This window comes from Phoca vitulina, unplaced genomic scaffold, assembly GCF_004348235.1.
Source record: "Phoca vitulina isolate PV1807 unplaced genomic scaffold, GSC_HSeal_1.0 scaffold29, whole genome shotgun sequence".
NCBI classification, from domain to species: domain Eukaryota; kingdom Metazoa; phylum Chordata; class Mammalia; order Carnivora; family Phocidae; genus Phoca; species Phoca vitulina.
Genome location: NW_022589732.1, coordinates 9,660,336 through 9,786,081, shown reverse-complemented (window position 1 = coordinate 9,786,081; position 125,746 = coordinate 9,660,336). Strand labels below are relative to the sequence as shown.

General features: G+C 38.5%; 3 protein-coding genes and 1 long non-coding RNA gene across 17 annotated transcripts in view; 3 read left to right on the top strand and 1 right to left on the bottom strand.

Moving 5' to 3' along the window:
* The window catches only part of DNA2 (DNA replication helicase/nuclease 2), a 46,369-nt gene extending 4,455 nt beyond the window's left edge, over positions 1-41,914 (top strand). The window contains exons 4-21 of the mRNA XM_032423753.1: positions 1,465-1,610; positions 6,530-6,661; positions 12,654-12,873; positions 15,815-15,932; positions 16,716-16,881; positions 19,109-19,303; positions 21,470-21,700; positions 25,280-25,396; positions 25,476-25,585; positions 25,864-25,973; positions 26,626-26,850; positions 32,981-33,174; positions 33,267-33,356; positions 33,441-33,645; positions 37,343-37,432; positions 38,041-38,223; positions 40,575-40,721; positions 41,562-41,914. Coding sequence (XP_032279644.1) covers positions 1,465-1,610; positions 6,530-6,661; positions 12,654-12,873; positions 15,815-15,932; positions 16,716-16,881; positions 19,109-19,303; positions 21,470-21,700; positions 25,280-25,396; positions 25,476-25,585; positions 25,864-25,973; positions 26,626-26,850; positions 32,981-33,174; positions 33,267-33,356; positions 33,441-33,645; positions 37,343-37,432; positions 38,041-38,223; positions 40,575-40,721; positions 41,562-41,630 — 2,748 coding nt within the window. The 3' untranslated portion in view covers positions 41,631-41,914. The remainder of the gene's footprint in view (positions 1-1,464; positions 1,611-6,529; positions 6,662-12,653; positions 12,874-15,814; positions 15,933-16,715; positions 16,882-19,108; positions 19,304-21,469; positions 21,701-25,279; positions 25,397-25,475; positions 25,586-25,863; positions 25,974-26,625; positions 26,851-32,980; positions 33,175-33,266; positions 33,357-33,440; positions 33,646-37,342; positions 37,433-38,040; positions 38,224-40,574; positions 40,722-41,561) is intronic.
* A 5,610-nt stretch (positions 41,915-47,524) lies between these two features.
* On the top strand, positions 47,525-92,176 carry RUFY2 (RUN and FYVE domain containing 2). 8 transcript variants are annotated; one of them, XM_032423632.1, is made up of 18 exons: positions 47,525-47,639; positions 49,622-49,795; positions 53,616-53,733; positions 56,784-56,885; positions 58,732-58,855; positions 59,036-59,097; positions 59,623-59,688; positions 63,213-63,282; positions 65,471-65,572; positions 65,715-65,831; positions 68,288-68,455; positions 70,947-71,044; positions 73,479-73,598; positions 80,216-80,345; positions 80,937-81,031; positions 88,094-88,142; positions 91,832-91,909; positions 92,002-92,176. In XM_032423632.1, exons 1-18 carry the CDS (start codon positions 47,636-47,638, stop codon positions 92,143-92,145), a joined length of 1,821 nt encoding a protein of 606 aa, XP_032279523.1. In that variant the 5' UTR covers positions 47,525-47,635; the 3' UTR covers positions 92,146-92,176. The 8 variants fall into 8 exon arrangements, 7 of the variants coding, with proteins under 7 accessions (XP_032279523.1, XP_032279520.1, XP_032279522.1 ...); XM_032423629.1 differs by lacking the exon at positions 47,525-47,639 and adding an exon at positions 47,770-48,075 and having other exon boundaries at positions 63,216-63,282; XR_004301723.1 differs by lacking the exons at positions 47,525-47,639; positions 92,002-92,176 and adding exons at positions 47,771-48,075; positions 84,098-84,164 and having other exon boundaries at positions 91,832-91,861.
* A 343-nt stretch (positions 92,177-92,519) lies between these two features.
* Positions 92,520-94,679, top strand: LOC116644260. The gene is made up of 2 exons (XR_004301724.1): positions 92,520-93,855; positions 94,076-94,679. It is a non-coding gene; the product is annotated as an uncharacterized LOC116644260 (long non-coding RNA).
* Positions 94,680-95,012: 333 nt separating this feature from the next.
* Positions 95,013-107,352, bottom strand: HNRNPH3 (heterogeneous nuclear ribonucleoprotein H3). Of its 7 annotated transcripts, none has more exons than XM_032423665.1 (11): positions 107,241-107,352; positions 106,831-107,003; positions 101,456-101,590; positions 100,796-100,934; positions 100,094-100,278; positions 99,552-99,638; positions 99,123-99,238; positions 97,423-97,558; positions 96,564-96,659; positions 96,394-96,486; positions 95,013-96,256 (listed from the first exon to the last, which is right to left on the bottom strand). In XM_032423665.1, the coding sequence occupies exons 3-11, from the start codon at positions 101,565-101,567 to the stop codon at positions 96,180-96,182; spliced, it is 1,041 nt and encodes a 346-aa protein (XP_032279556.1). In that variant the 5' UTR covers positions 101,568-101,590; positions 106,831-107,003; positions 107,241-107,352; the 3' UTR covers positions 95,013-96,179. The 7 variants fall into 7 exon arrangements, with proteins under 7 accessions (XP_032279556.1, XP_032279557.1, XP_032279560.1 ...); XM_032423666.1 differs by having other exon boundaries at positions 100,139-100,278; XM_032423669.1 differs by lacking the exon at positions 106,831-107,003 and having other exon boundaries at positions 107,241-107,324.
* Positions 107,353-125,746: the final 18,394 nt, after the last annotated feature.

The window sequence follows — 125,746 nt, the reverse complement described above, 5'->3', positions numbered from 1 at the left end:
GGGCTCGATCCCAGGACCCTGGGATCATGACCTGAGCCGAAGGCAGACGCTTAACGACTGAGCCACTCAGGCGCCCCTGGGTTTTATTTGTTAAAAGAGTTTCTTCCTTTCGGGGTATTTTTTTCTTAAAAGATTTTATTTATTTATTTGACAGAGACACAGTGAAAGAGGGAACACAAACAGGGGGAATGGGAGAGGGAGAAGCAGGCTTCCCGCGGAGCAGGGAGCCTGATGGAGGGCTCGATCCCAGGACCCTGGGATCATGACCTGAGCCGAAGGCAGACGCTTTAACGACTGAGCCACCCAGGTGCCCCTGGGGTATTTTTTAAATTATACAATTTATATGTATGTAGAAAGCCAAAAATACAGCTGAGCAAAGAGAAAAAAAAAGAGAAGGAAAAATGCCTAAATAGACATTTTCCAATAGTCTTAGTTATCAATTAATTGTAGTTTTAATTTTTATTTATTTATTAAAAGATTTTATTTATTTATTTGACAGAGAGAGACACAGCGAGAGAGGGAATACAAGCAGAGGGAGTGGGAGAGGGAGAAGCAGCCTTCCTGCCGAGCAGGGAGCCCGGTGCGGGGCTCGATCCCAGGACCTGGAATCATGACCTGAGCTGAAGGCAGACGTTTAACGACTGAGCCACCCAGGCGCCCCTGTTTGAGTAATATCTTTCACTTACATGAATTTAGGAGCTATGGCTTTATTGGGTTTTATTTGAGTAGATTATAAAGTGAAATTAGAAAAGAATATGTTAAGCGTTTGAGAATACATTGAACTTTTTCATATAGGGTTACTTCTATTGATTTCAAAATGGAAATTACTGATTTTTAAAAAAATAACATGCTTGGGGCACCTGGGTGGCTCAGTTGGTTAAGCAACTGCCTTCGGCTCAGGTCATGATCCCAGAGTACTGGGATCGAGTCCCACATCGGGCTCCCGGCTCAGCAGGGAGCCTGCTTCTCCCTCTGACCCTCTCCCCTCTCATGCTGTTTCTCTCTCTCTCTCTCTCAAATAAATAAATAAAAAATCTAAAAAAAAAAAAAAACAAAAAAAAAAACATGCTTGTAAAATCAGGTAATTCTGAATAGAAGAAAGTAAAAGTTGGGCGCCTGGGTGGCTCAGTCAGTTGAGCGTCTGCCTTTGGCTCAGGTCATGATCTCAGGGTCCTGGGATTGAGTCCCGCATCGGGCTCCCTGCTCAGTGGGGAGTCTGCTTCTCCCTCTGCCTCTCCCCATGCTTGTGCTCTCTCTTTCTCTCAAATGAATAAATTAAAAAAAAAAATCTTAAAGTGAAAGTCATCTATAATTTTACTAACTAGAAAAAAATTTGTTTAATATTTTGGCATTTGTCTCACCAGTGCACTTTGGCTGTGGTGGTTTAATAGGATAGGTAATAAATATGGGATCATGTCTGTTAATATGTCTTGTAGTAAAACGTATGATTTTTTTTTTTAATAGAGCTCCGATCCAGCCACACACCAAATGCTGATTGGTACAGTTCTTCATGAAGTATTTCAAAAAGCAATAAGCAATAGCTTTGCCCCAGAAAAGCTACAAGAATTTGCTTTTCAAACTGTTCAAGAAATAAGGCATCTTAAGGAAATGTAAGTAGTTACAAGATGTACTGTAGGTACTATTTTATTATAGAACATTCTTTCCTGTAATCTATAAGATATTTGGTTATTAGACTATTAAATATAAATCAGAGTAATACTAGAATGCAGATTCAGGGATGTAATACCCCACTGCAGTTCTGTGAGGAGCTTCTGAAATTGCAGAATAGAAACTCTTGAGCTAAAAATATCTGGATATTCTTACACCTGCACAATAGACTCTTCAGCTGCTCTCTGAGAGTGTGAAAAACATTTGGCTTACTTCTAGAAATGTGACATACTGTAAATTGTATGGGTTTGGGAGTCAGATGGACCTAGTTTTAAATTCTAGCTTTGCCAGTTTTAGGATTGAACAGGTTACTTAAAAATTTTGAAAAAGGTGATAATACCTATTTTGCAGACTTTTTGTGACAGTGGAGAGAATATACATAAGCCCACAAATGGCTAAGTGTTGGCATTTTATGAGTGACTACATGCAGAGCGTCAGCATATTCTGCTGTTTCTTTGTGACTCTTGTTGCAGACCATGTTTTTTCACAGAAATATTTTTATTAGGGGTAATTTTGATTTCCAAACTAGTTGTAATTTTTCCCCAGATGTAATTCTCTTTCCCTGTTTATGTGGAAAATATGTGTTCCAAAATGCCATACAACTGATTTACTAATGACATGATCTATTGTCCTAAAACATTTTCTTTTTTATTTTTTTAAAAAATATTTATTTATTTGAGAGAGAGAGAGAAAGACAGAGAGGGAGAGAGCAGGAGCAGGGGGGAGGGGCAGAGGGAGACGCAGACTCCCCGCTGAGCCGGGAGCCCAACTCGGGGCTTGATCCCAAGACCCCGGGATCATGACCTGAGCTGAAGGCAGACTCTTAGCCGACTGAGCCACTTAGGCGCCCCTATTTTTAATTTTTTGAGGAACCTCCATACTGTTTCCACAGTGGCGGCACTAGTTTGCATTCCCACCAACAGTACATGAGGGTTTTTGGGTTTTTTTCCCCCCACATCCTTGCCAACACTTGTTTCTGGCATTTCAGAGTTTTAACTTTTTTTTGCCATACCCTAATCAACGTACAGTGATACCTGTTGTGTGTTGTATTGATCATTGCCCTGAAACAAATCAAAACCTAGTAGCTTAAAAAAACAAACAAACAAAAAACTTAGTGGCTTAAAATGACAAGTAATCAATTATCTCATAGTTTCTGTAGGTTAGGAATTCAGAGGTGGCTTAGCTGGATGGTTCAGCCTCAGGGTCTCCCATTTGGAGCTGCAGTCCTTTGAAGGGAGGACCTGCCTCCACGATGATACACTCACGGCTGTTGTCATGAGGCTTCAGTTTCTTGCCACGTGAGCCTCTCCTCACAACATAGCAGCTGCTACTTCAGATTAAAGGGTCTAAGAAAGTGAGCAAGTAGGAAGCCATAGTGCCGCTTTTTTTTTTTTTTAAAGTAAACTCTGCCCCATGTGTGGGATGAAAACTCACCACCCCAAGATCAAGAGTTGCATGCTCTACTGACTGAACCAGTCAGGCGTCCGTCCCATCAAGTGGAAGCTTTTTAAAAAATTCCCAGGCCCTAAAACAACAGGTTGAAAGTTCTTTTCTACCCTCTCATCGATCCTTCTATCTTATTACAGTCCTTAGAACAGATTTTATTTTACTATTTTTTGTTTGTTTGTTTTTTTAAGATTTTTATTTATTTTTTGACAGAGACAGCAAGAGAGGGAACACAAGCAGGGGGAGTGGGAGAGGGAGAAGCAGGCCTCCTGCAGAGCAGGGAGCCCAATGCGGGGCTCGATTCTAGGACCCTGGGATCATGACCTGAGCCGAAGGCAGACGCTTAATGACTGAGCCACCCAGGCGCCCCAGAACAGATTTTATTTTAAATACAGGCTCCAGGGGCGCCTGGGTGGCTCAGTCGTTAAGCGTCTGCCTTCGGCTCAGGTCATGATCCCGGGGTCCTGGGATCGAGCCCCGCATCGGGCTCCCTGCTCCGCAGGAAGCCTGCTTCTCCCTCTCCCACTCCCCCTGCTTGTGTTCCCTCTCTCGCTGTGTCTCTGTCAAATAAATAAAAAAAATCTTTAAAAAAAAAAAAAAAAATAAAAAAAAATAAATAAATACAGGCTCCACACCCAGTGTGGAGCGCACCATGGGGCTTGAACTCACAGCCCTGAGATCAAGGCCTGAGCTAAATCAACAGTTGGATGCTTAACCCACTGAGCCACCCAGGTGCCCCCAGATTTTTATCTTCTATGCTTTACCCTCTTGTTAATACCTATAAAAGTCTAGGCTTGAAGATCCTACCTTAAGTATCTTAGTAATCTCCGGAAAGACCAGGCTGTTACATGTTGTTTTGCTGTGACTTGGCTAAAATTATAAAGGAGAATTTAAATGCAGAAGACATTAAATAACCAGTATGGACTGGCTTGGAAATTTTAAAGAGTCTGCTCTGTAAAAAATAAAACACTGGGAAGAATTTACCTAACGACATCATGACAAGGAAGAATGGCTCCAAGATGGTTGGAGAAAGTTATTTAGGAAAAAATTACCCAATTGTGTAGGTATTTTTTAAAATAATAAATTATTCCTAAAAAGGTTATAAATTTGTGTATACCATATTATAAGAGTACAATAGGGTATATGGTACAAAGTAAGTCCTTTCTCCCTGCATCCTCCTCGTCACCTAGTTCCTCTTCCCAAAGGCAACTAGTGTTTTTTTTTTTTTTTTTTTAAGATTTTATTTATTTGACAGAGAGAGAGAGCACAAGCAGGGGGAGTGGCAGGCAGAGGAGAGAAGCAGGCTTCCGACTGAGCAAGGAACCTAATGTGGGACTCAATCCCAGGGAGCCTGATGAGGAATCCAATCCCAGGACCCTGGGATCATGACCTGAGCTGAAGGGAGACGCTTAACCAGCTGAGCCGCTCAGGTGCCCCAAAGGCAACCACTGTTACCAGTTTCTTGCATGTCCTTACACAGAGATTTCAAATGTTTATGTGTGACAGTGTGTGTGTGGGTATGTGTACATATATATTTTTTGTTAGGTAAATTGTAGAATACTATGCACATTATTGTGCACTTAAAGGTTAAGCTTGGTGATCATTCCATATTAGTGCTTACTGAGCTGACTCACTCTCTTTTTTTTTTTTTTGAGAGAAAGAGTGGGTGGGGGGTGGTAGAGGCAGAAGGAGAGGGAGAGAGAAAAACTTAAGCAGGCTCCACACCCAGCCCAGCGCTGAGCCTGTTGCAGGGCTTGATCCCATAATCCCAGGATCATGACCTGAGCTGAAATCAAGAGTCTGATGCTCAACCGGCTGAGCCACCCAGGCGCCCCTGAACTGTCATTTTTCATTAATAATGGCATAATATTTCATTGTATGAATGTATTATAATTTATTTAAGTATCCCTCTGGTATTTCAATCTTTGCTTTTATTAGCAATTGTATAAGAAATACCTTTAGGGGCCCCTGGGTGGCCCAGTTGGTTGAGCGTCCAACTCTTGATTTCAGCTCAAGTCATGATCTTGGGATCGTGAGCTTGAGCCCTGCCTTGGGCTCTGTGCTCAGTGTGGAGTTTGCTTGAGATTTTCTCTCCCTCTCCCTCTGCTTCTGTCTCTGGTCACTCTCTCTTGCTCTCTGTACCTCCAATAAATAAATAAATCTTAAAAAAAAAAACCAGGAAATACCTTTATATATCCTTTATTTCATACCTGTGAGGCATATATTTGGGTTAAATACGTAGAAGTAGAATTGTTGGGCCAGAGAATATATGCGCTTAAAACATTTAAAAAATCTTTTTATTTGGAAATAATTTCAAATTTAGAGGAATGTTGCAAGATTAGTGCAGACAGCATCCATATACTCTTTACTTGGATTCACCTGTTAGATGTGTGTAGATTCTTTTTGTAAGATTAAGTAGTATACATCATGGTACATATGATGGGCTTTATACCATGAAGACACTAGTCATAGAACAGGCTGAGCAGGGCCCTGGACATCCTGGTGTGCCCCGTGGGTTCAGGGGCACCCACTGCAATGGGCAGAGCTGGTCTTGCTCACCTTGCCTTCAGGCCTCTTCTCGCCACACAGCCTGGTGGCTGGGGCCTGGCATGTGGTGACATCCGATGGCTGTGTCAGGGGCGTAAGTGCTAAGGTGTGGCATGTTGCTGCTAGCCAAGGACTTTGCCAGATTTCAAGCAGCCTTTTGCAAGGATAACCTTTGCCTCTGGTAGTCTGAATGTATGATCATTTGGGGCTTTCTTGTATTAGCAGTTGCTCCCCTAAGGAATGTCAGCTTCTCTTTCAGCTTGAGGTTGCCACTGTGCTCAGGAGAAGCAATCTTGGCAGAGCTAGGGTTGCTAATTTTGTCTTCTCTGCTGAATCAGTTCTTTTGGTGGACTGATAGGCCTCTGCTCTCTTCTGTTTTAAGGCTGAATAATATTCCATTCTATGTATACACCACATTTAAAAAGAAGATTTTATGGGGCGCCTGGGTGGCTCAGTGGTTAAGCGTCTGCCTTCGGCTCAGGTCATGATCCCAGGGTCCTGGGATCGAGCCCTCCATAGGGCTCCCTGCTCCGCGGGAAGCCTGCTTCTCCCTCTCCCACTCCCCCTGCTTGTGTTCCCTCTCTCACTGTGTCTCTCTCTGTCAAATAAATAAATAAAATCTTTAGAAAAAAAAAGATTTTCTTTATTTAAAGTACACTCTGTCCCCAATGTGGGGCTTGAACCCATGACTCCGAGATCAAGAGTCGCACACTCTACATTCTACCAGCTGAGGCAGCCAGGTGCCCCATGTATACATCGCATTATACATCCGTTAATTAGTTGATGGATAACTTGTTTATTTGGATGTTTTTGTCCTTATTTACTTTTTTCATATTTATGCTTTCTTGTTTAATCTCTTATTTTGCAGGTATCGCTTAAATCTGAATCAAGAGGAGATAAAACAAGAAGTAGAGGAGTATCTTCCTTCATTTTCTAAATGGGCCGGAGATTTCATGCATAAATACACTTCAGGTGACTTCCCCCAGATGCAGCTCTCTCTGTAAGAAACTCATTTTGTTTATATGGTGTTCATATGTTCAGATCAGGATTTTATTCTGTACGTTGAATTAAAGCTTTTTAAAGGTCTAGTTAGTACAACTAGCTTTTTTGTTTGCTTATTTTATAAATTACAGTCCTGAGTGTCTTTCCAGAACAAAAAATAATCTGATGAATAGAAATTCTACTTTCGTTATAATAAAATCTTCTGATTTTTGTATATCAGTATGTTTTTAACATTTTTTTTTTGAAGTAATCTCTACACCCAATGTGGGACTTGAATTCAAAGATCAAGAGTCGCATTCTCCACCGACTGAGCCAGCCAGGTGCTCCTGTCAGTATGTTTTTTAAATAAAATAACCAATTTGTAAATAGTCTGGGGGTCCTAATTTCGTATGTATTTCTATTACTATCCTATATGGACTGTGTCACATGTTGATTGTCTTGTGGATTTGTGCTATCTGTTCAAATACTGGGTTTAACCATTTAACTCGGTTTGGCATTTGGTATTTTATTGTTTTTCCCCTTAAAGAAGCATTCATATAAATTTATAAGTAATACATTTTTTCTCTATCATTGTTTACTCATTCAGCAAATATTTATTGAGTGCCTAATATGTGCCAGGTAATGTTCTAGGTGCTGGGATTATCATAGCAGGGGTGGGGGAGGGGAAAGCAGCTGACTTCATGGGGCTTCTATACTACTGAACAAGTAAACAAGGGGGGGGGGTGCGGACTGTGGTAAATGCAGGGTAGAACAACCTAAGAAGGAACATGGAGTTGGTAGTAGTGGTGGTGGGACATATGATTTCCACTGAATGATTGTGAAAGGCCTCTCCAATAAGATGACGTGGAGGTGAAGCATGAAGGAGATGAAAGAGGTAGCTGCGCAGCTCTCCCCAGGAAGAGCATTCCAGGCAAAAGCCCCTCGGGTGATGCACACCTGCCAGTGTGGCGGGAGCAGAGTGGGGAAGGAAGGAGCAGAAGTAGCTTTCCTGGGGCCTCATAAGCCATGTCAGGACTCTGGCTGCTATTCTGATTAGATAAGAGGCCGCTGGAGAGCTTGCTTGCATGGGAGGGTTGTGATGTAATTTCCTTTTTTTTTTTTTTAAGATTTTATTTATTTATTTTACAGAGAGAGACACAGCGAGAGAGGGAACACAAGCAAGGCGAGTGGGAGAGGGAGAAGCAGGCCTCCCGCGGAGCAGGGAGCCCGATGCGGGGCTCGATCCCGGGACCCTGGGATCATGACCCGAGCCGAAGGCAGATGCTTAACGACTGAGCCACCCAGGCGCCCCAGAAAACTTTTTTTTTCTTTCTTTTCCCCTTAAGTGAGCAACATTTTCTTTTTCTTTAAATAGGCACAGCTGGGGCACCTGGGTGGCTCAGTTGGTTAGGCGACTGCCTTCGGCTCAGGTCATGATCCTGGAGTCCTGGGATCGAGCCCCGCATCGGGCTCCCTGCTCAGCGGGGAGTCTGCTTCTTCGTCTGACCCTCCTCCCTCTCATGCTCTCTGTCTCTCATTCTCTCTCTGAAATAAATAAAATCTTAAAAAATAAATAAATAAAATAAATAAATAGGCACAGCTTCCATTTATATAAATTTTCTTTACTTTTCCTCAGTATTCTTAACTATTTTATCTCAGAACACTTTGTGATCTGAATAACTTGTTTAAGATTTGTGCATCAGAAAGCTTGGGAACAATTAGTTCTTTGGACCAATTTGTTGTCTCAAGTTCTCCGTGGTTCAGAAAGAACCATACTGAGCCTGGATGTGAATCCCAGTTTTGCCACAGTTTAGCTGTGTAACTTAACCTTTCTGTGCTGCACTGATCTGCACTGATCTGCATTGATAAATGTTTATTTATTTAAGTAATCTCTGCACCCAACGTGGGTCTTGAACTCACAACCCCGAGATCGAGAGTTCTTGTTACTGAGCCCAGCCAGGCGCCCCGATCAGATTTACTTTTAAAAGGATCATTCTGGCTGCTCTTTTGAGACTGTGTTGTAGGATAAGGACAGAGGTAGAGAGACCAAGTTGGAGGCTCTTACAAGAATCCAAGTAAGGGATGTTGGTGGCTGAGACCACAGTGAGAGTTGTGGAAGTGATGAGAATCAGTTGGACTTTAGTCAGACTTTAGCGGTAGAACTGGTAGTTTTGGATTGGATGTGGAGTGTGAGGGAAAGAAAAGGCAGCAGTGATTCCAGGGGAGAAAATGTGATGAGAAGGATGTCAAGGGAGAATGGTAGAGGAGGATTTGGAGACAGGGAGTTAGACAGCTATAGTGAGGGTTTGTTATATGAGGGACACATAGAAATGGAAGGGTAGCCAGAGGCTTATGTGGAGCTAAGAGAGCTTTGTTGTTGTTTTGAAGATGAGAGGTATAATGTGTTCATATGCCAATGGGGAGAATTCCATAGGGAGGGCAGAAGTCATCATGAGAGATGGGAAAGGTCAGCTATGTCTTGAGTATGGGAGAAGGAATGAGAGTATACAAGTGGAAGGGTTGACCTATGGGACACTTATTTCTTGGCGTTAAAATCTCCCAAGTGGACTACTTCATCAAAGATATTTGGAAATTTTACAACCTTTTACATATTGCTAGAATTCTCTGAGAATTTTGTAATCATTTTAGAAGGTTGTTAGCAATGTTTAAATGTCCTGTATCTGGATTTTATTTATTTTTTATTTTTATTTTTTTAAAGATTTTATTTATTTATTTGATAGAGAGAGACACAGCGAGAGAGGGAACACAAGCAGGGGCAGTGGAGGAGGGAGAAGCAGGCTTCCCGCGGAGCAGGGAGCCCGATGCGGGGCTCGATTCCACCCTGGGATCGTGACCTGAGCCGAAGGCAGACGCTTAACGACTGAGCCACCCAGGCGCCTCTGTCCTGTATCTGGATTTTAATTATTTTTATTTATTTTATTATTATTTACAACTCAGTGACTTTTAGTATATTTGTAGAGTTCTGTAACCATCACCACAGTCAGCTTGCCAGGATTTTGATATATATTTTAATAATGGTAGTTTAAAAAAATGAGGCTTATCGTGCTTTTAGAATTGGGTTTATTTTTCATATTCTTTTTTTCTGCAGTGGTCTTAAATTTACCAGTAGCTCCCTCCCTTAAAAAAAAGGCTGTAATAAATGGGTTTAATTTATAAATGCTTTGTTCTTTATTATTTCTTTGGAGCAGATTGTCTATGTCTAGAATAGGGGGTGGGTCTCAGTGCATTAGTCTTCACTGTGATAAACAGATAAATGTTTATTAAGTAGTCATTCTCCTGATTTGTTTCATTGTTTTGTAGTGTTTCTGTCATTCTGGTCTCTATTGATTTTCTGTAATAATTACAAACTTAATTTTTGTTCTCTGTTGTTCCTAATTATTTCTTTATCCTTGTTTACCCTCCCTCACTATACACCTTTCTGGTCCTTCCTTATTTATTTTGGAGTAATTTAAATTTGCTTGAGAATTAAAGTTGTGGTGGATATCCCTTTTCCTTGTTTCAGATATTAGCTTTTCTTTTACTGTTTAATTGTTTTAGCATTTTGTCTGCATGTTTTTTTCTTTCGGTTAAGGTTTATTCATTGTTTCTGCAGTGATAAGCTGCCATTTTCTCATCGATTCATGGACTTAACCTATTCAGCATATAGGTATTCCATGCATTGGTCCTGGTGTTACAGGGAGGCTAAAACCCTCCAAGAACTCTCTACTGGTGGTAGTTGAAAACATAGACCTGGAGGGCATTGCTTAGAGAGAACATGTAGGGCAACAGAAGAGGCATGGAACTCTGGCAGCTAAGAGTGGGCTCTGTAAGGACAGAGGGAGAGAGGAGTAGAATCCATTGAATGAGGCTGATGATGGACCAGCAAGGAATTAGGTAGCCTGGAACAAGTATATCAGGAAGCCAGGGAAAGTGTGGGATTCAGAGTTGTCTTTGACCTGAAAGGGATTTTTGAGATCAACTCCTAGATTTCAAATAAGGAAATTGAGATCCAGTGAGTGGTGTGACTAGTCCAGGTTTTATACGAAAAACCAGTGGTGGGGCTGAGTCTACAGTAACAATTCTTGATTCCCAGCCCAGTGTTCTCCTCTCTGTATCTTGGTATAAGGCTTTTTTTTTGTTTCAGTTACTTCCAATGGAGTCTTATATGTCTCTCTGTGAAGGAAGCGCTCCTCTGTATTTTAGCTTGTGTCATTTTTGCAGCAGTTTATAGCCATCTTTAAAGAAAAAAATCTTTAGACTTTAGCACAGAGAATGAGACCTTTAAAGGTCATTTAAAGAGACAACCTGGGGCGCCTGGGTGGCTCAGTTAGTTGAGCGTCTGCCTTTGGCTTGGGTCGTGTTCAGCGGGGAGCTAGCTTCTCCCTCTCCCTCTGCTTCTCCCTCTCCCTCTGCTGCTCCTCCTCCTTGTGCTCGCTCTCTCTGTCAAATAAATAAAAATCTTTTTTTTTTTTAAGATTTATTTGAGAGAGAGAGAATGAGTGAGAGAGAGCACACATGAGAGAGGGGAGGGTCAGAGGGAGAAGCAGATGCCCTGCTGAGCAGGGAGCCCGATGTGGGACTCGATCCCGGGACTCCAGGATCATGACCTGAGCCGAAGGCAGTCTCTTAACCAACTGAGCCACCCAGGCGTCCCTCAAATAAATAAAAATCTTAAAAAAAAAAGAGAGAGACAACGTTTCTCACCCATAGGTAATTAAGTGTAAATTTTCTTCATCTTCACAATACCATATTCTCAATCAGGTGGTTCTTGAAGGAGTTTTACAGCATTATGTTGATTAAAATCATAGTAGTTAAATTGAAATACTGTCATTTATTCCACAGATCTAGGTCTGAAATCACATTACTTCATTTTCTAGGGGAATGAATTTTATTAGCAATGTTAAAAGTTTCATTACCTCTCTTCTATTAGGTATACATGTGACATTTTATGAATAATAAAGTTTGCTTTATTTCATAGGAGCATATTTAAATATATAACACAATTAGATAACATTTGGAGAAAGAGAACAGAATAATATTTAAGAAATTTCGGATAAGTTGTAGCTTCCCTGAATTCCTCTGTTGTCTTCCTCAGAGGTTGCAGAAGTATACATATATTCCTGGAGATTATATTTGAAGCATCCTGAAATGGTTAACAAAGAATCACTGAAGATGTCATTTTTTTTCTCTTAGAAAATATTCTCATTTGTTAAGAAATAGCTGCTGATCTAAATAACATGAAATTAGCAACCAAAGTCAACTAAATCATGTATTCTGACAGTCAGAATTTTTAAGCTTTTTAAATCTCAATTTTTATTTTAATTAATTAATTTTTAGAGATTTTATTTATTTATTTGACAGAGAGAGAGCACAAGTAGGCAGAGTGGCAGGCAGAGGAGGGGGGAGAAGCAGGCTCCCCACTGAGCAGAGAGCCCGATGCAGGGCTCCATCCCAGGACCCTGGAATCATGACCTGAGCTAAAGGCAGATGTTTAATGACTGAGCCACCCAGGCACCCCTACTTGCAGAGCTTGTAAGACAAATTGCTGGGCTTCACCTGCAGAGTTTCTGATTGAGTAGGTCTGGAGTGGGGCCTGAGAATTTGCTTTTATTACAAGTTCCCAGGTGATGTTGATGCTTCTCCTCTAGGCACCACACTTTGAGAATCACTGCTGTAAACGTATGTTGTTGGTTTCCCATCCCTGCATTCTCTGCGTATAGTAGAGTCAATAACAGCATAAAGAGAAATGTGCTAAGTGTTCTTTTTTTTTTTTTTTTAAATATTTTATTCATTTATTTGAGAGGGAGAGAAAGTGAGTGAGAGAGAACACAAGCAGGGTGAAGGGCAGAGGGAGAAGCAGACTCCTGGCCGAGCAGGGAGCCCGATGTGGGACTTGATCCTGGGACTCCAGGACCACGACCCAAGCCGAAGGCAGACGCCCAACCAACTGAGCCACCCAGGCACCCTGTGCTTAGTGTTCTAATGAAGTATTTTTGTGTTTAATTTTTTAGGCCAAGTGATGGTAATAACAATAATTCAACGTGTAATATTGAAGTCATAAACTCATTGGACATTGAAGAAAGCATTTGGTCCCCTAGGTTTGGATTGAAAGGCAAAATAGATGTCACAGTTGGTGTGAAAATACATCGAGGATGTAAAACGAAGTATAAGATAATGCCATTGGAACTTAAAACTGGCAGAGAATTAAATTCTATTGAACACCGTAGTCAGGTGGGTATAAGTCTTAATAAGAAAATTGTCTGAATATTTAGTATACTGAAAAATGTAGGTCTGCTTTATATATTTTGGTTCAATTTGGGTGATTTTTGTTTAAGTTTCGTATAGTACTTTTCAATTTGGGATGTATCCAGGGTACTCAAATTGTTTATAAATGTATACATGTCTACAGCAGAAAGTTTTCTCTAGCAAAGAAATACAACAGCTGATTCATAAGCCAGTGGTGCCAAGTTTATGTTGCCACACTACTAAACAGATGCTCCTAAAAAAAGAATTCCTTCGTGATAAAAGTTGAAGAAACCAAGTATATTTGGAGATTTAATGATCCATGGTAGCATATTAAAGTTTCTGAGAAATCAGAGTAATATGGATTTGGTTTAGGTATGTTTAAACCCATTGTTTCCTAAACTTAATTTACCATGGAGCTATTGTTTTCATGTAATATCTAACATAGCATACTCTTAGAAAACATCAGTCTAAATCCATTCTTTTATTTTTGACTCTTAATCTGATTTTAATGATTATTATCTAAAATGAAATATAGAACCATGTCTTACCATTATGTTAAATTCAAGTTTTTATTCATCTTTTCTTCTCTTTGGTAAACATAACAATCTTTTGTTGTACTTCAAAATTATCTGAAACATATTATTTATAGTGACTTAAAGTAATTAACATAAATCTTTCTTTTCTCCTACCTAGGTATGTTAATTATAATGACTGGTCTTGGTATTTTGGAATTTCATGATTTATGTATTATTTATTTATTTATTTGAGAGAGCGAGAGAGCATGAGCCGGGGTGGGGTGGGCATCAGGGTAGAGGCAGAGAGGGAGAAGCAGGCTCCCTGCTCGAGGTGAGGCTCGATCCCAGGACCCTGGGATCATGACCTGAGTTGGTGTGGCACATGCTTAACCAACTGAGCCACCCAGGTGCCCCTGAAATTTTATGATTTAAAGACATAAATCAGGGACACTTGGGTGGCTCAGTTGGTTAAGCTTCCAACTCATTTTTTTTTTTTCCTTTTTAAGATTTTATTTATTTGTCAGAGAGACAGACAGCACAAGCAGGGGGAACAGCAGGCAGAAGGAGAAGCAGGCTCCCTGCTGAGTGAGCCCCAGGCAGGATTTGATCCCAGGACCCTGGGATCATGACCTGAGCCAAAGACAGATGCTTAACGTCTGAGCCACCCAGATATCCCAGGCTTCCAGCTCTTAATCTCAGCTCAGGTCTTGATCTCATGGTCGAGAGTTCAGGCCCCACACTGGGCTCCAGGCTGGGTGTGGAGCCTACTAAAAAACAAACAAAGACATAAATTATTCAACATTTTAATCTTGGAAATCTCCTGGAAAACATATTAGCTTGTTTGCAGGTTGTATATGACTAAGTAACTTGCTATTGTTGCTAAGGTGGTTTCATGAACTGTAAACCAGCTGTTTCTAACTTGTCTTAGATGGTTTCTTTGGAGAGCACCACATAAATTTAATGTAGCTAATAATGACTTATGCTCTGCAAAAAACAGTGAACTTTGTAGAGTTAGTCTCATTTAGTTGTCCCAGTAACTATGACATAAATAATATGCATTTTAATGTTTAGTTCACTTATTTATTTTTTATCTATTTATTTTTTTAGTTCATTTATTATTTGAAACAGGGAAAATAGTGTCTAAAGACTGTGAACTTCAGAATATATAGTTTGGTTAATTTCCCTCTTTTTTTTGTTTTTTTAAAGATTTTATTTATTTATTTGACAGAGACACACCTAAATATTTACTAAGAAAAAGTCTATGTATTTTTTTAAAAATATTTCATTTATTTGAGAGAGAGAGAGAATGAGAGAAAAACACAGCCAGGAGGAGGGGCAGAGCGAGAGGGAGAAGCAGACTCCCCATTGAGCAGGGAGCCTGATGTGGGGCTCAATACCAGGACCCTGAGATTATGACCTGGGCCAAAGGCACATGCTTACCTGACTGAGCCACCCAGGCGCCCTCTGTGTATTTCTTTATTGTGTAAAACTGAGAAGTATAGACAGTGTTCGTGTTGCAGAAGTTAAATATTTGACATTGAATTATTGTGTTATCTGTATTAATTTCTCTCGTGTTATTTTCAAAATAGAAATAGCTTAATTGACCTTTTGATTTATTTATTTATTTTCTATTTATTTTTTTATTTTTTTATTTTTTAATTTTTTAATTTTTTTTTTTTTTTTTTTTTAAATATTTTATTTATTTGCGAGAGAGAGAATGAGAGACAGAGAGCATGAGAGGGAGGAGGGTCAGAGGGAGAAGCAGACTCCCTGCTGAGCAGGGAGCCTGATGTGGGACTCGATCCCGGGACTCCAGGATCATGACCTGAGCCGAAGGCAGTCGCTTAACCAACTGAGCCACCCAGGCGCCCTATTTTTTTATTTTTTTAAAGATTTTATTTATTTATTTGACAGAGAGAGACAGCAAGAGAGGGAACACAAGCAGGGGGAGTGGGAGAGGGAGAAGCAGGCTTCCCTCGGAGCAGGGAGCCCATTACGGGACTTGATCCCAGGACCCTGGGATCATGAGCCGAAGGCAGACGCTTAACGACTGAGCCACGCAGGCGCCCCCTGATTTTTTTATTTTTATTTTTTATTTTTTTAAAGATTTATTTATTCATTTTTAGAGACAGAGCACGTGGGTGTGCATGTGTGCTTATGATGGGGGTTGCAGAGGGAGAGCATCTTTCAAGCAGACTCCCCCCTGAGCGAGGAGCTGGTTGTGAGGCTGGATCCCACAACCCTTCAGATCATGACCTGAGACGAAACCCATAGTAGTCGGTTGCTCAACCGACTGAGCCACCCAAGCGCCCTGACCTTTTGATTTTAAAATTCCAGTATGTGTGATTGCTAAACACGCATGGATATATGAAAGTTAGTTTTCATTGACAAAATGTCCAATGTTTTCACAGCTTGTTCTGTACACAGTGCTGAGCCAAGAGAGGAGAGCTGATCCCGAGGCCGGCCTGCTCCTTTACCTCAAGACTGGCCACATGTACCCTGTGCCGGCCAACCATCTTGATAAAAGAGGTCGAGCTGTTCTCTCTTTGCATTTCCTTCTCTGGGTTTTGTTTGTTTCCTTTAACCTTTAGTAATCTGTATATATACCTAAAAATCATTCACTGTACTTGTGAGGTCTAATATAGGTTGTAATGTGTAGTTATGGTTTTATTTATTTGCTTGCTTACTTATTTATGTATTTTTAGTTGTGGTATTTTTAACCAACTTTTTTTTTTTTAAAGATTTATTTATTTATTTATTTGAGAGAGAGAATGAGATAGAGAGAGAGAGCATGAGAGGGGGGTGGGTCAGAGGGAGAAGCAGACCCCCCGCTGAGCAGGAAGCCCGATGTGGGACTCGATCCCGGGACTCCAGGATCATGACCTGAGCCGAAGGCAGTCGCTTAACCAACTGAGCCACGCAGGCGCCCCAGTTGTGGTATTTTTAAAAAAAGAATTTTAACAATATACTGTACAGTTGAAAACATCTTTAACCTTTTAAAATTTTATTATACAAACATTTATTTTAAACTTCCTGTCTTATATTTGAGACATTCTAGATAGCTGTATTTATCCATAGCATTTAGCTAAAAATACCAACTTCATAATATTTACTAGTTATGAGATATATGGTTGTTTAAAAGAACTTATGAAGTGAACAAAAATTTAAGCAAATATACACCAAAATGTTGTTATTCTAGTGTATTGGGAAACATGAATGTTCATTTTATGTTTTTAAATCTGAAAGTTTTACATGAGAAAGATATATAATAAATTTAATTCTTAAACACATCCCCACCTTTTTTTTCCATAGAATTATTAAGGCTAAGAAACCAGATGGCATTCTCTTTGCTTCACCGTATTAGCAAATCTGCTATTGAAAAGGAGAAGACAAAACTTGCTCCTTTGCCACAAATAATTGAGGACCAGCAAACTTGTAAATATTGTTCACAAATTGGCAACTGTGTTCTTTATAGCAGGTAAAAACATTGTCTTCCAAAATTATGTTTACTCAACTCAAAATGATTTAACTTTGTTGTCTGGTCTGGCACTGATGATTTCATTTTAGTGATTTTTCTTTGTGGGTAGTATTTTTAAAATGAATGGTATATTTAAAAAAACACAGTTCATATTTTGTAACCAGCATATTTCCTTGGGGAATGACAGAATGCTTTTTAAACTTTTTCCAAAAGTGGTTATTTTAATCTTGATGCACATAGTTTCTGGGGAAATGAAATAATTTTAGGACTTACTGGCATCTGGTTAAGAAGAGGGTAGTATAGGGGCATCTGGATGGCTCATTTGGGGGAGCATGTGACTTGATCTCAGGGTTTTAAGTTTGAACCCCATGTAGAGTGTAACTTAAAAATAAAAAAATCTTTAAATTTTTTTTATTTTATTTGTCAGAGAGAGAGAGAGCACAAGCAGGGGGAGCAGCAGACAGAGGGAGAAGCAGGCTCCCTGCTGAGCAAGGAGCCCAATGCGGGACTCGATCCTAGGACCCTGGGATCATGACCTGAGCTGAAGGCAGATGCTTAACCAACTGAGACACCCAGGTGTCCCAAAAATAAAGAAATCTTAAAAAAAAAAAATGGAACTAGTATAGGAATTTTAAATATTATACAGCTTTTCTAAGTGATACTTTAAGAATTCTTCTATTTCTTAGTTACTATTTTAATTTTATGCCTTGTGTAGTTAAAAGCAAGGAAATTGGTTCTTCCAGACAGACAGTTTGATATGATTCAACAGACTTGTCTTTCTGTTTATATATGTTTATTTTTCTTTTCTTCTTTTTTTAAGATTTTATTTATTTGAGAGTGAGAGAGAACAGGGGTGAGAGGGAGAAGCAGTCTCCCCACTGAGCAGGGAGCCCAACGTGGGACTCGATCCCAGGACCCTGAGATCATGACCTGAGCTGAAGGCAGAGCGTAACCGACTGAGCCACCCAGGCGCCCCAAGATTTTTTTTTTAAGTGATCTCCATACCCAACATGGGGCTCTAACTTACAGTCCTAAGATCAAGAATTGCATGCTCCACTGACTGAGTCAGCCAGGGGCCTATATGTCTATTTTTCTACATGTGGGAAGTTTATTAGCTGTCTTAAGACCAGTCATTTGTATTTATACCTTCATAGGCCAGTGAAAGTTTTGAAGGACACAAAAAAGTAGTTAGATGTAAATACAGAGAAGGAAATAAGATAAAATCAAGACCAAAGTTCCAGTTCAGCCTAAAAATTCCCATAAAGGACTTTTCAAAGTATTATTATTATTGTTATTTTTTAAGATTTTATTTATTTATTTGACAGAGAGAGACATAGCGAGAGAGGGGACACAAGCAGGGGGAGTAGGAGAGGGAGAAGCAGGCTTCCCGTGGAGCCGGGAGCCCGATGTGGGGCTCCCAGGACCCTGGAACCATGACCTGAGCCGAAGGCAGACGCTTAACGACTGAGCCACTCAGGTGCCCCAAAGAGTCTGTATCTTTTTTTTTTTTAAAGATTTTATTTATTCATGAGAGACAGAGAGAGAGAGGCAGAGGGAGAAGCAGGCTCCCAAGGAGCAGAGAGCCCGATGTGGGACTCAATCCCAGGACCCTGGGATCATGACCTGAGCGGAAGGCAGACGCTTAACCATCTGAGCCACCCAGGTGCCCTCAAAGTATTATATAAAATAAATGATCTCTTAATGCAGAGGACAATGAACTATGGGAAGTTTGGGCCTATAGTACAAGCACATTTTTTGAAATCTTATTTTATTCTCTGTTTTGTATGCTATCCTATAACATAATTGTTTCTATATAAAAATTCAGAAATTTTGTATTAAGCACAATTGATATTCCACATAATTCTCCATGTTTTTATGTTGACTTTCTAATGGCCCAGAGCTGGATGTACAAATATTGTGATTTTGAGAAATGCAGTTGTACAAAAAGCCGAGACTTGCTACCATTATAGTAATGAAAACTAGAGTATACCAAATTTAAGTAGCTATTAGGGTTATAGTCCTTAAAGGCAAAATAATGCTATACTCGGTTTCTTTAGCATTTCGTTTTGTAAAAAGCCATTTGGCTTATAAAATGTTGAAATGACTTTTAAAGAAGATTAGGACCTGTGGTTATAAGTTACAGTGATCATCATGTATGTATGCTTATTTTAGAAATAACTTCATTTTTATAGCTAGCCAGTAAAATGTTTTATATACATCTCTTTAGAGCTGTTGAACAACAGATGGATGACAGTTCAGTCCCGATTGGCATGCTGCCCAAAATAAAAGAAGAAACCCAACATCTAAAGCTTACACACTTGGAGTATTTCAGCCTTTGGTGTCTAATGTTAACCCTGGAGTCACAATCAAAGGATAATAAAAAGAATCACCAACATATATGGTTAATGCGTGCTTCAGAAATGTAAGTGGTCCATCTAATACAGTAAAACTTAAGTAATTTGGATTACCTAATGGAATGGTATTTGGAATTCATGAAAAATACAGTATACATGATATCCTGTCAGAGATGTGTGATTTCATATATTCATGCCAACTCTAGATGGCTGTCAAGGAATTGTTTCTAAGTAGAGCACTATTTTTATTTTCAGTAGGTTAAATATGTCTTGAGAAATCTTTTTTTTTAAACTTTTTTTTTTTAAGATTTTGTTTATTTATTTGTCAGAGAGAGAGAGAGCGCACAAGCAGGGGAAGTGGCAGGCAGAGGGAAAGGGAGAAGCAGGCTCGCCGCTGAGCAGAGAGCCCGATGTGGGGCTCAATCCCAGGACCCTGGGACCATGACCTGAGCCGAAGGCAGACGCCTAACTGACTGAGCCACCCAGGCACCCCTAAATACTAGTCTTTAAAAAGTTTATATTTTCAGTGTTTTGATACAGATTCACATTTTCTAAAGTTGGTCCATCTTTTATTTTGTGAGATCTATTTTATTTAAAAAATTTTTTTGTAATTTAAAAATTAGAAAATTTTTTAGTTTCAAAGGTAGAGTTTAGTGATTCATTAGTTGCCTATAGCACCCAGTGTTCATTACATCAAGTGCCCTCCTTAATGCTCATCACCCAGTTACCCCATCCCCCCACCCACCTCGCCTCCAGCAACCCTGTTTGTTTCCTATAGAGTTCTTTTTTTTTTTACAAGTTGCTTATAAAGAAGTAATTTTGTATATCTTTGCATAGTATTTTTCTTTTTTTGTTTTTAAGGATTTTATTTATTTATTTGACAGAGAGCAAGAGAGAGCACAGCACGGGGAGAGGGAGAAGCAGACTCCCCACTGAGCAGGGAGCCTGATGCGGGACTCAATTCCAGGGTCCTGGGATCATGACCTGAGCCGTAGGCAGCCACTTAACTGACTGAGCCACCCAGGCACCCCAGTTTTTTTCTTTCTGTAGTATTTCATTGCTTTTGATCCACTTACTTAAAACTTTCCAGAATGAATATTGATTTTAATGTGACTTTAGAAATAATTGGATCATTATTTCCTTAATAGTAAATTTTAACACAAGGGATCATTACAGTGGATAAAATTTAAGTCGTTTTTGATAGACCACGTAAGTACAGGGAATATATCAAGTGTACATGCCAACAAGCTTCTGAAGTTGTATTTAATAGTAGTGCCTGAGAGATTGTAAATGCTTAATACTTATTTCTTAGAAGCAGTGGAATTATCAATTTGCTTGCCATTATTTTAATAACAATAATTATAAATCCTCTTGTAAATACAAAAGAAATAAGTACTTATTTTCTTCACATTAAGTTCAGGAAAAATATTACCATTTGTCTTCTGTAATATTATGTGTATCAGCATAGAAGTAGGGGTGTCATTCAAGGTTCAAAGTGCTGATACACATGTTGTTTGGAGATCCCAGCCTGTGGGTGCAACAGGGGATATGCTCCCTAGCACTTGTCTAGAGATCTTTTTTTTTTTTAAAGATTTTATTTATTTATTTGAGAGAGAGAATGAGATAGAGACAGAGAGAGCATGAGAGGGGGGAGCATCAGAGGGAGAAGCAGACTTCCTGCTGAGCAGGGAGCCCGATGTGGGACTCGATCCTGGGACTCCAGGATCATGACCTGAGCTGAAGGCAGTCGCTTAACCAACTGAGCCACCCAGGCGCCCTGTCTAGAGATCTTTTGATGAGAGATTATTTTATAACTAATAGAATGTTTCCTTAGCATTTCTTTTATTTATTTATTTATTTATTTATTTTTAAGATTTTATTTATTTATTTGACAGAGAGAGAGAGAGCTAGAGAGGGAACACGAGCAGGGGGAGTGGGAGAGGGAGAAGCAGGCTCCCGGCCGAGCAGGGAGCCTGATGTGGGGCTTGATCCCAGGACCCTGGGATCATGACCTGAGCTGAAGGCAGACGCTTAATGACCGAGCCACCCGGGTGCCCCTTCCTTAGCATTTCTAACACTTTAGTGTAGATTGTGGAAAACGTAAAAATGAATGACTCAGTATTAGCATTATAGCTTTCAGGGGCCAGATGAACAAGTAAATTGTGGAAAAATGCAAATATAGTATTTATATATATGATGTAAATGGAAGCTTTCTCTTTCTTTCTGTTTCATAGGGAGGAGAGTGGCAACTGCATTGGAAACCTGCTTAGAACAGAATGTGTTAAGACAGTTTGTGATGGACAATATTTACATAATTTTCAACGTAAAAATGGTGACATTCCTGTCACAAATCTAATGGCAGGTGATAGAATTATTTTAAGTGGAGAAGAGAGAACACTGTTTGCTTTGTCTAGGGGATATGTGAAGGAGATTAACATGACATCAGTAACCTGTTTATTAGACAGGTAATGAAATGTTCCTTTGGTGGGGTAACAGCTTTATTGATATGTAAATTGCATACTATACACAGTTTATTCATTTAAACCATTATTCATCATTTTTAGTATATTCTTAAGAGTTGTGCAGCCATCACCAAAATCACTTTTAGAATATTTTCATCACCCCAGAAAGAACCCTTGTACCCTTTGGTATTCATTCCCCCTGCTCTAGGCAATCACCACTTTCCTTTCTGTCTCTGTAGATATGCCTATTCTGAACATTTCATAGAAATGGGATCATATATGGTCTTCTGTGACTGGCTTTTTTTTTACTTAGCATACTGTTCTTTTTTTTTTGAGAGAGAGAGTGAATAAGGGAGAGAAGGAGCAGGGTGAGGAGCAGAGGGAGAGGAAGAAGCAGACTTCCTGTTGAGCAGGGAGCCCGATGTGGGGCCCTATCCCAGGAACCTGGGATCATGACCCAAGCCGAAGGCACACCCTTAACCCACTGGGCCACCCAGGTGCCCCTCTTCTGGGTATTTCATATAACTAGAACCATATGGTTTTTTTTTTGTTTTGTTTTGTTTTGCTAGCTTCTTTTACTTAGCATAATGTTTCTGAGGCTCATCTGTGTTTTGGCATTTATCAGTACCTTATTTCTTTTTTTCTTTCTTTCTTTCTTTTTTTTTTTTATATTTTATTTATTTGACAGAGAGAGAGACAGCGAGAGGGGGAACACAAGCAGGGGGAGTGGGAGAGGGAGAAACAGGCTTCTTGCAGAGCAGGGAGCCCGATGCGGGGCTCGATCCCAGGACCCTGGGATCATGACCTGAGCCGATGGCAGATGTTTAACGACTGAGCCACCCAGGTGCCCCAGTACCTTATTTCTTTATGGCTGAATAATATTCCATTATGTGGATAGGTCACATTTTGCTCATCCATTCACCAGCTGATGGACATTTGGGTTGTTTCTACTTTTTGGGTGTTATGGCTAGTGTTGCTATAAATAGTCACATACACATATTTATGTGAATATATATATAGAGAGATTTATTTATTTTAGAGTGAGAGAGTGCAAGTGAGGGGAGGGGCAGAGGGAGAGAGAGAAGCAGATTCCCTGCTGAGTACAGAACTCAACATGGGCTTAATCCCAGGACCCATCCCAGGAGATCATGGCTTGAGCCAAAATCAAGAGTTGGATGCTTAACCATCTGAGCCCCCATAAGCGCCCCTATGTGAATATATTTTTATTTTCCTTTGTGGATACCTACTAATGGAATTGCTGGGTCGTGTACTAATTTTGAGTTTAACATTTTGAGGAACTACCAAACTGCTCAACTTTTGTTTAGTATATTCTGTTTTTGTAACGCTAATATGGACATAATCTTATCTAGCTCTCACCAACACGTGAATGGCAGCAGGCTAGATCCCGTTAGCCTTGAAGCTTATTTGTAGCCCTCTGGGCACTCACCATTTCATTTTTTCCTTCTAAAAAGAACCGTTTTGGGGCACCTGGCTGGCTCAGTCAGTCAAGCATGCAACTCTTGATCTCAGGGTTGTGGATTCGAGCCCCATGTTGGGTGTAGAGATTACTTAAAAATAAAATCTTTTTAAAAAACATTTTTTTCCATTTATAGTTGCGACATAAAGTATATTTATCTTTGTTAAAGTGAGTTCATTTAAAGAAAAATATTAAATAAATAAAATAGTTGATATGAACATTTGTGGTTGAGACTACTATCCATGCTCACTAATATCTACGTTCCCCTCTTCCTGCACTCCCAGCCTTCCTTACTTTTAAGTGCAGGCCATGCCTCGCTGTATCTTAATGGATGGAGAGCAGCAATTGGGATGCAGTGACTTCTGGGTAACTGCCCTGGATGTGTCCAGGCTTGTTCTCTACCAGTCAGTAATTCTAGTTTGGCCACAGCCAGCCCTAGTCTAGATTTCATGATATGGGAATACGAGCCACAGTAATTCTTTTATCTGTTAGGATTTCCTGCAGTAGCTTGCAGTTATTTATTTAGTGTGTATCCTGCTTTGCAAATCCTTGAGGAGCTTATAATCTTGTGGGTAGACAAATAAACATATTTCTGGTCTAATATGACAAATGTTTGAATTGAAGAGAACATAGATGAGAGGCATTGAACTGAAGTTTAGAAGGCTTAGGGAAAGCTTTTGAAAAAGGTCATTCTGGATCTTCACCCGGTGGAATAATTAGCCTGGTGACAGTGTGAGAAGAGTATGCTAGACAGAGGAACGTGGTGCATAATAAAGACATGATGGTGTGATACGGTATGAGGTGGAATGTTCAGGAAAGTGCAGGAATGTAAAAGATGAAGAAGGGAGTGTGATTGGGGAGGTTAGTTCATAGAAGGTCTTATATACCATGTTAAGTTGTGACTATTCAGATGTATTGAAGAGTTTTAAACAGAAGAGTGATAATAATCGGATTTGCATTTTTCTGTGAATGCATTGTGAAGAATAGTTAATTAATAGAGATGAAACTGAAAGCATAGAAACCAGGAAACTTGTAGTGGCCCAGGCTAGTGGTGATTGAGGGCGAGGTAGCTTTGGCAGAGAGGATGGAGTGATTTTGAGAAGTATTTAGAAAGTAAAATGGGCTGACATTTGCATGCTGATTGGATATGGAGTTTGGGAAGAGGGTGAGAGGAAGGGAGAGGGAAGGATAAGGCAGTGGTGTAGAGGCAAGTGCTATTGACTGGCATCAGACCCACAGAATGAGGATGAGGTTCAGTGGGGATGAAGATTTGTTCAGTTTTGAATGTATTGAGCTTTCATAGCCTGGGTTTTGACCAAGTGGAAAGATCTTGTTGCCTGCTGGATATCCAAACCTGAAGCTTGGCTGAGCAACCAGGTGGAAAAGGAATGTGGGGTCAGGTCTCAAGATGTAGATTTGGGATTTAGAGCTACATGAGGGCATAGAACCAAAGGGGAAATGACAAGAAAGAGCAGTACAGAGGACCAGGGAAGGGACCCTAAGGAACTCCGGGATTTTAGGAGCTGGAGGAGGAGTGGGAGAAGGCATCAGGAAAGAGACCTGTGCTCCAGACTGGAGGAGAGAGGGGCCATGTGCTCAGGATCCTTCTGAGGGTGATGAGCCCAGGCTAGATTGCAAAGCGAGGCCTAGTGAATTGCCAGCAGTGTTGTAGGTTCCTGAATAATTGCTTTGACCTTAGTGTCTTGTGCCCTATTTTCTCACTTTTCTGCCAGTCCACCATTCTTATTTGTCTGATTGGCAAGTATGAATTAGGGCCTGGTAGCCATTTTAATAGCTATTCTGACTCATTTATTCTTTTAGCAAACAGCAATGTATTTCTTTTTTTTTTTTAAAGAGTTTATTTATTTATTTGTCAGAGAGAGAGAGCACGAGCGGGGGGAGGAGAAGTGGGAGAAGCCGGCTCCCTGCTGAGCCAGGAGCCTGATGTGGGACTTGATCCCAAGACCTGGGATCATAACCTGAGCTGAAGGCAGGTGCTTAACCGACTGAGCCACCCAGGCTTCACACAGCAATGTATTTCTTATACAGACCAACTGACCATGTTAAATGAAAAACATTCATGTACATCTGTTTCACTGTTTTAGGAACTTGTCAGTACTCCCAGAATCAACTTTGTTCAGATTGGACCAGGAAGAAAAAACTTGTAATATAGATACTCCCTTAGGAAATCTTTCTAAATTGATGGAAAATACTTGTGTCAGGTTTGTAACAATGAGTGAATCTGAAATTTACCCCACTTTCCTAAGGAATATTACTAAAAACATTTTTTTTTCTTTTCAGCCAAAAACTTCGAGATTTAATCATTGACTTTCGTGAACCTCACTTTATATCCTACCTCAGTTCTGTTCTTCCATATGATGCAAAGGATACAGTTGCCTGCATTCTAAAAGGTATGTGATAATCAGCATGTCTCCTTCCATTGATTGTTCTTGGTTGTATTTATAATTCAAAGTACATTCTAGTCTAGCAGTTTTATAACTTATTAAACTTATAATTTTTAGACAGGTTCTCTTGGGAAGTAGTTTACATATATACTTTAATCACCATGACATTTTCTTACTTTAAAAAGACGTATTGAAGAACAGACTTGAATAGAGGCTGCTTTTCTTATAATTTGCTCATTGAAATCCAGCATTTTTTTTCCTGTTATTTTTAAATTTAAATGTAGGCTTGAATAAACCTCAGAGGCAAGCAATGAAAAAGGTACTTCTTTCAAAAGACTACACACTCATCGTGGGTATGCCTGGAACAGGAAAAACAACCACAATATGTACTCTTGTAAGGTTATTATTCTTTTGCTTAGAAACTAACGATTTAAATCAGCTTCTCAGTTCGGAGAATGTGATGTTTTCTATCAAAAGGGCTGAATTTTAAATCAAAAGGCTTTATTTCACATTAACCTTTTAGAAGGACATGAGAAATATAAAAAGCTAAGTCACAAAAAGTTGTAATCATGTTGTAGGTTTCTTGCATTTAGGATTCTCTGAGATCTTTTTCATTTGGGGGCATGTGTATCATTGTATGTTTTCCTTGCCTTAAAAAAATAATAAATTATACAGAGGTGTTGAAATAGATTTTTCTGGGATTTTTTTTCCATGTCAGTAAATTTCTGTGCTAATCTTAGAATAATCATAATGATGGCAAGAAATATTGATTGATTGATACTGTGTGCCAGGCACTATTCAAAGTTTGTATTTTGTACTCAATTTTATTATTACTAATAATATATTTTAACATATCACTAATTAATAAGATAATGCCATGGGATTTTCATAAAACATTTTGCCTTTATAATTTTTTAAATATTTACTTTGGCTCAACTCTAAGATACGCTTCCTATTAAGTTTTCTGATTCTATTTGAAAAATATAAGCATGTTAATATCTGGAATTAAAAGTAATGTTATTTTCCTTTCTTTTATTCATTATTAGGTAAGAATTCTCTATGCCTGTGGTTTTAGTGTTTTGTTGACCAGCTATACACACTCTGCTGTTGACAATATTCTTTTGAAGTTAGCAAAGTTTAAAATAGGATTTTTGCGTTTGGGTCAGACTCAGAAGGTACATCAAGACATCCAGAAATTCACAGAGGAGGAAATTTGCAGATCCAAGTCCATTAAATCTTTAGCTCTTCTGGAAGAACTCTACAATAGTCACGTAAGTACTATTATTGCATAATAACACCAGCCTGAGTAGCCAGACTGAGTGGAGAAACATTCTGGGGAATTCAGTCACATTGACCAGTTTTATTAATTTATAGTTTGCTGTTTGCTTTTGAACTGAAATGAGGTTTCTGGTTTATTATTCAGGGCTCCCATCTCCTAGTTTAAAATATCCTAATTATGGAAAATGCTTGTTTCTCTCTACTCACAACACTTCTGACACTAGCGGAGTTAGTGCAGATTCCACAGCTTAGGGCTCAGCCCCTTAATAAGGTTGCACCACCCTCTTCAGTTCTCAGTTATGTCCGGGGCCTCCTGTGCATCAGAACAACCAGCCATAAATCAGGGTTCCCATGACCCCATCCTACAGTTCGAAAATTTGCTAGAATGGCTCACAGAATTCAAGATGTATTATATAGGATGCAATTCAGGAACAGCCAAATGGAAGAGATGCATAGGGTTAGGAATGTGGAAAGGGATACGGAGCTTCTATACCCTCTCCAGATGGACCACCCTCCCAGCACTATGATGTGTTCACCAACCCCGGAAGCTCTCTGAACCCCTTTGTTTAGGGTTTTTATGGAGATTCCATCATGTAGGCACGATTGATTAAATCATTGATTTGGTGGTTGGTGATTAGCTCAATCCCTATCCCCTCTACCCTTCCCTAAGTAGAGGGGTCGGGGTTGGGATGGGGCTGAAAGTTCTAACCCTTTAATCTCTAGATTGGTTCCTCTGACAACCAACTCCCATCCTCTCATTAGCATAAATGCAGGTATGGTTGCAAGGGATTTACTATGAATAACAAAAGATAATCCTCTCACCCCTAACACTACCGAAATTCTAAAGATTTTAGGAGCTCTGTGTCAGGAACCCAGAGGAAGACCAAACATGTATTATTATAATATCACACCTAGAAAACTACTAATAATCAGGATTTTTTAGCCAGTTTGAATTCAAAGCAATGGTACATGAATAGTCTAATGATAGTTATTTCTAGACTTTGAGACTGTGATATAGAAGTTTTTATTTTATTATTTAATGTTTACATTTTTCTGGGAAGTTTTTATTTGTATTTTATTTATTTATTTTTTAAGATTTTATTTATTTATTAGAGAGAGCGAGAGCAGGAACACAAGCAGGGGGGAGTGGGAGAGGGAGAAGCACGCTCCCCGCAGAGCAGGGAGCCGGATGCGGGGCTCAATCCCAGGACCCTGGGATCATGACCTGAGCTGAAGGCAGATGCTTAACAACCACCCAGGTGCCCCTATTTTTATTTTTTAAAGATTTTATTTTTGGGGCGCCTGGGTGGCTCACTCAGTTAAGCGTCTGCCTTCTGCTGAGGTCATGATCCCAGGGTCCTGGGATGGAGTCCCTCATCGGGCTCCTTGCTCGGCAGAGAGCCTGCTTCTCCCTCTGCCTCTGCCTGCCGCTCCCCCTGACTGTGTGCTCTCTCTCTCTCTCTGTCAAATAAATAAATAAAATCTTTTTTTTTTTTTTAAGATTTTATTTATTTATTTGACAGAGACAAAGCGAGAGAAGGAACACAAGCAGGGGGAGTGGGAGAGAGAGAAGCAGGCTTCCCGCTGAGCAGGGAGCCTGATGTGGGGCTCGATCCCAGGACCCTGGGATCATGACCTGAGCCGAAGGCAGACACTTAATGACTGAGCCACCCAGGCGCCCCTAAATAAATAAAATCTTAAAAAAAAAAAAAAATCTACCAAACTGTTTTCCAAAGCAACTATAACATTCCACATTCCCACCAGCAATGTATGAGTGATCCTTGTCAGCATTTGGTGGAGTTACTGTTTTTCATTTTGGACGTTATGGTATATAGGTATATAATGATACCTCATTGTGAATTTAATTTGCATATCCCTAATGATGATTATTGATGTTTTCATGTGCTTATTTGCTTCTCTGTATCTTCTTCAGTGAAATGTCTCTTTCTGTCTGTTGCCCATTTGGATTTTTTTTTTTTACTGTTGAGTTTTGAGTGTTCTTTATATGTTCTAGATGTTAGTCCTTTAATGGATATATTTTTGAATGTTTTCTCCCACTCTGTAGTTTTTTTTTTTTTCATGTTCCTCACAGGAGCCTTTGCAGTAGAAAAGGTTTTAATTTTGATAGAGTGTAGTATATAAATTTTTTACTTTCATGCATTCTGCTTTCAGTGTCAAGTTTAAAAACTCTACCTCTAGATGCTGAAAGTTTCTCCTGTGTTTTTTTCCTAAAAGTTTTACACTTTTAAGTTTTACATTTAAGTCTGTGACCATTATTTTTATATGATGTGTGAGACTTAGGTCAAGGTCCATTTTTTTGCCTATTGATGTCCAGTTGTTACAGCACCACTCCTTGAAAAACCATTCATCCCTCCACTGAGCTGCTTTTGCACCTGTGTTAAAAAACCCATGGCACCTGGCTGGCTTAGTTGGAAGAGTATGTGACTCTTGATCTTGGGGTCATGCGTTTGAACCCCACATTGGGTGTAGAGATTACTTAAATAAGTAAATACTAAAAAAAAACACCCATTGGGCATATTTGACTGATGCAAACATTCTCAACAGTATATTCACAAATCAAATTTAGCAGTGTATTAGAAGGTTTGTATGCTGTGAACAAGTAGGATTTATTCCCATGATGTAAGGATCATTCAGCAAGAAAATCTATCAATGTGATCCTCCATCCTTTAATTATTAATATGCCAATATCATTAAATTTGAAGTGACTTTCTTGTATAAAGTAGATATCTGGATAATGTTTTTTAGCTACTCTGCCAATCTGTTTTTTAATTGTTTTGATCCCTGTCTTTTAAAAGGTACATGGTACATATAGACCATTTATATTCGTCATAAGTATTGATACATGTTAGGGCTTAAGTCTGCCATTTTATTTTTTGTTTTATGTTTCCTATGGTTTTTGTTGTTGTTGTTTGTTTTGTTTTTGTAATCTCCACACCCATCGTGGGGCTCAAACTCACAACCCTGAGATCAAGAGTCACATGTTCTACCGGCTGAGGCAGCCAAGCGCCTCTCTTTTGATTCTGTTTTCTTTTTCCTGCCTTATTGCTTACTTGGACATTTTTTAGAATTCCATTTTGATTTCTCTGTAGTGTTTTTGAGTGATCACTTTGAATAGCTTTTAGTGGATGCTCTGTTGCTCTGTGCATTATACTATATATATATATATATATATATATATATAACTTATAGTCCATTGATTTTGTCATTTTACTAGTGAGCTTGTGAAGTTAGAAAGGTCACTTCCATTTATGTCCCTTATCTTCTCCTGTTCATAATTGTCTTAATATTTTTCCTACATAGACTACGTCAGACTGTGTTCTAATTTTTGCTTCAACCATCAAATATAATTTGGAAGAAATGAAAAACCTATTTTTTTTGAAGATTTTATTTATTTATTTATTTGACAGAGAAACAGACAGAGAGAGAGCCCAAGCAAGCAGAGCAGCAGGCAGAGGGAGAGGGAAACGAAGGGAATTTGTTGCCAGTTGCCCTACTACCCTAAAAGAATGGGTAAAGGAAGATCTTTAAACAGAAAGGGAATGATAAAAGAATAGAAATTTGGAACATCAGGAGAGCAGAACATAGTGAGCAAAAATATGGATAAAAACAATAGGTTTGGGGCGCCTGGGTGGCTCAGTTGTTAAGCGTCTGCCTTCGGCTCAGGTCATGATCCCAGGGTCCTGGGTTCGAGCCCTGTGTTGGGCTCCCTGCTCGGCGGGAAGCCTGCTTCTCCCTCTCCCACTCCCCCTGCTTGTGTTCCCTCTCTCGCTGTGTCTCCCTCTGTCAAATAAATAAATAAAATCTTTAAAAATAAATAAATGAATAAATAAATAAAATTTCAGTTATATTTTCAGTTCTAAAATTTCCATTTGCTTTTTCTTTTATGCTCTGTTTCTTTGTTGAGACTCTCTATTTTTTATTTGATTCAACTATGTTCATAGTTGCTCAGTGAAACATTTTTATCATGGCTGCTTTAAAATCTTTGTTATATACTCTTGATCTTGGGGTCATGAGTTCGAGTGCCACAATGGGTGTAGAGATTACTAAAAAAATAAAAATGAACTTAAAAACAATAAAATCTTTGTCCCACAATTCTAACATCTCTGACATCCTTGGTGTTGGCATCTATTGCATGTCTTTTTTTCATTCAGTTTGAGATCTTCCCGGTTATGTTTTTTTTTTAATGTATTTTTTTATTTTTATTTATTTTTTTAAAGATTTTATTTCTATTTGACAGAGAGAGACACAGTGAGAGAGGGAACACAAGCAGGGGGAGTAGGAGAGGGAGAAGCAGGCTCCCGGCTGAGCAGGGAGCCCGATGTGGGGCTCGATCTCATGACCCTGGGACCATGACCTGAGCCAAAGACAGATGCTTAACCAACTGAGCCACCCAGGTGCCCCTATGTACTTCTTAAAAAGATTTTATTTATTTGACAGAGAACACAAGTAGGGGGAGAGGGAAAGGGAGAAACAGGCTCTCCGCTAAGCACGGAGCCCGACTCGGGACTTGATCCCAGGACGCTGGGATCATGACCTGAGCCAAAGACAGATGCTTAACCAACTGAGCCATCCAGGTGCCCCCCCCCCCTTTTTTTAAGTAGGCTCCACACTCAGGCTTGAACTGACAACCCTGAGATCAAAACCTGAACTGAGATCAACAGTTGGACACTCAACCAACTGAGCCACCCAGGTGCCCCTGGTTATGTATATTTTATGATGAAACCTGAACATTTGCATTATGTTATTTAATACTTCTGTTTTAGCTGGCTTCCTCTGACACTAGTCTGATAGGGCAAGAGGGTACCCCACCTCATTACTGCTGGGTGGGAGTTGAAGTGCAAGTTCCCATTTGGCCTCTTAACATAACGATTAGGGGCTCCTCATTACTGCTGGATAGGGGTGAAAGTCTAGGTTCCCCACATGGTCTCCACTGACATTGGGGGCTTATTATCATTCAGCAGGGATTAAAGTCCTGGCTCCCTACTTGGCCTTCTCTGTAATTGCCCCAGTAGGATATTGGAGTTCCTTTGCTGGCATCAACGGGGCGTAAGACTACAGTGTTTTCTGTGGTCTTTGGTTAGGGTAGAGTGGCTATTGTATACAAGTTTTCTGTGTACTAGGCTTTCCTTTTCTGTTCCTTTGGCTTTTGTTTGAGCTTTCTTTGGTCTGTGCCCATCGGCATTCCTGGGTTGTTAAATTCTTCAGCTCCAAAGTTGGGATATATGAGGGCCAAAGAAAACCCAGGGAACAAACTACTGTTCCTCCGGTCCCAAGGTCCCTGGATGGTCTACCTTTTCTCCACCTTTCAGAGTTCTTATGTTTGTTTTATATATAATGTTTAGAGTTTTTAGTTGTACTTTGTGGGAGGAGTGAGGAAAAGTACTCCAGTTTACCAGAAGTGAAGTCCTGATTGACATTTAAAAATAAATTATTGGGGCCACCTGAGTGGCTTAGTTGGTTAAGCGGCTGCTTTCGGCTGAGGTCATGATCCAGGGGTTCTGGGATTGAGCCCTGCGTCGGGCTCCCCCCCCCCCCACTCTCTCTCTTGCGCTCTCTCTCAAGTAAATAAATAAAATCTTTTAAAAAACAAAATTAATAATAATTAAATTATTGGGGTGCCTGTCTGGCTCAGTTGGAAGAGCATGTGACTCTTGTTTGAGCCCTACATTGGGTGTAGAGATTGCTTAAATAAATAAAAACTTAAAAAATAATTAACTTATTTCCTCTTGAGTGTTTCAGATTTCCATTTGGAAATATCCAAATTTGAGCATTGTTAAGAGTGTCCAGAGAATTTACTTGATTTTTCAATTTGTAGTAAAAAGTTAAATTTTTTTGCATACTATAAATGTTTCAGAATTAAATAATATTGGGGGATTCCTGTTGTTTGGGACAAGAATCTTTTTGAACCTTAAATTTAAAAAATGGCGGGCACCTGGCTCACTCATTTGGTAGAGCATGCAATTCTTGATCTTGGGGTTGTGAGTTCAAATGCCACATTGGGTGTAGAGATTAAAATCAATAAGTAAAATAAAATATGGGAAAAACAAGTTACATTTCTTGGATATGTTAGATAACCCATCTATTTTCTTTCTTTGTTCTTAGCGTATAGTTGCAACAACGTGTATGGGAATAAACCATCCAATATTTTCTCGTAAAACTTTTGATTTTTGTATTGTGGATGAAGCCTCTCAAATTAGCCAGCCAGTCTGCCTAGGGCCACTTTTTTTTTCTCGGAGATTTGTGTTGGTGGGGGATCATCAGCAGCTTCCTCCCCTGGTGCTAAATCGTGAAGCAAGGTAAGCAGACATTGAAATTTTAATTTTAAATTAGATTCTTCTTATGGGACCATGACAGTGCACTGATAAGCCTGAATTTGATTTGTTGACAGAGCTCTTGGCATGAGTGAAAGCTTATTCAAGAGACTGGAGCAGAATAAGAATGCTGTTGTACAATTAACTGTGCAGTACAGAATGAACAGGTATTTGTGAGAGTGACAGCTATGAGTGATTTTCGTGTTTATTTTCATCTACCAAAACTAAAATTATTTTTGTAATTGCCTTAGTAAAATTATGTCCTTAAGTAATAAACTGACATATGAAGGAAAGCTGGAGTGTGGATCAGACAAAGTGGCCAACGCAGTGATCAGCCTACCTCACTTTAAAGATGTAAAGCTGGAACTGGAATTTTATGCTGATTATTCTGAAAATCCTTGGATGATTGGAGTATTTGAGCCAAACAATCCTGTTTGTTTTCTTAATACAGACAAGGTAAGAAAAAAAAAAACCTGAATATTTTCTATTTTTTCTCCTTTTGTCCTGTTATTTAAATTCTTCAGTTTTTAATAGCAAATGCTTTAATAGAGCTCAGTTAAAACTAGCTCTTTTCTTTTTTTTTTTTTAATTTTTTGACAGAGAGAGACAGTGAGAGAGGGAACACAAGCAGGGGGAGTGGGAGAGGGAGAAGCAGGCTTCCTGCTGAGCAGGGAGCCCGATGCAGGGCTCGATCCCAGGACCCTGGGATCATGACCTGAGCCAAAGGCAGACGCTTAACAACTGAGCCACCCAGGCGCCCCAAAACTAGTGTATTTCTTATACTTCAACACAAAAGAATCTTTTCTTTCTTTAGAGCTAGTATCTTTGTTTTTTTTTATTATGTTATGTTAATCACCATACATTACATCATTAGTTTTTGATGTAGTGTTCCATGATTCATTGTTTGCGTATAACACCCAATGCTCCATGCAGAACGTGCCCTCCTTAATACCCATCACCAGGCTAACCCATCTGCCCACCCTCCTCCCCTCTAGAACCCTCAGTTTGTTTTTCAGAGTCCATAGTCTCTCATGGTTTGTCTCCCCCTCCGATTCCCCCCCCTTCATTCTTCCCCTCCTGCTATCGTCGTCTTCTTTTTTTTTTTTTAACATATAATGTATTATTTGCTTCAGAGGTACAGATCTGTGATTCAACAGTCCTGCACACTTCACAGTGCTCACCATAGCACATACCCTCCCCCAATGTCCATCACCCAGCCACCCCATCCCTGCCACCCCCTACCACTCCAGCAACCCTCAGTTTCTTTCCTGAGATTAAGAATTCCTCATATCAGTGAGGTCATATGATATGATACCTGTCTTTCTCTGATTGACTTATTTCTAGAGCCAGTATCTTTGGAAGGAGGTTTATTCTGGGGATTAATAGATGTGAGAATTGACTTTTGAAGTAGGAAAGCTAGAAAGTGAACTCAAGTGTATAATTATATTTCTTAGAAAAGAAATTGGCATTGATGTTATCAAAGGGCTGGGTTTACAAATGGAGACTTTATTTACTAGAGCAGTTTTAGGTTCACAGCAAAATTGAGCCTGACAGGACAGATATTTATTACCTCCTGCCTCCACATATGCACATAAAGACCTCCTTACAAACTTATCATTAAACAAAACTCTTCACAAGGACTTTAAATGACTTGATTCTTATTTCTAGGAACTAAGAACGAAGTTTTGACCCTGTTATTTCTATAGTTTGTTTTATGTAGTGCTTCTCAGCATTGGTTTGGAAGTCTTTACATGACCAGAAAAAAAATAATGACCAGGGACGCCTGGGTGTCTCAGTTGGTTAAGCGTCTGTCTTTGGCTCAGGTCATGATCCCAGGGTCCTGGGTCTTAAGTCTCATGGGGCTCCCTGCTCAGTGGGGAGCCTGCTTCTCCCTCTGCCTGCCACTCCCCCGGCTAGTGTGCATGCGTGCGTGTGCTCGCTCTCTCTAGCAAATAAATAAAATCTTAAAAAAAAAAGACCAATTATATGTATGCGTATTACTGTAAAATAATTATATCTTTTGTTATTATGGTGGGTGGTTATTAAAAATAGGGCCCCACTTGCAGGGGCATCTGGCTGGCTCAGTTGGTACAGCATGCAACTCTTGATCTCAGGGTCATGAATTCAAGACTGACGTTGGGCACAGAGTTTACTTTAGAAATAAATAAATAGGGGGGCGCCTGGGTGGCTCAGTCGTTGAGCGTCTGCCTTCGACTCAGGTCATGATCCCAGGGTCCTGAGATCGAGCCCCGCATTGGGCTCCCCGCTCCGCGGGAAGCCTGCTTCTCCCTCTCCCACTCCCCCTGCTTGTGTTCCCTCTCTTGCTGTGTCTCTCTCTGTCAAATAAATAAAATCTTAAAAAATAATAATAATAATAAAAATAAATAAATAAATAGGGGCGCCTGGGTGGCTCAGTTGGTTAAGCAGGTGCCTTCAGCTCAGGTCGTGATCCCAGGGTCCTGGGATCGAACCCTGCATCGGGCTCCCTGCTCAGCGGAGATCCTGCTTCTCCCTTTCCCTCTGCCTGCTGCTCCCCCTGCTTGTGCTCTCTCTCTGTCAAATAAATAAATGAAATCTTTAAAATAAATAAATAAATAAATAGGACCCACCCTATGTGCCATGATGGAATTTTCATTCTCTTGGATATTGCCCTTAGCATTTCAGGTTCAAGGATTAACAAGTAGGGGCAGTTGGGCTCTGGGAAATTTTTTCAGTAAACTGACCTCACAAATGACTGCATTTAGAAACCTCAGTTCCAATTTATTACTTATAATTTACAATTATTTATCTCACCAATGAGCACTCAGATTCTTTGATTTTGCTACTCAGGTTTCTTCTTTCTTAGCATCAGAATTCCAAATAAATTTTTTTTTTTTTTTTTTAAGATTTTATTTATTTGGGTGCCTGAGTGGCTCAGTTGGTTAAGCTTCTGCCTATGGCTCAGGTCATGATCCCAGAGTCCTGGGATCAAGTCCCACATCAGGCTCCCTGCTTGTCAGGGAGTCTGCGTCTCCCTCTACCCCTCCTCCCTGCATGTGCTCTCTTCTCTACCTTTCATGCTCTCTCACGCGCTCTCTCTCATATAAATTAAAAAAAAAAAAGATTTATTTATTTGAGAGAGAGAGCACAAGTAGGCAGAGGAGCAGAGGGAGAGGGAGAAGGAGACTGTTGAGTGGGGAGTGACGCAGGGCTCAATCCCAGGACCCTGAGATCATGACCTGAACCGAAGGCAGATGCTTAGCTGACTGAGCCACCTAGGTGCCCCCCAAATAAAAGGTATTAAAGATAATCAAGATTGGGTACTTGCCTGTCTCAGTCAGTAGAGCGTGCAACTCTTGATCTCAGGGTTGTGAGTTCAAGTCCCATGTTGGGCATGGAGCCTACTTTAAAAAGTTAAAAATAAATAAAATAATAATCAGGACTACTTAAGGCTTATGTAGGAGCAAAATAGTCCTTAGAGAGTTTTACCAGGTATGCTAGAACCTGGGGAACTTTATCTGCTCCATTATTTGTATGAAAGGCAACAAGAAAACGGCAAGAACACATACAGTAGAGCCCGATCCAAGTTTGAATCCTACTGATGTGATTTACCGTGAGGCCTTGGGCAAGTTACTTATCTTTTCTGACCTTTGATACTTGTAAACTAGGGGATAACAAAGTAAAGTATGTGAAGCCCGGTGTGTGGTTGGCTCTTAGAAAGATTTTATTTTTTATTTTATTTTTTAAATTTTATCTTTTAAAAAGATTTTATTTATTTATTTGACAGAGAGCAGGAGAGCACAGGCAGGGGGAGTGGCAGAGGGAGAGGAAGAAGCAGGCTCCCCGCTGAGCAGGGATGTGGGCTTGATCCCAGGACCCTGGGATTATGACCTGAGCTGAAGGCAGTCACTTAACAAACTGAGCCACCCAGATGCCCCTCTTAGAAAGATTTTAATCTGAACTGTAGGATGTTTAAGATGGGTTTCCTCTAGGTGGCTTTCTGAAAGGTGACTACTGTCATTCATTTTTGTTAATTCTTTTACCTTCAACATTTATTTATTTATTTCCTTGTCCCTTCAACTTTTAAAATAAGTTTATTTTTCATTTGTGTCCACAGGGGTGTTCTCTTTGGCTACCTGTGTACTGACCATACTCAACTCTTTTTTCTATTTAGGTTCCAGCACCAGAACAAGTTGAAAAGGGTGGTGTGAGCAATATGACAGAAGCCAAGCTAATAGTTTTCCTGACCTCTATTTTTATTAAGGTAATTTAGAATTTAATTTTGATGGATAATAAATATTAAGATGAAGTATAATACAATGTTAGAATGCAAGGAACTTAAGACCTAGCATTAATCCTTGTTCATTAACATGAGAGGACTGAAGCCTGATTGCTTTTGTTCTATTTTCGGAAAATTATCAAAGATGTAATTTTTTTATAATGGCATTTTGGGTTTCCATTTAGGGTAATTTTTTGTCACATCAGATAATTCTGATTGTGTCAATATAGGGTTGAATCAGTGTGATTGGGGATTGGAAACTTCAGTGTAAGGGATCGCAGAAAGTGTAATGTATTTCTTTGTGCTTTTTTTTTTTCCCCTATGGCAGCACTGTTCTAGTGGCATGCAAACCATTATTCTGTCATTAATCTATAGAAATCAAGGGAGCAGTGTTTGAGGAAATTATTAAATCTCAGGAAATATGGATTTAGATTTAGAGCAAATTTAATAATTGTATTTACTCCTTGCAACAAGGCAATCTGTTATAAACATTAATCAGGCACATTATGTAAACATGTAATTTAATAAATTTAGTAAAGCTTAAATAACAAAAATCAGGATTTTCATTTTCATTGTGTTTCTTTTCTGTTTAGGCTGGATGTAAACCCTCTGATATTGGTATCATTGCACCCTACAGGCAGCAGTTAAAGATCATCAATGATTTATTGTTCCATTCTTCTATCAGGATGGTCGAAGTTAACACTGTAGACAAATACCAAGGAAGAGACAAAAGTATCATTCTGGTATCTTTTGTTAGAAGTAATAAAGATGGACCTGTGAGTTCATTGTATTTTCTGCTGATTTGTTTGGGACATTTTTTTCTTTTCTTTTTTTTTTAGGTTGTGGTAAAACCCCACATAATATAAAATTTAAAATCATCACTGTTTTTAAATGTACAGTTCAGTGGTGTTAAGTATATGCACAGTGTTGTGCAGCAGATCTCTGGAACTTTTTCATTTTGCAAAACTGAAGCTCTGTACCCACGAATAACAACCCTCCAGTTCCCTCTCCCTCCAGGCCCTGGCAATCGCCATTCTGCTTTCTGTCTTTGAATTTGATTACCATAGTCATCTCATATAAGTGGAATTATACAGTATTTGTTCTTTTGGGTTTTTTGTTTCTTTTTTTAAGATTTTATTTGTTTGAGACAGAGAGAGTGCGCTTGAGCACAAGCGGTGGGGAGGGGCAGAGTGAGAGAGAGAAGCAGGCTCCCCACTGAGCAAGGAGCCTGATGTGGGGGCTCGATCCCAGGACCCCAAGATCATGACCTGAGCCAAAGGCAGACGCTTAACCAGCTGAGCCACCTAGGCGCCCCAGTATTTGTCCTTTTGTAATTGGCTTATTTCATATAGCATGGTGTCCTCAAGGTTCATCCATGTTGTATTATGTATCAGAATTTTGTTCCTTTTTAAGGCTGAATAATATTCCATTGCATGTATATGGCATATTTTGTTTATTCATCCATCAGTGGACATTTGGTTTGCTTCCACCTTTTGGCTGTTGTGTTAGGGGCATTTTAAGCATAGACTCTTCCTTAGATATACTTTTAATTTTATATATAATTCTGGGTTTTGTGTTTTGCATGTTTACCTCCTTTTCATTCATTTTTCTTGATTATGTGATACCTTCATATGGTTGTAAAGATATAGTAAGAAGTCTCCTTTCTACCCAGTTCCTCTTCTACTCAGTTCTTACCCTTATAGATAATCACAATTTGGTGTTTTTTGTTTTTTAATTCCAGTATCATTAATATACAGTGTTATAATTTCAGGTATAAGATATAGTGATTCAAAAATCCTATACTTTACTCAGTGCTCATCATGATAAGTGTACTCTAAATCCCCTTCACCAATTTCACCCACAGCGCCCCCCGCCCAACTTCCCTCTGGTAACCGTCAGTTTGTTCTCTATAGTTAAGAGTCCTTTTTTTGGTTTGTCTTTTTTCTTTGTTCATTTGTTTTGTTTCTTAAATTCCATGAGTGAAATTATATGATATTTGTCTTTCTTTGACTTATTTCACTTAGCATTACACCCTTTAGATCCTTCCATGTTGTTGCAAATGGCAAGATTTCATTCTTTTTTATGCTGAGTATTTTTCCATTTTATATATATATCACATCTTCCTTATTCATCTGTGGTTGGACACTTGGGCTGCTTCCATAATTTGGCTATTGTAAATAATGCTACAATAGAGGTGCGTACATCCTTTTGAATTAATGTTTTCGTATTCTTTGGGTAAATACCCAGTAGTGGAATTTCTGGATCATATGGTAGTTCTATTTTTAATTTTTTGAGGAACTCCATTACTGTTTTCCACAGTGGCTGCACCAGTTTGCATTTCCCCCAACAATGCATGAGGGGTCCATTTTCTCCACATCTTTGTCAACGCTTGTTTCTTGGGTTTTTGATTTTAGCCATTCTGACAGGTGTGAGGTAGTAGCTCATTATGGGTTTGATTTGCATTTCCTTGATGATTAATGATTTTTTCATGTATGTCTTCTTTGGAGAAATGTCTGTTCATGTCTTCTGCCCATTGTTTAATTGGATTATTTGGGTTTTTTGGTTTTGAATTGTATACAATTTGTGGGTTGTTTTTTTTTTTTCTGGGTAACCTCTAATTCCTTTCCTTTAGGCATATACAAACAGATATGAATCAGTATTCATGTTTCCCTTTTTTTTACACAGAAGGTAATATATACACTCTAATGGACTCTGCTTTTTTCACTTAAATAGCTTGGAGATCTCTTCATGTCAATACACAGACTTCATTGTGTTCTTACAGTTGCATAGTGTTCTAGTGTACATAGGTGTCATGGTATATTTAACCACTCCCCTGAGTCTAAGGCTATTACAAGTTTTCATTACTGTTACCAATAATGCTACAGTGAGTGGAGATAGCTCCATTTCCTTAAATTATGGCTTGGAAATTGCACCCAAGATAAAATATTTGGAAGTTGGCATTGTGGGCAAGTTTTTCCAACTGTCTAAAGAATTTTAAATGTGTCAATGAATCTTCTTTGGAATATATGCTTAAAGTAGGGAAATAGTTCACAACAAACTGTGTTCTTTGCTAGAACAAACTTAAATGTCTGAGAAAACTCAAATAATTGAAAATTATTTCTTTCAGCTTGGTGAACTCCTGAAAGATTGGCGGCGTCTTAATGTTGCTATAACCAGAGCCAAACATAAACTGATTCTCCTAGGATGTGTGCCCTCACTGAACCGCTATCCTCCTTTGGGGAAGTTACTTGATCATCTAAACTCAGAAAAATTAATATCCTTTTTGCTTTGTATATGGTCACATCTGTGCTATTGTGAATATTTATGTATTTATATAAATTAAAACTTAATGTTTTGTGTTTTCCATGGGCACATTTCAAAGACCTGATTCTACAAAGGAAAAAGAGAAAATAATCCACAGGAAGTAATTTTTTTTTTTAAAGATTTTATTTATTTATTTGACAGAGAGACAGCGAGAGAGGGAACACAAGCAGGGGGAGTGGGAGAGGGAGAATCAGGCTTCCCACTGAGCAGAGAGCCCGATGCGGGGCTCGATCCCAGAACCCTGGGATCATGACCTGAGCCGAAGGCAGAGGGTTAACAACTGAGCCACCCAGGCTCCCCTCACAGGAAGTAATTTTAAGCAAAAAGTGAAATAATGAAGGTGATGGAGAAGGATAGTTTGTGAAGTGAGAAAGGAGATGAAAAGGGACTTGATTTGCTGTCCTAGGGCAGGGTACATGTTTCCTAGAACACATCTAGGAAAAGTGGTTACCCCTTTTGGTTCTTCTCACCCTAATTTATAACGCCCCCTTTTTAAAATCTAGGACAAAGCATTAAAATTTTAAAAAAATTGAGAGAATTATAAAATGGAGAATTATTCCTTGTCATAATTGTAGATTATGACTAAAATAAATCATCTTTAAAAAAGTTATATGAAGATCTTAGGCTAAGATATATAAACCTTATTGTTTAAGTACATTATTATCCATAGAATGCCATAAAAAATTTTTCAGCAGTCCTATAAACCAAATTACAAAATGTTAAATAGTGTCATAGATGTTTTTGTGCAATTCCATTTTTTGTAAAGTATACTTTCCTTAATTTATTGTACATCATGGATCTTCCATCAGAGGAACACGAAAGTCTTTGTCATGTATTGGGTGATTTTCAAATAAGATAAAGCACTGTTTTCTTTGATTTCTCATACTGGCATATGAGATCTCCTCTAAATATTACCTGTTATTTGCAATTTGGATGTGCTATGAAAGCAGTGCCTGGTTAGATTGTGAAGATCACTTTTATCCCAAGGGTATGAAATGGTGTAAATGTACTTTGTTGAGAGTTCCAGTTTTTTGTTTTCTTTATTTATTTTTTTGGTATAGTCTTGTTAAAGTTCTATCACTGTGTAAAATTTAACACACTATTAATTTTTTCAGTTTTTCCAAAACTGAAAAGTCTAAGTTTTGTAGGTACTATCAATATGTTTTTGTGTGACCTAGAAAGAGTTTGATAAATTTTTACCAGCTTTAGTAATAGATTAACTTTTGGATCTGAGAAACTTTAAGTCTAAAATTTCAATACTGATTGGATTTTGTAGATTTCTGTCATATTTTGTTTATTTAAGAGATTAGGTAAAGAAAATTCATTTGTTTTTTCACTTAAGCACAATCTTGTGATGATGAGAACACAAGTGTGATTCTTTTCTGTGTTTTGTGGTCTGTGATCCAAGGCCATTTTGCTGGGTTTTTCTCCTGACTGTTGCATTTTGGTATAAGGTACATTTTCACTTTAAACCTAGGCTTTTAGGGGCGCCTGAGTGGGTCAGTCGTTGGGCGTCTGCCTTCAGTTCAGGTCATGATCCCAGGGTCCTGGGATCGAGCCCCGCATTGGGCTCCCTGCTCTGCCGGAGGCCTGCTTCTCCCTCTCCCACTCCCTCTGCTTGTGTTCCCTCTTTCGCTGTGTCTCTCTGTCAAATAAATAAATAAAATCTTTAAAAAAATAAAAAATAAACCTAGGCTTTTAAATTATTACTTATAAATTAATTATTTCCAATTAATTTCTGATTCCCCTTTCTCACTTGTTATTTTTAGTATTCAGTATTCTACGGATTTTGATATAAAAGAAAATAATTCTTTTTTTTTTAGTTTTTTTAAATTGATGACAAAAAGGTATATCCCTATTTTTTTTTTTTTAAGATTTTATTTATTTATTTGACAGAGAGAGAGACAGCGAGAGAGGGAACACAAGCAGGGGGAGTGGGAGAGGGAGAAGCAGACTTCCCACTGAGCAGGGAGCCTGTAACGGGACTTGATCCCAGGACCTTGGGACCACGACTGGAGCCGAGGCAGATGCTTAACGACTGAGCCACCCAGGTGCCCCGGTATATCCCTATTTTCACCTATTGTTCATATGCCCCGTTTATTTTGAGACACTACTCAGTTGTCTCAATTTTTTTGAATAAAGATATTTTGTAAATCAGAATTACCTCAAAGTGCTTAGTTAAGTATATAGTGACCAATTTTAACCTCAGTGTATCCATCTTCGGTTGGGGGGCAGATATCTCTTTCTCTCAAAGTTTTTTCTTTTTTTAAATGAATGTGAAATATGTTAAAATTGTTGTTTCTACCTCATGTTTTTTTAAAAATTACTTGCAGTTTTTTATTAAATAAATCGTTTTCTATTATGCCTTTGTGTGTCAGTTATTAATCTTGAATAATAAGTTCAGGGTTGTCCAGCATTTTTTCAAGTAGTAAAAAGTCAAATCTTGATAATGTTCTAAAGCTGCATATAAGTACTATGATAATAGCATAAAAATGAAAATCTTTTTTTTGGCAGGGAAAAAATGTGAAAAGGCTTTTTGGAGAAGGTAACATATTAAAGTCTGGTAAAGACTGGGTAGAATTGCATAAATTGTAATGGAGGAATAGACAAATCTAGATAGAGGGTACAACAAATGGGAGAAGGAAAAGACATGTACAGGGAACAGCAAAAATAATTTAGCATAGTTACAGGAAATATCCAAGGAAGTATGAGAGGCCATGGGTTACAAACCATGGTTCCCAACCTATTACTGGCACATGAAAGCAATTTTAATAGGTTGCAACAAGCTTTGTTTTCAATGGAATAGAGAAAAATATTAGGGTGTATCACATGTAAAAAATACACAAAAGTAGAATAGAATAGTGAACTCCTCTATACCCATCACCCATATTCAATAGGTAGAAGATTTTGCTGCAGTTGTTTTCTCAACATCCTTTTTTTTCCTTTGCTGAGATGTTTCAAAGCAAACTCTAGTTATCATTTAATTTCACCGTTATATTTCAGTATGTGATGAGCTTTTAAAAAATAGTTTGTTTTTTTTTTTAAGATTTTATTTATTCATTCGAGATAGAGCGCATGAGCAGGGGGATAAGCAGGGGGAGATGGAGAAGCAGGCTCCCCGCTGAGCCAGGAGCCAGACATGGGGCTCGATCCCAGGACCCTGGGATCATGACCTGAACTGAAGGCAGATGCTTAACCATCTGAGCCACCCAGGCGCCCCCAAAAATAGTATTTTTGTTACATGATGATACTAGTAAGTTTAAAAACCTAGATTGTTAGCTTTAGTAAATTCAGGGCTCAGAATAGATTAATATTCTACTTTAACCCTGTTCATTTAGTTTAAACATAGGCACGAAATTCCAATTCTGTTCAACATAAGGAGACTGGAGTATCTAGCAAATGTATATTTTGGAATTTAAGAATATCTACCTCAAAGGGAGAATTTATTTATTTATTTGCTTGCTTGCTTTAAATAAAACTGGTTTATTGATGAGTTAAATTTCTTTCCTACTTTTTACCTATGAAGTCACTGGGGGAAAAGCAATCTAGGAAATAAAGCTCTTTTCCTTTGTTCATGGTTCTATAAAGTAAATATATACTTAATTTTACTTGCTTTTTTAAATGTACGTAAAATACAAATACTTCCTTTTTTACCCATCATTTGGAGAAGAAAAATGAACAAGTCAGTCATATTTCAATGTTTAATAGCAAGATGGAAGGGGTTAGACATGCAATGAATTTAGACTCCTTGAAACACTAAAAACCTACATTTTGAGATTATGGAAATCGACGCTACTTTTGTATTGGTTCAAATTCTGGTTCTGTCACTTAGTTTTTCTGAAGTCATTTGACCTTTCAGAGGCTAGTTTAATCTGCAAAGTGGAGACAATTCCATCCTCATGGGGTGGTTTTTGAAAATGAAAAGACTTTGGTCTAGGAACTGATACATAATTACATGCTCACTGATACTAGAGGGAATATGGAAATCAGTGGTGAGAGGATAATGGGATAGTTGGCTATACTTGTAGAAAAAATGAAGTTTGATCCTGTTCCACACCATTCACTAAAATCAATTCTGGGTGCAATAACAGGCCTAAATATGAAAGATAAAGCTTGTAACTTTTTTTTTTAAGATTTTATTTACTACCCCTGAAACAAATAATACATGTTAAATAAAAAATATTTAAAAAATTTACTTATTTTTAGAGAGACCATGAGAGGGGGAGGGCAGAGGGAGAGGGAAAGGGAGAGAATCTCCATAGACTCCCTGCTGAGTGTGGGAGCCCAACAACAGGGTGCTCCATTTCATGACCCTGAGATCATGACCTGAGCCAAAATCAAGAGTCGGACGCTCAACCTACTGAGCCACCCAGGCATCCCGCCCATAAATTTAAAGAAAGGCAGACCTTATTTTCAGTTATTCTATTCTTAAATTATATGCTCTAATGACTCTTTTGGACATTGGCATAAGGATATATATACAACTTTGAAACACCCCAAATACCCCAACCTGGAACTTCTCTTGGACATGGATGATCTTAACAAAAGAAACAAGTAACAATTTATGGTGTTATTCCATTTGTGAAAAGTTTATAAACAGACAAAAATAAATTACATGGTTTAGGGGCACATCTTGCAAGGCAGAAAACAGAAAAGCAAGGAAACGATTCTCATAAAAGCCAGAATGGTATTTACCTCAAGGGGGATGGTGAGTAGTGGCTAGAGGTAATTCCCAAGGACGATGGCTCCATCCTGTGCTCAGTTTATCTGGTGGTGGTCACCCAGCTGTTCACTTTATAATGATTCTTTAAACTGTATGTAGAGAGCAAGATGTAGTCATTTATGTCAAGCAAGGGCCCGTGTCAAGCAATGACACAAGCACCTAAGGGTACTGCATTAATCAGATACTCACACCAAGACCAACACCAGCTGACGGTACCCCAGAACTGATAACAAGCTGAAGCAGAGGAGCTCTGCAGGGGCCCAAGACTGATTAAATCCTTTTTTAAAAAGGGAGGTTTTGGGTTTTTTTTGTTTTTGTGTTTGTTTTTTACAGGCCAGCAGGTTTATTCTTTTTAAAATTTTGTTAAATTTATTTTTTTTTTAAAGATTTTATTTATTTATTTGACAGAGAGAGACACAGTGAGAGATGGAACACAAGCAGGGGGAGTGGGAGAGGGAGATGAGCAGAGAGCCGGATGCGGGGCTCCATCCCAGGACCCCGGGACCAGGACCCAAGCCGAAGGCAGACGCCTAACGACTGAGCCACCCAGGTGCCCCGAAATTTTGTTAAATTTAAATTAAAAATTTTTTTTATTATGTTCAGTTAGCCAACATATAGTACATCATTAGTTAAAAAGGGAGGATTTTTTTTAGCAAACTGTCATACTCCTCAGACACCCTCCATGTCTAACCGCTTAAAAAAGGCAGCTGCTGGGGCGCCTGGGTGGCTCAGTAGGTCAAGCAGGTCTGCCTTAGGCTTGGGTCATGATCCCTGGATCCTGGGATCGAGCCCTTCCTCCAGCTCCCTGTTCAATGGGGAGCCTGCTTCTCCCTGTCCCTCTGCCTGCCTCTCCCCGTTTGTGCGCTTGCTCTCTCTCTCTGTCAAATAAAATAAAATAAAATATTTAAAAAAATAAAATAAAAAGGTAGCTACGGCTGAAGGCTCTGCTTAATTGATTAGAACAGAACTTAATAAGCAGTAAGTGCCTGGAGGTGACCCTGACAAGAGGAGGCCTTATCTCAGCTGGGCACACACAGACTAACTTGTTTGGTTCCTTAACTTCCTACTCCCTGTTATCTTTTGTTGTGTGACTTGTGTTCTGCTTTGTGTGCCTAGGAAGAAGCCAAGTTAATCACATGGTGAAATGTCACTGAGTTTGAAATCCTGAACTTGCTTTATAATTACGTTAACTTTGCTTTGTGACTGAATAAAGCTGACATTGTGGAGAGGAGACTCGTGTGGGCACCTTCATAGCCTGCTCATTACGGTTTGTTTTATACTTTTTTCTCCATGTATCATTATCTCACAGTAAAGAAAATTAAAAAACCAAAAGAGGTAAAGAAACATAAAACTATACTGGCCGAGGTGATGAAGAGAAAAAGAGCCGAAATATCTCGGTCTTTCTAGCTGAGCCACTGTCTTAACAATTGCTAATCTAACTACGTAATAGCTTACTTTCCCCAAACTGATACAGCTTAACCTAGTGTCATCTGACCACGAGGGTTTTTATTCCTCCCCGAAATGAGAAAAGGCTAACTTTATCTCTACACGTCTGCCCCTTGATAAGTGCGGCCCTTCCCACTGCCCGTGCTTTTACTGGTTTAAATGCCGTGCTTGGGGGGCCTAGTTGCAGCAGAGGTCTGCCCCCAGTTAATTGCTTCAGGTCTTCTAAACTCCTTTGCTCCCCTAAGACCTTGTGAGGCCTGAAGGGAAGCGGTCCGGTGTATCGGATGAACCCCGCCGCCGCGTGGACGAAAACGTTTGCACGTGGCTCGCACCCCTTGGAAAAGCAGCCCCAGCGCCCTGGCGAAGCCCCCGGGTGAGAGGTCGGTGGTCCGACCGGGGCCGGGCCTCCGGCTCCTCACACGCGAGGTCTCCTTCACGCTCCTCTTCCTTCTCCTTCCGGTCCGGCTGGACGCGAGGAGGCCTGGCGAGGGCGGGTTTCTCTCCTGCCGCTTGCAGGCCCCGCGGCCCCCCGCCCACTCGCGGCGCCGCGGGACCGCCCGGGCGTCCTCCCGCCGCCGGGAGCGCTGTGGGCCGCGGCGGGCCGGGTGGCAGACGCCGTGGCGGCCGCCGCGCGCCTGAAGGGAGCTGCTGGCGGGGCCCAGGGCGTCCCCGCCCGAGACCGCGCCGCCGCCGCCATGGGTAAGGGGAGCGGACCGAGAGCGGACGCCCCGCTCTCCGTCCGAGGCTGAAGGCCGCGGCCGGGCGAGGACTGGTGGTGGTGGGCACCGAGGGCTCGGGTAGCAACCGGAGCCCGAACCCGGGCCTGGGGCTGGGCGGGGGCAGCGGGGGACTCGGGGGCGCCCGGGGTCGCCATGGCAACGCGCGGCCGCCCCCCGTTCCTTCAGGTCCCCGCCCCGGTTCTAGGGCCTAATGGCCGAGGGCTCGCGGTCCGACGGCTTCCAAGGGGCGAAGACAGGGCCGCCCGGGGGGCCGCTCCCAGATCGGTGGAACAGTCGGGGATGGGCGATGACTTTTCAGGTTTGGGGGTGGCGGAGGGAAGACGCGTCTCAGGTTTTGGCCTGGGTGCCCGACGCCGAGGGCGGGAGAGGTGCAGCGATGCCGCGCAGGACCCCGGGTGAGCCCTCCGCGGGGGTCCTTGGGCGCCCCGAGCCCTTTGGGCAGCCTTGCTGCGGGGAGGAAGGGAGGCAGAGAGGGGGCTCCAGGCCCGGGCGAGATGCGGGGACTGGCCGTTGGCCTTGTTGGGGCTGCGACCAGCAGGACACATCTGCGAGCCCGGGCGGGGCGCGGCCGGCGTGTAAACGCTCCTGGGGCGAGGAAGCTGCCGGCCCCCAGCACGGACCCGCCTCGGAACAGCTGCAGATGCGCCCTTTGTCTGCTTGTCGCATCGCAAGTCACGGATCGTAATGGGCACTGTTAAGAAAAAGGAGGATTGGTACAGATTATGAAACATCAAGTGGTTCCCCCCGCCCCCGAAAAAAAGAGGGAATCATACGACGATGCAGATTTGAAGGAATGATGTGTGTGCAGATTTTCTACCAGCTAGCTCGGTCATAGAGATTGTGGCTGTTTGCATTTTTAGTTGCTTAGGATTCCGTGTCAGTCTTCGCGCTTAGCTATCAGCTCAGAACTCGAATACTAGATAATTGGGAACCCTGGACTTCTGTTCAGTGAAGGAAAAACAGACACTTGGTTCACTTGGACTAGTAAATTTGCCAGAGATTATGAAACGTTATACTAAGTGCTTCATTTTTCTGCACTTCATTTTGTCATGTGTTTGCTGAAAATATTCCTGCCAGTCACAGCAATGGTGAGAATATGTGGGAACAGTGGCGAGAATATGCGGGAACATCTGAATTTCTAAGTTAACTAAGGATGGAATTTGTGGGAAAGAAAAAAATAGCTTTTTGTGAATTGAAAGTATCAATTACTAATCAGTTTTTCTTTTTTTTAAGTGCATCTATTAACTTAGTTTTTGACTGAATCAGCTGTATGGGCAAGGAACTTAAATGTGAAACAGGACTGCTTTTATTTCCTCTGGGAAAATAAAGGAGTTATGCAATACAGAATTACAGTTGCAATGAGAAAACAAGATGGAAAGAGGTTAAAATGAGTGAAAGAATTGAATGGCTTCTCCTGTATTCCTTTATTTGTCAGTGTGTTTTAACCCATCATGTTTATGGATGATACTGTAATCTTGGAATTGTAACCACCTTTTATTGCCAGTTTATTCTGAACGTTTTTTGCCTTGAGATTCATCCTTGGACCGTGCCTGCTGTCCACCTTTTGCACGAGACTCTTAAATATGTTGTTTATTACTCCAATTTTATCTCCACAAAAAGTAAAAAAAAAAGAACAACAAAAAACCTCGTTCTCTCTGAAGACGTACCACAAAAGTAAAATAAATACCAGAAAATAACCAAGTTGCAAGATCTTGAGAATAATTCATAAACTTTGTCTGGGGTGGGCATGGTAGTGTTCTGTGGTATGTGTGAGAGAGACATAAAGAGAAGTTACGTAGGGGTGTGGATTAGTTAGGGAGACTAATTTGTCAACCAAGGAAAAACAAACCATTGTTGTTTTTATAGGGGAATGAAAGGGTTTGTGTATTTTTCAATGTCATGTCTTGCAAATGATGTTGGACTCCTTTCTTGTGCTTTCAGCTACAAAAGACCCCACAGCTGTAGAGAGAGCAAACTTGTTAAACATGGCTAAATTGAGTATCAAAGGACTCATTGAATCTGCTCTAAGCTTTGGCCGCACTTTGGATTCTGACTATCCCCCCTTACAGCAGTTCTTTGTTGTTATGGAACATTGTCTGAAACACGGTCTTAAAGGTATCCTGAGATTTTAAAAACCTAATTAAGTTTAGAATCCCACTATTTCTGTCTTAAACATCCTTGAAAATGTGTATTTGTTGAGACCATAATTATTGTTACTTTACATTTAAAATTACTGGGTGGGTTGGCTTGGGGAGAGAATAGCCTACTGCTTTATGTTTTCTAATAAGTTGTCTTCAGAGAATACCTAGTTAGTGTTTCGTAAAAACATTTGATTTTTCATTTTTTCTCAATATACTCTGAACTGATTTCTATTTTCTAGGACAGTTAGAGTTATTTAAAAATTTTTAACCTTAGTGATTCCAATATGAAGTCTTATTACTAGTTTGAGCCCTATTGAACAAATACATTAAAATAATTGTTGAAATATAAACCTCGTTGGCACTGGAATGTATCTAGAAAGACTCTTTCAGATTGGATTATTGTAGAAATGTAAGCGCTCCCTGGGAATGATGATAATACTGGATATTTTCTTCTACACAGTTGGCACTGATTTATCATTTCATGTAAAATGTTTATGTTAGATTTAGTTATTTAATATACATTGTATAATAACTGTTCTTTTTTTTTTTTAAAGATTTTATTTTTTTGACAGAGAGAGACACAGCGAGAGAGGGAACACAAGCAGGGGGAGTGGGAGAGGGAGAGAGAGAAGCAGGCTTCCCGCTGAGCAGGGAGCCCGAAGCAGGGCTAGATCCCAGGACACTGGGATCATGATCTGAGCCGAAGGCAGACACTTAACGACTGAGCCACCCAGGCGCCCCTATAATAACTGTTCTTTTACTTATTGTAAAAACAGTTGTTGTTAGTTTTGGTGTCTAGTTCTTTTGATCAGCTGTGTGGAGGGCTATGTAAGAGTTTATTTTATTTTAAAGATTTTATTTATTTATTTGAGAGAGAGAGAGAGAGAGCCCAAGAGGGGGTAGGGTCAGAGGGAGAAGCAGACTCCCTGCTGAGCAGGGAGCCCGATGTAGGACTTGATCCCGGGACTCCGGGATCATGACCTGAGCTGAAGGCAGTCGCTTAACCAACTGAGCCACCCAGGCGCCCCTATGTAAGAGTTTATACTAAAGTGACTGTTCTAAAGCTAAAAGAAGCTTGGTTCCTTGTGGGTATACTAGGAACCTGGGTAAGTTGGGAAGGCTCAGAAGTTCTGACTAAGGTACATGAAAGTGGGAGTAAATGTAAACAGCACAAAAGGAGATTTACATAAACATGGTTTTAATAAAATGTACTTCAAATTTTAATAAAATGTACTGCCAAAGGAGCCTTGGCATCAAAGTTTGAGAAACCCTATATGATGTCATTAAAGTACTCATTTCTTTTTTTTAAATTAAAATTTTTTATTGAGATATAATTAACATATTAGTTTCAGGTACACAACATAACGATTTGATATTTTTATGTATTGCAAAATGATCAGCACAATAAGTCTAGTTGATATCCATCACTGTACATAGTTAAAAATTTTTTTCTTATGATGAACTTTTAAGATTTACTCTCCTAGCAACTTTCAGATATACAACAGTATTATTAACTGTAGTCCTCATGCTGTACATTGCATCCTTATGACTTATTTATTTGATATCTGGAAGTTTATACCTTTTGACCACCTTTACCCATTTCCTCTTGCCCGCACCCTCTGCCTCTGCCAGCCATCAGTCTGTTCTCTGTATTTGCGTTTGGGTTTTGTTTTGTTTTTTTATTTTTATTTTTATTTTTTTTAAAGATTTTATTTATTTGACGGAGAGATACATAGTGAGAGAGGGAACACAAGCAGTGGGAGAGGGAGAAGCAGGCTTCCTGCCGGGCAGGAAGCCCTATGTGGGGCTCAATCCCAGGACCCTGGGATCATGACCTGAGCTGAAGGCAAAGGCTAACTGAGCCACCCAGGCGCCCCTTGTTTTGTTTTTTTAGATTCCACTATTTCTTTAATTGAAGACAAAGTAATTTTTAAAAAATTACATAATAGTGAAATCTACTCTCTTTGTACATGAATCAAACAACATAGAAGCACCTAGAGCAAAAACCATTTCCTTCATTCTCTTCCATTCATTTCCCTAAAGGGAATCCTTGTCATTCTTCTCTTTTCCATTTTTTTTCTTTTACTCTGCATAGAATTATGCTATAAGTATTATTATTCTGTGACTGTTTAAAATTGATATGGTTTGGAGGTTTTTCCATTTATATAGAGGCTTTATCACATTTTTAATAACTGTAAAATTTCATAGTATATGTATACCAAAACTTACTTAACTGCCCTCCTCTTAATGTACCCTTAGGTTGTTTCCAGTTTTTTACCATTAAAATTGTGCTGTTTGTATACTTGTTCTTTAGGATAGGATTCTTAGAGGAGTAGAATTACTGGGTCAAAGGACATAGGCAACTGGCCTCTATGAAGGCTTCATGGATTTATCAAACATCAGTGGATGTTAGTGTTTGTTTCCCCACATTTTTGCCTGCTCTTGATATTATCAGTTTCTGCTTCTTTCAGTACACCAGGAACTCACCAGTCTGATCTAACAACCTTAAGGGTTTTCTGGTTTTAGTTTTAGTTTTTTTTTTTAATTTTTAAAAACATTTAGGGGTGCCTGGGTGGCTCAGTCATTAAACGTCTGCCTCCGGCTCAGGTCATGATCCCAGGGTCCTGGGATGGAGCCCCGCATTGGGCTCCCTGCTCTGCGGGAGGCCTGCTTCTCCCTCTCCCACTCCCCCTGCTTGTGTTCCTTCTCTCGCTGCGTCTCTCTCTGTCAAATAAATAAATTTAAAAAAAAACAACACACACACATTTAAACATTTTTTTAAATTTTAATAACACCTTGAGTTTTAGTTTGCTTTTTGAAAAACTTTTTATCTTTGTTTTCCCTTAGGCTGCAGAAATGGAATTTGCTAAATGATGGCCAAACAGTTAAATTTTAAGCTCTTCCCTGAGTTTAAAATTCCTTTGCTTGACAAAATATCATAAGGCATGTCCTAACAGTCATATCATAGGCTTGTCTTGATGAATCATTATGAAGCTACTTTGTGCTGATTGATTTTTTAATCCCCCAAGGAAAAATTGCCTATCTTGGTGATTGTCCTTGGGTGGTGCGTATGATAGGCGCCCTTGATCTGCAGGAGATCTGGTCAGTGTTAAGAAAGAAATGTATAGTGATTTCATGGTTTTCTATCACCTGATTCTCAGTATAAAACAAGTCACAATTTTTCATGTTAAGAGTAAAATAACTTTTTGTCCTTGGTTTATTTAATAAACTGATAAAGATCAACCTGCTCGGGCTGTCAGCCTTTTTATTTTGGTACTGGTAAAGAATAAGGCCAGTTGTTTTTTTACTTTAATTACCTGCCTGCATATTTCTGATAAGGAAGAATGGCCAAGCTGCATATTTTCTTTCTTTTTTTTTTTTTGCATATTTCTTTTCTTTTTTTTTTTTTTAAAGATTTTATTTATTTATTTGACAGAGAGATAGAGAGAACAAGTAGGCGGAGAAGCAGGCTCCCCGCCAAGCAGGCTCCCCGCCGAGCAGGGAGCCCGATGCGTGGCTTGATCCCGGGGACCCTGGGATCATGACCTGAGCGGAAGGCAGCTGCTTAACCAACTGAGCCACCCAGGCACCCCATTTTTTTGCATATTTCTGATAAGGAAAAATATCAGGATCCTGATGAACAGGTTCCTGATCCACAGGACTGTGTAGTGATAAGAGCGGAAGGTCTTTGAATAACTGTATTTTAAGTTAGAAATGTTGAAACTAAATAAAAGGAAGTTATGACAATTTTATATGTTGAAGTTGTATGCATTATATATGCTTTTTTTTCTCAGTAAGAAAATCATTTTTGAGTTATAACAAAACTATCTGGGGCCCCTTGGAACTGGTGGAGAAGCTGTACCCAGAAGCAGAGGAAATAGGAGCCAGTGTCCGGGATTTGCCTGGTCTTAAGTAAGTAATCTTATTGTTCATTTCTAACCGCAGAGATATATTTACTGTTCCTTGAAAGTACTTCACACTCTATTATCTTCTCTTAGCCTTAAGTAGCCTTCTTCCATTCTCTCCTAATAAAATTCTGTTCTTTCTTTATAGCTCAGTTCAAATTTCATTTCCTTTATGAAATTTCTCTTAGTCCCTTCAGTAGGAATTAACTGCTTTTTCTTCTATACCCTATCACTATATTCACTCCTTTATTATATCACTTTGATTCTACATTGTATTGCAGGAAACAGCAGGTCCCTTTAAGATAGGATGTATCAATTATGCATTTGTTTCCTGAGTGTTAAGCTAGTTTGCAGTAGTAAGCTAGTTGGCAGCCAATAACTATTTGTTGAAGACTAATTTATTTTTATTTATTTATTTACTTTTTAAAAGATTTTATTTATTTGACAGAGACACAGCGAGAGAGGGAACACAAGCATGGGGGGTGGGGGAGGGAGAAGCAGGCTTCCCACTGAGCAGGGAACCCAATGCGGAGCTCGATCCCAGGACCCTGGGATCATGGCCTGAGCTGAAGGCAGACGCTTAATGACTGAGCCACCCAGGCGCCCTGAAGACTGATTTAGACCAAATCCAGGGCAAAGGCTCAGGAGATTAGAATTCTCAGATAAGCCATTTATATATATGGGGCTTGTGCAAATTACTTTTCTTTCTCTAAAAATTGGGACCTATAGTGTCACCTGCCCATTTCACTAGACAAATATATATAAAATGTAAAAACTGAATAAAGGCATAAAGGTGTTGTTAAGGCTAAGTTCTTACGCTTTCCTTTAGTTTATCTTAATTCTTGTGAATGAGATAACCTTCTTTTCTTAGCATTCTCTGTCAGATTACCAGTTGCTTTCTCTTAGCTTTATAATTGAGGGTTTTACAGTTGTTTTTTTTAAGATTTTTTATTTTTGCGAGAGAGAGAGAGAGCTTGCAAGAGAGAGCGCGAGAGAGCGCAAGCACGCAGGAGCAGGGGGAGGGGCAGAGGGAGACACTGACTCCCGCTGAGCAGGGAGCCTGATGTGGTACTGGATCCCAGGACCCTGGGATCATGACCTGAGCTGAAGGCAGACGCTTAACTGAGCCACCCAGGCACCTGAGGGTTTTACATGTTGTAGGGAATATGGTAGTGTTTTCTGGCTGATAACACAACATCCAAATATTTCCAGGTTGTATTTAATTGAATGATAAAAGTAAATGGCTACTATTTATTAAGTACTGTCTCAGGGTAATAAAATAATTGGTTTACATGAATTATCTCATTTAGTCCTTACATCAGTCTTAGAGGGTAGAGATTATTATAATAATTGCATAGATGTGAAAAATAAAGGTCAGAGGAGTTAACAGTTAAAAAGTGGCAGAGCCAGGATTCAAACCCAGTTTTTAAATTTTATATTACTTATTATTATTTTTGTAAGTAATCTCTCTGCCCAGTGTGGGGCTTAAGCTCATGATGCTGAGATCAAGAATTGCATGCTTGACTGAGTGAGCCAACCAGATGTCCCTCAAACCTAGTTTTTAGAGTGAAATAGCAAGGGAATCATAACTCTCAAAAAGAGAAATATAAGAAGGGGCACCTGGCTGGCTCAGTTGGTAGAGCATGTGACTCTTTATCTCTGAGTTGTGAGTTCAAGCCCCACGTTGGGTATAGAGAATACTTTAAAAATAAAATCTTAAAAAAAAAGAAATATAAGATTTGGTCATTTTAATATGAAAATATATGTTCAAATTGTTTTTAAAAAGCCTAACTCTTCAAAAGTAAAAAATGTTTTCTGAACAATGGTATTCATTCAACTGCTAAACCATAAGAAGCTCATTAGCTGTTAGTAGTGAAGATTAACTTACCTCCCACACTACATGCCAAAACATTCTTTGTATAAGAAAACATAAAAGTGTGAATGATGATCTTTCTCTTTGAAAAACCATACATATTCTGTAAAAGTTGCTTTTACTTTTACTAAATGATAAAACTTGGATAAGAGGTAGGAGATTGAATTTTTTAAGGACAACCTCCTAGAGAAACATTTGAAAAATAACAAGCAGCCTGGTGATTTCTCTCTTTTTGATTACCAGCTTGGTGCCCTCCTAGCTTTGTTAGGATTTTTTTTTTTTTTTAATTTGTTAGGATTTTTAAAATTCAGATATCATGTCCGTTACTTTTTGAAGGCATTATATTGCTTTATTTGATGCATTTTGCATATCCATTTTTAAGACTGATGAATCACAGACTTGTACCTCTGAAACAAATAATACATTATATTTAAAAAAAAAATAGTAGGAAGGGAAAAATGAAGGGGGGAAATCGGAGGGGGACACAAACCATGAGAGACTATGGACTCTGAGAAACAAACTGAGGGTTCTAGAGGGGAGGGGGGTGGGGGGATGGATTAGCCTGGTGATGGGTATTAAAGAGGGCACGTATTGAATGGAGCACTGGGTGTTATACACAAACAATGAATCATGGAACAACACATCAAAAACTAATGATGTAATGTATGGTGATTAACATAATAAAATAAAATTTAAAAGAAATGTTTTTTAAAAATCTTAAGAAAAAAAAAAAAGTAACCTCCATACCCAGTGTGGGTCTTGAACTCACAACCTGCAGATTAAAAATCACGTGCTCTACTGACTAAGCCAGCCAGGTGCACCTTACATATTTATCTTTAGACAGTTATGCCCATTCGGTCAAAATATTTCTTGTAGAGATAATCCTCAGTATTTAGAGCGTCATTTCTTCCAAGGCATAAAATGGTACCTAGATGTCCTGTAGGTGCAGGTTTACCTTAGATACTTAAATAGCTCCCAGGGATTGGTTTGCATGTTCAAAGAGCTGGCTTAAAAAACTAGAAACAAACAAAAAAAACAAAACAAAACACCTGTAGAAACAGACAAAACCATGATAAATTGCAGTTTTCCTTTATTAATATGAACCTTGACAGCAATAGAATATGTAGTCTATTATAATATATGGACTGAGACTGTCTTCTGACCAGTTGGTTTTGCTTTTTTAGGACCCCCCTCGGTCGTGCAAGAGCATGGCTTCGATTAGCCCTCATGCAAAAAAAAATGGCTGATTACCTGCGTTGCTTAATTATTCAGAGGGATCTCTTAAGGTTAGTACCATTAAGTCATGTTCATTTCCATTTTTAAAATTTCATTTATATCCTGTTTTCCAAAAAGAATTAAAGATGTAGTACAAAAGGATACATAAAATACAATAAGATGGCATTAAAAAAAAGAAGAGCAACATGAGAGAGAAAATCATGTAGGGACATAACATGGATCAGGAACTAGCCTAAAAACTGAATACCATAAGCTTTGTATTGACCAATAAGAGGAAAATTTATTTATATGTTATATTTCTAGGCTAGTTTTATTTTTTTTTCTAAATTACAGTTAATTCTACAAATAAAAATCTGTATTGGGATTGGGAGCTTTAATCTGACAAATTTCTTTTTATTTTTTATTTATTTTAGAGAGGAAGATGGTGGGTAGTGCAGAGGCAGAGGGAGAGAGAGAGAACCCCAAGCAGATTCCCTTCCCAGGGCGGAGCCCACATGGGGCTCAATATCACAACCCTGAAATCAAAGTCAAAATCAACAGTCTGACGCTTAACCAACTGAGCCACACAGGCACCCCAACAGGTTTAGATCCTGAATGTCTAAACTGTTGCTTTGGCCATATTGTGGGCACTTTTTAAACTGTCAATTGAAGGCCAGTGAGCGCTGGCAATTAAGTGGTATAGTGAAGATGACTGGAAAACATTAACTTGTTATTGTTAGTTGACATTGTGCTGAGGTTGATGGGAAGTCGAGCTTATAAATAGCCTGGTCTATGCACTGACTTTGAAATCTGCTCAATTTCAGGAATACATCTTATCATTCAGACCATTCATTGTTTACCTTTGAAGCTTTTTATTTAACAGAGAATGGATTCATCCTTTTAAAAAATGTAATACTGAACATAGCTGTGATAACACCCCCACTGAAACTTTTGTTTTCAGTATTAACTTCTTGAATAAATTGCCTTCATGTAGTAAATATATAAATAAGTAAATAATAGAAGGCCAGATGTTTAAGACAGACTTTCAGAGTATGGTAATCAGTTGTTAGAGGGGGTGACCCATAGCAGTCCCTCTGTTTGCCCTTGTTCTCTTGGAGTGCCTGTCTGATATTCTGGAGAATCTGGTCATTTTTGGTAGTACTTATGACTCTGGTCGTACATCTTGGTTTTCCCATTTGTTAAATGAGAATGACCGTACTTTAAGCACCAGCAATTTCTCAATAATATTGTGAAGGTCAATTAAAGTGATTAAATAGTACATGGGACTTCTTGAGGAAGGCACGAGACAGTGATAATTAGTTCTATGAATACATAATTGTCAAGTCTTAGTTTTTAGACTGTCCTATTTCTTTCACAAATCTCTTGTTTGAACATTTTTTAGGATATAGATGTCCTACCATCCTTAATTGATGGTTATTAAGAACACTTGCAATATACATATCAAATACACTGATTTGAACATGGGCTTTGGAAATGTTTCATATGTTCATTCCCTACCTTAGTCTTCATCCGAAGATTCTTAATAAATCCTAGAATTAAAAAGTCAACTCTAATAAAAAGTATTGTAATCAAATCAGTAACAGTCAGTAAGTCTTCTGAGAGTCCCAGACATTCCAGGCCTCAGTGATGCCTCTTTTTCTTTGATCTATGTCTCTTTGTTTCTCTTTTCTTTCTCTCAAAATTCCTTTTCCTCTTTCATCTCTTTCAGTCCCATTCTTTTACCTTGTTTACATGGACATTAACGTTTCAAAATGTTTAAGTTATTCACATATAGAAAGGCTAATTTGAAGAGACCAGATTTGTATGGGCTCCATGTTTATATTATGGGGCTGAGATTTTAAAATTTAGTGTTTGAAGTAAATTTGTGTTTTAAGGTTTTTATTTTAATTTCCACAGTGAATTTTATGAGTATCATGCACTAATGATGGAAGAAGAAGGAGCAGTAATTGTTGGGCTGCTGGTTGGCCTGAATGTGATAGATGCTAACCTGTGTGTAAAGGGAGAAGATTTAGACTCACAAGTAAGTGAAAGTGACTCGTACCAAATGCAGAGTGTTTTTAGTTTGTGCTGTTCCTCTTGGATCCAGTTGTAAACAGTACTGTTAAACACTAAAGAAAAATTAAGAATGAAATTCAGTTGCATGTTAACTGTACTTCTAATATTTCTCCCCTTTAACTAAAAATAACATGATTTACTTTAGGTTGGAGTGATTGATTTTTCCATGTATTTAAAGAATGAAGAAGATATTGGAAATAAAGAAAGGTATGATTTTCATAAGTTATTTATTTCACATGTTGTATTTTTTTTTTTTAAGATTTTATTTATTTATTCGACAGAGAGAGACACAGGGAGAGAGGGAACACAAGCAGGGGGAGTGGGAGAGGGAGAAGCAGGCTTCCCGCCGAGCAGGGAGCCTGATGTGGGGTTCGATTCCAGGACCCTGGGATCATGACCTGAGCTGAAGGCAGACGCTTAACAACTGAGCCACCCAGGTGCCCCTGTCAAATGTATTTTAATTAAAAAACATACTGATGCAAAAGAGTTCTTAAATATACTTTTTAATGGTATTGTTAAATAGATTACTTGCTAATACTAGACTTAACAAAGGTTATAATTAGTACACAGCCTACTGCTACATTATTATAAAGATTCTTGAATTTTATTTAAAGGCAAGATAATGTTTTTTGCCATTATGGTTTTACAACAATTTTAGGCGACATAGACATTTTTTGGTCCTTCAGTAAATACCTTTCCAACTGACGCAAAGCTTCTTTTCCCCCTCTTTAGGAATGTTCAAATTGCTGCCATATTAGACCAGAAGAATTATGTTGAAGAATTAAATAGACAACTGAAGTAAGTATTATGGATACTTGGATATTTGTGACTATTGTCGTAGAGGTTTTTTACACCCTTTTCAGGTCCACTTTACCCTATTCCTTCCTACTAAACATCTTTGAGAAAGGTTTGAGGGAGTAGAGAATAGAAATTAAGAATACAGAGAATTATTGGAGCTAATTCATTTTCAAAAAATGAGAGTCAGATTTTCTTTTTTTTTTTTTATTTTAAGATTTTATTTGTTTATTTGAGAGAGAGTGAGATTAGAGCACAAGCAGGGGGAACAGCAGAAGGAGAAGCAGACTCCCCGCTGAGCAGGGAGCCCGATGCAGGGCTTGATCTCAGGACCCTTGGATCATAACCTGGGACAAAGGCAGCCGCTTAACTGACTGACCCACCCAGGCTTTCCAAGAGTCAGATTTTCAGATAGAACATTTGGAGAATTTAAAAATAGAACTTCTGGGGAGGGGTCAAAAAAATAAAGACAGAATTTCAAACTTATCCCTGTATCCTTGAGAAGAAAAGGCTAGATAGGGTGGAAGTTTATATCATTTTTATGGTTCACAAATTCATTTTTCCTACTTCAAAGAGCTTCATGTGTAAATGTGGCTGTCGCCTCCCATGGTGGGAGTTTTTCCTTATATTTTATTTCCTTATATATGTCACCTGGGCATTGAAGCTGTCAGTGAATACTTGTAAGAATTTCTGAGATCAATATGTAAAATAGTATAGTGCAGTTCTGACTAATAGAAATAAAATGTGAGTCATATAGATAATTTAAAATTTTTAGTAACCACATTAAAAAGGTAAAAAACATGAAATTAATTAAAAATATATTTTATGGGAGCCTGGGTGGCTCAGTTGGTTAAGCGACTGCCTTTGGCTCAGGTCATGGTCCCGGGGTCCTGGGATCGAGTCCCACATCGGGCTCCCGGCTCAGCGGGGAGCCTCCTTCTCCCTCTGGCCCTATCTCCTCTCATGCTGTTTCTCTCTCTCTCTCTCTCTCAAATAAATAAATAAATAAAATCTTTAAAAAATATATATATATTTTATTCAACCCAGTATACCCAAAATATTATTTCAATATGTAATCAATATAACAATTATTCATGAGGTATTTTATATTCTTTCTTTGTATTGTCTTCACAAGCCAATGTGTATTTTACAGTTATAGTACATTTTAGTTTGGACTAGATAGCACAGGTAAAGTGAATAATATTTGCTACATAGTTAGAAATGGACTGTTCCCATTAATTAAAATGAATAATTAGCAAAAATGACTGTCTCTGGGTGATGAAATTATGGATAATTTCTATTTTATTCTTTATACTTTTCTGATTTTCTAAGTTTCGTTCAGTAGTCAGAAAATAAAATTAAACATTTTCCCATTTTAGAAAAATAAGAAGCTGTAACTCTTGCTTTCTCTGAAGTTGGAGAGATAGGAAATATCTTGTATCATTGTCTTTTTTTTTTAATCACGGAGTTTTAATAAAAGATGTCATAGGAAATATATGTGTATGTATGTGTGTTTTCTAATTTGTAATTCTGAGATATTTCTAAATGCAACTTTGTATTGCTTATTTACTTACTGTTAAAGCTTTATTCACTTTCGGCAACAGGTAATATATTCACATAGTTTGGGGTGCCTGGTTGGCTCAGTTGGTTGAGCGACTGCCTTCAGCTCAGGTCACAATCCTAGGGTCCTAGGATCGAGCCCTGCATCCCCTGCATTGGGCTCCCTGCTTGGCGGGGAGTCTGTTTCTTCCTCTCCCTCTGCCCTGCTCGTGCTTGCTCTCTCTCAAATAAATAAATAAAATCTTTAAAAAATATATATATAGTCACATAGTTTAAACTTCAAAAGGAACATGAACAAAAAGCCTCCCTCCTCCTTGATATCCAATCACCTGGTTTCCCTCTTTGGGACTAATTAATAGGCTCTCGTGTATGCCTCCAGAGATACTTTATACAAATAAACAAGAATATGCATATATTTTCTTAAAGTTCCCTTCCCCTCAGTTTTTTTACATGTAAAGTAGCATAATTTTTACACTATTCTGTAGTTCACTGTTTTTACTCAACAGTTTATCTTAGAGTCTGTTCCATTTGGTTCAAGGAGTTTTCTCATTCTCTTTGAGATTATGTGTTTTAAATCATTTACAGCAGTACTAGTGCCTTACTTTTGTACATTTTACGGTTTTAAAAATGTTTCATTGTTTTTCCAGTTAGAATGTTTTTGTATATTTAAAGTACTTAAAAAAATATAGAAAACAGATAAAGATAAAAATAGAACTCACATATTATCCCTCATTCAAAGAAAACTATTGAGGGTTTATTTTCAAAAGTGCTTTTTTGATTAATATTTTATTGATTCTTACATAAAGGTAGGACAGATATTATTATCTGATTTATAGGTAAGGAAACTGGAGCTTAGAAAGGTTTTACAGCTTTCAAGGTGACACAGAAAGTAGAAAAGCAGGGACTCTAACTTTGGTCCTCTGTCTCTTAGTCCCACACCTGTTAAGGTCTCACCATCCGGATACCCTGTTGCTGTTTGTGAAAAACTCAGGTTGTTTCCCTAAGAATGATAATATTTAAAAATGATTTAATATGAATGAAAAAAGATTTGTTTCACTAGTTAAACTAAAATGCCAATATTTATTTCTGAGGCTGGTACAAAATTTGTTTAAATCTATTATAGGTTTTATTGTGATGTAAACAGCATATTATGTTATTAAAGAAAGCTTGAGGTGGTAGAAACAAGGTCTTGAAAAACAAACTAAATAAAATGTACAATAATGTCCAGTCTCGGAGATGTCAAGGGAAGTGTGTGCATTTTTGATAACTGTGTACTTCTGGTGACTGTACAGTTTGAAATACGATTTTTTATCAAGATTTATAAAAATGCAGAAAAAAATGTACAGTAATGTCCAATCTTGATCAATTTAAACAAAAATACAAAAAAACCAAGTTCATTCGGCTTAACCTGACTTTTAGCTATATCCTTGAAAATCAGGGTGTTTGCTTAGCTGCTGGCTGTCCGGGTACCTGATGTGAATTTCATATTCACATTTCCCAAACTACAGGTGACTTTAGAAGTCTTTAAGTGATTATAAAAGTGGAGAGTGGAAACAGAATGGGCTTGTGTTGAAGACTGCTGTAAATGCTTATTAAGCCACTTAATTATAAAGTGGATATTTAAAGTTCATCCTTTAAAAGATAATTTTTAATTTTAATAATACTTGGTAGTCTTTGTGTGGAATCCATTCCTAAGTATTAAAATGTAAATGTAAGAAAGACTCTAAGAAGACAGCAAAAAATAATGAGCAGCATAAAGTGGAATTTTAATAGAAATGAGTTTTTTGCTCCAGTCTTTATTGCTTTTCTGGCCAAATCTGGTTATCCAACTTAATGAAATTTCCCACACTCACAAATTCAGGATAGTCGGTGCATGTTAGTTAACATGGTAAGTCCAGGATAACATACCTTTTCTTACTTTTGTGAATTTGTGTAATTTGAATGAGTTTTTTCTTTATTAATTTCAGCAGCACAGTCAGCAGTCTCCATTCAAGAGTTGACTCATTAGAAAAGTCAAATACTAAGCTGATTGAAGAGGTATTGTAACCCAGCCATGGATAGTTGTCTTACACGGACTGAGTATTTTTGATCCTTTTCCATTTTAAGTATGAATACACTAAGTGTGCATGTGCGTGGGTGCACATTTTCATCCTTATGATGGAATATTTGCAATATAGTTATAATTGATGATTATAAGTTCTAGAGAAACCACATTTTCTCAGGTAAATTCTCTGGTAAATCTGTGAGTTGTTTGAGATACTCCTAGAAATGAGCCCCAAAGATGACACTTATACAACCCCTTCTTTGAATAAGCTGTGATTCTCTTTAAAATCTGGATGACCTCTATTTAGATAGTGAATCACCTATAGGTAGAAATTCCCATTAAAATGATACTGTTCGTCTTGTTCCACTATTCAGATTACTTTTCTTTACAAGCACCACTACCTGCTCATGGCCACCCTTTCTCCACGCAACCAAGTATAAACCTCATCCCGTGTGCTTTGGTTTCCTGCGTTGTCAGAGCGCCTCTCTGGTGGTCCCAGACTGGAAATTTATCTCTGCTCTCTTTTTAATACTGTTTGTAAAGTTGCTTTAGATAAGTTTTTTTTTTTTTTTATATCAAACCACAGAGTTACTGCTTTCTATTTTCAGAATTATTTAGGCTAGAGGAAGAAATCTGTCATGAGTGCTCTGAACCCTACTTTCTGTGTTAATTAAAATTCTTAATTCTTTTAGAACTGGCCTAATTTTTCCAAACCAGGGAGCATATGATTACTTGCATGACTGCAAATGTATCTTTATTTTGATAGTTTGGGACCACTTGATAGTGTTCTCTTTTGTTTTGTTTTTTAATTATGATAAGTGTACTCTTTAATCCCCATCACCTATTTCATCCATCCCACCACCCATCTCCCCTCTGGTAACCATCAGTTTGTTCTCTATAGTTAAGAGTCTGTTTCTTGGTCTCTCTCTCTTTTTTTGACTTTGCTCATTTGTTTCTTAAATTCCACATGAGTGAGATCATACAGTATTTGTCTTTCTCTGACTTATTTTGCTTAGCATTAAACTCTGTAGCTCTATCCATGTTGTTGCAAATGGCAAGATTTCATTCTTTTTAATGGCTGAATAACATTCCATCCACTCACTACATCTTCTTTATCCATTCATCTATCAGTGAACACTTGGGCCACTTCCATAGTTTGGCTATTGTAAATAATGCTGCAGTGAACAGGGATGCCTGTATCTCTTTGAATTAGTGTTTTTGTATTCTGGGGATAATACCCAGTAGTGCAATTACTGGATTGTAGGGTAGTTCTATTTTTAATTTTTTGAGGAAACTCTATACTGTTTTCCACAGTGACTGCACCAGTTTCTGTTTCCACCAATAGTGCACCAAGGGTCCCTTTTTTTCCCCCCACATCCTTGCCAACACCTGTTGTTTCTTGTGTTTCTGATTTTAGCCATTCTGACAGGTAGTCTTTCATTGTAGTTTTAACTTGCATTTCCCTAATGATGAGTGATGTTGAGCATCTTGTCATGTGTCTGTTGGCCATCGGGACCATTTGGTAGTTTGGTAGATTGGGACCATTAGAGCTGCTCTCTAGTTTGTGCTTCTTCTTGGCCTTAGGCACACTGTGAAGTTCAAGTTATATCCCTGATGAAGTGTTCAGAAATTTATTTATAAGCCAACATTGGGGATGGTCCCTGCTTTCCTTTCCTGGAATCCCTCTTTTCCTTGTAGGCCTCAGAACCAAGCCACTTAGTTTAACTCTGATGGTGAAAAATGTCTCATATTTGTGATGGTCACTCAGTGTTATCTATTTCAGAGGGTGTCCTATTTGGTTATCATGAAGGTCTGTATCACATTTTCAATGATAGCACAGCCTTCTTATAGATCTTTTATCTTTACACAGGTCTTTACAGTCTTATTGTTTCATGATACTTTGTATTCAGAACATACTTAAATCAGATATGCATGATATGTTTTAACTAACAATATATTTTGACTAATAAAAGGAAATACTAGAAATAAGAGTTCAATTTTTTTATTGGTATCTTAGGATACTAGCACATTTTTCTTATGAAAGCTTCTGTAGATGTGAGACATTTGACTAGTTTTAAGCTTTTATATTCTATTGTTTATAGCGATGATCATAACCTGTGAAGCAAGTATAAGTAAAGGTGTTTAAAATCTTTTTTCTTGTCCCTGTTTCATAATTTGTAGTTAGCAATAGCAAAAAATAATATCATTAAACTCCAAGAAGAAAATCATCAATTACGAAGTGAAAATAAATTGATTTTAATGAAAACACAGCAGCACCTGGAGGTAAGTATGGACTGTTTGCAAACACACTGTCTTGTGTCAGAAATTGCCACTTTTGGGGACTTTTGCATAGACTGGATATTTATTTCTGTGCTGTATTGATAGTAGTGATGACACAGTATAAAGCTTGATGTTTTCTTCTTAGGTTACCAAAGTGGATGTGGAAACTGAGCTTCAAACATATAAGCATTCTCGGCAGGGGCTGGATGAAATGTACAACGAAGCCAGAAGGCAGCTTCGAGATGAATCTCAGTTAAGACAGGTAGTTTACATTAGCAAAAATAATAATCATAATAATAATTTACCCTTAAGCATCACTTAAAATCTCTTTTTTAGCCTTATCTTCCTTGCTGTGGGATAGAAATCTCACCCCCTTACAACCCCTTCAGATTCTTTTTTTTTTTTTTAAAGATTTTTTATTTATTTATTTGAGAGAGAGAGAATGAGAGAGAGCAAGCACATGAGAGGGGGTAGGGTCAGAGGGAGAAGCAGACTCCCTGCCGAGCAGGGAGCCCGATGCGGGACTCGATCCAGGGACTCCAGGATCATGACCTGAGCCGAAGGCAGTCGCTTAACCAACTGAGCCACCCAGGCGCCCAGATTCTTTTTTTATCAAGTGTTTTTAAACTGTGTTATAATCTGAAATGAATGGATTGTGACCAGCATTAAAAAAGCAAAATAGATGGGGCGCCTGGGTGGCTCAGTCGTTAAGTGTCTGCCTTCGGCTCAGGTCATGATCCCAGGGTCCTGGGATTGAGCCCCACATCGGGCTCCCTGCTCTGCAGGAAGCCTGCTTCTCCCTCTCCCACTCCCCCTGCTTGTGTTCCCTCTCTCGCTGTGTCTCTCTCTGTCAAATAAATAAAATATTTAAAAAAAAAAAAATAAAAAAACAAAAACAAAAACAAACAGAATAGAATGATGGATTCAAATAGGACTGAAATGATATTTAAAAATTTTTTTAAAGATTTTATTTATTTGAGAGAGTGAAAGTGAGAGGGATCACAGAGGAAGAGGGAGAAGCAGACTCTCCACTGAGCGGAGAGCCTGACAAGGGGCTCGATCTCAGGACCCTGAGATCATGACCTGAGCTGAAGACAGATGCTCAACTGACTGAGCCCCCCAGGTGCTCCAAATCATATTTAAAATTAACTTATTTTTGGGGTGCCTGGCTGGCTCAGTTGGTAGAGCATGCAACTCTTGATCTTGGGGTCATGATTTCCAACTCTATGTTGGGCATAGAAGTTACTTTAAAAAAAATTAATGGGGCACCTGGGTGATTCAGTCAGTTGAGCGTCAGACTCTTGATTTCAGCTCAGGTCATGATCTCAGGGTGGTGGGATGGAGTCCTGCGTTGGGCTTTGCACTCAGTGCAGAGTCTGCTTGGGACTCTCTCTCCCTCTCCCCGATCCCTCCCCCGGCTCATGCTCTCTCTCGCGCGCTCTCTCTCTCTCTCTGAAATAATTTTTTTTTAAGATTTTATTTATTTATTTAACTGATTTTTTTTAACCTTAAATTGATATAATACCTACAGAAAAATACAAATGTACAGCTTAATGGGTTATAACATAAATACCTGTATAATCACCACCCAGGTCAAGAAGAGACTATTGCTAGCCTTTCCATCCCTTTTGCTATTTGTCTTTAATATTAGGAAACTTCTTTGTTTTTGATGTGAGAATTTTTTAATTTATAGCTTATTATTAGTTTCAGAGGTAGAGTTCAGTGATTCATCATTTGTATATAACACCCATGTGCACCCATATACAACACCAGTTGTATATAACACCTGGTTGTATATTCCATCATGTGCCTTCCATGTACCCCATCCCCCCACCCCAATGTAAAATTCTATAAGAGAAGAAATTGAAACTGTGAAGTGGGGTTTTTGAGTTATCTTTGGCCTTCACTTGTATGGATTACTTTATTTCTGTGTGTGTGTGTGTGTGTGTGTGTGTTTTCAAGTTTTATTTATTTAAGAAATCTCTACACCCAATGTGGGGGCTGGATCTCATGACCCCAAGATCAAGAGTCGCATGTTCTTCCAACTGAGCCAGCAAGACACCCCCAGACTACTTTATTTCTTTGATTAAGGAAAATTAATACTGAGTTTATGAGGCATAAAAATACTTAATTTTGAAGCAGTAGAATAGTGATAATATCTAGAAAATGCTTTCATTTTCACAAAATACACAGTTGAAAATATTTAGAATGTTATGTTACAGGACCTGGTTGATTCCCTTCATGTGGCTTAAACCTCAAAAGAGTAGTCTATGTATTTTTTTTATTTTTTTAAATGAATAAACTTTATTTTTTCAAGTAGGTTCATAGCAAAATTGAGTGGAACGTATTTTGTTTTTTTTAAGAGTGGTCTACAGGGACTTCCGGGTGGCTCATCGGTTAAGCATCTGCCTTCTGCTCAGGTCATGATCCCAGGATCCTGGGATTGAGCCCCACATCTGGCTCCTTGCTCAGGAGGGAGCCTGCTTCTCCCTCTGCCTGTTGTTGCCCCTGCTTGTGGTCTCTTTCTCTCTCTCTCACATAAATAAATAAATAAAATCCTTAAAAAATAAAAAGACATATACCTAGTGACATGAAACCATTAAAAAAAAATAGTCTACATAGTGAATAGAAAATTCTTCATGTTGTCATTAACTGTCGTGTGTCTGACTTTTGACATCCTGAAGTGGTATGTGAATTGAGGATATGTTGAAATTGCAGGATGTGGAAAATGAGCTAGCGGTACAAGTTAGTATGAAACATGAAATTGAACTTGCCATGAAGTTGTTGGAGAAAGATATCCATGAGAAGCAGGATACTCTGATAGGCCTTCGGCAACAACTAGAGGAAGTTAAAGCAATTAACATAGAAATGTATCAAAAGTTGCAGGTAAGGATCTTTTTTTTTTTAAATTTTTATTATAATTATAGTTTGTGAACCTACAGTGGAGTAGAAATCAGTGATTTATCACTTACATACAACACCCAGTGCTCACCATAACAAGTGCCCTCCTTAATACCCATCACCCATCTAGCCCATCCCCCACCCACATCCCTCCCGCAACCTTCCGTTTGTTCTCTGTCATTAAGAGTTTCTTACGGTTTCCCTCTTTTTTCTTCCCCCTTCCCATATGTTCATCTGTTTTGTTTCTTAAATTCCACATATGAGTGAAATCATACGGTATTTGTCTTTCTCTTAACTTATTTTGCTTAGTGTAATACATTGTAGCTCCATCCATGTCGTTGCAAATGTTAAGATGACCTTCTTTTTGATGGCTGAGTCATATTCCATTATATATATATACACACACACACATATATACACACACATATAACACGTCTTTATTCATTCATCAGTCAATGGACATTTGGGCTCTTTCCATAGTTATATTGTTGATAATGCTGTTATAAACATCAGGGTGCATGTACCCCTTTCAAATCTATATTTTTGTATTCTTTGGGTAAATACCTAGTGGTGCAATTGCTGGATCATAGTGTAGTTCTATTTTTAACTTTTTGAAGAACCTCCATACTGTTTTCCAGAGTGGCTGCGCCAGTTTGCATTCCCACCAACAGTGCAAGGGGTTCCCATTTCTCTGCATCCTTGCCAACACCTGTTGTTTCTTGTGTTAATTTTAGCCATTCTGACAGGTGTGCGGTGGTATCTCATTGTGATTTTGATTTGTATTTCCTGATGATGAGTGATGTTGAGCATCTTTTTATGTGTCTGTTAGCCATCTAGATGTCTTCTTTAGGGAAGTGTCTATTCATGTCTTCTCATTTTGTAATTGGATTATTTTTGGGGGGAGTGTTGAGTTTGGTAAGTTCTTTATAGATTTTGGAGGTAAGGCTCATTCTTAAATTCTTAGAATTTCTTGAGTTTAATGTAACTTGAAAATAACTTTTTGTATGACAGATTTGGTTTTTAGCTGTGCTATATTGGTAATAAAAACCAGTGACTTCTTTTCTCTATGGAAGCTTAAGTAGTGTAGCAATGGAATAGGTATCAAAGAATAAACAAATCACCTATCTGAATTTCTTTTTTAATGCCAAAAGGTTAAGTATGAAGATTAAATCTTTTGGGAAAACTCAATCTAAATATGCAGGACATTTCTGTGAGTTCTTTATACAGTGTAGTCCTGAGAAAGATTTATTTTTTCTTAAAAAGATTTTATTTATTTATTTGAGAGAAAGAGAGCATGAGCTCGAGGGAGGGGCAGAAGGAGAGGGAGAAGCAGACTCCCTGCTGAGTGTGGAGACCAACACAGGGCCTGACCCCAGGACCCTGAGATCATGACGTGAGCTGAAGTCAGACACTTAACCGACTGAGCCACCCAGGTGCCCCTTTAATTATTATTTTTTTAAGATTTTATTTTTTATTTTTTTTTACTTTTTAAAAAAATTTTTTTTTAATTTTTATTTATTTTTATTATGTTAATCACCATACATTACATCATTAGTTTTTGATGTCGTGTTCCATGATTCATTGTTTGTGTATAACACCCAGTGCTCCATGCAGAACATGCCTTCTTTAATACCCATTTGACAGAGACACAGCGAGAGAGGGAACACAAGCAGGGGGAGTGGGAGAGGGAGAAGCAGGCTTCCTCCAGAGCAGGGTGCTTGATGTGGGGCTCGATCCCAGGACCCTGGGACCATGACCTGAGCCAAAGGCATCAGACGCTTAACGACTGAACCACCCAGGCGCCCCAGGATTTTATTTTTTTAAGTAATCCCTACACCCAACATGGGCTCAGATCTACAACCCCAAGATCAGGAGTCTACATGCTTTACCTACTGAGCCAGCCAAGGGCCCTGAGAAAGATTTAATTTTGATTGAAATGCTTTACTGTAGGGGCACCTGGGTGGCTCAATCAGTTAAGCGTCTGCCTTCAGCTCAGATCATGATCCCAGAGTTCTGGGATCCAGCCCCGTGTGGGGCTCTCTGCTCAGTGGGGAGTCTGCTTCTCACTATCCCTCTGTCCCTCCCCCCTGCTCGTGCTCTCTCTCTCTCTCAAATAAAAAAATCTTAAAAAAAAAAAATGCTTTACTATAATAATCGTTATAATTCTCTCATAAAGTGACATCACTGTTTAAGTAGATTTGTTGCCAAAAACTCTTTATTTAATTGGAAAAAAAGCATAGTTTACAAGAGTTTATTCTGTTGTCTTCCAGAAACACTAAAGGCAGTTTTTTTTTTATTACATTTTAATTGAAGACTAATAGTACTACTGCTTTATATCATAGGAGTATTTTAACCTACAAATTAGCTCTACTCATTTCAAAGTAAAAATTCCATAGTGAAATGGTATACAAAACTTAAAAATATTCAGGTTTAAAAATCAAAGCCACTATAGTTTTTTTTTTTTCTTTCTACATAGGGTTCTGAAGATGGCTTGAAAGAAAAAAATGAAATAATTGTCCGACTAGAAGAAAAAACCAATAAAATTACTGCAGCCATGAGGCAGCTGGAGCAAAGGTACAGCATTTTCAGTCTTAGTTTCTTTTTTTCCTTTTTTTCTCCCTTTTCTTTATTCAACTCTGACACCTGCCACAAAAACCATTAGGAAAATTTATTAGGACTTTTTTTTTTTAAGCCCAGCAAGATTTTGCCTTTTTGTTTTGGTTGTTGCATGGAATCAAGTTGCTTTATAGTAGGCTGAATTCATTTGAATTTGCCATTTTGTGGATTTTCTTAAAAGATTTAATATCGGCAATTTCATGTGGTTCAATCGATGACATAAAACAAATACACAAACAAAAACTTTGAAAAAGTGAAAAACGAACAAAATCTATGGTGGAATTATCCCTGATTGATTTCCATGCATATTGATTGTCATATCCTTTGTCATTCATCATCTCTTTATCTGAAATCAAGCTTTGAGTTGGCAGTTTAGTTGCGTTTCTTTGAGCTAGGACCCTCAACCCAAACCAATAAATAATTTTATTTAAATTGAATTGTTTTGTATTGGCATTTTTCACTTTTATTGTTGGAAAATGTAATGTATTTCCATTGACCTGTCATGTTGGTGTCAACATATGTCTTATCATTGCTTTCTTTGAATCTACTTATGAAAAACATAACTATTAATGCTTTATTGACATGAATATTCTTTTATTGACATCCTCTTTCTTCTTTTTTCTTTTTTGTTTTCTTTATCCCCATTTTTACATTTTGGACATCTTTATTACCTTTCTCTGTCTTTAATTTCTGTCCATTCCATTATGAAGTGACAGTGATTTGTTAACTCAAACTAGGACAATTGCAATGTCATTGGTGAAATATGCCAGCAGTGACACTCAGGACCAGTACAAGCTGGTCAAAGATATATCTTTCTGAAAACCACTTGTATTTAAACAGACTAAAAGAGAGTCGACAATTTTATAATATATTAAATAGAAAATAATTTAAGCTATTAAGTATTTGAAAAGGGTATTAAGAACCCTGTCCACTTCTTGATCAGCTGCTGTGGTAATACACTGCCATGAAGCAGAGTGGGTGCACTTGGATTTCCAAAAACACATTCCTCAAACCTTGTGCACAAAGGCTGATTTGAGTATTGACCTTTTGGAGGTCAGGATTTTCAAGTGCAGTTTTATCTTTTTAGCTACTTTTTGATGGAAAATATAAACATTGTTTAAAAATAAGTTAACCCTTTGGTTTCACAGTGTGTTGGCACAAATTTTCCCTCTTGGCCCACTCTTGGCCTAATGGCTTCTTTACTGATTTTTTAATATGTTTTAAAATAGTTTATAACCCAGATTGGCCTTTCTCTTGTGCTCTAGCACCTCAGTTTTCCAGTTCCCTTAGCCCTCTTCTGTGATAGCACAACTTCAAGCCCTACCTCACTCTGAGTTTTATTTTAGTTTCTGTAATCTTAGAGAAATACTTGGGTCCCTGTCCCCCTACGTTAATATTTTAAAATTAAATTTCAATTTAGAGATAACTTGAATGTTATTCTCTTTTGCTCAGAAGTGGCATTTATACTTCTCAAATGTGTCAGGTTGCCCCACTGGTATGTTTTTAGGAAGAAAAGAAGAGGCAGTGTTTTCAGCTAGTTGAATAGAAATTTTGCCTGTGATTCCCTACAAGGAGTTAATGTCTCTTTAATACGTGGGAAAAGTTTTCTTATAAAAACATTGAAGTTAAATCTAAGAAATCCTAGATGGGAGGCAGGGAGTGGAGCTAAGCACAGGGAGAAGCAATGACTTACAAATAAAAACAGAACAAATGAAAATCACATTTTAAGCTAATATTTAAACATCAGTGATGAACAAAAATGATCTCTAGAGAATGTTGCCAACTAATACTATATTCTTTCGAATCTTAACATACACACAACACACACACACACACACACACACACACACACACACACAGCTTTCGGCATAATGTAGTAAATGCATAAAGATCCTACAGGGAGGACCTGGCTGTTCGAAATAATTGCAGGTCTTTGCTCTTGGCCTTGTAGCACACTTGATTCCTGGCATACACATCCTAACATAATAAATAACAATGTGGCTTCTTCACCTAGTGTAGACGTAAATACTGTGCTTTACATGGTTTTGTAAAAAGGCAGTAACACACCCATTATACTTTCAAAGTTAATTCATTCTGCTCTACGTAAGTGGTAAAGGCTGTATTGCTTTGCATTGTTAATTATGAACAAGAAATAAAACAAATTTGAAGATAGTATTCTGGGCATATTATATGTTATATTGAAAAAAAATCACATAACAATTTCTAGACATTGTGTGGCTCTTTCACGTTTGAGTTTGTGAGTTTCCCCCCAAACTTTGTTTTCATTTAGAAATGTTTCTATTTCCCCATTTTTCTTTTATTTGTCTTCTTCACCCTTTTACACCCTAGTTCTAGCCTCAGTTTTACCCAAAGTTGATTTGAATTACACCAGATTGCAGCAAGCAGAGAAGGCGCAAATGGAAGCTGAAGATGAAGACAAGAAATATCTACAAGAGTGTCAGAGTAAATCCGACAATCTGCAGAAACAAATCTCCCAAAAGGAGAAACAGCTGTGAGTATTTCACTCTTGGAAATAAATACTTGTATTAACATAATTCCCACCCCTTCTTTTTTGCACATAATGGTAGGATACCTATATTTTCCTTTAGTTAATGATGCCAGCTAGATTATGGAGTTCTCCTTGAGAAATAAAAAAAAATTAGAAAACATAATTGATAAAACTTGTGTTTTTTTGTCCCTTTATTGTTTTCAGAGCATTTCAACTATCTTGTTACCTTGCTCAAGAAGAATTTTATTCTTTCTGCTGGTATATAAAAGCAGATGGCCATTATATTTCTAGGTACTGAGTGTAATATGCCTTTGTAACTCAAAGGAACTTATCAAAGAATAAGAAGTTTTTTGAGAACATTTTTATTAATACTTCATATGACAGATCTATATATCTATTACCAGCTAAGAATGATGTCCATATACGTCATTGGACTGATAAAGGCAAGTTGCAGACAGTATGTGAGGTATAATCCCATTTTTTATAGAATTAAAACTGTGCATATGTGCATATTTACATATATATATAAAGAGAGAAAAGAGTTTAAAGAATACAGATTCTGGGGAATGATTATCTTAGGGGAGTGATGGCAGATTGGCAGGGGTATTTTAGTTTTTACTTTATTAAACATCAGTATTTTCCCCCAGTCAATATGTGTTACTTTTGTTATTAAAATAAAGCAACAATAGAAAATAGTTATGTATTATGTTTAACAGATCATTAAACCAGACTACATGCCATTTATGATGTATAACTTGCTAAGCTGCCTTGAGATCCATTGGTTGAGGTGACATTAAACTCCTCTCAATTTTTGCTAATTTTCTAATAGTTCTGTCAATTATTGAGAAGGGGATTTGTTGAATATCCCAACTTTAATTGTGGATTTGTGTATTTCTAGTTTTAGTTCTAACGGTTTTTGCTTCTTGTATACTGAAGTTCTGTTGTTTGGTGCCTACACATTTAGGATTGCTGTATCTTTTTGGTGAATTGACCTTTTTATCAACATAATATGCTTCTTTATCTCTGGTAATTTTCTTTATCAGATGTTAATAGAGCTATTTCTTTCTTTTGATTAATATTGTCATGTAATAAAACATTAACATTCGCACTTTTCGGTCTTTAAACTTTCAGCCTAATCTTTATTATCATCATCAGTATATTTGAAGAAAGTTTCTTATAGTTCATATATTTTTATCTGTTCTGACAATTTCTTAATGATATATTTAGTCCATTTACATTTAGTGTAATTGTTGATATGAGAGCTTAAGTTGCTGTTTTATTGTTTTTTTGTTGTTTTGTTTTTCATTCCTTTATTTCTTTTTTCCTGCCTTCCCATGGATTACTTGAATATTATTTAGAATTCCTTTTTGATTTATCTATAGTATTTTTGAGTGTATCTCTTCGTATAGATTTTCTAATGATTGCTGTAGATACTATCTTATATATTTGCAACTTTTCAGTTTATTGGTGCCAACATTTTACTTCTTTGAATGAAGTGTGGAAGCCTTACTTCCACTTAGATCTTTTTACTCTCTCCCTTTTATAACATAATTGACTTAAATATTTTCTCTGCGCAAACCATATCAGACAATATTAGAAAGTTTTTTTTTTAATATAAACTCTAAGTCCATTGTTGAGTTTGAACTCATGACTCTGAGATCAAGAGTTGCATGCTTTATGGCTGAGCCAGCCATGTGCCCCCACATCAGACAGTATTATAGTTTGTCCTTCAAACATTAAACATAATTTAGAAAACTTTATTGTTCTTTCGTCATTCCTGAAATTCCAAGTTTTCTTCTGTATCTGAAGAACTTTTTTTGTGTTTCTTTTAGGATATGTCTGTTGGCAACAAATTCTCTTATTTATTTTTTTTCATCTGAGGTCTTGATTTCACCTTCATTTCTGAAAGATATTTTCAGAATATCCTTAGAATTCTGAGTTGACAGTTCTTTTCTTTCAGCACTTGAAAAGTGTTGTACCACTTTCTTTTGGTTTTCATAGTTTCTGATGAAAAATACTGTCATTTGAATCCTGTTCTTCTACCCAAGATTATTTCTTTGGATTTATCCTCTTTAGGCTTTGGTCAGCTTCTTGAATCTTTATGTTTATCTTTACCAAATTTGGAAAATTTTCAGCTTTTTTTCTAGATATTTTTTCCAGCTCCAACTGCTTTCTCTCTTCTGGAATTCTTTTTTTTTTTTTTTTTTTTAAGATTTATTCACTTTAGGAACACCTGGGTGGCTCAGTCAGTTAAGCATTTGCCTTCGGCTTGGGTCATGATCCCAGGGTTCTGGGATTGAGCCCTGCATTGGGCTCCCTGCTCAGCAGGAAGCCTGCTTCTCCCTCTCCCTCTGCCCCTCCTTCCCACTCATTCTCTCTCTCTCTCTAATAAATAAAATCTTATTTAAAAAAAAGACTTACTCACTTTAGAGAAAAGAAAGGGAGTGGGGACAGAAGGAAGTAGGAGAAGGGAGAATCCTAAGCAGACTCCTTGCTGAGCATGGAGCCTGACACGGTGCTTGATCTCACAACCCTGAAATCATGACCGGAGCCGAAATCAAGAGTTGGATGTTTAACTGACTGAGCCTCCCAGGCTCCAGGCTCCCCTCTCTTCTCTGGAATTCTGATAACCTTGAATATTAGATTTTTAAAAAAACAGCCCTATAGGTCTCTGACACTTTTTTTTCCCCCAGTCTTTTTTGTCTCTTGTTCAGATTGGGTAATTTCTATTGTAGTGTTTTTTTGTTTTGTTTTGTTTTAAGTAGGCTCTGTGCCCAATGTGGGGCTTGAACTCACAACCCTGAGATCAAGAGTCACATGGTCTACTAACTGAGCCAGCCAGGTGCCCCTCTGTTGTAGTGTTTTGAAATTCATTCTTTCATCATCTTCGTTCTCCTACTGAGCCCATTTAGTGAGGTTATTGTATATTTCCTTTTGACTATATTTCCTTCCTCTCTCTCTTTCTTTTTTACTTGTCTATGGCCGTACCACCCTGAATGTGCCCAATCTCGTCTGATCTTTTTTGCTAAAACTTACTATTTTGTTTCAAGTGTGTTCTTAATTGGTCATAGCATTTTTATGATGACTGCTTTAAAATTCTTGTATAGTCAGAATTACCTGACATGTTGGCATCTGTTTTTTCTCATCCAAGTTAAGATTTTTCTTGGGTCTTGGTATGACAAGTGTTTTTCAGTCGCATTCTGGACATATTGAGAATTATGTTATGAGACTACATCTTATTTAAATTTTAGCAGCTCTCCACTGAAACCACACCAGCAGGGGAATATAGATGCTGACTCCTCTCTCTCTCTTTTTTAAAGATTTATTTATTTATTTTAGAGTGCAAGGAGGAGGCGCAAGGGCAGAGGGACGGGGAGAGAGAATCCCAAGCAGACACCACACTGAGCATGGAGCCAGATGCAGGGCTCAATTCCATGACCCCAAGATCATGACCTGAGCCAAACCAAGAGTCAGACACTTAACAGACTGAGCCACCAAGGTGCCCCAACACTGACTCTTTATACCAAGTGGGGATAGTAGAATCCTAGAACCATTCTGGATGGGATGGAGAAGGGTGCCTAACTACTGGGCGGGGATTGAAATCTGTGCTTTCCACTCAGTCTCTACTGACACTGTGGAAAAGAGGAGTGGTGCCTTGTTACTCTCAAGTAGGAGCGGAAGTCCAGGGTTCTGCCTTGGTCTCTGCTGACACCATTCTGGAAGAGAGGTAGAGGTACCTCATTTCAGTGGGCAGGGGTAGAAATCTAGGCTTCTCATGTGGCTTTCACTGACCTGGGGAGGGTGAGAAATACCTTATTGATGTGGGGTTAAAAGTCCAGGTTCCCAATGTGGTCTCCATAAGAGGGTGCTGGGCAGTAGTGAAAGTCCAGGCTTGCCACTTGGACTTCTCTGATATTACCACTTTGGGGATTGGGAGAGACACTTTATTATTGCCAGTGCGGATGGCAATCTAAGCTCCCCGCTTGGCCTTTGCTAACAGTGGTTGAGGGCCTATGGCTTTTTCCTCTGAGTTTTTTTGTTTTTTGTTTTGCTGCAGTAGGGCATTTATTGTCAAAAAGGTTTCTATCAATTCTAGGCTACCTTTCCCCAGTTCTTTAGCAAGAGAGAGCAGGCTTTTCTTTGGACTTTTTTTTTTTTTCTGTATCCATTACAGATATTGGGCTTCTTCAACACCCACTCTGAGCTATATAGGAGGCAAAAGGAGGCCTCAGGGAACTCCTCACCATGTTATTCTTTGCCTTCTGGGGTTCCTACTGCTATGGGGCTAACCTAGTTAATAAGTCTTGGATACAACTCTAGAGAGAAGATGTTTGTTTCTGCTAAAACCATGAAAATAATTTTGTCTCTCAGTTGGTGCCATTTTGGTAGAGCATGAACATGTGAACAATTTGGAGATCAGGGAATCCCTGATGGCTCAGAAAAATTGTAATGGTTTCTGTAGAAAGGGGCAGCTGGGACTCTGTCCAAGAAAAACAATTTCCATTTTTTTCTCCTAAAATGGAAGTAACTTTATTGATTTCTGACTTTGAAAATATTACATGCTGTTGGAAAATGTAGGAAAATGTGAAGAAAATAAAAATTAGAGATAGTTGTTTTTTTTTTTTACATTTTGATGAATATCCCTTTTTTTGGTATACATAGATGTTTTTTATGTATTTTAGAAAGAGGATCATACTACATGCTTTTTAGTATCTTGTTTATTGCATGTGCTATGTCATGGGCAATGTATCATATCAATTAATACACCATCGTATCAGTTAATCTAAAGGAATCCTTTAGCCTGAAAAATTGTGCTTTATCGTTTGAGTTTGCATCTTTGATTATTGGTGGGATCCTTTTGTATTTCCTTATTTTATGAATTGCCAGTTCTTATCTACTTTTTCCCTTGGAGTGTTCAGCTTATTAATATTTACTTGTAAGAGTTCTTTATTTACTCTGGGTATTTCACATACACTGAAATATTTTCTAAATTTACTGTTTTTAAACTTTGTTCATAGTGGTTTTTTAATTTAGACATTTTAAAGTTTTTTTTAAGATTTAAAAATTTTTTTTTTAATTTATTTATTTGACAGAGAGAGAGATAGCGAGAGAGGGAACACAAGCAGGGGGAGTGGGAGAGAGAGAAGCAGGCTTCCCACAGAGCAGGGAGCCCGATGCGGGGCTCGATCCCAGGACCCTGGGATCATGACCTGAGCCAAAGGCAGATGCTTAACGACTGAGCCCCCCAGGCGCCCCTAGACATTTTGAAGTTTTAAATAGTTTTTCCTTTTTTTTCCTTTATGGTTTCTGCCTCTTGTGGTCAATGTGTATTTTGACAATATATTTATAATAACTTAAAAATATTTTTCCTTTGCTTTTTCACTGTTTTTTTTCTGATTCTGGATGATGAGGCCACTCAAGGCACTCCATACTTTGGTTACTTCAGTTTTAGTAACATATACCTGTCTCTGTATTCCTTTTGAATTTGTAGTGAAATAGTATTTATCAACAATTTGTAAATTCCATTTAGGGGTATCTCTTCTCTTCAGCCTGAATTATAAAATCTAAAATTTACTTCACGGAAAAATAATATGGCTATAGATAGAAATGCTAACTTTATGAGGAAACAAAAGTAATCAAAATATCAACACAAGAGTATTAAAATGATATATTGTGAAAGTCTCAATATTATATATTGCTATTAAAATTTAAAGTATTAGAGGGCACCTGGGTGGCTCAGTCGGTTAAGCATCTGCCTTTGGCTCAGGTCATGATCCCAGGGTCCTGGGATTGAGCCCCGCATCGGGCTCCCTGCTTCGTGGGAAGCCTGCTTCTCCCTCTCCCACTCCCCCTGCTTGTGTTCCCTCTCTGTGTCTCTCTCTGTCAAATAAATAAATAAAATCTTAAAAAAATTGTAGCATTATTTGTTTATGACTCATCTGTTACACCTACTTATGAGCAATAATTTTCAAAATGATTTCTCTTTGGTATCCTAAAGTGTAGGAATTTGACTACTTTTGTTTTGCCAGATAGCACCTGTTAGAATGATGATGTTAGCGCTTTCGAATGTGAATTGGCATTTCCAGGCTGTATGAGTTTTCCTCTTGGCGTCTCTTTGGGCTTAGCTCTGTCCTGTAAGCAATCTGTAAAGTACCAGGGTTGATTTTTCTGTGACTGATGTTTAATTGGTTTAGTGGTTGCTGTAATTCTTATATCAGAACAATAGTTAGTTGTAAAATTTTGTACATGGCACAGAAATGTAAATAATTAAAACTTCACATTTTTCTCCTTTGTTTTATTCCCCCAAGATACAACCAGTTTTAATAGTGTGGTATACCCTTCAAGGCATTTTATATGCTCATATGGCATTTATGTACACAGAATTTAAAAATGACATAAATTATTGTTTAGGAAGGAGTTTTTGTGGTTGGCAAATATATTGATATGTTGGGATCAGAAAACCCTGTGCTGCTGAACTTGTTTACAAAAAATATTTATGAAAGAAAATACCTGAAGAAATGCACAAAAATGAAAATAATCAAAAAGATGGTGTTATTGAAGAAAGCAGACAACTGTCATGTGAGAAATAGCACTAAGCTTCTGTGTGTTTGTCATTCAAGGGTGCAGCTGGAAACTGATTTGAAGATTGAGAAGGAATGGAGGCAGACTTTGCAGGAAGATCTTCAAAAGGAGAAAGATGCCTTATCTCATCTTAGAAATGAGACCCAACAAATCATTAGTCTTAAAAAAGTAAATGGTGGTAAAACTTTAAAAATTATATCTTTGAAAACTAAGTTACTTAAAAAGAGAAATCATAATTTATATTTATACCAAAGAGACAGAATATACTGGTCATCTTTAAAAATACCAGTAAGAAGGGGTGACTCTTTGGGGTCGTGAGTTCAAGCCCCACATTGGGTGGAGAGTTTACTTTAAAAAAAAAACAAACCATGGGGCGCCTGGGTAGCTCAATCGGTTGAGCATCTGACTCTTGGTTTCAGCTCAGGTCATGATCTCAGGGTCGTGGGATTGAGCCCTGAGCCTTGTGTTGGGCTCCGTGCTCACTGGGGAGTCTGCTTGAGATTCTTTCTTTCCTTCTGCCCCTCCCCCCCCAGATAAATAAATAAATAAATCTTAAAAGAAAAGAAAACCAGTAAGGAGATTAAATGAATGGGAAATAGGTGATAGTTGATGGAACAGCTATGAAAGAGCTTGGACATAGAGTTCTGTTTTTTATAAAAAGCTAAAGGATATATGTTCCTAATTATTGGTATATATACAATGGGGAGTTTCTTGTTTATTTCTTTTAAATTGCATTTTCTGTCTTTTATTGTTTTGAAGGAGTTCCTTAACATCCAGGATGAAAATCAGCAGTTGAAAAAAATATATCATGAACAGGAGCAAGCTCTTGAAGAACTTGGCAACAAACTTAGCGAGTAATTTCTCTTTTTTCCTTCATCTATATAGTCATTTACATTTATAAAGGTAGGAGTGTGCTAAACCAAGTAGGCAGAAGAGTTTAAATATAGAAAAAAAATATATAAACTATTAAAATCAAAACCAAAAACCTTAAAGATAAACATGCAAGACTGGATTGGAGAGATTTTGTTAAAAGTTAGGTTCAGTTTAATACATTTTAACTTTAAATGCTTATCCAGTAGATGAAAGTTAAGACTCTTGTTTCATTTCTTCAAATTAGAGAATTCAGAAGTTCATTTAATATATTTTCCCCAGAGCAACAGAAACCAAATTTCCAAAATACCTGGAGAGATTGTTTTCAGACTGTTTTGAGAGGGAGCCAACATTGTGAGAAGTGGAGAGTTTTATGCTCGAGTTGGGGCTTAACTCCATACAGTGTGGTTGGTTCTGTTGCAGCCAAGTGTTACTGGGTTGCTAGAAAGACAAGAAGAAGTAGTGTTCTGTCTTTCTCACCTTCCTCCTTGTTCCATGTGGTCTGTGTTTTGGGTTAGCAGCTTCATCTTTGTGCCCTGATTGAACATATTGCCAAGTATCTGGGATAAGCCTCGGAAGGTTTAATTTAGTATTGAATGTATCACTGCCATGTTAAAAAAAAACAACACCAAAAAACAGAAAAGTAAAAGAAAGCTATAGTGCCCATAATCTTATCACCTGTATAAACCCCTTTGATGTTTTATATGGTTAAAAATTCAAATAGCACAATTTCCTCCCTCTCCCAAGTATCAATCCTCAAAGTTAGTGAGCCTTAGTGAACCTCAAAGCAAATTTATATGTGAATATCTTATCATATATCATTAGTCATATATGTACGTATATATCATTTGTAACAAACTCAATAGAAATTGTAACTGGAAAGGAGACTTCATTGCTAAAGATGAAGTTCCATTAAGAAATCTTGAGAGCAATTTCTAAGGCCATAGGAGAGTAGTTCACTAAAACCACAAAAGGAAATACTAGTTCTCAAAAAGATAAAGCTGTTGGGGTGCCTGTGTGGCCCAGTTAGTAGAACATGTGACTCTTGATCTTGGAGGTCATGAGTTTGAACTCCACATTCGGGGTAGAGTTGGCTTTAAAAAAGAAAAGATAAAGCTATTTTTGTTTCTATAAATTCAAAGAACAATTTACATTGTGAGTCTAATAAGCAAGATTTCAATTCTAATCTGGCATTCACCTAATGAGCACTTTGACCTAGACCCTATGCTAAGTGCTTATTACCTTATTTCCCATTTATTCATTTGACAAATACTAAGCTTGTATTACGTGCCAGTCCAAGTGCCAAGGACTCAGCAGTGCACAATCCCCACAACAAAAATAATATTTACATTTAAGATCATAAAGGTTTAATATTAAAACAGATTAGAATAGTAAAAGGGGAATGTGTATATTAACCTTCCACCCATCTCCCACGCAGTGCTAAAAACTGTATAGTTTATTAAAGGCATAATCATTTTAATGTTTAGATAGCTGAATTCACTTTTTAAATTTTATTTAAGTTCAAATTAATTAACATATAGTGTAGTATTACGATTTCAAGAGTAGAATTTAGTGATTCATCACTTTACATACAACACCCAGTGCTCATCCCAGTAAGTGCCCTCCTTAACCCCCGTCACCTATTTAGCCCCCCCCCCCCCCAGCAGCCCTCAGTTTGTTCTCTTAACTATAGAGTCTCTTATGGTTTGCCTCCCTCTCAGTTCTTATTTTTACCTCCCCTTCCCCTTTGTACATCTGTTTGTTTTCTTAAATTCCACATATGAGTGAAATCATATGATATTTGTCTTTCTCTGACTTATTTCACTTAGCATGATACCCTCCGATTCCTCACTTTTTTTTTTTTTTTTTTTTTTTTTTTAAGATTTTAAGTAATCTCTATACCCAATGTGGAGCTCAAACCTACAACCCTGAGATCAAGAGTTGCACGCTCAGGGCACCTGGGTGGCTCAGTCGGTTAAGCATTCATCTCTTGATCTTGGCTCCGGTTTTGATCTCAGGATCATGAGTTCAAGCCCTGCATTGAGTAGGCCTAGCGTGGAGCCTACTTAAAGAGTCGCATGTTCTACCAACTGAGCCAGCCAGGCACCTCTGAATTCACTTTTTTCCCCTTTTTCCTTTAGTCTAGTTTGTTGTTTCTCAATTTTTGGTTTGCATGAAAATTACTGCTCAAGATTGGACATACTCAACAATCTATACTGAACTTTATGGGCTATTTAAGGAATTTTCAAGGGTTATTTTGACTAAGTTTTTTTTTTTTATTAAGTTTTTTTATACATGCCTACCTCCTCTGTAACTGCTGTATGCGTGTTCTTCTGAAGTTTGTGAGTTTCTTTGTTTTTTTTACTTAAGAATATGTTAGAACAGGTTTTTCCAAATCAGTACATCAAGATGTTCCATAGGATGGGTGTGCTATAATTTAAACTTTCTAATTTTTTTTCTTTTATAAATGATAATGCTGTGAAATCCTTGTATGCTTGTGTTGATATATCTTGATACACTTTAATGAATATATCTGAAGAGTAGGTTCCTTAAAGGTGATTGCTGGGCCAAAAAGAATGTGCTTTAAAAAAATTCTGGTAGTGTCAAATTATCCTCTATCTCCAATATTAGACCCCTTCAATATTTCCAATATTAGTAGGAGAGAATGTTTTTGCCAGTCTGATAGTTGAAAATCTTACTGTTTTGATTTGTATTTCTTTAACCATAAGCACAGTTGAGCATCTATATTTATCTCTTTAAGTAATCTCTATGCCCAACGTGGGGCTCAAACCCACAACCCCGAGATGAAGTGTTGGATGCTCCATGGACGGAGCCAGCCAAGTGCCCCTGAACGTCTATATTTATTAGTGTTCCTTTTGTGTTTATAGTTTACTGCCTGTTCATATCCTGTGCATATTTTTGGTTGCTCATCTTTTTCTTAGGGGATTTTAAAAATTGTACACATTGTACATCTTCTGTTTGTCTTTTGTCTTTTTACTTCATTTTTCATATGTTTTTTCCTTGTTAATCTTTGAATTGTTATGGCACAGATTTATTAGTTTTCATCTGCTGTTTCTGGGGCCATAGTCTCTAAGACATGGATTGGACCAGCTTTGAGTAAGAACTCCTTTTATCCTTTTCTTTCTTTCTCCCCCCCCCCCCCATTTTATCCTTTCTTAACCGTAGTCCTCTTGAGTGGTGAGAATAATTTATCAGGGCTGGAGGAGAGACAGCGGCCCCTGTGAGGTTTCCCATACCACACCAGGTTATCTGTGAAAGACTTTTATTCTTCCTCTTCATCCTCCGGCTCCTGTGATTATAAGCTATCAGGTTCCTCCATAATACACAGGGTGATGAATATCTTTTTAAAAATTTATTGATGAGGAGGGACTGAGGTTGGATCAGTACTTTTTAATCTTTGCTTCTAATTTACCAGAAGCCTTTAGGCTTTATATAGTCCATTTGGGTATTATTTAAAATGCAGAGTGGGAGGATAAAGGTCATTTGGAATAATATGAACCATATTTAATTTTATTAAAAGGGAAAATACAGGTTTCAGAAAGAACCATGCAAGACTGTGTTTTCAAGTTATGATTAAACTTAAAAATTAGTATTCATTAGTATCACTCACAGGAATAAGTATTCCTCTACCATTTACTAGTTTCGTGACTTAGGGTTATTTAACATCTTTAAGCCCAGTTCCACATTTGTAAAATGGAATGTTATAAAATCCCCAAAGGGTTCTTTTTCTAATTAACTGAGAATAAGCATGTGAAAACCCCTAGCACAGTACCTTTGGTTATCACAACTAGAGTATCAGTTTTCTTGTCAGATGAGGTTGGATGTGAAAATTACTTTCTAGTGCTCACTTTCTGAACCTGTGATTTTAAATGTAAATGATTAATTTTAACTAGAAAAATACTTTCACTAATGAAGTATTTAATCTTACTGATTTCTTTTTTTTTTTTTTTTTTTTTAAAGATTTTATTTATTTATTTGAGAGAGAGAATGAGAGAGAGCACATGAGAGGGGGGAGGGTCAGAGGGAGAAGCAGACTCCCTGCCGAGCAGGGAGCCCGATGCGGGACTCGATCCAGGGACTCCAGGATCATGACCTGAGCCGAAGGCAGTCGCTTAACCAACTGAGCCACCCAGGCGCCCTAATCTTACTGATTTCTTATTAAAGGATTCTTAAAAAGAATTTTTGATAAATTTTGAAAGGTTTTAAATGTTATTCTGAATAAATTATGTTGTAGAGAGACGAATTAGGATTAAACAAAATGAAAGTGAGCTGTTCACATTTGAAGAAAATGTGGAACATGAAATATTAGGATGGAATATTCAAGGAAGAGAATCTAAACTAATATGTCTGTATTATAATGACTGGGTTTAAAATATGTGAAGGATGATAACCAGCTTTTTTCTTATCCTCATCAAGGCTTAAATTCCAAGAAGAAGAATTTTTAGTTTAGAAAAATAAATTTCCAGGGGCGCCTGGGTGGCTCGGTTGGTTAAGCGACTGCCTTCGGTTCAGGTCATGATTCTGGAGACCCAGGATCGAGTCCCACATCGGGCTCCCCGCTCGGCGGGGGGTCTGCTTCTCCCTCTGACCCTCCCCCTCTCATGCTCTCTGTCTCCCATTCTCTCTCTCAGATAAATAAATAAAACCTTTAAAAAAAAAAAAAAAAAAAGAAAAATAAATTTCCAGGACTCTTCCAAATGTAGTATTCTGTAAAAGATATTCTTTCCATGTAAAGAAAACTATAGATTTTTTTTTTCTTTCCTCAAAGCAGAGGTTTCAGGATTATCAGAGACTGTATCATTTATGGGTGTTTTTCCTATAGTGTCATAATCGATTGTATCACATTTATTATAGCCTCATGTTTTATCTTGGCCCTTCCCTATGCTGTTTTCATGCCATGGTCAAATATTTTACACAATTAAATATTTCTAAAAGCTAATTAAAAGGAACGATACAGACCTCTGTTTCCTCCGTACCGAGAGGAAATGTTCTGGCACATTGTGTTTACTGGCCCTGGAACTGCTGCTCCTTTCTTTAGCTTAGTTTGGCAACTTGTATCAGAGGGGGCGATATTTCCAGTGTCCATATTTGTGAATAAAGGCATTTTAACCAGAAATATAGCAACGCCAGTGAATTTCCATAACGATCTCTATAGCAAATGCCATTAAGCTACTTTTATTCCATGTTCAGGTTTTCTGTGTAGCAGTTACTGCTTTGGCTCTTATTCCCCCCAGTGTCAGTTTTCTTCAGGCACATTTTGTAGATGTGAATTTAGCCAAGAAAATTTTAGTATTGTGTTTTTATTTTTTTTTTAAAGATTTTATTTATTTATTCATGAGAGACAGAGAAAGAGAGAGGCAGAGGGAGAAGCAGGCTCCCAAGGAGCAGAGAGCCCGATGCGGGACTCGATCCCAGGACCCTGGGATCATGACCTGAGCCGAAGGCAGATGCTTAACCATCTGAGCCACCCAGGCGCCCTATTGTGTTTGTATTTTTAATCTGTGTAGTTTTACATTGATTATTCCCACGGTAGAAGTATGTGAACCAGATAAAAAACTAACATTTTTGGTTTTTTTTTTTTTGGTCTTGGAACAAGGAGCGCTTGTAGTATGAAGCAGTTTCCTACTGTTCTGCCTCAGGAGCAGAGACTTGATATACCTTTTGATCCACTAAATTCATTTTTAAGTTGTTTTCCTAAGAAAAAGAATACAAATATTTTGGTCATTCCAATTTTAATGAACAATTTTTGTGGCGAGAAATTTGAAATAAGTTGAAAGTTCAGCAGTAGATAATTATATAAACTACTTTATATTTTTCATGGTTTACCATGTAACCATTTTACCATAATGATGTGGCAGATACTTAATGACAAGTCAGTAGCTCTCAGCCTTTCAGGATATATTAATACCTGAAAAGAGCTGTTTATGGAAAACTATATAAATGATGACTCTATTTAAAATATACACATACTCGGGGGGATGGCGTAACTGGGTGATTGGCATTAAGGAGGCAGATGATGTAATGAGCACTGGGTGTTATATAAGACGCCTGAATCACTGACCTCTACCTCTGAAACCAATAATACGCTATGTTAAGTAATTGAATTTAAATTTAAAATATACACATATCATCAACATGTAGATTATCCTCTCTGGGTAGTAGGATCACAGATAATTATTGCTATTTATAATCTGCATGTTCATTAACATGTATTTTCAAAAGGTGAAAAGTATCACAATTCTATTTTCCTTAATATTCCCACTCTTACCATTCTTTTGCTTCTGGTAGAGAAATGGGTGTATAACGGCTAGCATGGGCTTTAATGTCACAAAGACCAGGGTTTGCATCCTGGCTTCCCCAGTTACTACCTCTGTGACCTGTTGCGAGTGATGAAACCTCATCAGGCCTCACTTTATTGATATTGATTGATTGATCTTTAAAATAGGTGAGTTTTTTGGGGCGCCTGGGTGGCTCAGTCGTTAGGCGTCTGCCTTCGGCTCAGGTCATGATCCCAGGGTCCTGGGATCGAGTCCCACATCGGGCTCCCTGCTCCACGGGGAGCCTGCTTCTCCCTCTCCCACTCCCCCTGCTTGTGTTCCCTCTCTTGCTGTGTTTCTCTCTGTCAAATAAATAAAATCTTTAAAAAAAAAAAAAAAGTTTTAAAATAGGTTTTTTTGTTTTGAAGATTAAATGAGCATATACATGCAAAGGTCATATAGCATGAAGTCTGGTGCACTGTGAGCCCACAGTAAATGACAGCGTTTACTGATATTGTCACAACCACATGAAAATGCCAGTATTCTTTTGTTAAAGCAATTTTTAAATTTAAAAAGGACATTTTTGCTTAGGACATTTAGAGAATATAGGAAAATATAAAATATAATCCCACTAGTCAAAGAAGATCATTAGAATCCTGTAGTATATACGGTTTTATATCCTATGAAAAACCAATACCTTAATGAATTGCTAGATGTTCTAGATGTAATATATTTACTGAAACATGGACCCATTTGTAATCTTTTCAGATCAAAACTTAAAATAGAAGATATAAAAGAAGCCAACAAAGCATTGCAGGTGAGTAGAAAGTGTTTTCCTCAAGTAGGAAAGTAGAGCTATATGTGAGTCCCCACTAGAAGGTAAAGCCTATATACACCTGAGGTGCTGAGTCCCAGGATGTATAGAGGCAGAAGCACCGAACAGGGAGCAGGGATGATGGGGATCCAGCTCCTCCCTGTTATGCCTCTAGAAGCAGTCAGTAATCATACTGGAAATGACCTTGGAGAGAACTTTGTCTACCTTCCTACAAAGCATGGCCTGATGGAGTGAAACTGCCTTTGAGAGTCCTTGAGTCCCTGTGCTGGTCTGTTAGTAGTTTTGACCATCAACAAGTCCCCCCTTCATGGAGTTTGTTCCCTCTTCTGAATGGCTTCTGAAACATGCAGAGGATTTTGCCCAGGGTTGCTTTGAATACTGAGGTTAATATGTGTGAAAAGTGATTAGTACAGTGGTTCAGTGTATGGTTCTGAATGCGTCTGGAGGCAAGAATCCCTTCTACAACATAGGAGGAAATGGTCTCTCTGTGAGTAGTTCAGTGAGATTACCTTCTACCACACAGCTTCCCATTCTGTTTTTTTAGCGAAGTGTTACATGAAAATAAAAAGTCAAGTAGTGCTAGAAAGAATTAAAAAAAGTAGTAGTCTCCTGTTCTTCACCCCCTTGTCCCTCATCCACCCTAGCTCCTGCCACCTGAAGGGGGCGACTTCCGATTCTTTTAGTCGTTCCTTCTGGCTTTACCCCACTATTTCTAAATAATAGGCAGTATATATTATTCACTCATTTATTTAAGACCTATTTTAGACCTATCTGTATGGCCTGGTTAACATGGTGGATGAGGAGTTTTGCCTACTCTCACCCTGGTCTGTTTGCTCTTCATTGTCCTCCCAATATAATTAAAAGTTTTCATGGAATTCATTTACTATATATTCTTTGACTATTTAAATATTGCTCTTTGCTGGGCCATGTAGTTTGTTGTGATTATATTTTCTTTCTTGAACTATTTCTTTTTTCTTTTGGAGTTAATAATTGCCTTTCCCCTGAAACTAATAATATACTATATGTTAACTAAATTGAATTTTAAAAAATTTTAAAAAAAGTTTTGTTGTATTAGAGCATTTCAGTTTTCTTATACCTTCAAACACCTTTATAACATGCTTTTTTCTTTTTTTTTTTTAAGATTTATTTATTTAGGGACACCTGGGTGGCTCAGTCGGTTAAGCGTCTGCCTTCGGCTCAGGTCATGATCCTAGGGTCCTGGGATCAAGCCCTGCATCGGGCTCCCTGCTCAGTGGGCAGCTTTCTTCTCCCTCTGCCTGTCCCTCCCCCTGCTCGTGCCCTCTCTCTCCCTCTCTCTGACAAATAAATAAAATCTAAAAAAAAAAAAAAAAAAAAAAAAAATTTATTTATTTGAGAGAGAGGGTGTGATAATGGGGGAGGGGTGGGCAGAAGGAGAGAGACAAGCAGACTCCACACTGAACACTCGAGGCTCAACGCAGGGCTCCATCATGACTTAAGCGGAAACCAAGAGTCGGATGCTCCACTGACTGAGCCACCCAGCCACCCCACCCCTAACATGCTTGCTTGCTTGCTTGCTTGCTTGCTTGCTTGATTTATTTTTAAAAAAGATTTTATTTATTTATTTGACAGAGAGAGAGACACAGCGAGAGAGGGAACACAAGCAGGGGAGTGGGAGAGGGAGAAGCAGGCTTCCCGCGGAGCAGGGAGCCCGATGCGGGGCTCGATCCCAGGACCTGGAATCATGACCTGAGCCGAAGGCAGACGCTTAACGACTGAGCCACCCAGGCACCCCTTGCTTGATTTATTTTTTATTTTTATTTATTTTTTTCCCCTAACATGCTTCTTGATTAAAGTTTTTCCCATGTTGAGGTGCCTGGGTGGCTTAGTTAAGTGTCTGCCTTTGGCTCAGGTCATGATCCCGGGGTCCTGGGATTGAGTCTCATGTTGGGCTCCCTTTTCAGTGGGGAGTCTGCTTCTCCCTCTGCCCTTCACCCTGCTTGTGCTCTCTCTTCCTCAAGCTCTCTCAAATAAATAAAATTAAAAAAAAGTTTTTCCCATGGCAAAATGAATCAGGTAATTATTTCGTTCGTTCTTTTTTCCTTGGAGTCATCCCTCATGGAGTTCTTTGCTCTCCTGCTTCAGTCTGGTCTGGTCAGCCCTGTCCTGACATTTTCCTTTGCTGCCATTCTTAGAATTCCTTTTATCCTTCTCATATGTTAGGGTTCCTGTTACCTGAACCCTTTAAGTTCTTTCTTGGTTTACTCCCTTGTTTTGGGAAATGCATCCCTTGGTAGCTTCCTGGAAAATGCTGAGTTGAAAAGATAAAGGTTTTAAGAATTTGTGCATCTGTGTATATGCCTTTTATTTCGCTCTCACATTTTTTTGGATGGGTAGGGATGTCTGCCCAACTGTCATTATTTAAGCTCTGTAAAATTTTCATTATGAAACATACCATGTATATAACTGTATAAATACAACTTAACACTAGCATAGGGCGCCTGGGTGGCTCAGTTGGTTAACTGTCTGCCTTCAGCTCAGGTCATGATCCCATAGCTTGGCAGGAAGCAAAGCTGCTTCCATTAGGCTTTTGGACATTTGGGAAGTCGCTTTACTGGTGTGTCTGATATGAGCTGTCCAGGTTTTTTTTCCCCTCTAGCTTACTTTATTGTAAGAATAAAATAGTATATGTATACATGTAATACATATACAGTATATATGTTAACTGTTATTGGTAAGGCTTCTGGTCAACAGGTTATTAAATATAAAGTTTTGGGGGGAATCAAGAGTTATATGCAGATTTTTGTCGATGTGGAGTTCGGGACCCCTAACCCCCAGTTGTTCAAGGGTCAGCTGTACTTGGTTCTTCGGCAGCAGCAACGTGGCTTAGTCATGTGATGAGATTAATCAGAAGCATTGAAGACTGTTCCTTCACCTGGGTCTTCTCATATAAAACTGGCGTCATTTAACAAAACTGCTTTTGTAGGGAAAAAAGTGTTCCTAGCCAGGATCTTAGATGGGTTAAGAATGGGTCAATTTAGAAATTTCAGGTGTCACACTCTCACCTGTTAATAACTTACAATACATATGTTTTCTACTCATCTACACAGTAGCCATTACATTTGTTATAGAATTTAAGGGAAATTAATAGCCATGTAAGACTTAATTTAAGGTGAAATCTCCTCTAAAATAATGAATTCTAACATCTGATTTCCAAATTCTCTTCAAATTTTAAGGACTTAACTGTGGTATATGGTATACATAATGCCAAACTCATATGCATTTCATAGTGAAAATGTATCCTTAAATTTTGTTGGACTAGATAATCGCTAAGGCTCTTTATTCCTTAAAGAAAATTCCCATTAATTTTTAAACATTTTATAATGGAAATGTCCAAACATAAACAGTTGTACAGAGAAAAACTAACCCATTACCCAGTTTCAATATTTAACAGTATATGGCCTATCTTGTATTTACAGTCAACCCCTATCCCTTCCTCCTCACCCAGATTATTTTGAAGCAAATCCCACACTTATTCATTCTCCCAACTATTTCAGTATCTCTCAAAGGACTCATTTCCAAGTCCTCTCTCTCTCTATTCCTACAAGGTGTTCTTGGTTGAAAATGTTTTCACATGTAATTTTTAAAGTGTTAACAATTTGAGCATTAATATTCGTGTTTCTTCCTTCTAGGGACTGGTTTGGTTGAAGGACAAAGAAGCAACACATTGTAAACTTTGTGAAAAGGAATTCTCACTCTCTAAGAGAAAGGTAAGGGAGCTAGGAAGTGAGTCCCAAGGACTTGATGCAAACATGGCTTCTAATTTAACTCAGTTTTTTTCTTTGATTTTTCCATTTAATAGCACCACTGTAGAAACTGTGGGGAAATTTTCTGTAATGCTTGCTCTGACAATGAACTGCCTTTGCCTTCTTCACCAAAGCCAGTACGGGTTTGTGATTCCTGTCACGCATTGCTGATCCAGAGATGCTCATCTAATTTGCCGTAAGACTCCAGAATTAAGTCCTTATGTATGAAAGTACCTACAATGAACGGTTAATGTATGAACCATGTACATGATGTATTTAGATAGCCCTTCTTAAGCAGCTTTCAGACTGTATTGGTACCAGTTTTATCTTCCATGTATTCAGTTCATGGGAATTAGAAGCTGTAGAATAGCTCATTGTTATTCAAAAAGAACTTTCAACAGGGCATGCTTTAAAATAACTTGCTTAGGGCGCCTGGGTGGCTCAGTTGGTTAAGCGACTGCCTTCGGCTCAGGTCGTGATCCCAGGGTCCTGGGATCGAGTCCCACATCGGGCTCCCGGCTCAGTGGGGAGTCTGCTTCTCGCTCTGACCCTCTCCCCTCTCATGCTGTTTCTCTCTCTCTCTCAAATAAATAAATAAAATCTTTAAAAAAAAATTAAAAAAAAAAAAATAAATAAAATAACTTGCTTAATTCCTAATTGATGTAATAATCATGTAACTTATAAAGCCACCAGAAAGGCCAGATAGCAGAGCTAACACACATTTGCCTTATTTTGTAAAGGCCTTCTTAAAAATAGGGATTCAGATTCTTTTATTCTGCATATTGTCAAGTTGGTATTTGATGGTGCCTGTAATTTTCTTAATGCACTTTAAAGCTTCACAGTTCTCAGAAAGATCAGAAATGCATTGAACTTTTTACAAGTATTAATATTCCAGTTCAACAGACTTTTCATTAGCTTGCTAAGGTTTCAACCTTAATTACTTGTCCTTTCTGCCCCACTTCCTTTGCCCATTTTGCATTAGAAAAGGCCAATTACTTTATTCTATAAAATTTCCTTTTGGTTTTCTTCTGATCAGTGTATTTATTGATACTTTTCAGATATAGTAGGTTAAAGAGGTATTATTTTACCTTAACTTTTTCCTTATTTTGAAAGGAAGTTAAACCAGCCTTTTACATTAAGTTACTTGCACAACTTTCCATATGCTACACCTGACTCGCCAAATTGCTGACTTTTTTAGGGAGGGCTCACACCTCTTCAAATTAAAAAGGAAAAAAATCCATCCCCAGAAAAAAAATGTTTAATAGCAAGCGATTACAGGCTCCTGATTGATTCTCCTCTAAGCATTAAAGGCGAAACCTCAAATAGTTTGCCTTTGATAGGATTTGAGTAATTAAAAATTTTATTCTATTTCCATTCCAGTAACTTTTAGGAAGCATTACAATGTAGTGATCCACTACTGTAGTTATGTGTAGAGTGAAGTATCAGCCCTGCCATGAAATACTTGATCTGTTTCAAGCATGAAAGACTTAATAAACACTAATCCCGTTTTACCATACTTGTAGCACACCAAGAATATGTAAAATGTTACCCTTGTATAATTAATCCTTTGAACAGCATCACCACTTGGGAGATCTTCGCCCCCCCCCCCCTTCGATATTAACTTCAGCCATGCACTTTAAGTCTGTGAACCTTCCCAGCAGGTTAGATAGGAATCTTTGGTTACTCCCTAGGAGCATTACATTTAGTGAATTAATCATGTCCACCCCCCTCCCACCTAAGACGGGGTAACTTATTCTGCAGGATCCTTTCCTCAGAGTATATATACTTTCACTAGGGTTCAAAATTAATTTTCTAAATTGCCAAAGTATGAAACCAGTATTTTGAGGAGTTATTTTCTCCATATCCAGTTAGCTTTTGAAGTCTTCAGTTAGAACTGTACAGATTTTTAGGTGGTCTTTCTTTTTTTTTTTTTTTAAAGATTTTATTTATTTATTTGACAGAGAGAGAGAGACAGCGAGAGAGGGAACACAAACAGGGGGAGTGGGAGAGGGAGAAGCAGGCTTCCCGCGGAGCAGGGAGCCCGATGTGGGGCTCGATCCCAGGACCCTGAGATCATGACCTGAGCCGAAGGCAGTCGCTTAACCAACTGAGCCACCCAGGCGCCCCTAGGTGGTCTTTCTTGAATGCCAACAGAAATATTGTCAAGAGAATTATATTCTTGAACTGTTTTGTATTGATGGGATGAGTAACATTTTTATGATTGTTAAAAATGAGAATAAGCAAATGAAATTTCAAATACTAGGTTTTTTATTACTGTGATTAGTACAAATCTTAAAATGTGATTTTGCTTAAATTCCAAAGCTGGGTTTCATTCAACAAATAAAACCATGATTTTCAGTCCCCCCTTAAATTGTTATTCAAAACTCCTGTTTAATCACCATTGATTTTGGGGCTTTTTGTAGTCAAGCTTTTATGACAGCAATACAATTTGCTTCATTTAGTTTGGGCTCTTATTTAAAAGCCATTTATACTAAATGTTGGATTTTGTTATAAAACTTCCAGTTTGTATTGTGAACCTACACTTTCTAATCTTCAAGATTTGCCCTCATAGAAAGTATTTATCTTAATGAATTTCACATACCATTCCCTTGTCTAGCCAGTACTACCATAATAATGCTATCATGGTGCCAAGGAATTGTGACTGTAATTCTTCTACTCTGCAATGTTTTAAAATGTGAATTTTATAAACCAAATAAAAGATATGAAAAAATTAGCCTTTCAAAGGGCAACTTGCATTTGTAACTTTTTATACCTTTATTACTTAGATTTTAATAGGGCAGGTCCTAGGAAAATAAAAGCACATAGGATCTTTAAAAAAGGTAAGTGGTATGAGCCTAATATTTAAATGGGTAATTTAAGGGAGGGGTACAAACATTAAAATGGATCACTGCTTGAGCCGGTAAGTTCCATTTAAGCTAACACAACTTCCTTCTCTAACAGTAGAAATCACTCCTTAGGTGTCACTTTAATGTTCACTTAAGAGTATCTTCTACCAATTTTACAATCAGTAACCAACACAAAGCATTCTAGGACAGAGGCCACACTATTATCTCCCACGTTGATATTTATTACATTAATAACATTTCTAGCAAAAACAAGTAACAAGGTCAATAACTGAATTCACATTGACAGGTTTCATTTTGATCCATTAGCCAATTTGGAAAAAAAAAAGCCATATTGATCAAAGGGATTAAAAGTAAAAAGCACCTTTTCCTTGCTACATATAATATTTTTTAACACAATGGCTCTAAAACTCCAAACAGATATCAAATGTAAAATCCAACTTCCAGGACTCATTTTAATTAAAACTATCACATGGACTTGTCTCTTACATTTGTTTAGTCATTTATACAGTTACTGAAAAACCATATGCTTTATTGGGCAGGAAAACTGAAAATACAGCTGTGTGAATTATACTCCACAGTAAATATTCTTGTACTGAATTCTCATGTCACTGAGAATCTTAACCTAGTCTAAGACATTCTGAGATCACTTACAACTATCACTTTTTTGGAAACATTTTTTGGTACTCCAGTCAAGTGCTGAGTGAATTTTATTCTAAAATCTAGGGCTAGAATTTAAACTTCCAACATTCTCATCCCCAGGTAACACAATTATGAATATTCAGAAATCCAGATACCTCTTAAGATATTCAACATTTCAGAGCTTTGCCTGGATAAATGACATTTGAAAAGAATGACTAAAATAGAAATTAGCTGAGTTTATACTCCTGAAGCCACCTACACTCATCTTTAGGTTTTTATATTTACAGTATTGTCCAGGAGAAAAAAAAGTTACACTATTTTCCAAGTTCTATTCCAGATGTCTGCTTATTAATAAGACTTGTAGTTTATGCAAAGGTGAACCATTGTCCTCTAAAATTACACTACACTACTTCTTGTAGAGCTAATAGTAAAATACATCAACCCAAATCTTATGAAAGCAGCACATCTTTCGGGAGTAACTAGTATATAAAAAGTATCAACATCAGTGGTTTGAATATAAAAATTTATTTTTAAGTCAAAGTATGCAACAAATAAAACCTACAGAAAACAGATTTTCCCATCACAATCTGTTGCTTTACCAAATAATATTTTGAAAACACATTCCTTCAGTCATTATAAAGTTCTTAAAATACAAAAGAAATTAAATCTGTAAGAAAGTCTAGTAGACCAGACGCTGTTGTCAGGACTTTTATGTTGGTGGTTATGCTTTAATACATGCCACGCCATCCACCTCCACTCATGCCACCTTGCCCATAGTAACCGCCACTGCCTCCACCACCACGGCCTTAAAAAAAAAAAACAAAACAAAACTTGTTAGCAGGAAATATCCGCGCATACTTCATTGAAGATAATACATGAATTTAAAAGTATCTACACACATGGGGACTAACAAATCAAACCACAGTAACCAGGGACACTTACCATAACCACCCAAGCCATCAGGAGTACCATATCCTCCACTGTAATTGTTACCCATTCCCATTCTTCCAACAGATCCATAACCTCCCTGATTATCTTTAAAAAGGAAAAAAAAAAAGTGTGAGATTGTTTGCTAAGTGTATAACTCTGATCATTTTAAAAACTTTACCTACCCATTCCATCTCTGCCGTAGCCACCCATTCCAGAACCTCCCATTCCAGAACCGCCTCCAGGAGTAGAATTCAGGAAGAGTTCAATGTACCGATGTTCTTTAAGACAAAAAGTAATAGGGAAGGAATGATGGATCAAAATTTATCAATAAAAGGATAATTAGCGAATATTAACCTGTGCTAGTATTAGCCTGAAAGTATGTTCATATACTTCCTAGTGGAGTGATAAATTGAATGCCGGGTAGGGCTAAAACCTAACCTACCAAATTTTGTTCAAACTGCACAACACTAAACACATAAAACATGGTCAGGGCCTCCGTTTCCTCATCTATAAAAGGGGCTGATTCATTATTTTAGAACCAGTTACTGTGCTTCTTAAAAATACATTCCATGTCCAAAGAAATGAATTCGAATCATGAAAATAATGTCCATGAAAACTTATTTACTGACTACAACGTGATTTGTGTGTAGCCAGATTTAGGAATCACTGGTCAGGGTAAAATTTAATGGCTTAAAATAGCTCTGATGGCATGTAGAAATAACTTACCCAACTAACTTAATGGATGGGTTAAAAAGTGGTAATTTGCAAATGGCATGGGAACTCAAGCGAGTGCCAAGTAATATGCCTATTTTCCCTTTTTAATTGAGCTCAGATAACCTGTCAAGTATTGAGTCTGAATTAACTCTTCAATAAAAAACCCCCTGGAAAGCCATCTTAGAGGCCATATGGCTTCAGGTCCCAGTGACTGCCAAGAGTCACCTACAGACCCTGTAACATCTTACATTTAAGGAATTACAAATGTTATTTTATAAGCAAGTTCACATCTAAGAAACGAGACAGCAAGCCAAGGATACCACTTACGCATGTTATTCTTATCTTTAGACATGGCAGCTACAGCATCTTCATGTGTCACAAATTCTACGTCTGCCTCTCCTGTTGCTCTGCCATCAGCTCCGATATCAATATGCACTCGTATGGGATTTAGTGGTGAGAAGAACTAAACAAAAGAAAACACTTATTACTAATTTTTCTTTTTTAAAAGATTTTATTTGCCAGAGAGAGAGAGAGGGAGAGCACAAACGGGGAGCGGCAGGCAGAGGGAAAGGGAGAAGCAGGCTCCTTGTTAAGCAAGGAGCCCCATGTGGGACTTGATTCCAGGACCCTGAGATCATGACCCGAGCCGAAGGCAGACGCTTAACCATCTAAGCCACCCAGGTGCCCCACTAATTTTTCTATTTAGATTATTCAAAGTAAATTACCACATACTTTGGTTTTCCCTCATCCATTAAAACAAACCTTTTTACTGCCCTGTATTGCAAAAGCTAACAAATCAACTACAAAGGTTCTGGAAATATAAACTAATGCACTTAAGAGGAAAATGCAAAGAAACTCTTTAAAATAAGCTACGTGGGGATGCCTGGGTGGCTCAGTCGTTAAAAGCATCTGCCTTCAGCTCAGGTCGTGATCTCAGGCTCCTGGGATCGAGCCCTACATCGGGCTCCCTGCTCATCAGGGAGCCTGCTTCCCCCTCTCCTTGCTGCTCCACCTGCTTATACTCTCTGTCAAATAAATAAATAAAACCTTTTAAAATAATTTAAATAAAGTAAGCTAAGGGGGGGGAAGCTAAGTGACTAAAAAAAATTAATAATAAAAATCTAACCCAAAGCATAGTTCACTAAATAAATGAAAACGTCTCATACCCTACCACTAAGAGGGAGAAGTTAACTCCTCCATTCCCACTCCTCCCAAGAAAGATATTTCAAAATTACTGTTTGAAGGATAAATAGGTCACCAGAGACTTAGAAACATGTGCAGAGAATTTAGGTGTTATGATTCAGACCAATGGAATTTGACAAACTGACACAAACTGTACATGGATAGCTCCAAAATATATCACTTAGTTGTAAATCACAAGTTAATCAGGTTAAAGGAATCCTAAAAGGTACCTGCAACTTAGGACCAATCAGTTCCCAGTAAGATCTATAGGTAAATTTCTTTCAGAGCCACGTAGTAAATAGTCCTGGCTTTGTAGGCCACTGGATCTCTACTGCAACTACTCGACAGGTAAATGAATGGGTGTGACTAGATGCACATGGACTGAAGTTTGCAGATACTCTAACCAATTTGAAACCGACCAGTTTCAAAACAGCAACAGCATCTACTCCCATCATTTTCACAGCTCCTATTTCTAATCACGCTGTAGCTACAAAGCTGAACCAAACAACTAAATCTTATTCACTTTTTATATTTTCCACTTTCAAAACTTGACACAAGGGCAATTATCTTCCAGTCCTCTCCACTCTATGCTGATCAATCTTTTCACTAAATTCTTAACTGGACTTTATGAATACAACTTTCTACTTGCTTGAGTCCCAGATAAGTCAGCATACAATGGACAAAAAAATATTCGTCAACCAGTAAGATAAGAATATGTACCTATTTCCTATTAAAGGGATTTTGACATTAAAACTATAAAGAAAAACATGAGAGCATTAAGAATGCTTCAAAACTAGATACCAGATAAAATATAAAATCACTGATAAATTACTAAAATTACTCACATTAGCAATGTCATTTTCAGTTGCACGAAAAGGTAATCCTCTCATATGTACAAAATGACCACCATGAAAACCTGAACTTGCATCACCAGCTCCACCATAGCCATGTCCTCCCATACCTAAGAGAATAAAATTTCCAAAGATTATAAACTATTGATACATGTAGTAAAGCATTTCAACAAAACACTTCTTCCCTACACATACCTTTTCCTATTTATACCTTTTTCTTTGACAACCAATTAATCTTAGTAGTTCTAAACATTGAATCGAGAATTTACCTGTAAGTATACATCTATATAAAGCCCCACACAGGTATGTTCTGAAATATGCTCGAGCTGACGATTTCATGCAAGTCACCTTTTATCACCACTAAATGGTTGTAAAACAAATACTTAACATTCACCTAAAAATGAGTATGTCTTTAATATTTACCTCTTCCATCTCTCATTCTGTCATCAAAGCCATCATTTCCATAGCCATAATTATTATAGCCACCATAGTCATCAAAACCTCCATAACCTGTGTAATTTAATGAGAAATACATGAATACACTTTCAAGAGATAAATTTTATAATCCAGTTTATAAAATCATTTTCTGGTAAGCAGTCTGGTTCTTATTATTACAAGTTTACAACTCCCAACTTAGTGCATGTGAAAAAAAGCAGTAACACTCGGTGGAAATAAAAAAAACTCAAAAGAATACATTTAAGACATCAAAATTAACTTTCATCCTGATGTCAAACAAAAAGTGTCAAAATATGCCAGTATCTTCATTTTAATTTCTGTATAACTTCTCTAGGTGCCAATATGTGCATCAATCAAGTCCCATAGCTGGCCACGGGAATCCATATTTTCATGAACAGGTTTTAAAACCTAGTAGGTACTGAAATTACTGCCATTTCTATATTTCTTGACAAAGTGTCAGGAACATTAAGAAAATGACAACAGAACCTTTGTTCATTAGATACACATACCACCATCATATCCATCACCTCCTCGTCGCATTCTGTCATACATACTTCCACGCCCAGCTCCATAATAACCCCCTCTTCCTCCTATCGGTCTATCATATGGTCCCGGTCGCTGGCCCAGCAATCTTCTTGGTGGATCATAAAATCCTTTGATTTCACTCCTGCTACTTCTGAAGATCTCAATATACCTATTTAAAAATGGTTTAAGGTACAGGTTTCAGCGTAAATGTATTAGAATAAATAAGATATTGGGCAAAAATGCAGTAAGTTTTTCTACATCTAGATACATAACCCAATTTAAACTGCCTAAATACACCATAAATTAACATTTTTTACACCTACAAACTTAGTTAATATTTAAGTTTTACATAGACAAATTAGTCACTTGAAAATAATTCATATAATATATATTTTTAGCTTGTTTCCTTTAGTACATAATAGGTGTTTAGAGAAAATAGCTGATTATACAAAAGCATTTATCAACAACATCCTACAGAGAAATGGAAACAATCTAATTTTAATTTAAGCAAACTATTAGCATTAATTCCCCACCCAAATCTGTAGTTTCCAAGTTAAATTTAGATAATTATCAATTCTTTTAAACTACCCCAGAAAAATGTTATTGTAACCCCCCCATTAAGCAATAGTGACCCACAACCCCCAAAAAATAAAAATTTAACACCATCCCAAACTCTCCATCCCCACCTGTGCCCTATTCTTTCCTTGTGTTTCCCCAGAGCATTTTCTGCTATCTCCTTTGAAGCAAACTGCACGAAGGCCTCCCCTGTGCTTCTCCCCTGGTAGTCCATCGTCAATGTTATCCCATTTGGCACGATTTCCAACCCTTTAACCCAAGGACAAATAACCCCATCAAGGGGAACAGTGTTAAAGGCTGAAACATTCCCATCTGAATCAAATATTTAAAACAAGTCTAAACAAAACAAAAACAAAACAAAAAAGCTTAAGTTTCCCATCACCCCGTAATACAAGCGGAAGATTTTTTCAAATATTACTGGATTACATATTTTTTTGCAACCAGTCTTTTTAAATTACACACACTAAAAGCTCACCTATATTACATTAAAAAAGCTAAATCAAATTTAACTATGCTCCATATAATTCATGGTTCATTTCATCATACATAATTATTCTCAATTAAGCTTACTGCACATTAGTTAGGTTTTACATATTCTACACATTCTGTATTCAGTATTAACTGGAGCATATTTCATAACTTAATACATTAACCAAGATACCGTACTCAAAAGTCCCCGAAACAAATGGGTTTTACAAATTAAAAACTGAGTAATATAATAAAAATATAAAATTAAAATACTACTAAACTTTGACTAATACTAGAGGTACCTTGAAAGAACTGAACTATTTCCTCTTTGCTGCAACCAAATGGCAGTCCACGAAGTCGTACTGTCCCATCACTAGCGTCATTTGGACCATTATGTTTCATAACCCAATCCATCTCAATAACGTTTGATTTAAATGCTATAAAAAATAAACAAGCACATAAAGCAGTCAATCAAAATATACTCTTGCTACAGGTACTGAAGAAACATCGCTCAGTGGTGCACAACAGGAAATATAACATATGGCTTGTTGACAATGCCACAATTCAAAGGCATGACACCTTCCCATTTTGAGGTAGGCAAAAAGACTGGGAAAAGTGAGTGATACCTGACCCTCCCCTCCAAAAAGTACCAAATTTCTAAGGGCCAAATTTTATATAATGCCCAATCTTAAGAAAGCTTACACAATTACAATATTAGTTTTCAAATTCTATTTCTTGTCATCTTGATATCAACTCTAGTCTTTTCCTCATCTCTCAAATTTTCATTCACATTTTTTCAGGTTTTACTTATTATTCATTTGAATCATCATGTAAATTCTTTAAAACTTAATTACTCAAAAGCTGCACATAGCACCACTGTCCACTCACAGCAAGAGCCTAAGTCAAAAGGTCAATGAGTACTTCTCTGATGTTAGAAAAATGGCATTACAAAGTCTTAACTTTTTAGATGCACTTTTAATTCTGAACACATCAAATTGTTTTTGAAGGAGGAAAAATTCCTCTCTCTAAAGTAAATCTAAACACTCCTCTAAAGCAAGTTTTAAAATGAGTTAATTAGGGTGAGTTTTAAAATTGAGGTAAAAGTCCACTCAAAAGTGAATGCCTTCCAACAGTACCGGTGTTTTTTGAAGCTACCTACTGGGAAGTTATTGGAGATAGTACATTCAAAACCAGTTCACTCACTGCTTTACATTTAAACACAAATTTTAAAAAACGTAATACATTCACATTCAAAAAGTATTTTAGGGTACAGTGAGAAGCCCTCCTAGCCCTCCAAAAAGAACCCATCCACACCCAGTTCCCTTCCCAAAAGACAACAGTCCTTTCTTTTATAATTCCAGAACACTTTAAGGAGGCTAATGCAGAAGTCCTTCAGCTGCAAAAACTTACCAGATCTTACAAATTTCACTAAGCAGCTGTAGGAATCCTACTCACCTGAGTATTTCAAACCTTTCCCTCACCACCTCCTCCCCTGTAAACAAGACAATTTGTTTACTTGATTCCTTTACGCTTCAAGATAGTTCGTAACAGTGTTCACTAATACTTGATTTCACACCATCTAATTATATCACTCCAACTGTTAGGGGGAGCATCTGCAAAGAGTAAAATTTTTTTCCTAGAATACGTGCATTTAAAATAACCTAAGGTAGAAAATTTCCGAATGTGTTTATTAATCAAATACCTCTGCATATGAATCACCTTTCATACTTGTTTTGCTGTTTTAAAAATCCTGGCAGTCACTCTAGACATAGAGACCCAAAGTGGGAAGACTACGATTTTATCAGACATTACAACTAATTTTTAGGCACCTAAAATTGATATGCATTTTTAAGGGGGGGAGAGAGAGAGAGAGAGGGAGAAAGAGAAACTGGTTTTGAATCCCTATTCTGCCATTCACTGGCTGGTTGATTAAACAAACTTAACCTCTGTGTTCAGCTCTAAAATATAACAGTGGTGCCCATACCTCTCTAGACTGTTTTAAGACTTATTTATAATGCTTAGTCTGCAGCATGGTAATCATTCAATGGTAGCCATTGTTACTGGATTTTAAGGGACCCTCCTGTAAAACTACTGAAATATACCACAAACAAAATAAATGAACCTTAAAGGATGGAAAACTATCCCCAGTCCTGAAAAGAAGTAAAGATAGTTACAAGTTGTTTCCAAAGTCAACTTAGGCTTGCTTCCATAGAATTTGTCAAGGTGGGGGGGGGGGTGAGGATTTTTGGAAATGTTTACTATAACATGTTAGCTAGATAAAAAATACTGTTCTAGAGTAGTCCCGAAAGTACACCCTGATTGAGTCTGGGAAAAAAGTTGAGACATACTGAAGATCTTAAAAAACAAAAAAACGCCCCAAAAACTTAAAACAAAACAAACAAAAAACAAAAAACCAAAACAAAACAAAAACACTTCCCTATAAAGGATGATTCAAGAATGGAAGAAAAAAGTGGAGAGGAGGTAACATCACATGTTACTTCCTCATGAAAAATATTTAGTATTTTGCAAAACCAATCTAATCTGCTGTGAAAAGACAGTGTGATGCTTTTTATCATTTAGCCCATTTCTTTCTTCATTGTAAAGACACTGGGGAACAAACACAAAAAAGGATGGAAATTGACTTATCTTTACTATAAAATTTAGCCCTTTCCAAGAAACACCAGCAAGCAAACTAGTTTTGGTTTTTGCATCAGTCCACACCAAAGAGACCTATATAAAACAAAATATTAAGTCTATAAAAATCACACTATCCTATTAAGGCAATTTTAAGTTGACGAAAAATTAACCAGATTCGGAAGACAAGCTATTATACAGGATGACTTTCCACCGCACATGTATTAAGAGTACACAACTTAAAGCCACACTAGACTTCTTCAAAACTCAAAATGTGATTCTAGAATTCTACTTACAAAACAAAACCAAGACAAACTCTGAAGGCATACAAAAAGACAATCTGCTGTAGTACATTAATAAAGCTGTCCCGGAAACTACCTAGAGTTTACTAATTATTCAGGATAATCCATCTCAACCTTTCTTTCCAACAATGTCATGACTAATCTCAATTCTGCTTTAAGACTGCCAAGTGTTAGCACCAATTAAAAATACCAGCAGTAGGGGTGCCTGGGTGGCTCAGTTGGTTAAGCGACTGCCTTCGGCTCAGGTCATGATCCCAGGGTCCTGGGATCGAGCCCCGCATCGGGCTCCCTGCTCGGCGGGAAGCCTGCTTCTCCCTCTCCCACTCCCCCTGCTTGTGTTCCCTCTCTCGCTGTCTCTCTGTCAAATAAATAAATAAAATCTTTGAAAAAAAAATAAATAAATAAAAAATAAAAAATAAAAATACCAGCAGTTGAACTAAGATAACTGTAGTCAGTTTTGAATAGGAGTTTCATTTCTTAAAAGTTATGCTAAGTGAAAGAAGCCAGTCACAAAAGTCCATGTACGGTATGATTTTAAATGGGTGAAGTTTATGGTATGTGAATTGTATCTCAAAGCTGCTAAGCACCTAACAGAGGTCAAATGAAACATTGAATTCCTTTGTAACACAGAGGCATATACTACTATCTTCTGAAGTATAATACATAAAGTTAGGGTGTGATGCACCAATAAATAACTTTATAAATGGTAGCCAGCTGGTCCTAAAAAAAATGAGAATGTTCTTCAAACTTTGGCAAAAAGTGGTGATATGTCTAACTAGAATGAAAAATTTACATCATTTCCCCTTTCCAATGTGCTTGCTCCTTAAATTTTCCAGTAGAAAAAGTAGACACACCACTAATACCTAAAGGGAGGTGAAGTCTAAATGTATAAAGGAGTTCTTCTCTAAAACAAAGTTACCATCACCTACTGCAGCTCAGCCACTTGTTTACCAAAGTAAGAACACCAAAAAAATAACCTGGTTATTAAAAATATAAAGGCAATCAGATGGATTTCCAGATCATGATGCAGATGAAAGAGGACAGAAAAAGGTTTCTAGGGTAATCCAATCAGGAAAGCGGTTTTATGAGGTACTATTTTACAGGAAACTGGACTTTTTTCAAAGGCTACTAAAAATCAGACCGTCTTCAACAACAGGAAGGTTGTTTTTTAAAGCTGAAAGAAGTAGGTAATAGAGTTCTTGTAAGGACTCAAAGCTATTATTGGAAACTGTTACTCTCAAGCTGCCTGTCACTTTGTACCCTACTCAATGAAAAGTACAGACCCAGTTCTCTTGTGTTCTAAGGACCAAAAATCATCACACCACCACAGGACTGGGCTTTCGGTTTGTCTTTTTGTTGAGTAGGCCTATTTTCTGGGTCAAAATACTACCACAGTCCTATACTAAAAAAACATGCTTAGCTACCAAAAGTAAAATAAACGCTAACTGTATTTCGATGTATTTTACTTCTACACCCTTTTTGCACAACATGTAACCTTTGGAGATTTAATACTGAAAACTCAGTAACTCAACTGCTACACAAATTTATGCCATCACCATCACTAATTGTGTTTTAACAACTGTTTCCCAAAGGTAAAACTCCTACTTAAATTATAACCCAGTATGTGCCAAACTGCACAAAACCATTGCTAAACCACCCACCCCCGCCCAAAAGTTCAGGAAGCTATTATAATTCACTGGTCCTAAACGACCTATTTGAAATATGCCCATTTCACATTCCTATTTGATAAGTCACCCGCTTACTGCTTACGAAACATTTACCCACAAAGTGTTTACGTTTAAGATAAACGTGAGAAGAAAAAAAAAAAACAAAACACCCTTTGGAAAATGAGTACGTACTCTTTTCGAAGTTCCAAATCTGGAATATAAGGGCCGGCTAAGCGTCCTTTATTCCTCCCCGGAGACTTTTCGTTTATCTAGCTGCCCTAGAGACCAGAGAGCTAAGGAGAGTACGCCCCTCCCCGCCCCACCCCCGCCACCTCTCCGTCCGGCAGCCAAGCCTGGCTTTAAAACCTTCGCCACCGGGCGGCGGAATTACAAAGGAGGCCGACTGCCTCCTTTGTCCTGGATTTGGGAGTTGAGCGCCTTCGTCGCCATTGGCTTTCCTCCCCCAGCTCCAGCCTCTCTCATCTTGGGAATCTGCGTCAGAAGTCACTCGCAGTCCCGCCAGCCCTGGTAGCCCTGCCGAGACTGCGGAGGAAGGGAGGCCGCGGTGGGAGGCCAGGCCCATCCGGCGCCATTTCCATCGGGAGCGCGCCCGCCAGCCCAGACCCCCCCCCCCCCCCCCCCGCCCCCTCCCCCCCCCCCCCCTTCTTCCCCCCCCCCCCCCCCTCCGGGGGCCCCCTCCCCCCCCCCCCCCCCCCGCCCCGGCCTTCTAAATCAGTTTTCGGAAGCTCAGGGGCAAAAAGTAGAAAGAGGGGAAGGGCGGGAAGCCGAGGTGGCGGCGCCACCGTACCCAAAATGGCGGAGGCCAAACCAGCACGGAAAGAGGGGAAATGCTGGATGACCCCCACTCCGGGCCTCAGTTTCGTCCACTGAATTTCACCCGAGCAAGTCCTCCCCCCGGCAGGCCGCCCTCCTTGAAGTGGGAGATCGCCTGGGAGGCGCAGTCTGGCCGCCTCCGAGCGGCGACCTCCACACTTCCCCCCCCACCCCACCCCCTCCCAGTCTCTCTTTCGTCCTTCTCCCGACTCCGCTCTCGAAACCACCAGCCCAACCTACCCCCTTTTACTTCAGATACCCTGTCGGGCGACAGTAACGCCAACTCCGGTGCTCGCGGGGCCGGTCGGGAAGAGGAAGAAGTCGCTCGTCTCGTGTAGCACTCGCCACAACGGTTCTTCCAACCGCCTCCACCAGCGACAACCGCTAAGAGAGCTGCGCAGCAGAGCGACTGGCTTGGGGGGATGGGAGAGAGCGAGCGAGAAGGAGGGGGTGGGGCGAGAGCAACGAAGACCGACGGCCCCACTCTCGCGAGACAAGAGCCTCGATCCCGCCTTGGCGCTTAAGCAAGAAGTGCGCTTGCGCGCTCATGGGATGTCCTGTTTGTTGGGGAAGCAGTGGAAAGTAGCGGAGCTGGTCCCGTTAGAAAAAGACGCGGGTTACTGTAAAACTGTTAAATGCTTAGAGCCTACCTTTCTGCCCACTCCGGGAGGATGTGAAGTGACAGTAGTAGTTCTGCCAGTGTGTGTTGAAGCGGTTTGGAGAAGTTCGATTCTCTGTCCGCACCAAGAACAAATTCCGTAGAGGCCCCACCCATACCCTTGCGTCACCTGCAGGAAAGGGATGCCACGTGGTTCGGCGGCCAAATGCGAGGAGGGCTTTTCTTGTCAGGTTTGTGTTATGCAGTAAAAATAAGTGTTCCCCCCCCCCCCCGCAAAGATACAGAAGTGTCCACCAGACCCCCATTTTGGCTCTTGGTCTGGGATTCCTTCCCTTCCGCGGCACTAGGGCACCGGCCCCGCCCCCCTCCCCACCAGCGGGTCTCCTCCCCTGAGGCCTCTCAATTTCCCCTTTGATAGTCCCAGGAGAAAGTTACTCGCTTTCTCCTTGTGCCTTCCTGTTCTCTCTTGCTTTTCATCTCTCCACTTGTCTTTATTGAAGTATAATTAACATACAGTGTTATATTAGTTTTAGGCGTACAACATTGATTGGACAATTCTATTCTCAGTGCTCATTAGGAAAAGTGTAGTTACCATCTGTTACCATATAATGTTATTATAATGTTATTGACTATATTCCCTATCCTGGGCTTTTCATCTCTGTGACTTATTTATTTTATAACTAGAAGTGTGTACCTCTTAATCCCCTATACCTATTTCACCCATTCCCTCTGGCAGCCACCAGTTTGTTCTCCCTATTGAGTTCATTTGTTAATTTTTGTTTGTTAGTTTCATCTCTGTATAACCTCAGTGACAAATCAGGCACTCGTGACTGAGGAGTTCGGGTTGTTTTCTAAATAGGGCTTTGCATTCTTGAAAATTGCACGTACAAGTGACACCTAATACTTTTGGGTTGTGCTGGCCTACCACCAAGGTCCTTAGTGACACCTTATGGCTTTTTTTTTTAATAAAAAAAAAATGCAAGCCAAATTTCTGTGGGAAGGGTGCAGGACGGTCTTGGTAAAGAGATCAAAGCAAGTTAAAGTGCAAATGTAGGAACCGTTATGAAGTGCAAGGGAGGGAAAGAAATGAATTTGAACACAGGGATGTTCCTGTAGGTTGGAATGTGGACCAAACTAGGTTGCAGGCCTTTAATATCTAGCCAAAGACCTTGTACTTTGTACTACAGACGTTGGGAAGCCCTTGGGGTGGAATGAGGGGGTATAAGGGCTGTTAGCAGTGGAGAAGCTTGAAAAATTTTTTACCCCATGAGATCTCAGATGTGTAGGGTGGAGGCAGGAGGCCAGTTACCTGCATATACTGGACATTTCCATGTCATGGTTTAATTCACCCTCAAACCTGCTTTAGACAGGACAGTAAGAATTGGCTAGGTCATAGTGCCCTATTGCTTTTCTTCAGCCCACTCCCTCAAAATACCTCTTAGAGAAAGGGGGATGGGACAGTGTGGTCATCATTACAAGACACAGAAAAACAAAACCTGGATAATGTAACATTATGGTTCATATTTATTAAGAGCTTGCTTGAGGGGCTCCTGGGTGGCTCAGTCGTTAAGCGTCTGCCTTCGGCTCAGGTCATGATCCCGGGGTCCTGGGATTGAGCCCTGTATCAAGCCCTGCATCGGGCTCCCTGCTTGGCGGGAAGCCTGCTTCTCCCTCTCCCACTCCCTCTCTTGTGTTCTCTCTCTCACTATGTCTCTATCTGTCAAATAAATAAAATCTTAAAAAAAAAAAAAAAAAGCTTGCTTGAGCTAGTGCTGTGCTCAATCCATTGACTCCTTACAATCCTAAAGGATAATCATTATTTTTGTCCCCATTTTACAGATGAGATGCCTGAGTTTGAGAAGTGCAAAAAGTTGCTCAAGGTCACACCCCTAGTAGGTGCCTGGGTGGCTCAGTGGGTTAAGCGTCTGCCTTCAGCTCAGGTCATGATCCCAGGATCCTGAGATTGAGTCCTGCAGCCAGTGGGCTCCCTACTCAGTGGGGAATCTGCTTCTCCCTCTCCCTCTGCCCCTCCCCCCTGCTCCTGCTTGCTTGCTTGCTCTCTCAAATAAATAAAATCTTTTTTTTTTTTTTTTAAAGGTCACACACCTAGTGAAGAAGCTAGAATGTGAATCTAAATGGTTTTACTCCAGGGGTTAAGGTCTTAAAGCACTCTGGACCTTCTTGGGGTTGCAAGTAACTTAACTATGCATTCAGGGAACAAACATCATTTTAGGCAAATTGAAGTTACTTCCCCTAACAAACATTACCAACTCAGGAGACCTGCAGTTAATGGTTCATTGGCTGGAGACTTTTGAACAGGCCTGAAACTTGACATCCTGGTGTCACTGACACCTTGAGCCCCTCCCCCCAGTTAAAAAAAATTGCTGTATTAGTAAGACTCCAAGCTCCCACACTTCAGATGGAGTTCTTCCCTGGGTTCAAGTTACATCACTACTTTACTCTTTCAGTCTTTCAACCTGATTTGGTAGATGGAATTCTGTAATCCCTTTCACCCCTTGCCTGAATTCAAACAATATATTTAGTGCCTGATTGAGTTTGGCATTCTTTCCACATAATTTGTATGATTATGGGCCACAATCCTAAAATCATTCTAATGACTTTTCACCACTGAACTGCAATGTTTTCTTTGTGTTTTGGCCACAATTCCCTTATATGAGGCACTCTGCTGTTTGCCAGTGTGAATGCTTAGGAAGGACTTGAAATTAGTACATGCATTCCTTTTGCTTTTTTATTATTACAGAAAGTAGGAAGCTTTGAATTTGAAAAAAATGTACACTAGTTTTGGGGCAAACCTAATCTTTTTTAAATGATTTTTGTTTTTATTTATTTTTTAAAGTAATCTCTATACCCAATGTGGGCCTTGAACCCATACCCCAGAGATCAAGAGTCTCATGCTCTACCAACTGAGCCAGCCAGGCACCCCAGGGACAGATCTAATTTTTATTTGTCTTCCTATTTTACTACTCTTCTCAAAAAGAAAAAAAAAAAAGTCTATCTACTATTCCCATTTGCAAATTGAATTCTGTAAGTCTTGGTGAGATTGGTTCACCACTGCTCCAGTGATCCCTACAGAACTGTTTCCAGATTGATCTCTGTGGAATTGTTTCCATAGAGATGGTTAGAACTGAGGGCTCCCAGCTGCTTTCGGGATTTTGTTTTCTCTTTGTCTTCCTTTTGGTCATTTCAGTGCTTCAGTGCTTTTCCTGTTAGCATAGAGATCAGAGGGACCCTGGAGAGGATCTTGTTAGAGGCCATAATGAGAGAAAAGATTAAAAAAGAGAAGGAAATGGAAGTACCCACACCACCAACAATGAACATGTGATCATGTATTACACCATCAGGATGAAAGGAGAGGAAAATTCCATGCAGAGCCCAGAGAAAGAGAAAGAAAGAGAAATTGAAAGACAATGCACCCTTCTGGGAGAGGGAAGGCACATTCACTAAAAATCAGTTAAGATAGTTGTTTGCATTACCCCAATGGCATCCTAAAATAACACAAAAACTGGGTTACCATAATCTTTTTGCCATTATGGAAAGCAAATAAGCTAAAAAAGGTAGCAAAACCCACAGATAAGTTTCTAGGAGTATGTTTAATTAGTTAATGCCTTTTTAAAACTAAATCTGCCTTACTAAGATTTTGTGAAATGCTTGTTCATATTTGTCTTTAGGAATTAGTGATCTTCCTTGTCATAATTCAAAATTATTTCTCAAGACAAGGCTTAATTACACAGTTTATATGCTTGATACTTTTTTTGTTTTTTTCAGTCATCCAAGTGTTCATTCTGGGACTAGGGAAACCAAAAGGTCTCTTCCAATTTTAATGATTATACACTAAGTAAACAAATGGAAACTTAAAAGGAAGAAAGCACCTAACACACTCTTTCTGTAATTTTTAAAAATAATTAGAAGTATTAAACATTCTTTCTGTTCTAGTGGATTGTTGTGAAGAACAGGGACAACAGCTATAAAAGATAGCTACTTAGGATTTTAAATCAAATTATTGTACAGCTTTTAGTGTGTCAAAAACACATTGATAACTTAGTAAGAGCACAGATAATGGAGTAACAGACTGTTTCCCATTGATCTTAAGTTTCTTTTCTTTTTTTTTTTTTTATTTATTTGACAGAGAGAGACACAGCGAGAGAGGGAACACAAGCAGGGGAGTGGGAGAGGGAGAAGCAGGCTTCCCGTGGAGCAGGGAGCCCGATGCGGGGCTCGATCCCAGGATGCCAGGATCACGACCTGAGCCGAAGGCAGACACTTAACAACTGAGCCACCCAGGCGCCCCTGATCTTAAGTTTCTGAGTGGTATATAAAAATATAGTTTTCATTATATATATACCTATGTCTCTCAGTATACAAACAATGATGGTTATATTGGGGGTAGAGCACTTTAAGTAACTTTTTTTTTTTTTTTAAGTAGGGGCTTGAACTCATGTCCCTGAGATGGAAACCTGAGCTGAGATCAAGAGTCAGATGCTTAACTGCCTTAGCCACACCCAGGTGCCGCATAAGTAACTAATTTTCAATACAGTCTAGAAAAGTTATTATTTTATAGACCAAGAAATAGAAGAACCAAGAGATCCTTAATGCTTCAAAGTTTACAAAGAAAATCAATGGCAAAACTTAGAATTATCTTCATAATCAAGGAGTCAGACAGGCCTTGGTTCCAATCCCAGCTTTGATACTTCCCTACCAGCTGCTTGATTCTGAGGCATTTAACTTTTTTGAACCTCAGTTTTTAAATCTCTAAAATGGGTGGTTGGGTTGTTATGTAGGGTAGAGATTAGTAGTTGAAATAATAATTCTAGTCCCATCCTCTTTCATGCATGTTTGTCATGTCATTGTTAGTAAATGTGGTTCATTCTTGATAAATTTATTTCAACAGTGAATTTAATAGAATTTTGGGGGTAAGTATGGTGTCCTAAACACTGTATTGGGAGGCAGCAAATTATTTCAGGGAAATCTGTGAACTCATATGACTACCAAGTATCACCTCTGGACAGAGTAAGTAATATGTTACATGTAATGTACTGCTGTTTTTCTAATATAGGCAGATACAGTTGCTGTTAATAAAATGGAAATTGAGGGAGGGGGTGGGGGATGGGTAACTGGGAGATGAACTTTTTTTTTTTTTTAAGATTTTATTTATTTATTTGACAGAGCACAAGCAGGGGAAGCAGCAGGCAGAGGGTCAACATGACTTATCACTGATAATATTAGCTTTGGTCACCTGGCTGAAGTAGTATTTGCCAGGTTTCTGCCAGGTTAACAAGTTTTACTGTTACTTTTTTAAATCCTCTTCCTACGTTCTATTCTTTAGAAACAAGTCACTGAATGCAGCCCACACTCAAGGGGGCAGAGACATATAATCTCCATCTCCTGAAAGGGAGAGTAGCTAGATAAATTATTTGGAATTATTCTATAAGGTAGATTTAGCTCTTCTTCCTCCTTTCCTTCCTTTCTTCCAATTTTTATGTCAGTACAGACTCTTGGATATTAATTTTATACTTTGAGTATAATCCATCCAATACTACCTTATTATTATTTGTATTTATAGTTTTTTGCTCAAATTGTTCTTCCTTAGACTACTGAGACTTCTTTAGGTTGGCTCCTGTATCCCTTTGACATACCACTATCCTTTTTATTTTTTGAGTACTGCCGTATTTTCTGGTACTAGACGATGCTCCAGGCTCATCTGGTATTTCTTTGCCCTGGCCCTAGAATCAGCCATTTCTCCATAAAGCCTCAGTTCCTTTTATTATCAGGGAATATTGTTTAATTTCCACATTTCCCAAATTTCCTTTTCCTTTTGTTAGTGATACATAATTTCATTCCATTGTTGTTAGAGGACATACTTTTTATGATTCTAAGTATTTAAATTTACTGGGACTTAATACACTTAAAAAAATTTACAGGGACTTGTTTTATGGTCTAACATATAATCTATTTTGGAGACTGTTCCATGTACACTTGAGAAGAATGTGTTGTTTACTGTTATTGGAAGATGTTGTATAGATGTCTGTTAGGTGTAGTTGGTTTACAGTGTTATTAAAGTCTTCTGTTTCTTTCCTGATCTTCTGTCTAGTTGTTCTGTTACTGAAAGTAGGCTTTGAAATCTCCAACTATTATTATTTAATTGTCTATTTCTCCGATTCTGCAACCTTTTGCTTCAGATGTTTTGGGGTTCCGTTGTTAGGTGCATATATGTTTATAATTATTATATAGTCCTAATGAATTGATCCTTTTATCATTATAAAATGTCTTTCTTTGTCTCTAGCAACAACTTTTGTCTTTAAAGTCTATTTTGTCTGATATTAGTATAGTCACTTCAGCTCCATTTTGGTTACTGTTAATATGGCATATCTTTTTCCTTCTTTTACTTTCAACCTACTTATGTCTATGAATTTAAAGTGTGTCTCTCATAGAAAGCATAGTTAGATCATTTTTTAAAAAATCCAATTCTGCTGATCTCTGCCTTTTGGTTAGAGCGTTTATTCCATTTACATTTGATATAGTTACTGACAAAGTAGGGTTTCAGTCTGCCATTTCCTATTTGTTTTCTACATATCTTATGTCTTTATTGTTCCTCTATTCCTCCATTACTGCTTTCTTTTGTGTTAACTACATATTTTATATCTTTTTTTTAAAGATTTTATTTATTTATTTGACAGAGAGAGACACAGCGAGAGAGGGAACACAAGCAGGGGTAGTGGGAGAGGGAGAAGCAGGCTTCCCGCCGAGCAGGGAGCCCAATGCGGGGCTCAATCCCAGGATCCTGGGATCATGACCTGAGCCGAAGGCAGACACTTAACGACTGAGCCACCCAGGTTCCCCATACATATTTTATATCTATATATGAATTTGCATATATATGACATATATATGAAAATATATAAAGAATATATGTATATATTTTTTTTTTAAAGATTTTATTTATTTATTTGAGAGAGAGAATGAGAGAGAGAGAGAGCACATGAGAGGGGGGAGGGTCAGAGGGAGAAGCAGACTCCCTGCTGAGCAGGGAGCCCGATGTGGGACTCGATCCCGGGACTCCAGGATCATGACCTGAGCTGAAGGCAGTCGCTCAACCAACTGAGCCACCCAGGTGCCCAAGAATATATGTATATTTCTTATAAGCATGCACTTGTTTGTTGTTTGGTGCCAAAACCTGGGATCGAATGTAAGCATGCATTTGTAAGTGTACATAAAAAGAACAGAAGGATATATATAGAGAAGGCTACTAGGTTTTAAGAGTTATTATTATTTTGTTTACTTATTCATAAGATTGTAATAAGATCCCTAACATTAAAAAACCCAGTATTTCCCACCATTGCTAAAGTTAAACCCAAATGGTATATATATATATAGAGAGAGATAGGTAGTATTTTTCTCTAAAGACTCTGTAGACTCACTTTTACCCATTAATTTCAAGATAGAGCGAAACTTCATCTGTGCTTTACAAAAAGATTGATGAGTCTTTATGAGACTACCCAAAAATTCACAATTCAAAATATAAATATGCAGTATAGTTGGGTAGTCAAATATAGCTTCTTTGTAGAGCAAAAGAAAGAGCCTAAGCAATTTTTGGAATATGTTGAGAGTTTTATTACTGCAAACAAAGTACTGAATCATGTTTTTATTACTTAGAATCATAACATCAGGTCATAATCTATTTTCTGCAGTCCATTCTAACTCCTTGAACTTCTTAGGGGACAAGAATGTGGGTCTTATTTTCAAGTAGTCAAAGTATTTTTTTTTAAGATTTTTTTTTTTTTTATTTGACACAGAGAGAGAGAGAGGGAGAGCACAAGCAGGGGGAGTGGCAGGCAGAGGGAGAAGCAGACTCCATGCTGAGCAGGGAGCCTGATGTGGGACTCAATCCCAGGATCCTGGGATCATGACCTGAGCCAAAGGCAGACACTTAACCAACTGAGCCATACAGACGCTCCAAATAGTCAAAGTATTTTTTTAAAAATTTGGTTGATAGGGTGGCTGTGTGGCTCAGTTGGTTAAACATCAGACTCTTGGTTTCAGCTCAGGTCATGATCTCAGGGTCTCATGATCTCAGGATCCTGAGATTGAGCACTGTGTCAGGGAGTCTGCTTAAGATTCTTTCTCTCCCTCTTCCTCTGCCCCTTCCCCTCCTCACACACACTCTCTCTCTAAAATAAATAAATCTAAAAATAAATAAATAAAAATTTGGCTGATAAATAGTAAGTCATGATGAGAACTATAAACCAACAGAAAAGTGAAAAATTCCAAAACAGTGGGTGTTTGAACATAAAAATAGTCGAGGAATTCAAAACCAAGCTATTATTTTAACAAAACCAAGTTAATTTTTTTTTTTTTTAAAGATTTTATTTATTTATTTGAGAGAGAGAATGAGATAGAGAGAGAGAGCATGAGAGGAGGGAGGGTCAGAGAGAGAAGCAGACTCCCTGCTGAGCAGGGAGCCTGACGTGGGACTCGATCCCGGGACTCCAGGATCATGACCTGAGCCGAAGGCAGTCGCTTAACCAACTGAGCCACCCAGGCGCCCAAAACCAAGTTAATTTTAACAAAGGCAGTGTTCCAGAGCTCCATTAAGTCTAGGCAATATGCATAAAAGTAAACACAAAGTAATAGAGTGCCAGATATATTATATATATATATATATATATAATATATATCTGGATATATGTATATATATAATCTTCATAGCTAGATGAAATTAAACATACATTTCTCCAAATTTTGATGTAAAACTTATTTTACTTATAATTGTAATTCTTTTTTATAGTTATTTTCTTTTTACCAGCTACTAAAATAGACAGTGTTCACGTACACGTTGAATGCCATACTCTACTTTTAAGTATTTACATTTTCAAGAAACGGAACCGGTATTTACTAATGAATAGCCTAGTTTTGAGGCAACAGTCATAAGCAAAAGCTAAGTAGGTTCTTTTGTGCTAACAGCTGGGAAATAACAGGAATCAACTTTCTGTTGTCTGTACCCACAGGAGACCGTAAACAAAGAGTATTACAGAGGGAAGAATAAGCATTAGTGTTCCCAGGCACACCCATGGGCAGGTTTAATGACTAAGTCTTTGAACAAGGGAGGCTTATGATTTCTCTACATTTACATGGTAGATTAGAATTCACGAAAGTGTCCATAGTGTTCTCAGAAACACATCTGATAGATCTCTGAGGAAGGTAGTGGGACAGGGAATTGTCAAATGGGATTTTTGTTTTTTCTGTACTAACTTTTTTTTTTTAAGATTTTATTTATTTATTTATTTATTTATTTATTTATTTATTTATTTATTTGACAGAGAGAGACACAGCGAGAGAGGGAACACAAGCAGGGGGAGTGGGAGAGGGAGAAGCAGGCCTCCCGTGGAGCACGGAGCCCAATGCGGGGCTCAATTCCAGGACCCTGGGATCATGACCGGAGCCGAAGGCAGACGCTTAATGACTGAGCCACCCAGGTGCCCCTGTACTAACTTATTTTTTATAAGGAGATCATATTCATATACTAAATTGATGATCAAAAACTAACTTAAAAAAAAAGAAATCATATAAATTTAGATTTATGAACTTGTACCCTCTGGTGGTGATTGATTTCTATTTAAACGGCGTATTTGTTTTAGTGAAGGATAGTTGCAAGAAAGCAGGCAGAGACAAGGGGGCCCTCCTGCCCTAAAAGGAAACCACCCTTAAAAGGATTTGACACCACCCTGAAAGGAGCCCTTCACCCCTTCCCACGTGACCGGTAGATGACAAAAACCTGATTGGGTGACAGGCTCTTGGAGGGTTAATCAGATTAAAACAGCCCGCCAGCAAACTCATAAAAATCCCTAGACTTAGAAATTCTGGTGGCAACCCTCTCGGGTCCCCTCCCTCTTCAGGAGCTCTGTACTATGGCTCAATAAACTTTATTCTGCTGCCCACCACTCTGTCTGGTCTACCTCTTCATTCTTCGAAGTGACATGACCAAGAACCACGGGCACCGAAGGAAAAGAAACCCTGTAAGAGTTTAGCATTATTGAAGGGCATATAAAGCCAATCTAGGGATCCAATGGAATGTGAGTAAAACTAGAGAAGAAAAATTTTAATTATTTTGGTCATTTGGAAAACACTGTGCCTGATAGCTGCACGTCAGGAGCAGCCATTAGGTTGACCAGGATGCCAGAATTTGTGCAAGTCCACTACTGGGGAAAGAAAAGCAAGCTGCTTAAACTTCACCTGCCTCACACTTTCTCTCAGTAATTTAGTGGGAGGTTATGCTGGTTTTTCCTTAGAGAAATGAAGTCAAAATTAATTGGGGGGGGCGGGGAGAGAAAAGAGAGACATCTTCAGAAAAAAGATTGGAACCTTGGGATAGAGGGGTATAGCTCACTCATGAGCCTCTCTCCACTCCCTGGGTACCTAGCATTGGAGCCTGACACACAGTCACTGTTGAACTGAACTTTGGATTTCTGAACCTACAAAGATGAAGACCAAATTGTACACATTGGGTCCAGGAGATCTTTAAAGCCTCATCTTTACTCTCTCCCATCCTCTTCCCCTCTCTATTTCTGTATCCAGTTTGTTTGCCCTGTCATCAATCCATGCACTGTGTCTAACATGCCTGTTCCCACCTTCTGGAACTGCTGAACACTTTTTTTGTGTGTTTTTGGACTAACTCAAATGTTACGTCATCTCTGGAGCTCCCTCTCTCTGTTTCCTGGGCAGAGTTGTTGCTCTCTTACTGTGTTCCTAAGCATTTTATCTATATTACTTTCATATTATAATTTTTATGTCGGTCTCCCCACTGGTTGAGAATTCTTTGAAAGAGAGTTAGTGACTTATTTATCATTTTATCCCCAAAGTCTAGCATGTGCCTGGCATTTAAGAAATTCAAAGTAATTTTTAAAAGATTTTATTTATTTGAGAGAGAGAGAGAGAGCACAAGCGAGGGGAGGGGAGGAGAGAGAGGGAGAAGCAGGCTCCCTGTTGAGCAGGGAGCCTGATGCGGGACTTGATCCCAGGACGCTGGGATCATGATCTGAGCCGAAGGCAGACACTTAACTGACTGAGCCACCCAGGCGCCCCATGGAAATACAAAGTAATTTTTGAAAAATAAATTGTTAATGTGAGCTCTACCTTAAGCATAATCTGTCACCATAGGGTACAAACAGGGATATCAATGGATTAAATTGAACAAATAAAAAACCCTTCCTTATTCTACTTTTTGACCAAGAATAAAAATTAAAATCAAATTATATAATACATTTTAGAAAATTTCTTTTATGCATTTAAGGTGTTAGAAATTTCATGCACTTTCTATAGTGGTTCTCCAAGGACAGCATCAGCATCACTTGCTGCTATAGCAAATTACCACAAACTTAGTGGCTAACAACAACACAAATTTATTGTTTTATAGTTCTGGAGGTCAGAAGTCCAAAATGGATCTCACTGGGCTAAAATCAAGGTGTTGGCAGGAGTGGTGCTATGACTGAATTGTGTCCCCTACCCCCACCCCCCAAATTCATATGTTAGAGCTGTAACCTCCAGTGTGATGGTATTTGGATATGAAGGCCTTGGGAAGTAATTAGGTTTAGGTGAGGTTATGAGGATGGGGCCGTCATGATGGGATTAATGCTCCTATAAGAAAAGGCCTTCTTCCCTTCTCTTTCTGTCATGTGAGGACACAGCAAGAAGGTGGCTGTCTATAAGCCAGAAAAAGAGTCCTCACCAGGAACCAAATCTGCTGGCATCTTGATCTTAGTTTTCCCAGTCTCCAAATTTTAAGAAAATAAATTTCTGTTGTTTAAGCCACTCATCTATGGTATTTTATTATGGCATCCTGAACTGACTAATCTAACCTTCTAGTGGTTCTAGGGGATAATTTGTTTTCTTGCTTTTTTCCAATTTCTAAAGGCCACCTACATTCCTTTGTTTGTGGCTCCTCCCTCCTTTTTCAGGCCAGCAGCCCCACATGTTCCAGTCTCTCTCACTTGAACTTTTCTGCCTCTCTCTTCCACTTTTAAAGACCCCTGGAACATTGGGTCCACCTGGATAATCCAGAAGAATCTTACTTTAAGGTCAATTGATTAGCAACCTTAATCTTACCAGCAACCTTAATGTCTCACTGCCATGTAACATAACATATTCACAGGTTCTTGGAACCAGGATGTGGACATCTTTGGGGAGCCATTATTTTGGCTACCACGTGGACTAATAATGGCTTGAACCTTAAAAACATCTGTTGTTTACTTAAGACGTTTGGAAGTAGGAGCTTCTAACATTTCTTTAGCAGCTTGACTATATTATTCAGAATGCCTGCTCTCTTTCTTTCTCACCTAGTTTGTTAGCTTCTCATCCTCATATTTGTCACCTCATGGTCAAAAGATGATTGCTGCATATCCAGGCATCAGAAGCATGTTCAAGGTGGGAAAAGGAGTAGGGGGAGTGACAGTCCATTCTCCTCTCTCAGGTCTGCCCCTTTTGTCAGAAAGCAAATGATTTTTCCCAGACTCCCTCCAGCAATCTTGCCCTAATGAGATCATACGGCCATCTCTAGCTGCAAGAGAATCTGGAAGAATGAGCATCTGGCAAAGGAGAATGAAGTTGTCCTGATTGGCTTAGGCCATTTATGATTCATTGATGGGGCTGGGCACACTGCCTCCCCAAACAAAATCAGAGTTCTTTTAGAAAAAATGAAGTGCAAGTGTGTTGTGGGTAAGGGTTGGGGTGGGGCTGAGGGAAGTGGCTGTTAAATAGGCAAATGACATTGGCTGTTAGCCTTTGAGAATCCTTTCCCTTTAAAGAAAAATTCCCTTTAAAGAAATGGTTGCCATTTGAGAACCAATGCAATCTAGAAGCCTCATAAAGTACTTAGCTACAAAATTTATTCTTCTAAACTAGTTAAAAAAACTTCAGAAGAGTATTTAAACACTGTATTTTAAAAACTTGCACATGTAATTCATGATCACTATGGAAGAATTAGACAATCTTTTCAATATACATTTTCTTATCCAACTGCATATGTAGCTGACAACTAGGACCAATGAGGCTGAAGTTCAATGAGGTTAAAAATATGCTCCTTTTGCCACACCTATGACTTCCAAAATAGTATTAATTCTATTAAATTGATGAAAACTATGCTTCATTATCAGAACTTTAATTTGTTCTCTAAGTTTTCTAAAATTTTTGGCAATCTATGATAAAATTTCCATGTAATTGCATAAATGAACTGCAATGTACTGACAATAACAGTGATGCTCCTGAAACAGAAATGTTGGCTGGCAGATGATTCTGTGTTGAGAACCCCTAAGTATTTGTCAGCAATGTATCAAAATCCAGTTTTGGTGTATGCTCGGTGTATTATTTACTTACTTAATTACTTCAATTAATATTTATTGCGTGCCAGGCATTGTTCTAGGAACCAAGATCATCGCAGTGAGGAAAAACAAAAAGAGGTTCCAACTTTCTGCTCTATACAGTCTGGTTAGGATAATCCAAGAAACACAAATAAAAACTCAAGATATGTTAGCAACATATATGTCTAATGAAGGATAGTTGGAAGAAAGGCAGGCAGGGACAGGGGCCCCTGCCCTAAGAGGAAACCACCCTTAAAAGGATTTTATAGGGGAGATAGTCCAAGATGGTGGAGGAGTAGGAGACCTTAGTTTCTTCTGGTCCCAGGAATTCAGCTAGATAGCTATCAAATTATTCTGAACACCTGCAAAAGTTTCCATGACAAACAAACTAAAAGAATTTGTGATCACTAAACCAGCCCTGCAAGAAATATTAAAAGGGATCCTTTAAGTGAAGAGAGAGCCCAAAAGTATGTTACTAGATAGGCCAGAAAGGAACAGAGACAATATACAGAAACAGTGGCTTTACAAGTAATACAATGGCGCTAAATTCATATCTTTCAATAGTTACTCTGAATGTAATGGGCTAAATGTCCCAATCAAAAAATACAGGGTATCAGATTGGATAAAAAAAGCAAGACCTGGGGTGCCTGAGTGGCTCAGTTGTTAAGCGTCTGCCTTTGGCTCAGGTCATGATCCCAGGGTCCTGGGATTGAGCCCGGCATTGGGCTCCCTGCTCAGCTGGGAGCCTGCTTCTCCCTCTCCCACTCCCCCTGCTTGTGTTCCCTCTCTAGCTCTCTCTGTCAAATAGATAAATAAAATCTTAAAAAAAAAAAAAAAGCAAGACCCATCAATATGCTGTCTGCAAGAGACTCATTTTAGACCCAAAGACAACTCCAGATTGAAAGTGAGGGGTGGAAAACCATTTATCATGCTAATGGACATCAAAAGAAAGCTGGGGTGGCAATTGTTATATTAGACAAATTAGATTAAAAAAATTTTTTTTTATTTTTATTTATTTTTTTTTATTTATTTATTTTTAATATTTTATTTATTTATTTGAGAGAGAGAGAATGAGAGAGAGCGAGTACATGAGAGGGGGGAGGGTCAGAGGGAGAAGCAGACTCCCTGCCGAGCAGGGAGCCCGATGCGGGACTCGATCCAGGGACTCCAGGATCATGACCTGAGCCGAAGGCAGTCGCTTAACCAACTGAGCCACCCAGGCGCCCAAAAAAATTTTTTTTTAAATATTTTATTTATTTATTTGACAGAGAGAGAGAGAGTACAAGCAAGGGAAGTGGCAGGCAGAGGGAGAGGGAGAAGCAGACTCCCCACTGAGCAGGGAGCCCTATGCGGGGCTCGATCCCAGGACCCTGAGATCATTACCTGAGTCGAAGGCAGCCATTTAACCGACTGAGCCACCCAGGTGCCCCAGACAAATTAGATTTTAAACCAAAAACTGTAATAAGAGATAAGGAAGGACATTATATAATAATTAAAGGGTCTATCCAGCAAGAAGATCTAACAATTGTAAATGTTTATGCCACTAACATGGGAGCAGCCAATTATATAAACCAATTAATAACAAAATTAAAGATGTAACACATTGATAATAATACAATAATAGCAGGGGACTTTGCCACCCCACTCATTGAAATGGTGAGATCATCTAAGCAGAAGATCAACAAGGAAACTAGGGCTTTGAATGACACACTGGACCAGATGGACTTCATAGACATATTCAGAACATTCCACCCTAAAGCAACAGAATACACATTCTTCTCAAGTGCATATGGAACCTTCTCCAGAATAGATCACATACTGGTCACAAATCAGGTCTCAACCAGTACCAAAAGATTGGGATCATTCCCTGCGTATTTTCAGATCACAATGCTTTGAAACTTGAACTCATTCACAAGAGGAAATTTGGAAAGAACTCAAATACATGGAGGCTAAAGAGCATCCTACTGAAGAATGAATGGGTCAACCAGGAAATTAAAGAAGAATTAAAAAAATTCATGGAAACATGGGGCAACTGGGTGGCTCAGTTGTTAGGCATCTGCCTTAGGCTCAGGTCTTGATCCCGGGGTCCTGAGATCGAGCCCTGCATTGGGCTCCCTGCTTGGCGGGATGCCTGCTTCTCCCTCTCACACTCCCCCTGCTTGTGTTCCCTCTCTCGCTCTCTCTCTCTCTCTGTCAAATAAATATATAAAATCTTTAAAAAAAATTCATGGAAACAAATGAAAATGAAAACACAACTGTTCAAAACCTGTGGGATGCAGTAAAGGGGCTTCTAAGAGGGAAGTACAATACAAGCCTTTCTCAAGAAACAAGAAAGGTCCAAATACACAACCTAACCTTACACCTAAAGAAGCTGGAGAAAGAATGGCAAATAAAGCCTAAACCCAGCAGGAGAAGAGAAGTAATAAAGATTAGAGCAGAAATCAATGAAATAGAAACCAGAAGAACTATAGAACAGATCAACAAAACTAGGAGCTAGTTCTTTGAAAGAATTAATAAGATTGATAATCCCCTGGCCAGACTTATCAAAAAGAAAACAGAAAGGACCCAAATAAGTAAGTAATAAATAAAATCATGAATGAAAGAGGAGAGATCACAACTAACACCAAAAAAAAATACAAACAATTATAAGAACATACTATGATTGTTCAATATTATTGCCTATTATAACAAATTAGGCAATCTGGAAGAAATGGATGCATCCTTAGGGACATATAACTTCCATAAGTGAAACAGGAAGAAATAGAAAATCTGAACAGACCCATAACCAGCAAGGAAATTGAAGCAGTAATCAAAAATCTCCCAACAAACAAGAGTCCAGGGCCGGATGGCTTCCCAGGGGAATTCTACCAAACATTTAAAGAATTAATACCTATTCTTCTGAAGCTGCTTCAAAAAATAGAAATGGAAGGAAGGCTTCTAAACTCTTTCTATGAGGCCAGCATTACCTTGATCCCAAAACCAGACAAAGACCCCACCAAAAAGGAGAATTACAGACCAATATCCCTGGTGAACATGGAAGCAAAAATTCTCACCAAGATACTAGCCAATAGGATTCAACAGTACATTAAAAGGATTATTCACCATGACCAAGTAGGATTTATTCCTGAGCTGCTAGGGTGGTTCGATATCCTCAAATCAATCAATGTGATACAATACATCAATAAAAGAAAGGACAAGAACCATATGATCCTCTCAATAGATGCAGAAAAAGCATTTGACAAAGTACAGCATCTTTTCTTTTTTTTTTCTTTTTTTTTTTTAAGATTTTTAATTTATTTATCTGAGAGAGAGAATGGGAGACAGAGAGCATGAGAGGGGGAGGATCAGAGGGAGAAGCAGACTCCCCGCTGAGCAGGGAGTCCGATGCGGGACTCAATCCCGGGACTCCAGGATCATGACCTGAGCTGAAGGCAGTTGCTTAACCAACTGAGCCACCCAGGCGCCCCAGTACAGCATCTTTTCTTGATGAAAACTCTTCACAGTGTAGGGATAGAGGGTATATACCTCAATATCATAAAAGCCATCTATGAAAAGCCCACAGCGAATATTAGTCTCAGTTTTTCCCCTAAGGTCAGGAACGCAGCAGGGATGTCCACTATCACCACTGTTGTTCAATATAGTACTAGAAGTCTTATAAGCCTCAGCAATCAGACAACAAAAAGAAATGAAAGGTATCTGAATCAGCAAAGAAGAAGTGAAACTCATTCTTCATATATGACATGATACTCTATTTGGAAAACCCAAAAGACTCCACCCCAAAACTGCTAGAACTCATATAGGAACTTCAGCAATGTGGCAGGATATAAAATCAACACACAGAAATCAGTTGCATTTCTATACCCTAACAATGAGACAGAAGAAAGAGAAAATTTTTTTTTTAAAGTCAAACAATTCTGTTTCTAGGAGTTTTCTTTTCTTTTTTTTTTTTTTTAAGATTTTATTTATTTATTTGACAGAGAGAGACATAGCGAGAGAGGGAACACAAGCAGGGGGAGTGGGAGAGGGAGAAGCAGGCTCTCCGCGGAGCAGGGAGCCTGACTCAGGGCTCGATCCCAGGACCCTGGGATCATGACCTGAGCCGAAAGCAGACGCTTAACCAACTGAGCCACCCAGGCGCCCCAGAAGAAAGAGAAATTAAGGAGTCAATCCCATTTACAATTGCACCAAAACCCATAAGATACCTAGGAATAAACCTAACCAAAGAGGCAAAGGGTATGTCCTCAGAAAACTATAGAACTCATGAAAGAAATTGAGGAAGACACAAAGAAATGGAAAAACATTCCATGCTCATGGATTGGAAGAACAAATACTGTTAAAATGTCTATGCTACCTAGAGCAATCTACACATTCAATGCAATGCCTATCAAAATACCATCAACTTTTTTCACAGAGCTAGAACAAATAATCCTAAAATTTGTATGGAACCAGAAAAGACCCCAAATAGCTAGAGGAACGTTGAAAAAGAAAAGCAAAGCTGGTGGCATCACAATTCTGGACTTCAAGTTCTCTCTCTCTCTTTTTTTAAAGATTTTATTTATTTATTTATTTGACACAGAGAGAGAGACAGCAAGAGAGGGAACACAAGCAGGGGGAGTGGGAGAGGGAGAAGCAGGCTTCCCGCTGAGCAGGGAGCCCGATGCGGGACTCAATCCCAGGACCCTGGGATCATGACCTGAGCCAAAGGCAGACACTTAACGACTGAGCCACCCAGGCGCCCTGGACTTCAAGTTCTATTAAAAGCTGTGATCATCAAGACAGTATGGTACTGGCACAAAACAGACACAGATCAATGGAACAGAATAGAAAACCCAGGGGCGCCTGGGTGGCTCAGTCGTTAAGCGTCTGCCTTAGGCTCAGGTCATGATCCCAGAGTCCTGGGATCGAGCCCCGCATCGGGCTCCCTGCTCTGCGGGAAGCCTGCTTCTCCCTCTCCCACTCCCCCTGCTTGTGTTCCCTCTCTCGCTATGTCTCTGTCAAATAAATAAGTAAAATCTTAAAAAAAAAAAAAAAAAAGAATAGAGAACCCAGAAATGGACCCTCAACTCTCTGGTCAACTAATCTTCGACAAAGCAGGAAAGAATATCCAATGGAAAAAAGACAGTCTCTTCAACAAATGGTGTTGGGAAAATTGGACAGCTACATGCAAAAG

Bases quoted from the DNA above. Each gene is read 5' to 3' on its own strand.
- RUFY2 (XM_032423628.1), top strand. From the start codon at position 47,871: ATGGCCGAGGGCTCGCGGTCCGACGGCTTCCAAGGGGCGAAGACAGGG. The intron at 56,886-58,731 runs GTTAGTACCATT...TAATTTCCACAG, and splicing joins ATTCAGAGGGATCTCTTAAG to TGAATTTTATGAGTATCATG. The intron at 63,283-65,470 runs GTATTGTAACCC...CATAATTTGTAG, and splicing joins ATACTAAGCTGATTGAAGAG to TTAGCAATAGCAAAAAATAA.
- HNRNPH3 (XM_032423665.1), bottom strand. From the start codon at position 101,567: ATGGATTGGGTTATGAAACATAATGGTCCAAATGACGCTAGTGATGGG. The intron at 99,639-100,093 runs GTATGTGTATCT...TAAATTACACAG, and splicing joins AGGTGATGGATATGATGGTG to GTTATGGAGGTTTTGATGAC. The intron at 96,487-96,563 runs GTAGGTAAAGTT...TCCTTTTTAAAG, and splicing joins CTACGGCAGAGATGGAATGG to ATAATCAGGGAGGTTATGGA.